Source organism: Ammodytes marinus (genome assembly GCF_949987685.1).
Source record: "Ammodytes marinus genome assembly, chromosome: 5".
Taxonomy (NCBI): Eukaryota; Metazoa; Chordata; class Actinopteri; order Uranoscopiformes; family Ammodytidae; genus Ammodytes; species Ammodytes marinus.
The window spans coordinates 13,612,481-13,737,514 of NC_137234.1; the positions used below are offsets into that span (position 1 = coordinate 13,612,481).

Genomic DNA, 125,034 nt, shown 5'->3' on the forward strand with positions numbered 1-125,034 from the left:
TCAGTGGAACATTTTTGAGAACAAAATGTTTCTACATTTCAGATCTTCTTGAAGGTCAACAGTACAGTACAGTAGATGATGGGTAATGTGGAACAACAGAGATAATATTAATAACAACGTAATGAAATGGGACCGATGACTCACATGATGGTATCACACACCTGGAGCATCAAAGGGAAGAAGGGGGCAGAGGGAAGCCCCTCACATTTGAGTTTTTAAAGGCTTAACTGGACACACCCGCTCTTGAGTCACATGTTCTATGGGGATTTAACCGTGACCTTTTATGTCTGATATGTTTGATCCCAAAGACTTCTTTATTTGAAATCCTCATCCCATGGACACAGGAGCTTATAATGAATGTTAACTTAACATTGAATTGTAAACATCCATTTAGCCACTTATTTATATTTTTAAAAAATCGGCTTTTCTTTACAATTTACTTCTCAAGTTGTTGTTTTTTTTCAATATTTAAAGTAAACCGTGTCTGCACTGCTACAAAGATACATATTCTCTGTTTTCTCTGGAGGGATTGGTAGAATTGTTTGATTTAATTGAAATTATCCAGATATGACGGAGGGGTTTTCATCGTAGACAGAAGTACATTTGATCTGAAATGTTATTAGTTGAGGCAGTGTGTGTTTGATGTTGCGTTCCTGTCACCAGGAGGACAGATAAGGGGATTCTGCACATACCTGTTGGCCCTGCTGCCAGTGTATAAATGGCAACCCCGATTTTTTAGCCGAACGCTGATACAAACACACACCCTACACATACACACTGGTTGGCTCTCAAGATGAGTCTTGTTTGGCGCAGCAGTAAGATACTAGGAGTGTGATCCAGATTTAATAGTTTAACGTTCTAGATGGACCCAGCACTCATGGTAAGTCTCTGTCTTTTTCATTATTTTTTTTTTTAAATAAATTTAATAGAAGAACCACTTAGATATTCACTCAGACATGATATGGTTTCAGGTGTCTGTCTCTCGACTTGGACTGGCACTTCTCCTGCTCTCCTTCGCTGAGCATGTGTCACTGAGCAGAGTATTTGACAACACTTCAGGTAGGATTTCGATTTGAGTAATGAACTGATGATAAATGATTTCCAAAGTGCATCTAAGTTTTCCTTTGTGGTCATTTCAGGAGCTGTGTATCCGGGATCTGTGTTTGTGAAGGAGGCTCTTCAGAGGGCAATTGAGCTGACAGATGTTGCTTATGCGCGCACAAGTGAAAGGTTAAAAATGATTGGGACACTATGTAAATATTGCAGATCAGGGATAAATCATTATTTGACCTCTATGAAGCATTTTTGTTGGCAGTGACATTAAAGTTATCCATGTTTACAGGGTGAAGACATCACTGTCTGAAGGCGCGCTGAGACCTAGTGACCTGCTGGCCCAGTTTAAACAGACTGAAGCCAGAACCCGCAGTCAGATTCAGGCTGCTGAACTGTTGGACAACACAGTGGAGCTGATCCGAGAGATGGTCTACACACACACTATGGTTCAGCCCAGCCGTCATGGTACTGAATAGCAGCAACTCAACACAACAGATAAAGATGTTTCTGCATCTGCAAGTCAATTTTTTTTTTTTTTTTTTTTTTTGCAACTTATTCCAAGAATCAAGCATTTTGTGAACTAAACTTTTACTTAAAATGGACTACATGAACTCGTTCTAATCACATTCGCTCTGTTCACATTTTATTCTCACATTATGCACCAAACATGATCCCCAGATCCAACAAGCAGGTCTGAGGGACTCTGCTTCTGACATAATTGGTCTCTCGGTAGCTAGAAAGAAAAAGAAAAGTAAAAAAAATGGACATCCATTCTTGTACATAAATTGTTACTAATGTTGTGTTTTTCTGAGGATTATATTTTTGAACACGATCACTGTACTTCCCAAAGAGTTGCTGAGTGATGCGGACATGGGGAATCTGCTGCAGGCGACTGGCTGCTCCGCCGTGCTGCAGAGACCCAGCTGTGACTCCAACTGTCTGTCTGAGCGCTACAGATCCATCACAGGAGAGTGCAACAACAGGTTAGTCCTGACAGTCACCGTAAAAAAACACTTCATCAAAGGCTTCCAATCCAAAGGAAAAACTGGTTATAACATTTGATAATTGATTTTTCATTATGTTATATACTTTACATTCAGAAAGTGAACAAGGAGATACTTTTTTTTAATGATATGATGTTGATGTGTGAATAAACTCATATGAAACTAAATCAAACTAAACGGTGGGTCTGTTGTGCTGTGGTCCTGATTAGACAGTATCCTAGATGGGGGTCTGCAAACATCCCGTATTCCCGCTGGCTGCCTCCGGAGTACGAGGATGCATGGGGGATGCCCAGAGGCTGGGACCCTGAGCACACTTACCACAACGCCACGCTGCCTCCAGTAATAAGACTCACTTCCTCCTCCCATCCGTCCTGTCAGCTGCTGCTGCTCCAACACTCCTCACTTTGATTGCTTTCTGCCCAGGTGCGGCTGGTGTCTCAGGAAGTGCTGTTCACTCACAACGACAACATTTCCCTGGACGCCACTCTGTCCCACCTGCTGGTGGAGTGGGGACAGTGGATCGACCATGACGTGGTGCTGACGCCTCAGAGCCCCAGCACTGCCGCTTTTAGGACGGGGGCTGACTGCACGCACACCTGCAGCCGGGACACGCCCTGCTTCCCCATACAGGTGCACTTTACTGTCAGCTCCCCCCCCCCCATTCTCTGTACTTTGTATATGCTACTTCTTTTGTTATTTTCTTTTAGAGGAATTTTATTTCAAATTAATTTATGAAGTGCTGTATGAAATATGTCAAACTTAGAACATTCAGTAAATGTATGCAGTGTACAATCTAATTGTATTATTAAGACTTACTTTATTGTGGAAAAACACCCTCTCAAAAGTCCCCAAACTATTTTGGCTTGTGACCCCCTCAAAATAAAGTGATATCTGACAAAAAAGCAAAAAGAAATGTAGGTACCAGTTTAGTTTTATTTCTACTCTTCCATTGTGTTTGTCATCCTCTGACCCCTCCTGACCTTAGGGTAGCTACTTTTATTAAATGCTATAAAAATACATATGTATTTCCTTTTTCAAGCGTACGAATGTTTAGCATGTCTTTCAATTAGGCAGTAGACAAAGGAACTTAGATGGAGGAAACTGTATAATCTTTTTTTCCTGATTTGGAGAGAAATACAATGAAACAAAGGGAGGCAACGTACAAAGGAAGGTCCACGGCAGTAATGAAAGTGTAAAATAATGTTGTTGTCTATCTTACCATGAAAAGATGGTACTTGTTAAAAAGCTAAAGCCTCTCCCTGGCAGATCCCTCCCTCAGACCCTCGTAGTGGCGTCCAGAGTTGCATGCCTTTTTTCCGCTCCGCTCCCAGCTGTTTCTCTGGCGTCCCGTCCCATCGCCAGCGAGAGCAACTCAACGCCATCACCTCCTTCGTGGACGCCAGCATGGTGTACGGCAGCTCCAGCGCTCTGGCTTCCGCTCTGAGGAACCACTCCTCTTCTCTGGGCTCCATGGCCCTCAACTCTCAGCATGCAGACCAGGAGCTAGCCTACATGCCCTACCTGCCACGCCTGCAGGCTCACCTGGACCCCTGCGGCCCACGGCACTCCCCCACCTCAGGGGCATCAGAACGAGCCATGGTGGGCCATGAGAACACCACATCCTGCTTTCAAGCTGGTGAGTTATTACATGTAGTACGTCTGTTGTTCCTAGTGGGTTTTCAGTAGAGCTGGTGTTCATGATCAATGTTTTTCTCAGGTGATTCGAGAGCCAACGAGCATCTGGGAATGATCGCGCTGCACACGCTCTTTCTGAGAGAGCACAACCGGCTGGTCAAAGAGCTGCACCTGCTCAACCCCCACTGGAGCCCCGACACCCTTTATCAGGAGGCTCGCAAGATCATTGGAGCGGCTCATCAGGTATCACCACCAGTCCCCATTCACATTCTCTACCCACATGAGCGTTGACAGCCCACCAACCTGTTTCCTGTAACTTTTCCTAGATCCTGACCTGGCAGCACTACCTGCCGCGGGTCCTCGGAGAGAGCACCGTGTCTCGTCTGATGCCTCCCTACGAGGGTTACGATCCCGAGGTGGATCCCAGCATCGCTAACGCCTTTGCAGCCGCCGCCTTTCGTTTCGCCCACGTCACCGTGCAGCCGGTGGTGACCAGGCTGGGGCCGGGATACGCCACCAACGCCCAGCATCCTCCGCTGCCTCTGCATCACTCACTGTTTGCCTCTTGGAGGGTTGTGCAGGAAGGTAAAGAACGTATGTCGCTGTCATGCATTAAACGCAAATAACAAACAATTTACTTTATCTTTTTTTGTGTCTGTTTTTGCTCCTGGTGTGTATAGGTGGTATAGACCCTGTGCTCCGCGGCCTGTTGCTGTCTCCGGCTAAGCTGCAGACTCCAGGCCAGATGATGGTAGAGGAGCTGACAGAGAGGCTGTTTCAGGCACAGGGAGGGATGCCTCTGGACCTCGGGGCCCTTAACCTACAGCGGGGCCGGGATCACGGGCTGCCAGGTACCAGGCTTTTCTGCTTCTGGCACAGAACTTTGTCATGTCTTCTGCCTAATGTCAAAAATATAAATTTTATCATCTACATGTGTGTTCAAAACTGAAATTACTGTAACCTGGTACCGCCACATACATGCAACTTGACAAACATTATTTGACTGTGTAAAAAAAAGTACGTCTCAGTAAATCATGCAGGTAATTTAGTCCCAGCTCAACGCTAAACACTGATTCTAAGCAGATCCTCCTCTGGTGTGTTCATACTGGAAAAGTGAGACTCATAAAGTCAGTGTGCATATTATATCGGGCATGGATTCCACTCCATTTCTTGACTCAAAAAACGAACGTACACAAACTACAACATGTAACAACAGCACACTGATAAACACGTCTATCAAGTTTTCATTTAAATCACCCAGTGCTGTCTCTGCCAACACTTACGCCAGTACAACAGAAGGATCAGGAGGAACCAATCAAGCGAACTCAGTCAGGAAAGATAGTATAGAAAAAAGAAATGTTTGGGTACAGTGTTTGAATGAAATCTAAACTAAAGTAGCTTTGTTTCGGATCATTAAAACTCTTCACACAGTGTCTCACTTCCTTAACCTTTGAATCTCCTGTCAGGATACGGCTCGTGGAGAAAGTTCTGCAGCCTCTCCGTTCCCAACAACACATCGGAGCTGGCCGAAATCCTGAGTAACTTCACTCTAGCCCACCAATTCCAGCTCCTGTACGGGACACCGCACAACATTGATGTGTGGGTGGGGGCCATCTCTGAGCCCGCTGTGCCCGGAGGTCGGGTTGGACTGCTGCTGTCCTGCCTGCTGGCCAGACAGTTCAGAGCGCTGAGAGACGGGGACAGGTGAAAACAAATGAATCCTCTTTGTCACTTCTGTTGCACAATAAGTTAGTCAAATGAAGTTATCTTTAGTAGTCAATTTACACAAGGAACAGTGAAATTCTTCTTTTCGCATATCCCTTCTCAAGTTACCACACGTCGGAGGGGGTCAGAGCGCAGAGTCAGCCATAGTGAAGCACCCCTGGAGCAGTTTGGGGTTAAGTGTCTTGCTCAAGGACACAATGGTAGAGAGGTGGGCACCGTAGATGTAATACCAGCCACCACTAGTATTACAAATAGAACCCTTATGTCCGGTGCCGGGGATCGACCCAGCGACCTCATGGTTACTGGTCGGCCCCCACTTTCCTCTAGGCCATCCTACCAGCCTCACACAATAACGATGCAAGTTCAATCTAAATCTGTCTTTGTCTTCCGAAGGTTTTGGTGGGAGCGGGAAGGCGTGTTCACCAGCACCCAGAGGAGACAGCTCCACGCCGTCTCACTGTCCCGCATCATTTGTGACAACAGCCACATCACTCACGTCCCCACTGACCCGTTCACGCGTACGGAGAGGCCCGAGGACATGCTGGCCTGTTCCCACCCGCTCATCAACCACCTCGACCTCAGTCCGTGGAAGGAACCCGACACAGGTGAGGAAGTTGTCAAGAAAAAAACGTGTTGAGGCTGATATCAGGTCTGTTTTTTTTTTTTTTTTTTTTTTTTTTTTTTTTTAAGTTATTCAACAATTAACAATGTACAATTTATACATCTAAATGTACAGTTCATCGCAAGGAGAAATTAGAATCCACCTTTTCAACATCAACTTGACAAGAAAAAGAGAGGAAAAAAGACATGAAGTTTAATAAGTACCTAAATTAAATTTTAAAAAGAAAAAAAAGAAAGAAGGGGAAGCAGGTATGACAAATGATGCACATTAATAACCTTCTTCTGTGTATACATTCATATAGATCCATGCTTATATGTGTACAGTCAGACATTTACTCACATAGCTGTAAAAGGAGAAAGGGAAGGTTTTTAGTTGAGAAAATGGAAAAGAAAATGTGTTGATTCCGATATTGTGTTTTAACTTCCCCGATGCCTGCTCTTCCAGATCCGAGCTGTGGTCCGATACCCAGGATTCATTCGGGCTACTCGCTGCTCTGTGACTCTGTGGTTCTGTACCAGTGTCACTCTGGCTTCAAGCTGCTGGGATCTTCGTCGGTCAGCTGTGATCCAAACAGCCAGCAGTGGAGGCCCGCATCCCCAACATGTCAAGGTACCACCAAGAGTGGCAGAGCAGACCATTTCACAAAACTTGTGCTCACTTTTTTCCTAGTTTTCCTGGACCAGTAGGTGTTATGAATTTATTTTTCTCCGAGCACCGAGATAAAGTCTATTTCACTCTTGACATTGGAAACAGAAGAGGATAAAATTATCTCCAATCAAAGTTGAGAGAGATGTTTCAATCTGAATTTTTGAGCCAACAGCTCTGCTTAGGAAACATTTTCATACCTAACAGTTGTCAGACTCAAATGTATCATTGATGGCGTTGTTTGTTTCAGATATTAATGAATGTGAAGAACAAAATTCTCTCTGCCCGACAAACCTGGAGTGCCTCAATGTACCTGGTTCTTTCATTTGCTCAGGTTGGTTAGGAGAATTCTTTCTGTAAAGCACATGTATTTGATATTTAATGCTAAATGCTATATTTGTGAAGAACCATTTAATTTATGAGTGTATTATTTTTGCTTCTGGCCCTGGTCGTCCCTTCATGTTGGTGTGCATTGATCCAGAACCCTCCTCGCTATCGGCCGTCTCTGTCATCACTGCAGTCATCGTAGTGATCGGCAGTGTTGCGGTGCTGCTGATTGTCATGTTCTTTTATCGGAGGTAAATCACTGGAGGTAGAAATATATTTAATGGACTCAATCTGGGTCCAGATTAAGTTATTTTATTCAAATAATACTGTTGATAAGGATATCAGGCCATACATGTTTAGTAAACTGACAAATAAAATAAATGTTTCACTCATTCCTCAAAGATAATGAAACATAACACTAGTATGAAAGTGAAATATAAATAATTGAATGTCTCTTTTTCAGATATTTCCCCAAGAAAGAAGACTTAGTCAATGCCGGATGTTGCCAAAGGAAAAATTAAGAAATAGATAGATAACACAAATTCTGTTCTAATGTTCCTCTATGCATCTATATTTGCAATTTAGAATAATTACCTTGGGACCGGTGTAATTATCTGTAGTGGTAAAGTATTGTGTCTAATAAATAATAGCCGTATCATACTTAGGCTGAAGAAATCCATGTTTTATAGTATCCTGCTCGTATGTCGGTATGTTTGTTCCTCCTACTAAAAATGATGTCGCCTACTCATTCATTAAAGCAGCTACAATTAACATTTAAATATATTTTAAACAGCGTCATGTTTCCTCTGATAATCATAAATTACCTTTAACAGCAAACGAGACTATCAGTGCAAAGAAAGACGTTTTTATATAGTTTTTATTACTGCTTTTGGTCTGGTCGCACACCCAGTCCGATTTTCGGTTCGCTCGTGCAGGTTCTATGGTCACATCCGTATTGGTCGCAGATTTCAGTGTGGCGGGAGCCTTGTTTGAAACAGTTATTTGTCGTCATAATGACTGATAACGGGGCTGAACCATCAAATAAAAAAAAGAGAATGCAATGAAGAAAAGCTAAAAGGGAGAGTGATACGGGACGAGGGCGTTGCCAAGCAACGTGTATACAATTTCACGGGAGCAAACTAGACTGCAGTGTTTACTCCTAAATGAATGAGCGGTTGGTACTAACACAAAGTTTGTTTTGCTTCACCATCATCAGATAACCATTATTCATCTGAAATAGTCATTATTTACATCAACAACACAAACACATTGCCTCATCGTGATCCATACCAACTGCCGTCTCTCGTTCATTCACTTTCTGTGAGGATACGTAATCTTTCAGCTCCGTGAGAGAGAGTAGTTAGGTGACACTGCTGCATCAACTCATTGCAATCAGTTGTGTGTGGCGCTGACTGGCTTTAGTTGATGCAGTGTCACTAACCACTCTCACGGAGCCGAAAAGAGTCTGTGCCCTCACACTTTCAACACACGGACATGCACTATATTACGCCCTTCTTAGTTGACACTTGCACGCCTGGCACGAGCTAGAAAACAGCTTTGCGACAGCGGGCGTTGTAAAAATACTACCGCTTTTGTCCAAAGGGGCCGCCAACGGACCATGTTACTCGCCGTGGCTTTAACTACAAGTCAATCAACAGTTATTTAGGTCATAATCTGAATGACGAAGCTATGAAACAGGTTAAGAATCTTTCAGAAGTCCCTTAAATCCGGAAACTCAAATCTTACTGGAATGCGTACTCCAAAAACAGATTTGCATACTGTAAAGCTCCTCTGAGCGAGATTTGGTCCCCATGTTTCCTCAGTATAGCTGTGCCTGATTCCTGCTCACAAACCTGTTAGGCAACCGTGAGTGTGTGTGTGTTTTTTTTTCTTTCGTTTGTATCAGGGAACCAGGCGGTTCCTGGAGATTACCTTAATTAATCTAAAGCCAAATCAGTGTTGTGACCTGGGAAAAGTAGGTCTCTGTGTCATCTGTTTCTACTGGCTTTATGTCAATGACAATGATGAGTCAAAGTTAATTTATAATGAATAATCCATTTATCTGCTCGCTATCAGATTTTCTTCAAATGAGATCTATAAATCACACACAGTACAAAAGGTGATGTATTCAGGCTACAATGCCTCATCTTTAATGGAGTGTTTACACTGGAAGACAGTTCATGAAACCTCAAAGCCCTTAAGGCTAATAAGCAGTTATTGCACTTTCTGTCACAATATTCTTCATTCTTACCTTCAAGAGGCTGTTTTCTGTAAAAGACACCATTAATAATATTAATAAATCTATTCTATGAGGTACCACCAATATACATTGCATAGTATGGCTATGTATTGCATTCATGCAAAGTCATTTATGGCTTAAACTGTTTGTACATACTGTTCATTGCAGACGTGCAAAGCTACAGTTGTGCATATTGCAATCACTTGTATTAAAGCTTTTTCATTTCTGACTATGTTGTAAAACTGGCATTATTTTGAGCCTCGAGGGGCCATAACTAATGAATTAACAATATATCTGATTATGAAGTTCAGACCAGGCTAACATGAAGCTGTTTCATATGTGTTTTTTCAACAAGGCATCTAGATCAGGTAGTGCAACAGTGCGTCAACAAAATGAAGGCCATGCTGAAACAAAAAGTAACTACAAGACACTAGTGAGCTTTATATTTATGTAAAAATGAAGAAAACCCAAATAATTCTTCTGTTGAATCTACATAGATATTGTCTCACAAATGAATTACTAAATTACATAGTAATAAATATGTAATACTTGAGGTAAGAAACTCTCTAAACAGTTTGAATCCTTGGTTATGTTCCTTTTTAACAGATTAATGCCTGAAATATGATACATAGAATCTATTGTAGTTACTTGAGAAGTTGTGTGTTCTCCACCGGGGAGCTTCAGAGCTCACAAGATAAAAAACAGAAACATTTCTCCACACCAGTGGAGAGAATTACTGGAGGCCTGCAGTATAACCGAACAACACATTTTACATATCTTGGAATAGCACTATTTAAAATCATGTTGTTTTTCTAGCTATGCTGGTTTAATTCACTGTCTTATTGCATAAAAGTGGCACATTTTCTGCTTCCCTTGCTGGTTGATCTCTACTACAAAAGCTGAACCGAGACCAGTTAGTTACCACAGTTTAGCCCTGACTACTGCTGCCTGCCCGGTGTTTCCCCTAGTCCTGGTCAGTGAGGTGAAAACCTAACTTTGCCACAGTCATCTCTCTGCGGAGACGCATCAACTCCCAGAACATCTGCTCCGCTAGAAGAGTGCAAAGAGACAACAACAACCACAAAATATATGACTGTCAACTGCTTGGATAAAACCTTTGTTATCAAAACAGACCAATACTTAGAAATTATTACATCTTATTTCAAAATGTTAGTGTTAACTTACCATCATGTCTCACCAGGCCCTGCTGAATGTAGCGGATATAAGTAAAGAAATTGCAAACAGCCGTGATCTAGAAAGGTGAAATAAGGACAAGGTCACATGTGATGTGGCAACAGCAGCTAATCTAATGAAGGTTACAAAGTGATAGTTACCCGTGCTCGGCTGGAAGGAGAGATGTAATAGTAGCTCCCCTTGTCGCCAAGTTTAATGCGATGTCTGCAGAGCCGCGACATGCCGCTTAATGCACATTTTCTAGAAACAACAGAAAGGGCTGTCAGACAATTACAGCAACAAGACAAGGATACACACCGTCATTGTTTCAGCACAGCAAACACACAACACAAGTTACATTCCAGCAGGGTTTTATCAATGAAACATTGGTTTCCAAACACATAGTAAGAACACACGAGTAGTGCACAATAAGAGAAAGTTAGTCACTGAAAGAGGAAAAGCTTCAAGTTTTCATTAATATTAATATACAGAACCCCATCTGGATCATTCTTTACAGATGTGTTAACACATTAGCAGACGTCCGGACAGACAGACTTCATTTCATGCTACAGTTGTTTGTGTTAGGGAGAAGCTCAACAAATGATTGGTTCCTGAGAGGACTTACGTCTCTATTGCTGCCCTAAAGCCACTGGAAGAAAAAGATTTGAAGAATCAGACAGTGATTAGAAATGTGCCCATTGGTTAAACCGTGTCTCAGATACGAGTAAAGACAGTGTAAAAACCTTTGGCTATGACCATTGATTATCAGGGATTTTCCGTGTTGAATGGTGAAAGAGAGGACGGGATAGTTAATATGTAGACATGATAACTCACTTAGGGCCTCCGCACTCTATAGCAGAGGCTTTAACCATCGGTAATGCTGACATGGCGACAGGCTCGATAGTCAAAGAGTTGTTTTCCACTGCACTCTGCACCAGCTGCGACAGCTGTGGAGAATGCTAATTAATAATGCTGTTATCATTTTTAACAACAAAATATAAAATACACAGTGGTTCAGTGCAATTCTGACCTCAGATCTCGTAAAGGAGAGGCAGGGCCCAATGTCTTCTCTGTAGATGCGATTCAGGAAGGCGGAGGAGCATTCTACACCAGGATTTTCTTTCCACATCAAAAACTCTGCATACAGGACGGAGTCCATCTGCAAAAAAAACAATCCATCACACTCACTTATTAAACTGCCTGTGTAATATGTCACCAGCATGCAGCTACAGCCCCGACCCCCCTCCTTAAAGTTTGGGAGTGAAGAGATAAAATCACATTTGAAAATTAGAGACAAGTGGCCAATTTGAGCAAAGATAGAAAATAAGCGATCACCAGAGTTGTTGCAAGTAAGTTGTCCTTACATTTCTACCAAATTCCCCCCAAAAAATGTTGTCATTAAGAGCATTTCCATTAAGTAATGTAGAGATGAAGATGTAAGAAAAATCCAGACTGGTCTCTTAATTTTTTCCAGAGCTGTAGCAATCATTGTCATTGTTGTTTGGATATTTCATCCTTGACCAAAGTGGTGGAAAGACAAGCATGGCTACAGTATTATGTAACACAGAGAGCTGGTTACATACTTTAGATAGTGAAAGAGGCTTAAAGATATAATATTTTTAAGTGAATATACTCTCCCAGTGCTTAAAACAAACAACCAGCATATTTTCACTGTCAAATGTTTAGCCAATTCCTGCTCTTAACATAATTTAAAAGGAAACAAGAATATGTGGTACTGTAACGTCTCACATTAAAAAGGACCAACTCAGTTGGTAAGAAGCCATAAACACTGCTGAGCTTTAACATTGTTTTATCACCCATAAACAAACTTTTAAAATAGATGACAGACAAGTTCAAACATAAAAATGGACTCTTAATAACTAGAGAAAAAACATGTCCATATCTCGGCGAGGTTAAAAACAGGAGCAAAACATTAGGTTAATAGGTTTGTGGCCAAGAGGTTTGGACAACGAGCTTTGATGCTCTCGGACCAAGACTGATGCCCAAAAAGACATGGTGTGTTGTTGTCACTTTGCACTCAAGTCAGGTAAAACTTACTCATTGTCCCATAAAAACTCACAGCTACGCAGAAAACAGATCCATCCGCCGGCAGCAAAATATAAAAAAGACTTATCGGGCCTGTTTAAAGGAATGCAGTTACCTGTCTGCTGTCAGTACTTAGCCCCTCCCCCTGGTAAGGGTCAAAGGTCACACTGACAGAGTGGCCAGGAACCAGGCAGAGAATCAGAGAGAGGAGCGCAGGAACAGCAGGCTGAGAGAGGAAGAGACCGCAGAGAGGAAGAACAAGGCGAGGAGATGTTAATGCTGAGAGAGAAGGAAAAAGCAATGAGAAACGACTCGAGAAAAGACATACAAAAGACTGGAAACAGGAATGAGGTGCAGTCACTGAATCAGGTCCAAAGTTGCATACTGTAGGGAGAAGAGGGGCGAATGCACAAACTGTATTCCGGTTACCTCTCTGTCCTCTTTCGCCACAGACTGAATGGAAACCGAGGAAGGTTCTGCTCTTCCAGGTGAGGATGGAAAGGCGCCGCTCGCGCTCTTGTTGCGGACGTGGCCCCCGACGTGTTTGTGTGCTCCCCTGGTTCCCGAAGACTGCAGCTGTGGGTGTAGCTGGCGGTTTGGTGAAGAAGGTGTCGATGTCAACACCAGAGTTTTGAGCGCTGTCACCTCTGCTTGCAAGACATCAATCTGGGAGCCGCACACAAGAAAGAACAAGTAAAACTGAAAAAAAGTGGTCTTTTGATGAGAGGAAAACCATCTATTAGAATACTTTTGCATATGTGTCTAGGCTACTAGAGAAGAAATGGACAAGGCCATATCACTATCTGCATTGTCACAGGCAGAGAGGAAAATAGAGACCTAAAATGATCTGTGTATTAGAATGAATCTTCTTAAAAAAAATTAAAAAAAAAAAAATCGAACTGTAGTAGCTGTGTATCTGTGTATCTGAATCTTATGGCAGTGGGGGCGGGACCCGATAAGCCTTTGGCTTCTCCTGCTTCCCTTCAGACGATAACACAAAGTAATATGTATGAATATGCAATGAGAAAATTATGTATTATGTGTAATTGTCCGGAAGAATAATAATAAATAAATAATGTAGGGTGCTGTGAAGGAAAGTGAATGGGAAAAAGTGTCATGCTAGTTTTGAGTCACAGAAACCACTCCACACACCTTTCCCTGAGCCTCCTTTAGCTGTTTCTCCGCTGCTGCTTGTTTGACGTTAGCATCGTTCACCATCTTGTGAGCTTCCTATTGTGATGAAGATTGAAACATATCCCAAAGCTTAAAACGTATGATTATACCTCTGATCAGAAGTTTAAATATATTTGTTAAAAATGTAAAGTAGTTCAAAATACATGGTGGATCAAAACACAACATCAACAATATTCTTACTATACAGTTATGATTAATTTGTGAGGTTTAAAGTATTTCAGCTGAAGGTATTGTGTTGTGAATCCTCATCCCAAAATAAATGTTGTTTCACTGAGTAAAAAAGCTGAAATGTTTGTGTTCAACTTGCAGTAAATGTGTACAGCAAAGACTCGTAATGTATCGCATCATCGCATCACTTCTCCTATCATCAGGGTCTCAGGCATGACGCTAATCAGTAAGGAATGATTACTGCTCACCTCAAACAGACTGGCAGTCAGCTCCTCCAGCTCCTGCTCAAGCTGAATCCTGACCCGCGCCAGACGCTCACACTCCTTGTCCTTGAGTTTCAGTTCCTGAGATGTGAAAAAGAAAAATGTCACAACCGCAACGAACAAGGAAGGAAATTTGCATGTCAACTTCTTTTTTTTCTGTGTGTGTCAGCAGAAAATAGGTTACAACACCTTCTTTGCAGCATCCAGCTGATCCCTAAGGATCTCCGAGCCCTTTTCTCTGATTTCTTTCTCTTTGATCTCCAGGGAGGAGCTACGAAGCCTGGAAAGGGAACCATGGCCTCTGCCTGAGGAGGGCCCGGCCTGGCCGCCTCCCTCCACTCTGGACTCTGGCTCTGGATCCAGATCTACTAACCTTCACAAAAGCAGCAATATAATCAGTATATTGTCAGTGAGGGGAAATAAAAATGTCACAGCCACTCCTTAAACCTGGTTGCTATGAAGCTATTAGGATATAGGGTTGATTCAAAGGTGGAGTCAGCAATTATGGAGAATGCTTGATGTCAAAATCACTTTGTCAAAATCAGTGAACATCTCCTAACAATTTTCCTGTCCGTACTGTGTGTGTGCGCTGAAAAATTGCATGTTAATCCACAGTTTAAGCCCTGTAAACTGGTATGTAAACAAAGGGTATGTAAATAAAGGGGCCCAGCGTAGGTAGCAACATGCCTGTTTAAAGAGCCTATGCTGTGTATAATCCTGTATTTTTTCCAGCTCACATACATACAGGTAGTGGACCGTGAGGAGATATTTACACACACACAATGACTGCTCACTCCACGTCATTGTGAGTGTGTAACTTGTCCAAAACATCATGCAGCACTTATATTTAGAATTGTAGATTGTCCCTTACAAATAAAAACATTTAATTTTTTGATTATTTTATTTTTAGAAGATTCACATGGATATGCAAAAAGCAAGCCTTTTTCATTAAACCTCGGTCAGCATGATCATGTCGGACTAGGGTAAAATAGATACTGTGTGTTCATAAAAAAACAATGCTGTGGATCAGCTGTGTCTTGGCCAAGCTTATAAAACTTAAACTAACATTTACCAGCATGAAGGCTCAGGGTATGTAATTTAGCTTTTTGTTTTTGTTTAAGAGACTATAGTTTTGTGTTATACTTTTGTCTGTCCCCTAGGGGGGTCATGACAGAAAATAATTGAGAATGCCAAATCATCAGCTCTGATAATGCCTGGTGTATGATTTTGAAATCATTGCAGAATTAGGGTTCAAAATCTGTTAAAAGACACTAGTTAAACACTAGACTGTGCTGAACATTAACACTGACCTTTCAATAAGAAGTAAATTAAAAAAATACCTACTAAGTTTTTAATAAATTGTCTGCCTAAACTACGCTATAAAGAAAAATAAGAAATACATTTTCTTTCTTTGCTTTAATCCACACTTTCTCACTGAGTTACAGACCCATGAAGGACCCCATGGAAGGAACTTAGACCACAGCTTTAAACTCTATGCTGCTATACCATTAGCTACAACCCCCTGCCCCCCACACGCACACGCACACACACAAAATAGTTAAGAGGTTATGCACATGCAGTTAGCTACATACAGTGGGCTTTTAGCTTAGTTAGCTTAGCTAGTTGTCTTAAGCGAACAGTCACAACTTTTTACTACGAGGTTTCCCCCTTCCAGTATCCGCCCTTACCCTGTCAGTGTCCAGGACAGCAGAAAAACCTCCCTCCCTGTCTGGGTATCTGGCAGCTTCTCCCCTCCAGTTTCCTTCAGATGGTGTTATTGTGGTGTAATGTATAAATGTTGCAGTAGCAGAGCTAACGTTGGCTGGTGTCAGTTAAACTAAATCTCAGCCGTTTTAAATCACAGCGGAGGAATGCGGACGCTGACGTAGACAATCGACAACAACAACAACGTATGTTGTAGGCAAAGAAAACTAAACGTTTCAAGTTTCACTGTAACGACAGTTCGGTAAAGTTGGAAGGGACATGTCCTTCTCTATTTTTCCTCTAATTCCCGTTTTCTTTCTTTACGAGGCGAGAAAACGAGTGTCCCCGTTCGGTTTCTGCAGGGTTTCTGCCTCTTTCTCGCCGGTCACATGACAGCGCATCCACTCCCGCTCCGCTCCCAACCTATGCTCCCCACGCCCATGCCCACGCCCCGACCGAGAAGCCCGAAGTCCGTAGCAGCAGCGCCCCGCCACATTTAAGCCCACCCACGGCCCGTACAGGTAATGATGAAAGGGGCAAAAGGGCCATCTCTTCATAAGCCAACTATTACAGTTGTTGAATTGTATTTAGGCTAGCTACTTTATTTATTTATTTTAGTCTGTTTTACTTTATTTATTTTTATTTCTTAAAAATAGGCTAATGATCGGCTAGATAGCCTACTAAAAAGCTATTCGGCCTATTGGCTCATAGGCTAGCCGGCCTATATTCTATTTTTTACTTTGAATAGGCCTACCCTACCCTTTATTTTTGGTTTTGCAATCTAGGCTACTTTCTCTTTGTATTTTGTAGGCTATTTTATCATAGGACTTGTTTAACTTTTCTTACAATTTAATCTAGTATAGCCTACATGATGCGATTTATCAAATCCTATTTTTTCCTCAGTTCCTGCTTTAATTCAGTGTTGTTTCTATTGACTAATCACATCATATCATCTATCTGAGTGGGTGCTTTGTACTCTTTAAAGTTTAAACCATCCAAAAATGGTAATACCAATACTATGTTGATGGCCAAAATGAGGAGCAGGGCTCCTATTCAGGCCCAGTCTTTCTGGACTTTTTAATGCAACACTCACAGTAACTTTGGTTTAACAATAATTTATCTAATTCTCATGAAATTAATTGTCTAAACGCACTCAAACTAGATGGATTAATTTATATTAGTTCATCCCAGATATAGCCCTAGTGTATAGGTCTCAACCGGAAAAGTATCCTGCGTATCGCTTAAAAAAAACAATTGCATTTTTTTTCATTGAATATTGATACCAGTATCAGCCTCAGAAATCCAGCGTGAGTCAGGTTCAATAATCACAAAAAAATATATATTAGTGCAAACTCTCATACTGTGAGGGAATTTTGGGTCTTTAGTTGTAACATTAATGGTAAAGATTAATAGTTCATATACGCCTATCTTGTGTGTCTGTCTCACAGACTTTAGGTCAGCCTTGGAGCCTGTTAGGAGACACTTAGGTCAGTTGTATAGATAAAGTCTCATCTCCTTCTACTCCAGAATGTTATGGTTCACTGTGTTCAGCTCTGAACCAAAACATTTGTACGCTTGGTGCCCGAGCCGGGGAGGTGTTAGAGATAGAGCGAGGTTAAGACACAGCCCTAAGCATGTGTCTGGCAGAATTGAAGTGCAAGTCACGAGAGTTGCAGTCCGGTTCTCCTTGGCCAAGTCTGTAATAAATATTGCTTCATAATTCATCCAAGTCTCCTGAAATATTCTTCCACCTGAGTTGACCTCCAAACTTAACAGAACTTCCTTCACAATTACTATTGTACTATTGTTAGTTTGGTCCTTTAGGGAGTTGAAAAGTAGTGAAACATTACAAAACCCAGGAAAAAATAACTTTTAAAGCAATAGTAACCATCTTGAGTATACCTTATACAGGTGTGGTCTTACTCATCTCTCTTGGCCCCGCCCTAGGGCTTGACACTTACCGTCCGACAACACAGCCTTCCTCCTCAGTTTCCCTGATGGACTTCTGTCTTGCATTTCGATGTACCAGGACATCAGCTGGTTCGAAAAAGACCGCAGATGAATAAACTGCTATTCCAGACCTCCCTGCTCTTACAACTTCATAACCCGGGCTTGCTACTGTTGAAGACGGCGAAGAGGAAGAAATCTGGACGCTGTGGATTCCCTCAAAAGCATCCATGTCTCATCTCAGAGACTCATCAGAAACTAGTAAATGTGTCTCAACCAAAGTTACAATCGGGGCTGCTGCATGCACTTTGTGGCATGTGATGACTCAGATACCTGTGGGTGCAGGAAAGAAAGAGTTAAGTGCTGCAACTTAAATTGAAGGAGCACATAAAAGTTTCACCAAACAAACCTCATAGTCTCTACTCTGTGGTTAAACAATAACTTAAACACTTCTTCCCACTCTGTATTTACTGTAGAGCTGGAGAAGGTCAGACTCTGTTTCTTTGAGATATCCAGAGCAAACAAAGCTTCACCACTGAAGTGGAGAAACGGTATCATGCAAGTATCACACACATGTGGAGTGCAAGAAACAACCAGTCATTCGGGTTAATATAACAACAAAAACAGTCCCCAGAATATACTCACCAATTGTTCAAAACTGATCCCCAGTGGTTGCAAGTGCATCAAGAATCGAAGAATTGTTATTCTGATAATGTTAAGGATCAGAATTTGGCAGGTTGTCTGCACTTCGCCCCTGCTGCAGGTCTCCTGGTTAGACAGGAAGGGTTAATCACTAACACCTTCTGGCCAGTTAGAGCCAAGCTGTTCACATATCTTCCAGCAGAGGGGGTGACGCACAGTCCCAGCTGATCATGAGTTTTCCATGATCAAACACAGACTGATGCTTCAACAGGGAAACTACTTAAGGTTCACTGAAACCAAGAATGTGTTCATAGATGTTTGTTTGTGATTCATCAAATGGCCAAAATAAATAACTTTGAGTAAATGGTTAAACAATTGATTGAAATTGGCCTCAAAGAGCCTCATTTCCAAAATCTGAACACATCAACTCAGTGCTTGTGCCTTTAACCAAACTATGTGTGGCAGTGTGGGTGCTCTGCTCCGCTGTCCTCAGATTTGTTCAGATTAACCGGACCCATGCCTCACAATGCAGCTTTGTTACAGGAACAGATTAACACATCAAGTGACCGGAGGTGCAGAAGTCCCTCTGGCTCTCTTTTTCTTTCCTGCTTGTTTTTCTCCCCACATTCTCCGCAGGCGCTGCTACTACACATCTCGAGCCACAGCGAGGACGATGGCTGGACGTTTTCATACTGAGTGGTAGGTTTAAACACAACTTCACATCCTTGGGTTTGAGTTGAACCCAAGTGACCTTTTGGGAGCCTCACAGGTGTTATTTGCTGGATTTGCACAGATGTAGCAGTGTTATGTTGGATCAATAAATTGAGGACGTGTTATTCTAAATAAATAAGTGTGTAGTTCATGTAGTATGGGATTGTGAAGCAAAGTAGGGCTACAGAACATGTGAAAAACTAACGCTATTGTCATTGTAGGTATAGGTGATCACATTGGCCTTATGAGATCCACGCTCAGAGTACGCACAGAGAAACACCACCACCACACTGGTTTCCTTCATGTCACTCCACAGTCAGTCGGCCAGTTGGACAGCAAGCAGCAGCAATGACAGTGACGTACTCTCGCAGGGTTGCTGATGCAGGTCTGGGGACCTTCTTTCATTTGCTTCTGAGGTGGAAAGGCAGCATCTATAAACTGCTCTACCGAGAGCTCATCATCTTCACTTTCCTCTACTACTTCTTCAGTATTGTTTACAGGTACTCTCTTGTAGAAAACACTCGGTAAACCATCGGTAATCATTCATGTCCTACACACTACAGCCTGAACCCTTTTTGGATGTATATCGCTGATACAGATTAAATAAAATGTGTCATTGATTACTTAAATTAACTGTGTATCTCCAGGATATGTACTAAGCAAATTACTTACCTTTGAAAAAGAAAGGTGTCAGCGAGTTTTTGTGGGTAAACTTCTTTTTGCAAGATTTTAAATCGTTTTATAATTGAACTCAAAAATATTTGGTATTTAGTGTCACTTATCGGCTAATAGATACCGATGTATGAATCGACATTGGCTGTTATTTGGCCCGCACAGATTCCTCAGCTCTAATGGTGACATTATGACACAGTATATATTGACTCAACAAAAATAGTATTTTACATCTTTGGTTCCCAAACTGGTATCTGGGGGCCACTGTTTGTCATTGCGGGGCTTTCAGGGGACCCACAGTTAAGAATAGTAGAATTTAACAATTATTTTTTCCCCCAAGAGTTTTGTCAATAGTTGGAAAGATTACTATCAGAACAACGTTTTACATCCCAATTGTTTAATTGCTCTTATATACACAGACTTGACCAAGTAAAAAGTACTTAAAGTGGATTCTTACTGGACAAAAACTGTCAAATGGGGGTCACTACACTTTACATGAAAACATTTGTGAACCCCAGGTGCTGCGTCCTTTCTTACGACAGCGTATTACTACCACCATGATAGATAAATAGTTTCTCTCTTTTTTGTTATAAAGAAAATATGTTCTCCTTTGAATAATATAATTTTCAGCTTATTATTACAAAATATTTTTCACATTGAAATGACTTCCCGTTTTTTTACAACAAACCAACTTATTCAAGTTTAACAAGATTGGACTCTTTTCTAATTTTAAAAACTAAAAAAGAACATTCATAATGAGAGAATTATTCTTGTTCAATGAGATGAGTTGGTACGATTGCGATAAAAGTTTATTTCTAAAGAGATCTGTTGATTTTGTGCAATAGTATTGGGATATAGCAAGATAAAATTAGATGTTAAACAAAAAGTAAATAATTACTACTTTGTAATAAAAAGAAAAGTATCATGATGTAACATGAAAAGGATCTTGTAAAAAACAAGGACACTTTTCACTTTGTAATGAGAAACTGAGTTTGTCACATTGGGAACCATCTGCAAAAGTTATGTAAGATCTGAAAGTGTGTTTTGTAGTTGTAATGGACTCAATAGATGTTTTTCCCCCTCCAGATTTGTGTTTAATAATGACCAGAAGAGGCTCTTTGAGAAGCTGTCCATATACTGTGATCGCTATGCAGAGCTTATCCCTGTGTCATTTGTACTGGGTGAGTGGAGTAAATTCTTTAAAGTTCAAGGCTAATCCAAACATGAGCAATAGATGAGCATGAATCTGAAACATCAATCTTAATCACATTAAGTTGACAGCTATTTCTTGTACTCGTCCATTCTTTAAAAGGTTTCTATGTAACCTTGGTGGTGTCCCGTTGGTGGGGGCAGTTCGAGAACGTCCCCTGGCCGGACCGCCTGGCAGCATTAGTGGGTGGTCATGTTCGCGGTGCTGACGAGGCCTCCAAGCTGACCCGGCGAACTTTGATGCGATACGCCAACCTCTCTGGGGTGCTCATCTACCGCTCTGTCAGCACTGCTGTTTATAAGAGGTTTCCCACCATGGAGCATCTGGTGCAGGCAGGTACGATGTGGTCGACGAAATCAACCAAAACTCACTTGCCATTCTCCTCACATGCAGCTTGGCCACATTTGAAGCTATGCCGGCTGTGTTTGCACGATTTAAATGTCCTGTTTTATTTTGCCTCTCAGGTTTGATGACATCAGAGGAGCTAAGGCACCTGGAGGACTTGCCCTCTCCTCACAACAAGTTCTGGGTTCCCTGCATGTGGTTCGTCAGCCTGGCTCTGAGGGCTCGAACTGAGGGTCGCATCAACAACGACGTGGCCCTCTCATCCATTCTCTCTGTAGGTCTTTCTGTCCGAAAGGCCAAAACAGCCTCTCAACATCCTCATTCTAGGGCAATTTTAGCTGTGAAACATTTTGTAAAGTTGGTTTTGCCTGTGTTCCTTCCGCCCCCCCCCCCCCCCCCGCCTCCCCCTTCTGTTCAGGAGTTGAATAGTTTACGGGCAAAGTGTATGAAGCTGTACGGTTATGACTGGATCAGCCTGCCTCTTGTCTATACTCAGGTTTTGTTGATATACCGTGCTCTAACTGAAATATAGTAAATGCCTTGGCAGAAGGAACAAATTGGTTTATTTGTTTGTGATATATGTTCAATGATTAGGATTAAAACAAATCTAAAATAAAAAACACTGTCAATTAATTTAAACCAAGCTAATATTAGGCTACTGAAATATATGAATAATGTGATTTTTTTTTTTTTACAATAATCATGTACCTGAAACAATTAACTATTTAACTTTGATCGACATTTGATGATGCTAAGTCTTTCCAAGACACTTTCTTCTCAGGCATACAGTAGTTGTGAAACTCTTCAAGACTTGACTAATCTCTTTTAATAGGTGGTGACAGTGGCGGTCTACAGCTTCTTCCTTGCTTGTCTGATTGGTCGTCAGTTCTTGGATCCAGCTCAGGGTTACCCTGGTCATGATCTGGACTTCTACCTGCCTGTTTTCACTCTGCTGCAGTTCTTTTTCTACGTCGGTTGGCTGAAGGTGAGGTACAACAGATGCATTTTTTATAGATCAAGTCACAACTGAGTTTGACGGGGGAATAATTGAATTTATTTTTCCAATTCTGAGCCGCTTCGTGTTGTCTGTTCATGATCTTAGGTGGCTGAGCAGCTCATAAATCCTTTTGGTGAAGATGATGATGACTTTGAAACCAACTGGCTCGTTGATCGCAACTTACAGGTTTGAATGCAAACCTAATATTTGCCACTTTTCAACACTGTTAAGAGGCTGTCTGTTGTACTTGCTTTGGTTTCTGCTCCCTCCCAGGTGTCGCTTTTATCCGTGGACGAGATGTACGACAGCCTGCCGCTGGTTGAGAGGGATATGTACTGGAATAAGTCTGAACCTGAGCCCCCCTACACTGCCGCCGCTGCTGAACACCGCAAACCCTCCTTCATGGGCTCAGCACTGGATATCAGGTTCTATAATGGATTCATTTTCTGGCAGATAATTCTAAAAATACTCTACCTAACTGTCACATAACAATTTATTTGATCTAAACTAGTGTTCCCAAGGAGGAGATGGAGTTTCAGTCTAATCTCGAGCAAATAAAAGAACACGAGGAAGCCAACTACTCCACCCCGCTGCTTGGAGGGCTGGGTCGTCTTCTCGGTGTCCAGTCCCCTAGCTTCCCTCGCCCCTCCCGGCCGTCCCTGCTGCGCCGCCGCCCTGGAGCTCCACTGAGTCGCTTCCCACTGTTCCTGCACCAAGAGGGGCCGTCCACTCCGAGTCAAGGCCGCCAGCGTATGAACCAAGAGCGGGATCCAGACTACGCCTTCTCCGGCATGCCCATGTACGAGCGACCGGGCTTCTACAGCTGCCCACAGACACCCATCCACTGCGTTCCCCCGGCGCTGCCCCGTCCTCGACCTGGCCGCCCCAGAACTCAGAACGAGTGGGACCGCAGCTGCAGCTCCCTCACTCCTCCAATGGTGGGCTCACAGATGCTGCCTCCTGACACCCCCAACCACATGCACCCCCAGCCGCCGTCCTCTGCTTTCCCCTGGCTGAGTGAAGATGGAGAGGGACCCAGTGCCCATACCTTCTCCTTCCCCGACCCTCTGCCTGAACTCTGCCCAATATCTAAACTCAGACGCGGCCACGGCCTGCTGTCCCGCCGCCCTCCACTTCCCCGACTCACTCTGGAGCCCCTCCCCTCAGCTGACAGCCAGACAAGTGCACGGGCGGCAGGAACAGGAAACGGAGGGGAAAGAGTGTTCTCGCTCACTCCCCCCTCTCGCACAGCAGCAGCAGCAGCAGCAAATCCCAGTAATCCCACCAGCAGCTCCAGTAGCATTAATGCAACAAGCACCAACAGCGCTGGCACGACGGGAAGCCTCTGCAACGGTACAAGTCACAGCCATTATAGTAACCATGGGAACTTTGGCACCAACACGAGAGCAAGCAACGGGGGCACCAACGGCGGGCAGAGCAACACCATGAACCCAGTTTCCACTTCAGTGTCATCGCAACAAGAAACCAATCAGCAAAACTCACCCAATGATTCAGGAATTTCATTGGCCGAAGGCGACCTGCTGGGCGTTCTGGTGGACCGTGGGGTGAACAAGGCGGCAGGAGGAAGGGATCAGAACTGAGAAAAAACTGTTTATGTATCACGTGTGGAATACGAAATAATTTACACAAACAGATCTGTTACAACCTGAAATGCATTTCAGTGACCTGGCGCCCTGCACACAACTGACAAATATTTGTTGCAAACACAGTTAATCTTTACTTCCTGATAAGCTCTCTTAGAACAATTAACCTACTTGTAATACTACAAGCACCTTATGAGATTTAACCATTAACATGTGAAGGAAAAGTAAGAAATACTTTCCTCCAAAACTCGGAGACAAGAAGCCAACACTTGTTTATTCTTAAACAAACGTGTTTTCTCAGCACTGTGTCCATCAGTCTTTAATAAATATAAAGAATATGCTATGTTCCGTTTGTCAATTTATCAAATCTTTTTAATAAAAACTAAAACTTGAAATGATTTGTTCATCAGTATTTTACTTTCTTATACCAGGAAACTGTAGTAGTGAACTCTAATTATGGGTAATGACACATTATACAGAGAATTAGCAGCAGCTGTCATGGTCAGCCTCAATTTTCAGGGTTTAATGAATCTTGTCTCTTTAAAATATACATATCTACAAGAAAAAACAGAACATTTGCAGAAACCAAATGTAGAAAATACTATGAGAATATTAGAATGAGGCCTTGTTGAATTTAAGACAGGAAAAACAAGAAAGATGCAAATTATCAGGGGATAAATATGAATAAAGCAGTTTTATCTGTATTGTATGCAGTACATGTCAGGGTCAGAGGGCAGGCTGACATGCAGCAGTGACTGGCATGATCATCAGTTTCACAGTGCAGTTTAACTGCCCTTGTCGGTCACGGTGTGTTTGTCAAAGAGGTACTCAGCCATACCACTCTGAGGGGCTCCCATGAGGCGCAAGTTGGATATCCAGTCTGCAAGATGTTTGATGGACTTGACCTGCTCATCCAGAAAATGTGTTTCTATGAAGTCACACATCTGTGGATAAAAAGGAGAGAAGGATTATTCTCATTAGACCATCAAAAATGTTTCAGAAGACAACATACTATTCTTTAGCAGACCAATGTATTACCGATATGTTCCTGTGCTTTACAAGCATAAATATTCACTGCTCATTTAGATGGGATAACAGATGCTTTTTAGGCTTAAAGCTGTAGTGCGTAACGTCTCTCTCCCCTCTTTGAGGAATTCTGAGTTTGTAAAACATCGCTGTCTGCGCCTCAACATAAGCCTACAGTGATCCCCCATGGATTTTATACCTTCTGCTGTACATCCAGGTTTTTTGTTAGCAATAGAACTCAACAACTGAAACATTTTGTGGGCGCTTTTTGGGATTTTTCTCTGCTCCTTTGCCAGTGTTGGGTGGCGACACCAGTTTTTTAAACGCTGCCATACTGAGAAATAGAGAGAGAGTATTGTGGAGCTGATTTGCTTAATAAACTCTGTGTCAACACATTTGGTGCTTGAATTTAACTGGCATTAATTGATATGATATAGTTACGTTCTATAGCTTTAACTTCGATGTGGACATCTTTTTATCTCTCTTTTAACCTCACTCTGTCATCACTCATTTTACATGTCGATACAGTCAATCTCACTGCACAGCCGCCATCATTAACCACATGTATTTTGACAATATTGAAAAAATATCATTTGAAGCTCGCAAATACCTGCTGGTTAACGTATTTCTGAGACAAATGGGATACATTTTACAGTATAAAAATGAGTTAATGAGAAGACCTATTGTGAATCAGGATCAAATGATCACATAGCAGGATGAAGGTGCATAACACAGAAAAGTAGTTTCTTGAGAAACAAATGAAATGCACCATTAAAGGTTCATTTCAAAGTTAAATGTTGATAAGTAAAGGTATTCTAATGGCATAGTTTTGTCACGGACTGTTATGTAGGAGCCTTTGGCCTTAGTCTGCTGCTTACATGAGGATCATTGTGTTCAGTCGCCATTTTCTGCATGTCCAGCAGGGATTGGTTTACACTTTTCTCCAGCTGCAAGGCACATTCCAGAGCCTCCAGGCCACTCCCCCACTCATCTCTATCAGGTTTCTAGAATAGACATAAATAATTCAACACAGATGTTATTCAGATTTTACAAATACAATGACCAAAAGATGAAAGAATAATTGCATCACAAATACTTGCTCTTGAGCTCCAACTGACAGAGAGAGAAAAAATACCCAAAATTGACACTGTTGACATACAGTAGACTATAACACTGTAAATTTACTAGAACCAGTATCAGTACAGACCCTGATGTCCTGCAGGAAGATTCTGCCTCCACGCTTGTTCTGCAAACTCATCAACTTCTCCGCATGATCCCGCTCCTCTTTCGACTGTGCGTCAAAGAACTTTGCAAAATTTGGTAGGGATTTATCATCCCTATCAAAATAATATGCCTATAGAATAAATATAAAGAAGAGAAAAACGATTATTTATCTGAGTTTAAAAGACAGAAAAGATTCACATTGCATTGTCTTACCATAGAGAGATACACATATGAGGCATAGAGCTCCAGGTTAATCTGTCTGTTAATGGCAGCCTCGCAGTCCTGGTGGAAGTTCTGTCGGATTTGTGAACTCATTTCTGCTTAAATTATAAAAATGGTTAAATGAGAAAACACATTTTCATGACAGTGTTCTGCAGGTCAAATGTAAGGCATTGGGCCTATATTATTGGAAAAGATAGGCACAATATGCAAGTATAGGGTTGCCACCTTGGATTTAGGAAAAAAAGGGACACTTGATGTTTGGGGCGGAGGGCTCGGCCATTATTAGGCTACCAGTTCAGACTGACCAGTATAATGACCTATAATAACCATAGACGTCGATTACGGGGGGTATGGGGGGTACATGTACCCCCCACTTTTCGTCAAGACTCATTTTGTCCCCCCCACTTTTTAAGCCGGACATGGAGTGCGTCCAGCCGTATTAAAACACAGCGTCAAGGTCTCTCTCTCTCTCTCTCTCTCTCTCTCTCTCTCTCTCTCTCTCTTTATTGGGCACGTTATAGCCTCATAAGCCCAGGGCAGAATGGATGCTAGCTCTAGAATGAACTAAGGGCATTAAAAGTGAAGTCATCTATAGGCGTTTTCAGACGGGAGGAGACGTTCTGTCTGTGCATTCGACCGGTGGAGATAGGAGGCTCCGCGAGGAAACGCTGTGCGGTAACCATGGAAACAACTTTTGTTTACAACCCTGTGTCGCTGCTGTTAAATATCTACTCATATTGTTAACATTTGTTTAGTTAATAAGTGGATTAGTTATTCAGTTTAGTTTGGTTTAAATGTCTACTTTGTGGATTAGGTCTAGGTTTCACTTTAGTGTTTGGTGGAAGGATCAGGGCGAACAGCGATGCTCCTGTTTCATCTCATTAGATTCATGTCACTACAAGAGAAAGCAGCAAAAGAAACAGGCTGCTTTATGTTCATCATACAATCTTGACTTGAATACAGCAGAATGGTGAATATCACCATCTCATTGAGGAGAGAAAAGTAAAACACTGTTCAGCTGTGCCAGGCTGCAGGCGCGTGTGTGTGTGTGTGTGAGAGAGAGAGGAGCACAGACGTGAGTTTAGCTGTGCGGCCGCTTGTCGCTCCGTCTGTAGAACTGCGGACTCTTCTCTCTCCACTCGCATGTCAGCTGCGTTACAGACGTAACAACAGTTTAGTGCGGCCGCTTGTCGCCACGTCTGTAGAACGGTAGTGCGTCTCTCTCCACTCGCATGTCATTGAAAATGTATTACCAGACACGTCAAAAGCCTCCCTTATGAAAAGGCCATGATGGCGAGAGTACATTTTATTAGTAAAGGCCACTATTAATGAATTAAAAATAATTAAAAAACGGGAGGACGGGTCCCGTGGCCAATTTCCGGTACTCCCGGACTGACTCATTTCGCGGGAATCCCGAAATCCCGGGACCCGTCCAGCAACCCTAGTCGGAACTACCTTCCCAAGCTCCTTTTGTTTACGTCATGTTTGGTTGGGCTACGGGGAGCAGCTAGTGGCTCATATGTCCGCTGCTTTTTGAAAATGCTTTTTTCATCAAATGTGTCAGACATCAGTGTTTTGTATACATTTTATTCATTAGTGAGCGGGTATGCCGTCTTTCAGAACCGTTCATTACCTGCACTAAAGAGAAAAAAGATGTTTCCTCATTTTCCTCATTGTCCCCCCCACTTTTGAAAATGCACTCCAGAATGCCTGTTTGTCCCCCCCACTTGTTTAGCCAAAACGACGTCCATGATAATAACCATGCATAAACACCTACAGTGCTTTTTACAGTAGGATATATAAGGAGACTGAGGTGGGAACCCTGGACCGGAAGAAAAAAATGCAACCTTTTAAAGTAAAATTCATCAATCTGGTGCACTTTGAGAAGAAAATTGCATGCAACCAGGCCCAGGGGGGCCCTAAGCCAGAAATACTGATAGTAACTTCACATGTCGCATTGTCAAAGAGCTCAGTCACTCATGTCAATAACAGGGTCCAAAATGGAATCACCTAAAATAAGGAAATAAATCATCATGGGCTCCTCAACTAGTAGGTGAATAATAGAAAAGCAAGTGCAAAACTAAAGCATTATTAGCTCTGTCTTAAGGGCTTTATGAGGGGCCTTGAAGGCCCCCCTCACACATACAGTAATAAGCTTTCTATGTGTAAATTCTATACTGTTCATAAAAAGTGGATATCCACCCTTTATCTGTTGAATAGGGATAGGGAGGAGTGGGGGACTTTAAGAGTCTGGGCCCATTATCTCATAATCCGTATATGAACCAAATGGTTTCCACAATCTTTTTTTCTATTTTCGCGGGGAGCATGCACAAGCATTAGGCTAGTTATAAAAAAATTTAAATAAAATAAAAAGTGGGGGGCCCCACACTGGGTCTTGAAACGGGCCCCGAGATCGTTGAGACCGCCCCTGCCCGCTTGTCGTGCCGTGCGCTTTCTTTCTGCCCGGCCCAGCTCGCCTCTCCATTGAGAATGCATTAGTTGGCGCAACAAACACCTCGGCCCGTGTGAAACGGCCTTAACTACTGAACGAAGAAAATCAAATGAGGTTTTGGCATTTCCCCCAAAAAACCGGGACAAATTGTGTTCCGGGAGAGATTTATTTTTTCCCGGGACAGCTGGTGAAAAAAGAGAACGATTCTGGGAAAAACGGGACGGGTGGCAACACTATGCAAGTATAACAAGACGAAAAACTTTACAGACAACTGTAAATAGGCTAACAGATGCTAGACAGGGACTTGTAACTCAAGACAGACAGATGCAGTTTCTATCGCATCATGAACTACAATCTGGCCACTCAACAAAGGCAAATGCACATTAGACCCATAGCCCTCAAACATCCCTTGCATCACCTGACACATTATTATTCTTACTAACTAGCAGCAACTTCTGTACACTTCTGTTTAAAGGTTCACTACGCAGTTTCAGTGGAGGTGGATTTGTTTACATTTGCAGAGCCTGCAATTGGTTTACCAAACATATTTCTCTAGATGTAATTCTTATTATTGAACAATTATATCATCACAAATCTGAATAAAATTACTTTGAGGAACCTGGAACCAAACATAAGACTAAAATAGTTTGGTAAACAAAACGTTGGGCCCTGCTGCTGTAAAATAATAAAGGAAGCTTTCTAACTTCAAACAGTGTTCCAGAGATCCAATTTTCATGTAGGATAGTTTCTTTATTCAGACATGAGAATAGCCTATATCTTAAAAAAAATTCAATTTTCTAACACACCCAAAGTTAGCCCACATAGGCTAGTGCACCTTTAATTGAATGCATGTATTTCCAAGACCTGACCTAACTGTAGACCTGCAGACCAATGAATTATCAAAAACCTATGGTCCACCACTCATGAATAGAAACGTTACCAGATGTAAGTTGCTTTAGTCGGATCAACCCATCCCAATAATTTTTGGGTCTACTTGTCCACATTTTAGAGGACAGAGATATCAGACCTTGAACCCGATACAATGGAGCGGATTGGGGCTGCATCATGGGCTACATGCAAAGACATCATCTCTAGTTAATGCACCTCAGTTTTTTTAGTGGAACTATACTGTAGCCTAGACCTACTGTATAACAAAAAGAAAACTGATCTTACTCTGATGTATTTCACTTTAAGGACACCCCTGCATTAATATTGATACAGGCAGTGACCTTCATATCAGTAATAAACAGACTGAAAGAAATAGATCACGTTCTTCATGACAAGTCCTGTAGATATGGCGGCCAAGCATATAAAAGGGGGAGAATAGTCTTGATAAGTGAGAATAATTAGCTTGATTAAATAGGTTAGTTCATAACACCGGGTGGCTTTAAACTTTTATAATACGTCCATATAGCGTTAACTAACAAAGTACGGTAGGCTACCCATGATCCATACCGTTGCTAGGTGCTGTTAGCAACCGATTATCCATGCTCCATCACTAGGTGACAGTACTAGCCATCTGAGTTAATAAATTGTGTGGCTCCAAATCCAATGAATTTCCAAAGACAATCGTTAGCAAACTGGCCGACGTTACAGCTGACACGACAAAACGGCTAAATATAACGCGGTAGGAGGTTGATCTCGCCAGTAAAAGCGGCGGGTGGACGGGTGGTATAGCCTATACGTAAACAACGCTATTTGCGAATCTTTGGAATAAGTTTAACAGTTCTACTACCTGTATGGCATACATATATGTATATTATATCTATGCCTGTATGCAGCTATCACAGAAGATGATGTCAGTGTCACGTGTTGGTTTTGGTCCTCTATTAATATAAAAAGCACCAGAGTGACTGGTGCTTTTATTTTAAAAATAGCTTACGTCATGACCAACTTTTCGTTCTACTTTCATCCCAAATCCTACCAAACGTTTTACGATGTAGGCCTAGTGTATTCCTGACATTTGACAGTCAAAACTGTTTGCCCAGTTGTCATGGATTTAGCAGACAGTAAAAAATAGTCTGAAGGTTATATAATTTTTGATATAGGCTAGACCGCTGGGGTAGTCAGTCACTTTAATAGCACACTAATAGAACACTGTCAGGATTTTAACATATACTAGGCATACCATAGCAGGAAACGCAAAGGTGTAAACAATTTAAATGGCCACATTCCATTAAAAGTGGCTTGCAAAAGTATTCTACTCTTGAACATTTCCACATGTCACGTTACAACCACACACACATAATTGTAGCCTATCTTATTGGGATTGTAGACCACCACAAAGTGGCGCATAACTGAAGTGGAATGAAAATTATACATGGTTTTCCTTTTTTTTTAAATATGTAAATAAAAAAACTAAAGTGTTGCGTGCAAAAGTATTGACGCAAAGGACAGGAAAACTGGTCAGAGATGATGGGAAGATGGATGGAGCCAAATACAGGGCAATCTTGGAAGAAAACCTGTTAAGAGTCTGCAAAAAAACTTGAGACTGGGCGGTCTTTCACCTTCCAGGGGGGACAACGGCAAACATTTTCCCCACAGGCCTCACTTGTTCTAGACAAACATCAACTAATGACAATGATACACAAATATTTTTGGTGTAATCAACCATTTTAATAAACTTGCATCATCCATGATATTTTACACACTATAACAATCATCCTAAAGACCCATAACACAAATTTAACATTTGAGAATGAAAACATCCAGAAAGAAACTAGTTACTTTATTGTAAACAGACTTAAAAAAACACAAATACAACTTTATACAGCAATATATATCTATATCAGTGTACAGATTTTACTTGGATCCGATTGGAGGTGAGTGCCACACTGCAGAGCTGGTGCGTTTGAAATAGCGAGGTTTGCTCTTGTAGAAGATGTTTTCCAGTTTTGGTGGTTCAATTTTTCCGAAGAAAGAGTACAAATCAGGAGGGTTGAAGTATTGCTTCATCATCATTTGCTGCAGATTGTGAGCTGTGAGGGGAAAGATGTTAAACAAGGTTTTCATTTACGATTACAAAACATGAGTCCAAAATCATACAAGGAGTCTTGACAATTAGGTCTGGTACAAACCAATATGAACAATTTTGTGTATAATTTTGTGTATGTGTGTGTGTATATATATATATTTGAATATAGAATATTTGAAAGTTTCACTTTTTGAATGTACTTTTCCATGACTTTCTCTTTAGATGCAACTGTATTCTCCACAATAAACTCAAGGTAGGCTACTGCATCCTCAAAATATATGCTGAAAGCATTTGCCTTTGGCAAGGGGAGGAGGGCTCTCTGCATCAACTGTATGTTTGGTCAGCAAGTGTTATTTAAGAGGGATATTTGCATGGCTTGATCTTTGAGACAAGCATATGCTACTGGCAGGATTAACCAGGTAGCCCCTCACATCGCGGTGTCGGCAGCAGGGACGCCGGTCAAGCAGTTTCCCGTTACTAGCTAACAATCGATCTATATCAAGCCTACCCTGTGCCCACGATGGAATAGGTTTCCTTGGTGCAGACTCATCGTCAGTAGAGTCGTCGCTGTTTTGGTCCATCCCGTAATCATCTGCACTTTTGGACGGAATCAAAGGTTTGTTGCCACCCTTTGGAGTGATGCTGTAGGACTGTGGTGACTGCTGCAGAGGAGGATAAAACACACGTGATGAGGCTTTACTCTGATGAGACATTTTTTCCCATCATGTAATAGAACAACAATGAACTATGTATTATTTTAAATGTACCTCGATATCCACCGTCACGTTGAGGCCACCACCCTTTCCTACAGGGGTTTTCATTACAGAGCGCTGAAAAGATTAAGAAGAAAAGTGGTGACTCGGGATTCATCTCTGGCTAAAGCTTTCATATGGAGTACCCATGTTATCGAGACATTTTTCAATGCATGTTTTCCTCAATCATTGTCGCACCATTCCCCTGATCCACAGTGGGTTAAAAGCAACAATGAAGAAGACTGCTAGTAAACAGTTGTAAACTGTGTTTAGAGGAAGGAAATGCACTTGACCCAAGGATACACGCAATGGCCCTCATTTATCAAACTTGCGTGGAAACTGGTGCAGATTCTGGCGCAAATACCTCTCTACGCCAGGTATTGCGTGGGATTTATCAAACAGTCGTATCTCGCCAATCTCGGCGTACACCAGGCCATTATTGATAAATGCGGTGGCTGAAAACAATCGTATCACGCCCCTATATTTTCTCAGTTTAGAGGCCTCGCCCAGAGGTTTTACGACATGGATATGCGCATTACGGCACAGAAGAGGAACTTCTCTGAAGTAGAAATTGACAAAATAACAGCGAAAGAAAAAAAGAAAAAGAGTTTCATTTCGGAGCATTACAAGCGGCATCAAAGAACGACAGAAGGCAGCAGTTAGGAAGGAAATAACTCCTGCGGTCAACAGCGTTGATGTTGACAACAAATGATCTCCAGCGCTCAAATTCTATAAAACAGCATATACAATTATATGTCGCCATTTCTTTACATAGATGAAGAAAAAGTAGTCTGACTCAAAAATCGCCACTAAAAAAAGCGTGTTGCCGTTCTGAAATGCAACCAACGTGCGGGCATAATATAAGTGGTAGAGGAGAAAAAGACGCACAAACTGTCCGATAATGGTCCCCATAAAAGAAATACACGTCTGCAGAGATTTGAATGATTAAAATATATTGGCCCTTTTAGATAGCACTACTCAAAAGGGGTTTAAAAACTAAAAATAACACATTTTGCATTTTACTGTATGACAGCATGCGCTTGGCATGAGTGGTCAGCCCGGCCGTCAGCTGCACAAGCCGACCCGGCAACGATCAGCCGTGAGAGCGCCCACTGTCCTGCTGAGCTGCTCCACTAGCAGATCGGAAAAACGTTAACAGTGGAAATAAATCGCTCGCTTAAGCGATCAATGACACATTAAAAGAGGAACTAACATCTAAAAAGTGTGTCAAATAAATAAAATGTTAAGTTGAATGTTGTGCCGTGTATTTTTTATCATAAAGAGCAGTGTAGGCCTACTACATATTTAATACTTAGGCTAACATTTTGAATGAATGCAGCCCCCGTGCCTCAGTGTCCCCCCAGCTGCTCCAAGTCGAAGATAACTGCCCTTACGCAGTCCCATGCAGCGCTACCAAGTGGCCGGTGTGCGCACTATTGAATCAGTGCTCCTACTCAGTTGCACACCATAAGCTGCACAATTTTAAGTGATTAATATCTTTATTTCGGTCTGAGCAAACACTGCATTTGTATTACCTTCTAATAATTGTCCAACAAAGTCATCGGCTACCCGGCACAGCCTGCACTGCGAGTCCATGCTGTTTACAAACTTGCGTACACGAGCTGGGAGCTGGCGTGGGATTTGAGCGTATTCTACGCTCACGTCCATATTGATTCATATTTGCGTGGAAATGTACGTACACCCATTTTTCTGGTCTACGCACGGTTGATAAATGAGGGCCATTGTGTTTTGGTGAGAAACAGTGAATGTTAACACATACATTCACAAGAAAAATCCACAGTGCCCTTTTACAACACCAGAAGAGACGAAACCCACATGGTGACCTCTTAACATTCGGGTAAATGATTCACGTTACAGGTTAAAAATTATAGACATTATACAATCAAATATAATGTATTTACATGTAGTTGCAAATTGTCCATGTTTATTCAACTGATGAATGACAAAATGAAAACTCATTTCCGGAGTAGCTGTGTTTAGATTCTTACCTCAATATCAAAACTAATATTCAGGTCAGTCTATGTTACACGGGGGGGAGAAGAAAGAGGTAGAGAGGTACGTTTAGCTCCAAATGGTGGGCTGCTACAGTATTATACAATGCAACTAGTTTATTCACCAAATATGACTAAGAAGTAATAATAAAAAAAAAGGTTTTATAGTGACTATTTATAAAAGTGTCCAAGAGTAAAGTCCATTAACAATAAAGCTAAATAAACATAAAAAAAATATCTACAGAGAAACATAATTGAGAATGATTAACTTTTGTTCAAAGTTGCAGGTGTACATTAAATAATTCTTACCTGTACATCAGCAGCCTGTTTAGCAGCAGCAGTAGCAGCAGCAGCAGTAGCAGCAGCAGCAGCAGCAGCAGCTGCAGCAGCTTCTCTCAGCTTAGCGGCCTGTCTCTCCCTTGCGGCTTTCTGTTCCGCTACTCTCTGCTGCTCCTCCTAGCAAACAAAACAAAAATAAAATCAACCAGACTTCTGAGCGGCTAAAATAATTCAGAATACATTCACTTTATAATATGAGTGGACTACTTACTGTATAGCAGTGGTTCTCAATTATTTTCTGTCATGCCCCCCCTAAGGGACAGAATTTTTTTCGCGCCCCCCCCCCACCCCCTAAATTTAATTATCTGTACAAAACCACTATGAGTTTCTGGCATGAGCATTCTGCATACAATCACCTATCAAATTAAATGTTAGATTATAAAATTAGCTGAGATAACTTCTGCAGCAACTTGAAAAAAATTGAAGTTCAGTTTATTAGCTCAATTTGTAACATTTAAACAAGACTGCTCAGTCTGTGTGAATCTCAGGACAGAGAAACAAGAGCAAATGATTAACTGAGGTTTGCATTTCATTCAAAACATTTTTAAACTGTAAACATAGTTAAGGTGGTGTTTTTTATTATTATTATTATAGGCCAATATGCCTTCTGTGATGCGATAACCTATAATTCATTAATGTTATTATTAGTCTATTTGCTTGATTTCTTTTTAAATAGCATACAGAGACACTTGGAGACATGTTTTTTTTTGGGTCAGTTGAAAATCAAGGCCACCCACGCCACTGATCACACTGATGTTTATTCTATATTACCAATTATCATTAGATTCTTACTCCTACTTCCTATCCCTTAACATTTAAGACTTTTGGGAGATTGATTTCAGAAATTAAAATATCAATGATGGCAATTCTTTTTTATTTTCCTCTTTGGAACACTGTTACATGATGTCCATTGTCCATGCAATATAAATCTCATTTCCCACTAAACCATTCACAGTTCAGACATGCGTTTTTGAGACATTTTGTTTGCAAATGAGCATTTCTTACATTTCTTCTTTTTTCCTCAAGTGCCTTTCTTCTCTCCTCTATCTCTCTCCTCTCCTTTTCTCTAGCCGCTCGCTCCACTTCCCGTTGCAGTGCAAGGGCTTTTTCCCTTTCCACTCGCTCCCTGAAAAATAAACCAGAGTAAATACAATCCTAAAAACAATTTTGCTATCATCGACAATTTAATGCTGGGCTTACACTAGAGGACTTTTAAAAGACTTTGAAAAGACTGAAGACTGAAACCCTCTTCTGTTTCTAAAGACAATCAACTCACACCTGAAGACAACTAGTCATTAGTTTGTCACAGAGTGTGATTTTGAAAAGACAGGGGTCTCATATTGCAAGACTACAACTAGATTCCTTTTGAGATTAATATCATTTCTGCAAACGCGATTGTGATTATTTAATTAAAAACAAGTTAATTCAATATTCCGAGCGGGGGACTTCCTTTAGTTATTTGACCAGCTTTATTTGCTGATCTCATACCCCAATAACTTTAACTCCTAACCCTGTATTTGAAGGTAAAGTGTTCAGGTTGCGTGGCTGTCAGCCTGGTTCTCCACCGAGGCTTCTATGAAAAAAGTATCCGAAATAAGTGCCTCACCAGGCGGACACAGGTCGCGACTAATGCCGCTCCTCCTGTGTCGTGATTGGTGCATGCGAGAGTGTGACAGTGTTTACGTAATTTCGCTTGAGCCAACCCCCTAAGACTAGCGATAATATCAAACATGTTTGATAATCAAGACGGGGAGAAGACCGGCTGAAATTGGGTCGGAAGACCACCATACACCAAACGACTGAGATTACGTGCGCGCGCCACAACTCCAGCACGACTCCCGTGATTTCAGTCCGACATTGGAAGATTGTCTGCGACTGTCAAATCGCGTGAAAAGTCGTGTAGTGTAAGCCCAGCATAAGTTGAATATACCTTTGTGTAGGCCACTACGACAATAACTGACCTTTCAATAGCAGCCATTCGCTCTCTCTCCCTCTCCAGCTCCTGCGCCCTGCGTATTTCGGCCTGCTTACGAGCTCGCTGTTCCTCCTCCTCCACCTTCTTCTTGGCCAAGAACTCCTGCTGACGCTTCTCTTCCTCCTTTAGTTTTAAAAAACACACACACAGCATAAGAAAAGCCTGATAGGAATATTATGTGACCAAGTAAAATTAAGTTGCAAAACAGTTATTTGAAATACCCATGATACAGTATATTAATAAAATCATCATAAGCATAGATGTGCATCCAACTAAGAAACGCTACAGCAGAAGTGACTAGGGATGGGGCCGATCCGATCCAGTATCGGGTCCGATATGGCCGAAATCTGCGTATCGGACTGACAGCTCCGATAAAAAAAGAAATATATACAGGTCCTTCTCATATAATTAGCATATTGTGATAAAGTTCAATATTTTCTGTAATGTACTGATAAACATTAGACTTTCATATATTTTAGATTCATTACACACAACTGAAGTAGTTCAAGCCTTTTATTGTTTTAATATTGATGATTTTGGCAAAAAAATAAAGAAAAACCAAAAATCCCTATCTCAAAAAATTTGTATATTTCATCCGACCAATAAAAGAAAAGTGTTTTTAATACAAAAAAAGTCAACCTTCAAATAATTATGTTCAGTTATGCCAGGGGTGTCCAAACTACGGCCCGCGGGCCAACTGCGGCCCGCTTTTTTTTGGCCCGCGGCCGATTTTAAAAATATAAAATAAAAAAATATTTTTAATTTTTATTTTTTTTGGAAAATCCATGTGTCCTTCAATAGCTTCAAATTCATCTGACAGTGTCTCCAAATAATTTTTTCATACTAAATTCTTCAGAATAAGCCTCTTAATTTTCACCAGATTCATGCATTTCACTTTAAAAAGTTAAAAAAAAATCTCCCGGGGGGGGGGGGGGGCATACCCCCGGACCTCCCTAGGAGGGTCGGGATCTTGGCTGGCTACTATTTTCCCCCAGCTGGACATTGGAGGCAATAGCCGAAAACACTGGGTGTCTGAATGGCATTTAACAATAGTCAATGATTTGGTCAGCCCTAACATAAGAGAGGGGCCCCCCTAATCAAATTCTGCTTAGGGCCCCATGAAGGCTTGGGCCGGCTCTGAGGGGAAATGTGTCTGTTTAATTTGCAAGGAAAGTGTTGCCATGAAGAAGGATTACAATTTACGAAGACACTATGAAACTAAACATCAGAGCAGCTACATGTCCTGATAAATGTGTTATTTTTGCAATGTGGCCCGGCCCTTCGTAGATTTTTCTGTATGTGGCCCTCAGTGAAAAAAGTTTGGACACCCCTGAGTTATGCACTCAATACTTGGTCGGGAATCCTTTTGCAGAAATGACTGCTTCAATGCGGCGTGGCATGGAGGCAATCAGCCTGTGGCACTGCTGAGGTGTTATGGAGGCCCAGGATGCTTCGATAGCGGCCTTAAGCTCATCCACAGTGTTGGGTCTGGTGTCTCTCAACTTCCTCTTCACAATATCCCACAGATTCTCTATGGGGTTCAGGTCAGGAGAGTTGGCAGGCCAATTGAGCACAGTAATACCATGGTCAGTAAACCATTTACCAGTGGTTTTGGCACTGTGAGCAGGTCTTGTTGAAAAATGAAATCTTCATCTCCATAAAGCTTTTCAGCAGATGGAAGCATGAAGTGCTCCAAAATCTCCTGATAGCTAGCTGCATTGACCCTGCCTTTGATAAAACACAGTGGACCAACACCAGCAGCTGACATGGCACCCCAGACCATCACTGACTGTGGGTACTTGACACTGGACTTCAGGCATTTTGGCATTTCCTTCTCCCCAGTCTTCCTCCAGACTCTGGTACCTTGATTTCCGAATGACATGCAAAATTTGCTTTCATCCGAAAAAAGTACTTTGGACCACTGAGCAACAGTCCAGTGCTGCTTCTCTGTAGCCCAGGTCAGGCGCTTCTGCCGCTGTTTCTGGTTCAAAAGTGGCTTGACCTGGGGAATGCGGCACCTGTAGCCCATTTCCTGCACACGCCTGTGCACGGTGGCTCTGGATGTTTCTACTCCAGACTCAGTCCACTGCTTCTGCAGGTCCCCCAAGGTCTGGAATCGGCCCTTCTCCACAATCCTCCTCAGGGTCCGGTCACCTCTTCTGGTTGTGCAGCGTTTTCTGCGACACTTTTTTCCTTCCCACAGACTTCCCACTGAGGTGCCTTGATACAGCACTCTGGGAACAGCCTATTCGCTCAGAAATGTCTTTCTGTGTCTTACCCTCTTGCTTGAGGGTGTCAATGATGGCCTTCTGGACAGCAGTCAGGTCGGCAGTCTTACCCATGATTGCGGTTTTGAGTAATGAACCAGGCTGGGAGTTTTTAAAAGCCTCAGGAATCTTTTGCAGGTGTTTAGAGTTAATTAGTTGATTCAGATGATTAGGTTAAGAGCTCGTTTAGAGTACCTTTTCATGATATGCAAATTTTTTGAGATAGGAATTTGGGGTTTTCATGAGCTGTATGCCAAAATCATCAGTATTAAAACAAAAGACCTGAAATATTTCAGTTGGTGTGCAATGAATCTAAAATATATGAAAGTTCAATTATTATCATTACATTATGGAAAATAATCAACTTTATCACAATATGCTAATTATATGAGAAGGACCTGTATATAGGGGAGAACGGGGTAATTTGTCACACGGGTAGGATGCCACAATCGTTATATCTCGGAACCAGAAGGCGCTGTCTGTTAAATTTTGGTATGTAAATATCCACAACTGGGATCAGAGGTCACCTACATAGTCTTCCTTGGAGTTAGACTGCTGCATTTGAGGTGAGACGACTGTTAGTGTTTTTCATGTCAAATTGAAAATATTTAGCTCCTCAGTATTATTCTTCTAGATTTTTACACAATGGGTTTATAACAAAACACTTGTTACCTTTAAAAAGTGTGAAGGGTAAGCTATAGTTTAGATTGTTTTTAGCAAGCTAATTAGTTGTCAGATGGTTGTTGGCCTTGATGCTAGCAATAAATTCCAGTTGGGGTTGGTCGTCACATTTTTTGGGGGGTTGGTTGTCACATGTTATCCAAAGGGTGCAGCCAGGAAAGGAACCCAATAACAAAATAAAATGTCAAGCTGTATCCTCACTGACACCCCAGAGAAGGAGATAATTAAGCAGGAAAGGCAGCTAGCATGCAAAAGAGAAAAAGGGCAACAAAATCAAAACGACCCAGTGCATCCCAAACTAGACCAGTTGCCAAGGCTACTGCACCCCAGTGCACTCCACCCCAGCTGGGGAATAAGAAACAGAAGAGAAAGAGACAGGAGGAGGAATCTTCATCAGATGAAGAGGATAGTTTGTGTTTGGTTTGTATGGAAACGTTCTCCAGCACCCGTTCAGGGGAGGTAAGGGAGAAGTGTTGTATGTGCAACCAGTGGGCACACAATCTCTGCTTAGTTAGAGTGAGCAGACCCTACATTTGCCATCACTGATAGTGAATGTGTGTATCCTAGTTGTGTAGGCTATTATTGTTAGACCTATTTGTTTTGTTATTTATGGTGTTACGTACAGTAGGTTGGTCTTAATATGGATTTCCTTTTTGTCAATTCCTTGCTCATTTTGTGTTAAGCTGCATAAAGTTATGTAGGCCTATTTTTCAACTCGGCAATGAAATTAAACTTTCAAAAGTAGTTCTGCTTTCTTGCCTTCTTTTTAAGATTTTTCCCATAAAGATAACATTGTGACAAACAACCCCATAGTGTGTGACAACCGACCCCTTGATGGGGTTGGTTGTCACAATGTGTTCGAGTGTCTTTGATGGTAAATTTCTTCTTTATTACAATAAGTTTGAAAAAGTGAGGGGTTCACATTTCAAGCCAACACCTTAAGCTTCAATTTAATGTAGGAATGACTATTGAAAGATGTTTAGGTGATGAGCAATTCTCACTAGAGTAAAAAGTGTGCCTACTTACCCCGGTCTCCCCTATATAGGGATGGGAATTGATAATTTAACGATTCTGATTCTGCTTATCGATCCGATTCCTTATCGATTCTCATTGTGTGAGAAAATAAGTACAAATGTGTTTATTTGTATTAACCTGCTTAAATATCTGATCAGAAGTGTGTCTAGTGTGTGCAAAAATTATCAAGAGTACTTTAGGATTAGGAAATTGTCAATTTTCACATTAATAATAATAATTGATTGGATTTATATAGCGCTTTTCAAGGTACTCAAAGCGCTTTACAGGGTTCCAGGTTCAATTCGTTCACACACAGTCATACCGGTGGTGGTAAACTACGATAGTAGCCACAGTTGCCCTGGGGCAGACTGACAGAAGCGAGGCTGCCATTCCGCGCCATCGGCCCCTCCGACCACCACCTCAAACATACAGCAGTCATACACATTCACACGAGGCAAGGTGGGTGAAGTGTCTTGCCCAGGGACACAACGACCATGACACAAGTGGCCGGGCGGGGATCGAACCGGTCCGGACAAAAACAAAAAAAAAAGTTTGCCTTTTTAAGCCCAAATACCATTATGTTCCCTAAAAACTAAAAACACAGACTGAAAACAGTCAAGGAAGAGCTTGTGCCTTTTGGAATATTAACTGTGCTCATTTGCATTCAACTTGAAACAAAATTCAACTGACATAAAAAAATACAAAGAAGTCTTCTGTAAAGATAAGACCAACTATCAACTTTGGCAAATTAACCATTTGTTTGCAGAAAAAATATCATGTATGCCCTTTCAGGAAGGATACGAGATATTTAATGTACATGCTGTTCTAATGTGAAGCGCTCTGTTTATTATTAATATAACGGCCCGTCATCAGACACATTTGCACATCGGTCGCTCCTCAAGTAATCCAAGTCTTTTTTTTTTGTATGGGCAGAGATCGTTATTTTAAGTGTGTAGTTACAAAGTTTCATGTTTAACTTTAGTGTAGGGTTCGACTCAACCACCGTGCGTAAAGGGTGCATTAGAACAGCTGATGGGAGGAAAAAGAAAAAGGCTCTAGCCTTTTATCTCTCTTCCTTTTTTATAAGCCCGCCCGCTGTTTATTATTAATATAACGGCCCGTCATCAGACACATGTGCCGGATGGTTTTTGCACATCAATCGCTCCATCAAGTTATCCAAGTCAGTGTTTTTTGTATGGGCAGTAGGGATGTCCATGGTTAACTGGTTAACAGTTAACCGTTAAGAAGATCTTTAACCGGTTAATGCCAAAGGTTAAACGGTTAAAAAAAAAATCCTCTTAATTTCTCTGAAATCCGGACTCTTATTTTGATATTGCTGAACCGGATGTAAGAATGCCAACTGTCGGTAAAGAATGAATGACGGTAGGCTACCCATCCCCTAAGCCTGTGTGTGTGTGTGTGTGTGTGTAAATGTCCCTTTTCAGTCACTTATTGCACTTTCTGCTCCTACATTCGCATACTAGACCTCTTCTCACAACAGACAAAGGTGCTGTGTCAAAATGTAGGCATTTAAGTTGGCTACTGGTCCCTGAATTGTTTTATAGGCAGGTCCTTGGAACAAAAAAAGGTTGGGAGCCCTACTATAATGCTTCATGTATTTCACTATAAATAGGCTACATTAAATCTTAACGGTTAACCGGTTAATAACCGTTAATTCTGGTGGTTAACCGGTTAAAGAAAAAATTCTAAATGGCCATCCCTAATGGGCAGAGATCGTTATTTTAAGTGTGTCTTTATGAAGTTTATTGTTAAACTTAAGTGTAGACTATTGTTTCCTTATCACCGCCGAGTTCCGCTGTTTGTTGTTTTGGGTTCCTCTCGACCCGCCGTGCGTAAAGGCAGCAGAACAGCTGACGGAAGGAAAAAGAAACAAACCAGCTGACGAACGTGAGTAAACACTGCGGGGCGTAAGGCAGCGGTCAAGAAAACCTTTTTGCTTTGCTTTATGCTGCTCTCACCTTTTTATCTCTCTCCCTCTTTTATTAGCCCACACATATGCCTACACACACATTAATTCTCACACATTGTATGTACAAGTCCAATGGGCAATTCTGGTGTCGACTAGACAGGCAGCGGACATTTAAACGTTTAACCGTCAGGATCGCCGTCTGCTCGCTTGCGCTCGTGTCATTTGACGAAATGAAAACTTTACAATTGTTGTAAGTGGCCGTATTGTCTTTTCAAGTGAAAAACAACCAACATTTAGAGAGATTCTGTCTCAACGCCATGTTTGCTGCGTTCTGAACCAAAACAAAGCAGCGCGAGTGTCAAGTCATGACACATTTGCAACAAGCGGAACCGATAAGCAGGCATGTTAACGATTCCAGGGAATTGGTTGACTCAGCACCAGTTCTGAAGAGGAACCGGGTCTCGATTCCCATCCCATCTATCTATCTATATATATCCCATCCGACTTTATATATATGATTTTTTTTTTCTTTTTTTCACTGAAAGAGCGAACGAGCCATGCGCCGACTTTTGGTGGAGGGAGAGAGGACACCACTTTCTAATTAGACATACAGTACAGTTTGTTAGCCAGTGGGCTAACCAAAGCTAACCCAAGAAGTGGAGAGGCTTCTGCACTGTGACACATTCTACTATGTAAAATAGAGCCAGAGAGAGGAAGACTGTTCAGACAAACACACCACCACATATTCTAGTGGGGCAGAACTGATCATTGAGAGGGATTATTTTTGTGTGACTCTATAATTTATATTTTCATTACAATATTGAATAGTCTGCCTCTAAGATACACCTATATGCATTTGTGTATATTTCTTGCTCTTTTAAATAAGAATTGCTTAAGCCTTCCTAGCCTTACACATAACATCACCACTAACAAAAACATTCATAATAATTATGATATCGTATCGGACAGTATCGGCCGATATCTAAAACCCATAAATCGGCATCGGAATTAAAAATAGTGGATCGGTGCATCCCTAGAAGTGACATAAATAAATAAAGAGCATGATCTCACCGCTTGCTGAATCCTCTTCCTCTTAGATTCTTCTTCCAGCTTCTTCTTCTGCTCCAGGTCCTCCTGACGTTTTCCAGCCACCTTCTTCTTGGCCTGCTCTTCGGCCACACGCTGCCACCAACAGGAAAATTATCAAAGATTAGACAAAAGGCTCAAATCTGTTTAAAAAACAGTGAACATACACATCAGAGACACCAAAAATGGTCACATACCTTATCACTCTCAGTCTGAGCCATTTTCTGCTCAATTTTCTTTTTCTTTTCTTCCTCCTTCTGCTCCTCTTTTACTTTGGCCTCGTACACTCTTCTCAGCCTCTCATCCCTCTTCCTAAAACACAAATTTGAAAATGTTTTTATATAAAACAGAAAAGAAGAAGAAACCGGCTGGTCAGTGTGCATAAAGAAGGCAGGAGTAAACCTTTTAAGTTCGTCCTGTTTCTTTTTCTTTTCCTCATCCATTTTCTTCATTCGTTCCTCCTCTAGCTCCTGCTTTCTTTTAAGGGCTTCCAGCTTTTGGCGCTCTTTGGTCTGAAGATAAATAAATAAAAAAGAGAAGATGAGAGAAGGATTTAGTGAATTGTGTTGTCAGCTGATTGTAATGCTGTCTTGAAACGGATGCCGAATGTCAAAAGAACCCAAAGTAGCAGGTGGGGTGCATTCATATGGAAAACAGATCACCACATCCTTGGAGCAGACAGATGAAGTAAAAATCCACCCGGACGGAATTTGTGTTATTTCTGACTTCTGACCTGTGAGCAAAAGCATCCATTCAAATTGGACCTTTTCAAAAAGCCACGGCTAAAGGCTAGAAGACAAGTTACTACCAATTTACAGCCTGATACCAAGCATAAGACTTTCAGCCCGGCATGAGCGATATTGTCACATCTAAAAAAATCTAATGTAACAACAGATTATGCAACAACAACAAACTACACAGCAAAACAACTAGTGGGTCTCCAAGAACAACCAGGTTAGCTGAATGCCTTTTGATTACAAGAACAAGGTGCCACTTAAAACATTAGCTCCAGTGTGATGATCGCTCACATAATAATCCACTGACACACAGAGACAAGTTTTATGAAGAAAATATTGCCATGGCTTCTTGTTAAGATGGATTTTTACTTCAACTTCTAATCAAAACAACATTTCAAAAGTTACCAAAGCCATTCAGGTGGTTTTGAAGGATTGTTCGATTAAAACGATTCCAAGCAATACGCTTGAGTGACATGTGGGGTGAGAGACAACATCAGCTGACAAGTGCGGTTTTGAGTGCAGTTGAAATACTGTAGCCTCCTTTCACCAAGATCACAGGGCTCACTCAATTATGTTAATGGTAGCAGAAGTGTCAAAAGGTGCTTAACTAAAAGGAATGTGGTAAATGAGTAGAAATTTAGTAAGGTTGCACATTAAAATACCACTAAATGCCCACAGACAACATATAGTACTTTAACATCACACTTACCACTAAACCAACGCTTAACTGGGGAGGGGAGAAGATCAAATCCAAACAAAAGGATCACTTACACTCCCTTAATATTGCAATTTTAATTTCATGCGTGGTCTTTTGAATTGTGTGTATAAAACTGAAATTATAAAGATATCTGATATGCAATAATTCATGTAATGCCGATATGAGACTATTTATTCATTTTGACTGCAGTGTCACGTCTGTCTTTGGTCAGTGGAGTCTTGTTAAGGCCAGGACACACCAGACCGACTCATTCCGACTACCCAAAAAATGGAGTCGCCGTTTCAGGAAGCTCCAGTCTTCCCGTCGCGGCCAAAAAACACACCGAGACGACTGCTTATTTTCCGTACGCTCTGCGCTTGCGCGGGACGTAATGTCTCCACAACAGCAGGCAGCGCTAATCTGTATTGTGGCCCGAAAAAATACGAAAGCCGGAAATGATGGGACAGCTCTCTAGAGCATAAACATAGATAGAAATACGTATTTATATTTATGGACCATAAGAGCACAATTTTTAGCAGAGAGTGTCGAGCATGGTGTCGAGCAGTCAACAAGGGTTGATGCATGCGAGTACTCTCAAATCGAAACGAACAAACACATTAAAACGATGGCTAGCTGTTGTTAGCTGTTTGTGCTACCCGCCTCACTTCCGGGCTTCACTGATTCGCTAGCCCTCCACCAATCAAATTGCTCCAAATGAAAGACAGTCGGCCGCCGATTGAACAAAACAAGCCCGACGACCTCTACGTCGGCCGACGTCACGGCACACACCAAACAGATTCGTGTCCCGACCCCCTACAACGGCGATTATCTGGCCGGTGTGTCCTGGCCTTTAGTATGTAGAGACGTCTCAAGTAGTGGTCAGTGGAGTCTTGTTAGTATGTAGAGACGTCTCAAGTAGTGGTCAGTGGAGTCTTGTTAGTATGTAGAGACGTCTCAAGTAGTGGTCGACCGGGTTTTTCCAATGGCCAATGCAGATACTGATATTTAGGGACATATAATGCTGATATCACGTTATTATTGTTATTTTTTTGCATTTGATAAAATACAATTGAATTATAACAACAAATTAGTAAAATATTGCCACAAGGGACTTCTGGACTTCTTTTCAGCCACCCGTGATTATTGAAATAGAAAATAAGGATACAATATATAAAAAAAAAAGGGAAATATTTATCCCAAAATGCCAATAATCGGCCCGTTTAAAAATCGGTCGATCTCTAGTCTATCCACATTCTAATGGATCGGAATCATCCAAGATGAAGCCAATCAAAGCCCGAAGCTTTCTTAACTGTACTCTTGTGTCTGGTCCGCCTCAGCCTACTGCTGCAAGGTTAAGTGAACAACTCACCTTGGGATCATACTTCAGAGGAGTGGTGTGTTTAATGAAGGACTTGATAACACCAGACCGGCCTAGAGAACTAGGAGTCATCATGAGCATTTGATTCTTCTGGACGGTGTGTAGAAAAGACTTCATGCTGGGTCTTATTGCCTATAAGTTAAAAACAAAGAAGAAGTTTCAAAGAATTACTATTTGATTATGAAATCCAGTCTTCATATTACGGCATGTTTTCAGTTCCTTAACCTCAGCACCCTGAAATATTTTCTGCATCTTACACTTTGAGGCTTCTTGGGAGGCGAGCACCTCCTTGTGGGACTTTGTTCTACAGTTTCTGCGGCTTTGCGTTTGGTACTCTGGCGTGACCTAGGGACACAGAAATGACACAAAAAATGTATTTCAATAGTTGCAACAAGTGGACATGTCCTTTAATGTCTAACACACGAAGAGCACTCACCTCCGACCTGACCTGGCAGTCTGTTGCTTCTCAGCGAAGACTGAAACAGACAATAACACAGATTTAGTGCATATAACATGCATTTTCTTACTAAACTAATGCAGGTTTACATTCAACAGCAACTGTTAACTAAAATCTAACTAATTCATCAAATGAAAAGTTTGCATACCTGCGTTTTTGATGGGAGTGCTCATTGTTTTCTCAGCGATATTCAATGCTGGCAGAGCCAGTTTGGGAGAGGCTGCAGCCACAGAGCGAGTGACGCGTCCAATAGACAGAAGGGCAGGCTGTTTGAACTGGGTCTAGAATTATGTAAACAAAAACGACATCTTATCAAATAACTGAAAGATATAATCAATGTTACACCTTTAAACCTCAAAGACATTTATAAATACCTCTGGAATTTCTTGTGATTCTTTATCCGCATCATTATCCTCTGTGTCTGCAGTCACAACTTCTGGTGTGCTGTAGAAATTAAATGGGTAAGAAACACTTTAAAATGACATAAGGAATGTTGAATACATTTGGTTTACAAGTAGAGTAAAAGTCTTGATCGAAACACCCGATTGTTCTTTTCCATTAATTTAAGACACCAATATAACACCAATATATTCATCCATGCAAATACATATTTTTTTACATCATTACTCACACTGCTCTTTCCTCTTCCTCTACAGATTCGATGGACGAGTCCTCTACAATAAAAAAACAACAACAGTCAAATCTAACATACACAAATCAGCCAGAATCAAAGCATCAAAGATATTGCTACGTTTTTGCATTTTTGTAACTCTAAACCAAAACTCGGCTCACCCTCGCTGCTACATGTGGAGTTGCTAGCCTGAGTCATCTTCTTCTTGAGCATGGAGCGACGCGAGGTGCGGCGCATGGACTCCCGAGTCATGCTGTGGCGCAGGCCGCCCAGGGAGTGGCGTAGCTTGAGGGAGCAGCGCATGGAGCTTCGCCGCGAGCTTTGAGCCGCGCCGGCTATCGCAATCTTAGCTGCTGTGCGGCCAGGAGAAGGCTCTGGCCTTTTGGCGAGCTCGGCAGACAGGCGGTCAGACGAAGAGATACTGACCACAAGCTCCGGTAAGGGAATCTTTGGAGGAGACTGGGCGGCGCTGCACGTGTCTTCAGGCTGGACCTCTTCATTGTTCTCCTTGTTATTAATGTCCATGGCTTCCTCCTCTGCCGGCTCTGGCGTCTCATCCTGCATCTCAGCAGTGTCACAGCTGCCATGAAGCCCCTGACTGACATCCTCTGCAACCTCAGATTCTGTTTGTTTGTTTTTGCGAGTGGCACGTTTTGGCTTTGTGGAAGATTCTGCATCAGAGGTAGAAGCTTCAGGGATTGTCTCTTCTTCGATGAAGTTCAGTGATTTCACAGATCCAGAACCTCGAAGGTTGCTGCGCCTACCCTTTGAAAATCTGGGACAGGAAGTGAAAGTTTATTTAAAAAGTCACACAAAGGAAAATATTTTAAATTTACCCAGGTTTGAGGAAATGCAATTTGAAAAAAATAAAAATGTCAGCAAACCTTCGCCTAGCTTGATTTTCTTCCTGACGTCCCACAGACACACGCTTCCTGCGAGTTTTCTTTTTCTGTGATGGTGTTTTTGGCATTAATTCTGGTTCAGTATTAAATTCTCTGAAAATTTATATAAATGAGGCTTCATTAGTAAAACCATAAAACCAACCTGTAGAGTAGAAGAACAACACAGAATACATTTGAACAGAAATCTTAAACAATTTTTATGACATTACTTCGGCTTACTTTGAGAACATGCGATTTGCTTCTTGTGTAATTTCCTTGAGCCAAACCATGTGGACATTATCGATTTCATCCCTGCTGAATTCTTTCGCTCTGTCATTGAACATTTGCATGAGGGACTGTCCAGTTGATAGTACAGAGTTCATGTTGACGGCCTGAGGGAAGGATCACACAGTTAAATCTGGAAGGGAACAGACTGGAGGTGTCATTAAGTAAAACCAAATTAACTTAAGTCTTTCCACAGGGGCCATGAAGACCAGACATGTTAGGCATCAATAACTAGCGAAAATCTTGGATTACAGCAGAGACTACAGGGACTGAATTTAAAACACTTTTAGTACTGAGAATGTTATTGGTAAATTCCGTGCATTTGTGAAAGTATTATGGTAATAATAACAACCCTTTTTCTGATTCTGGAGAGAGCTCATTGTTTTCTAGTATGAATTGATTTGACACCAAGAGATACATTTTGCAATTGATGCTGAACATAGAGGACATTTTAATCTTCTATTAAAGCTACACTTTGATATCACACTGTCTATTTAGTGAGGAGAGGTTAACAGTGTTACAAGGTTTGTTATCTTTCTTACTTTTTACAACAATATGTTAACTTTGCAAAGAATACAAGGATACGATATGGTAAGACTATAATCACAAACAACAAAGTATCAGATTTCTTCAGTTATTTCTTTGCCAGTGTTGTAAATGCGTCCTCTAATCCCGTTTAGGATTGTTATGGGCTTTTGTGTACAGTACATCTACTAAAACATTACAGTCGACAGCAACACGACGATAGCTTTGTGTCAAAGCAGCAGTCAGACAATCACAACAAAGACAAATCGCTTTAAAATGTGTCAAATATAAATCAAGGCGTTTGATCACGTGAACAGTTACTTAGCTAAGGTTTCCCAGGTAACATGTTTGCTAAAATCACATTATACACTCAATAGACGAGCATTCAACACCAAATAAACCAAACGGTTACTGCTAGATAATTTGAATTAATTTTAGTAGGTGATAACTTTTAAGCAGTGTTTGTAATGGCTTACGTTGCTATGCTAGCTGCCGTGCTTTGAAAATCATAAGCGTTACCTTTGATATCCGTTTTTTCCTGAAAAAAGGGAATCCGAGGATCGCTGCTCCTCTAATTTAAAACGTTAACCCTGTTGCAAATTTAGGTAAAATATTCGTGCTAATCGAAGGATTATCCACCTTTCCTTGCAGCTCAAGGAACGTCACTAACTGATGTCCTACTCCGCGCTGAAACCGTTTAACTTGTTCAAACCTCCACAGGCCAATCACAAAGCGAAGCTCACTGACGTCCTACAGGGGTTCGATTTTAATCGTGGAAGTACCCGCATGGGCGGACACCGTCACTCAGGACAAAAGCAACCAATGAGGCGGAGACTAGGGCGGAGAGCGGAAAAAGGGAAAAAGGTCCTTGGTGAAAACAAATTGAACAAACCCAACGGTAGCTCAGGGCGGAGTTACAGCGCTGCTCAGTTTAAATCCACCAATTGATATTTGTCAGGATGCGTTCCGCTACGCCCACCGGACTCAAATATATAGAATTTATAGGTACATGACTCAAAAACATGCATGTTTCGGCATGTTTGGTAGATACTTCATTTCCTGCTCTTTTATTAATAATGCCACACAACACGTGACTATATGACCATATTTATAAACCAATATACCTCCCTCCCTGTTATTATTTTGACACACACATGCCCCCTCTCCTGCTACCAGTTCATAAACAAGGCAAGGCTGGTCCCATGCTGGACCTGACAATGGAGTGGACTGTAAATATAGGGCCTGACCCATGGGATTCACTCACCCCCACGGACTTAGCCACTTCCGCCCCAAAATAATAATACACTTTTTTTATATACCAATGTCAACAATGATACAAAAAGGAAATGAAACAGGACCAGGCAGATAAAATGAAAATAGGACATGAACACAGAGCAATTAAAAACTATAAAATTGGCGAAATCAGTAACCTAAATAAAAGCACACATCCAAAAGCAAAAAATAAATACATGTTTGAACAGCAAATCAGTCAAAGTCAATGTGGGTCGACTTCATCAAGGCAACATGAGCACTTTTTAACTATTTTTTACTACTAACAAGCTTTCTGTAAATGTCCATGCTAACAAGTCTACAAGAGGTGGAGACAAAGGGGAACATTTAAGCGTTGCACAGGATGTAGCTTTATTTGAAATACATTTACTATACAATCTCTTTATGGCATAAATGAGCTCTGTCATTCTGTAAAATAAATAAAGAATGTATGCCTCCATACGAAATATAACACTGTCCTTTAAAGTGCTTCTGGCCTTAGGCAAAATAATTAAGATCAGTTATTAATAAAAATTTAGGGAAACATCCTTTTTGCATTTTTCTTTTAATCAAATCAATACAAACATTCCACTATTAATATATTCATGTTACAGCTGTAGTAAAAAAAAAATGGAATTCATTGTGTAGAAAAAACTTGTTTAATATAGTTTTCATTCCAAGGATGATAAGAATTAGGATCACGGTTGTTGTTTCATAAGGGCCAACAGAAAGATGTTGGAACCAGTTTGCAGACACAGCCGGGTTCTCGAGGAAAAGTTACTGGCTGCCCTGAAAATGTACATAAGTAAAAAAGTTACTGCTTCAATGTCATTAGGAAACATGATATATGAAATGTGTAAACAAATAATAAAATAAATAAACAAATTAGGATAAGACAACATTGAATAAAATCCAACAGTTTGAAAACTGAGAGAGGGAAATTAACTGAGGTGGAATTTGCACAAGAGTATATTTATTGATTTATGGCATCCTTAATCAAAATACTGAAAACTGAATATACCTGGATTTTAATTCATTTTTGTGTTTGTGTCACTCATTTTATATATTGCATTTTAAGTATATTGTATACAATGTTCACTACTATTTTTTGTGCTGTAGATTGGAAAGTTAAGGATCTTATGACTGTTCAAGCTTTTGTTCTAAAATAACAAAAACAAGCTACTGTCACTGCATGTCTCAGCTTGAGTGTTACCTGGCGTGAGGGGGATTTTGGTTCCTGATTCCTTCAGGATAACCTGGAGGTCGTAGGACTTAGCCTTGCCAGCGCTGCTTTGTTGATCCCTCAGTATGATACACACTTCATCTTTCCTCAGCAGCCAGTCCATCTGCCTACCCAGATAGTTCACACCTCGAATGCAGAGCTCAGAAATGTCGTTGGGGAGAAGTGCGGAAAAGGCCAGGCAGTCCTTCAAAACTCTAGAAAAAAAGAAAAAAAGACTGAATACACGCTGTGTACATAATGACATAATTTTTTCATTGGGCGCGGCAGGAGGATTTAAAACTAACCTAAAGCCAGTGAAACCAAAGAGCACAGCCTGCAAGAATCCTCCCATACCAGTGAGAAAGTTGACAGCACCAGAGCCGTCTGATGATTCACTCCAAACCTGAGGAGAAGTCATCCCACACACTCACTGGATATTCAGTTAATAGTCATGTGTTAGTATTCTACAGGTGGTGTGAGAGGGGGATACCTGGAATGGTCCCTGGATGTTGTTGAAACACTTCTCTAGTAAATGGCTCGCTTTCTCCGCCTCCCCCAACTCCAGCCAGCCGATTGCAAACATGCCCTTTACATTTAAGGTGAAAGCATTGGTGCAAACATATACGCGTTAATATAGAAATACAGCAACCACAGTGTATTACAATCAATGCAAGACACTGTTTGTGTACTTTAACTAACACAAAACTAGTAAATTAAACTGATAGCTATTGATACTTTGCAGAATATACTTTTATGAAACCTCCGATGAGCTTTTTAAATACAGTTGAAATCCACTGCTTGCTGTGGAAAATGCTGAAGATGAGAGCCATGGGAATCAACCAAAAACATTAAGATGCCATTTTTTTAAAGATTGCATTCAGCATTTAATCTCTAAATACCACTGTGTCTTACCCACGTCATGGCTGGACCTTGAGGGTCTGTCACCGGCTCATACGCTTCAAGGTCATTTCTCCTGACCTCTAAGGACATTGGCAATCCCAGAGGATAGCCCAGCATCACTGCGTCTGCCTGCTTCACTGGTTGACCTGTGAAAGGCCCAGAAGACGAGGCGTTATGTTAAGGACATACTATGCTGTTGTGCCGGTCACAATGTCATAAAGTTACAACAGTGAACCTTTAATGTAGCCATCAAACTCAGGATGGTACTTGGATCCTTCGTCAAAGGGTATTTTGAGGTGTTCAGCCACTTCCTGCCACTCCTTTGGTGCAGGACTTTGGAGGAGGGCGGCCAATTCCACAGCGAACTGGAGACTGACAATATGAGAAACTTTTTGTATTATAATACTAGTATTAAGTTGTTATGCGCATTAAGGAACAATTCAAAAATGCTAGTACCTGAATTTGGCCACTGTGTTTGTGTACACTGAGTTGTCGACATTGTAATAATACTCATCAGGTGGCATGACACCTAAATGGCACAAAAGGGAAATTATTCATAAAATATCTCAATAAAAATATTCACGTTAATATAAAATAAAGAGATTGTGCAGTGTAAAGGGAATGAAATAATACAAGATCTTAACATTTAACAAGTATTACTTTTATTTTGTTTTTGTTTTCTTTTGAATTATTTTGTGAGAAAATTAGTTTTTTTCGCGGATAGGAGTTACCGGTTGACGTTTTTGCTTTTATTAAATAATTACCCTGATAACCATGAACAGCTCAATAAATCTAGTAGCTATAGTAGCCAGCCACAATCTTTCTAATCAGGTTCTTTACCTAAGAGATGATACTTCTGGTCTTCAAGGCTCCATGTTACTCTAGACACCCAGTAATCAGCCACGCCATTTATCACCTTGCTGCCATGGCCTTCTCTGAACATGGACAGATCCTGCAAACAGAGAGCTCAGGTTTACACCATGACACAGGGTGAGCCGATATGATAGGGAGTGGGGATAAAAGAGTCACACCTCAGTGAGGTAGAGATAGTGTTGGAAGGCCAGAGTGACGTCTCCGTTTATGTGAATCTCTTGTTGTCCGTAGATGTCTTCTGGACACACCTCCCTCCCTGACACAGCACTCTCCCATGGGAACTTTATTCCCTGTAAAGATAGCATCTTTTCATCAGAAGACCTGGATACAGTTTCAATGTTATTGTTGAAGTTTTTGTTGTTAGTAAAAACCAATACAGTCCCACAGGGTTTTTAACCAACACTTTTAGGTCAAGCGTCTAATCATCACTGGGGAAAACAGTTATCCTTGCGCTGGCCGAAGGTAACACAATGCACATGTGATGATCTCTAAAGCTCACTGAATAACATATTTTATCGGTTTTGTTTTAATGTGTATGCAAACAGAATCACAAAAAACACAAGTTCAAGCCCACTCACACTAGGGCCGTTTGCCTGTTACGTGCTGCAGGAAGATTCAGCACGATTCCCCCCCCCTCCCCACTCCCCCCGCTGGCCCGTGGTCACACTGCTCGTGGCCTGGGCACGATTGCACGATGGACAGTCTCATATTTGTGCAGCACGCTGTTTATTATTAATATAACGGCCCGTCATCAGACCATACGTACCGGATGGTTTTATACACATCGATCGCTCCATCAAGTAATCCAAGTCAGAACTTTTTGTATGGGCAGAGATCGTTTTTTTAAGTGTCTTTATAAAGCTTCTTGTTAAACCTTAGTGTAGGCTACTGTTTCCTTATCAACGGGCCGCGGAGTCCCGTTGTGTGTTGTTATGTGTTCGTCTCCACCGCCATGCGTAAAGACAGTATTATGACAGCTGACGGGAGGAAAAAGAAAAAAATCATCTGACGAACGTGAGTAAACACGAAAACCTTTTTGCTTTGCTTTCTGCGCTCACCTATTTAGCTCTCTCCCTCTTTTATTAGCCCACACCTAGGCCTACACACACGTTAATTCTCACACATTTTATGTAGCTACAGTCCAAGTGGTGGGCAATTCTGGTGCCGACTAGAAAGGCAGCGGACGTTAACGGAAAATGCATCCTTAATAAATTCACGTCAGGAACGCTGCCTGTGCGCTTGCTTGTGCGCTTCCTTGTGCGCGTGTCATCTCATTAGCATCTGTACTTTGGCCACGGCACACCTCTCCCAAGTGTGCCGTGGCCAAGGGGCTGTTCCATGCTGGAATACGGATGGCGTGGTCACACTAGCCAAACGTTCTAGACTTTAGTATGCAAATGAGCTCGGGCACGGGGCCGCGGCCCTAGTGTGAGTGGCCCTTAGTGGCTGCAACCTTTTCTTGGCCGGGCACACTCTGCTGTTGATGCCGTCTGCAATCCAATACCCATACTTCCCCGCTATTTAGTATGGTAGAAAAATATTTAGGATGTCAAATGCAGCATGCTTAAAAATACCCAGATGCACTTCTACATTGGTTGTGATGGTATGATAAAGTTAATAAGCAAAATTATGCCCAAATTGTATGCCTCATACTCATGCATGCTAACTGGCTACATACTTTTTATGAGCGGCTTGTAGAATAGTAAAAATAAAGAGTATGAGACATGGAAGGCAGTGGCAGCCTCGTAGTGACAATACATAACTCAAGCTAAAACCACAAAAAATATTTTTGTTAAATTTCTGTCTTTCTACGGATTTAAAAAAATGGGATATTGTTGATAAGTGTTCTTAAGAGGTGGCTACGCTAACATAAGCTAACCTCCCAATGGCTCTAGCTAAAAAGTAGAGTGGAGTATATCCATCTTTTAATTTTGTTGTTTCGGTACAAATTCATTAATTGTTTCTGATAAGTCACCACTATCACTGAGTTTATCATGTTTTATTTCACATTTAGCTTCCGGTAAATACCTGAGCTATGATGGTGACACCCTGCTAACCATCATACCTTGAAGCCCTGCTTTTCGGCGTTATCTCTTGCGCCATCTATAGTCCCCACCCTGTACTCCAGCACAGCTCGGGCTAGCTTGGGGTAGAAAAGGGCAATGCCAGGATACATCCAAATGTCCTATCACAAAATAAAGAAGGGTCACAGTGCGAAATAAACGTACAACCCAAACAGACAGTGTGTAAATAACATAACATGTTCTCACTAGTCTTACCTGGTCCCAGAAAACATGGCCCCAGTAGTCCTGACCATCCCCACCATTAGACAGCCCGCCTGGACTGACTCCACCGAAGGAGCTGGAGGTGTCATGTATGGAGGGGAAGGCACTGAGGAGGTAGAACATGCAACCAATCAATGCTTTGCAGAGGCTCTCCGACCCTACCACCTCCACCTTGCTCTGCAGCCACAGCTCTTTCCAGGCCTGCTGGTGAGACAGACGCAGGTCACCGGTCGCTATCAGACTCAGGCCCTCGTCGTAATGGGCCTCTGAGCTTTCTAAGCTGTTGGCCACCACCAGGATGAAGCCCCAGCGAGACTGGCTCTGCTCCGGAGGCAGCGTCAGAGTGCCCGGTATCGGGGTCCAGATCATTTCCACCGTGGGACAGGAACCTCCCGGGACCTCAGCACTGCTCGCCTTTCCGTGGATGTGACTGGGGGGAGAGAGAGAGAGAGGAGTGTAGGATAGTAGTGAGATGTGCAAGATGTCAAAACAATGTGCGTTCTCCAGGTTCTTGGGTTCACCATATACCTTCCTCCTTTGTAATCGGGACCAGACTCAAAAACAATGTCTTTGCTCTGAGGTGTGAAGGAACTGACCAGCTTCACCGTGATGGGCTCCTCTGACGTCACCTGACGCACCATCAGAACCTCCATCACCATCAGGTTGGAGTAGTGTCGGTGTGTATACAAGGACTGTGAGACGGTGACGCTGGCTGAGCTCAGAGTGTGGGTAAATATGCCTGCACGAGGAAGAGGAGACAAAGTGGCAGTGATTGATTGGTCGTAGAATTAAAGTGAGAACAGCAACAAGACAAGCCAAACCACTGCAGAGAGTCGAGACTAGACTATAAACCTGTGTTGGTGTCCAGGGTGTAGGTGTGCTGGGCCGGCTCCTCCATCTCAACTTTGACAGCCAGAGGACAGGGGACATCTGCTCGATGACACTGCCCACCCTCCCCGTTATACACACCGCCCATGTGCATGATGTGGTTGTACACCCTCCATCCCAGAAGCCCATTGGCCAGCGGAGGGAGGAAGCGGATGTCAGTGGGTAAGGTGTCCGTGGAGAAGATGTAAGGGTCTGATTCGTAGGACATGGCGAGAGAGATAAGATGCGATCTTTGCTCGGCAAGCTTGAAACTGAACCGAAAAGTCTCCCCTGGTTTCCTAAATGCAGTCAGGGTTGGTGGAGAAGGATCCCAGCTCTCTGAACAAGGAAAGATGATTTCACTTAGGATTCAAAAAGGTGGAGACACTGATTCTGGAGAACGCTTGTTGTCAAAACCAATGAATATCTCCTCACAATCCGCTACCTGTCCGAACTATGTGTGCACTGAAATAAATAAATCCAGTGTTAATCAGCCTAGGTTCTATAAACTGGTATGTAAACAAAGGGTATGAAAACAAAAGGGGCCAACATGCCTGTTTACAGAGTCTAGGCTGTGTATTAACACTGGATTATTTCTCAGCGAACCAACAGAACAGACAGGTTACAGATCGCGAGGAGATATTCACTGATTTTGACGACAAGCATTCTACAGAATCGCTGACTCCGCCTTTAACGTGAGTTTAAAAGTTCTCCCTCAATGAGATCATTAAATAGTATAAGTCCACCATGCAATGCAACTTCAACTATCTTTTTTTGTACTTAGACACTTGTGCAGGGTTCATGCAAAGACCTTATCATGCAAATCTATTTACAAACTTTCTTCTGACAAAAAGAAAAGTTAACGAGTAAATTACAGCACAAATGCTTTCTCCTAATTGATTAGTTAAATAATTAAGCATATCTGAATTACATTGCGTAGTAGAAATCATAACTTTGAAGAAATTCACTATACAATCTCAGTGAGCAGGCTTGAGCCGCCCCTGTAGGTTTCCCCTGTTGTTGCAGACAGTCAACAGGCTGCATAAACATCCAACACACAATTCCTGTCAACACAGCAGCGGGAATGTTTCATCCTCACGTGAACGGGAGGAAGCGTCAGTTTCTGCAACAAAGACAAACGATGGAGAAAGAAAATTGTGGTGGAAGATCCCAATCCGCTTGATCTTTACAGTTTAACCTATCAACAAAAATCTGCTCACGTGACTTCTAGTTTCCTCTAGAGTTCATATTGAATTGAAAGCGAAGAACTCAAACGTTTCATAGAAAGTGGACCCAAGTTAATCGTGTCGTATTACTACAGTAGGAGGAGCAGGAGGGCCATGCAGCGTTGCATGCTGCAAAGAAAACCTGGACATGGTTCTTCATTGCGCTGCAAAAAAAACATGGCATGGAGTTCATGTGAAGGATGAGGCATGTTGAACCCATTAGATCACACACAGGCCGCACACATGCATGAATCAAGATTTTAACACTACGAATTTACACTTCAGTTACACCTTTTCTAGCTCCAGGCTGCGATGGCTGCCACCTCATGTAGGCCTAGTTCACGTTCACAGTTAAATCACAACGGCAACTTGGCTGAGACTGTGAAAATACTCAGGCCACAACCGAGGGTGTTTACATTCTCATCCTATCTCTTCCAAGACAGTCTCACATCACCCTCTCAAATCTAAATCACGTCGTCTCGTTTTGCTGTTAGCTCTGGTTTTACTCCTTCCACAACCAATCTTACCCATAGCAGACTACATGAGACAGCCTTTCGAAGGAACTTGATTGATTTAATAATGGGTGACAGAATCAAATGTTTCAAATCTCCTCTTTCAACTTGCTTCATGGGAGAGATAATCTTTTGGAGCCATAGGTGGATGTCATTATCACAGCATACGGGGCTTACCTAATAGAGTGTATGATAAAGCCAAGCCTTGGGATGGATTCTGGCCTGGCCTGGGTTTCTCTTCCTGTCTCTGAAAACAATTTTATCTATAAAGTAGGCTATGAAAAAATAAATATCTTAAATAAGAATATAAATAAGTTTAAGCTGTCATTTTTCTTTTCTCCCCTCATTTCCTGTCAATGTATTGCAGTAAAGTTGGGGGACTCACCCAAGACAGATAATATACTATCAAAGCTGCAAAGGTATTGTGATTCACAACGGTAGAGAAATGACATTTTCTTTACGACAATTCCATACAATATCACCTGAGAATCCCTTTAAAGAATATGCAACTTGTAAGTGTAACATGGTTGGTTGAGTTCTTGTTTAAATCCAGCTAAAATGGTGCAACAGTGCCATCTACTGTCGTAAACGTGTACCTGCACGGAGTAGTTGGGTCATTAGGGCAATGCATTCTGGGGATTTTCCAAAGCCATTGAGAGAATTCCATGAGGTAATACGTGTGTTGAGTCTGTGCGCATATTTAATAATTAACTATATGAACTGTAGTTAGAAGTTGAGCTGTTTATGTAAAGTAGGAAAATATATATGTTAAAGATACGTTTCGCCATGTTTTTGCTTGTTTTCAAGTCGCCTTTTGTATGTTTTATTGGTCGGGAAAATTCCTGTTTTAAGCTAGCTCACGTTATGTGCCGTCTTTACAGTGAACACACTATTGTCCGTGCCCACGTTGATGACTCTCTCCGCTGTTTGTTCTATGAAATATGCAGGTATGTACAGTAGCTATGTGTTACTTTTGCAAGGTGTTTTAATATTGTGCAGCTCAAATATTGTCTGCTGGTTTGTTATATTAGTGTTTTATTGTCACTTTGTAATACATGTTAAGAGGTTACTAAAACTATGGTAATAGCAGGTTAATGCACTTATGTGAGCTCTGTGAAAAGAAGAATATATTTTTGTTATTATATAGGACATTTCTTTATTGTTTAAAAGAAGAGTGAGACTTCTGTTATGCTTTATTTATTTTATTTATGTGAACCAAATACCACTATACGATCACACTGTAATAGTTAAAAAGCCATTGAGAGAATTCCATGAGTGAACACACTATTGTCCGTGCCCACGTTGATGACTCTCTCCGCTGTTTGTTCTATGAAATATGCAGATGCAGAGCCATTAAAAACTGCTGTTGCCAAAACCTGGGTTCCGAGACGTTATTGTGCGAGAGACCGACCACAGAGGTCACATTGGTGCCGTGACTCGTCCATGACCACGCCGGACCGGACAGACGTCTTCTCGCCACTACATCGTTTTGGAACTGTGTCCTTTTTATTAAGTGTGTTTAAGTGCCAGCCTAGTTGCTATATTTGATTGAGTTCTTAGCTATAACTGGTGACTTTTGATGACAAAAATGAGCTTCAGTAACTTTTGTAACTCTGATATCACTCCACTGGGTATTGGCAGGGGTAGAGGGTTACATAGCACCCCAGTCCCATTTTCTCTTGGTGATCATCATGTGGGGAATAAGACATATTTTGGTGATGATGTAGCGACACCTCACAGTGAACTTAAAGTTGAGTTATGTCCACCACAGTGCACTAACACATCACCCCCAGCCCCTCCCCATGATGATGTTAGACTCTTTGACCAAATGAGCACTATTGTGCAGCAGATAGGACAGCAGTTGGCTGATAGCGTAATGTCCCACCTTAACACATCGAGCCCCAAAGCTGCTGCACACACAAGCCATGATGAGTCTTGCAATAACAAAGAGTCCTTCCAGAGCCACACACTAGATCAATCCAAAGTCCAGCTGGTCGCACAGAGAGGAGTTAAAGACCCACCTGCGTTTCGAGGGGAGAGCTCGGATAAACTGGATGTTGATGACTGGGAGGACTCGATGAAGAACTTCATCAATAAAAGTGGCGTGCAGCTGGAACATCAGGCTGAGGAAATTCTCGTCCACCTGAGAGGCAAGGCAAAGGATGTGGTGAGATATGGGATAAGAAATGGTGAGATTGATGTTAAGCGTAATCCACATGCAATCTACAGGCTACTGCACAAACATTTTGGCTCAAGCCATTGCTCCCCTGTTCCGCTGGCTGACTTTTACTCCACTTTACCAAAGGGGGAGGAGGATCCATATGAATATTGGATAAGACTTAACAGAGCTGCTGACGATGCTGTAACTTCTCTCAAAGAGCAAGGCAAAGTATTCGACAACCCCAGTGTTGAAGTCACACGTATGTTCATCAGACACTGCCCCAACAGAGATTTAGCCCTTACCTTTAGGTCCAAGACGGTCGACAAATGGTCCACACGAGAGGTTCAAGAAGTGTTAGATGAATACCACCTTGAGAAAGGAGTAAGATCTTCTGCAGTGAGAAGTGGAAAAGTAAACATGAACAAAGTCGAGGTTTGTCCTAACACTGCGCCTGTTTCAGACATCCCAGAACAAAAGCAAGCTGTGAGCCAAGACGCCGGTGCTCTGGAGAGGATGATTGGAATGCTGGAGAAAGTGTTGCTGCAGAGCCCTGGTTACACTCAAGCTAACAAGAGACCACAGAACAGGCTGCCAAGGATTGAGGGCTTGAATGAAATGCCATGCAAGCTATGTAAAGACGGCTCTCACTCTGCTCTCACACACTGTCGCGAGCACAGGCTGTGCTTTCTTTGTTACTCACCTGACCATTCACGTCGCAACTGCCCTGAGGGAAGACGCCCTCCTCCCCATGGTCAACAGGGAAACTAAATGATCTGCACATAGGGGAGGACAGTGTAGATCAAGTAAGTGAGCCTCCCATCTTGAATATGACAGGAATCAAAGATTATGACACCTTATGTGAGACCTACAGCAATATTTTGCCGTCACATAAAACAATGATTGTACAAGACTTGCAGAGACTCTCAAAAACTGACAGCCTATTCTACACAGATGTCACCACTGCTAATAATCTAGTCCTGAGAGCATTAGTGGACAGTGGTTCTATGGCATGCACTGTAAGTGTGGCAGCTGACAACAAACTTTCCCAGTCCATCCCCGACATGAAAAAGAAATCAGCTGAAGAGTTTGTCATTGTTGGTTGTGGGGGTAACCTTGTCACGCCTACCGCCATGTATGACCTCATAACATCAGTGTATGGCTATAAAGTGATAATACCAGTTCTGGTTGTGCCAGGCCAGACTGATGAAATGATTCTTGGCAGTAACTTAATTAAGTGGCTTATCTCACAGATGAAGGAGACAGTTGGTGAATTCACATCTCCTGTTGAAAACACTCAAGGTGATAATCTACCCCATTTAATGTCTCTGTTGTCTGACATGGATAAATGTGAAGCCGGAGCGACGCCGAACAGGATCGGCACGGCTAAACTTAAAAGATGTGTCACTTTACAGCCGATGTCTGAGCATTTAGTGTGGGCTAAGTTACCTGCTTCTGATGTATCTGCAGTGGGAAAAACAGTTGTCATTGAACCCACACAGTCCAAGGCCAGACCTGCACAAATTCTTGTGGGGAGAGTTGTGACTTCGTTGTCAGGAGAAGGCTGGGTTCCAGTGAAAATATTAAATCCAACTGAAAAGCCACTCACGCTTAAGAGAAATGCAAAGGTTGCCGATGTGTCCCCATGTCTCTCTGTGCAGGACTTACCGGAACCAGAGCACGTCCAATCCAGTGCGCAGCACACACACAGTTCACCTCCTAAAGCAAGGTCGGAGGAAGAAATATCACGCATCTTGAGCGACCTTGGCCTGCAAGATTTGGACCTTTTATCCTGTGAAGTCTCTCCGGAGTGGAAAGATAAACTGCTGTACATCATTGAACAGTATGAGAACATATTCTCGAGGCACAAAATGGACTGCGGTGAGGCAAAAGATTTTGTACATAGAATCCGTTTAATGGATGATAAGCCTTTCAGACTTCCATACAGACGAGTCCCACCCTGCCATTATGATAAGCTCCGCACTGCCATCAATGATATGGAGGAATTGGGGATAATTCGCAAGTCTCAGAGTGAATATGCATCTCCCCTCGTCCTGGTTGTCAAGTCAAATGGTGATCTCCGCATCTGTAATGACTTCAGGTGGTTGAACGCAAGAACTGTCAAAGACGCACATCCATTGCCTCATCAGACAGACACTCTCGCTGCACTCGGTGGAAATGTGTTCTTTTCAACAATGGACCTCACCTCCGGGTTCTACAATGTCAGGCTGCATGAGGATGACAAAAAATACACAGCGTTCTCTTCCCCCTTTGGTCTACATGAATATAACAGGATGCCTCAGGGTCTCACAAACAGCCCTGCTACTTTCATGCGAATGATGATGTCCATCTTTGGTGATGAGAATTTCACAAGCCTGTTATGTTACCTGGATGACCTAATGGTTTATGCTCCATCTGAACAGGTCGCACTCCAGCGGTTGCAGATGGTTTTCTCCCGCCTTTCGGCCAACAATTTGAAGCTTTCGCCTAAAAAGTGCCACTTTCTTCGCCGGTCTGTCAAGTTCCTGGGGCACATCATATGTGGAGATGGTGTTAAGACTGACCCGAGTAAAGTGCAGGCTATTAATGATGTGCAGGAAGCTGACCTGATGGAGCATAATGGAGAGACACCGTCTGCAAAGAAAATCAGATCCTTCTTAGGTATGGTCCTCTATTACCATCACTTTATTGAAGGTTGCTCTGCCAAAGCTAAGCCATTGTTCAGCCTCGTGGCTGAACCCGCTGCATCACCCAAAAGAGGAAGGGGAAATAAACCAAAGTTCAAAAAGGGCCCAGTTAGACTGTCGCCATCTGATTGGACTGACGAGTGTAGAGAAGCTTTCAGGGTTTTAAAGCGTGACCTTATGCACAGTGTTACACTAGCACATCCTGATTTTGACTCCCCATTTATCCTTGCTGTTGATGCCTCCTTTGATGGTTTAGGAGCTGTCCTCTCACAGGTGCCTCCTGATGGAAAGATTGCCAGACCTGTGGCATTTGCCAGCAAAACTCTCTCAAGCTCGCAGCTTAACTATCCAGCACACCGTCTTGAGTTTCTTGCTCTTAAATGGGCAGTCTGCGATAAATTTAGCCATTGGCTAAAAGGAGCTAAAAAGTTCTCAGTTTGGACGGATAATAATCCATTGACGTACATCTTAACTAAGCCTAAGTTAGATGCATGTGAACAGAGATGGGTTTCAAAGCTTGCTGCTTACAGTTTTGACTTGAACTATGTCCCTGGCCCAAAGAATGTTGTCGCTGACGCACTAAGTAGAGAGCCATTTGTCCAGTCATGCATGAGCCACCGCCTTGTAAATGAGCCATATGCTTTGTTGCAGAATCAAGTCAGTGGGTTGTTGGATAGGACAGTACAAGATGCGTTCAGATGTACTACTAACTGTCAGATGGTTGTAGATCAGTCTGAGGAGGAAGCTGTTGTCACATCACCATCCTCTCATGGATCACTGTCTTCACAGGACGTCTCAGCTGTGTTGAATGCACATGACACTGGAGGTTTAAGCCAAGTCAGAGGCATTGGACCAGATATTCCCCAGCTCGTTCCTGTCGACCAAACTGCCTCTCTGCCAAGTAGTGAACTGGTAAATCTGCAGGAGCAGGATGATGTTCTGGGCAGAGCTCTCTTTTATGTCCAGCGTCACAGGAGGCCCAGTAGACGTGAACGTGCTGGTGAGCCTCGTGGTGTGCTGAAGCTGTTACGACATTGGCCCAAGCTCTCCATAAAGAACGGTGTGTTGTACAAAGTGAAACGAGACAAACAAATGAACATGACAACTCATCAGTTCGTTGTCCCAAACGCCCTCAAGGCACAAGTCCTCAATGGTCTCCATGACTCCGCTGGTCATCAGGGGCAGGCTCGCACGCTCGCACTTGCCAGACAGAGATTCTTTTGGATAGGGATGGAGCAAGACGTTATCAATCATGTCAGAAACTGCTTTCGCTGTGTGGTTGGGAAAACTCCAGAGCCTAAAGACCGTGCCCCACTTGAAAGTATTTGCACCTCCGAGCCAATGGAGCTTGTATGTATTGATTTTTGGACTGCTGAGCACACTGACAAAAAAAGTGTTGACGTTTTGGTTGTCACGGATCATTTCTCTAAACTGGCACATGCTTTCCCATGCAAAAACCAATCAGCAAAGCAGGTTGCTCGTCGCCTTTGGAATGACTTCTTCTGCATCTATGGTTTCCCTAAACGCATTCATTCGGATCAAGGAGCCAATTTCGAGAGTCAACTCATTAAAGAGCTCCTAGAAGTGGCCGGTGTCCACAAGTCACATACCACCCCGTACCATCCCATGGGAAATGGAGTTGTGGAACGCTACAACAGGACTCTTGGGAACATGATCAGGGCCCTGCCTCCCCACTCAAAGGCTAAGTGGCCACAAATGCTGCAAATGCTGACATTCTGCTACAATTGCACTCAGCACGAAACAACTGGTTTTGCACCCTTCTTTCTTATGTTTGGCAGGATTCCCCGGTTACCAGTTGATGTTTTGTTCCAGCACGCCCTCCCCAGCAATGCTGTTGTTGGTCACAATGAGTTTGTCCTCCATTTGAGACGTGACCTCTCTGAAGCTGCACGCATCGCTCGGCAGAACAGTCGCACAGAGCAGGCTCGTCAGGCGAAAAACTACAACCGCAAGGCAAGAGGATCTCCTCTCACAGTTGGTGACAGAGTTTTACTTGCGAATCGTGGTGAGAGAGGGAAGAGGAAAGTAGCAGATAAGTGGGAATCCACAGTCTACGAAGTGACATCTGTAAAGCCTGGAATCAATGTCTACTGCATCAGGGACCCTGTGACATCAAGAGAGAAAGTTGTTCACAGAAACCTTCTACTCCCTGTGAGTTTTCTTCCTGCCGGAGATGATGATGAGTTGAGCTGCCCTTCTGTTGATGGAAGTGAACAATGTGAACCAGTCGTTGATGTTCAAGACAGTGTGACAAAGACACGTAACTGGCTACAGCAGATGGATGATGCAAGTGATGTGGAATCCATAGACAGCCAGCCTGATTCTCTTGTTACAGCTATGAGCGACTCACACTTGGAGGCCGAGCTTACTGTAACCCCACATACTGTGTACGAAGCTCCAGAGTCCTCTGATTCTGCTGTACAAGCTGAACAGTTGCCTTCTCTTGTACTACCGGCTGAAATTGTGGCTTCCCAGAATGCAGCCATCCCGCCCTCAGCTGTGGCAGATGAACAGTTCCCCTCCCCTGAACATGACACACAATCAGTCATACTCACACATGAACATACAGTTTGCACACAGCCACCACCCATTTGCACTAGGGCAGGTAGACGTGTTAAACTTCCAGACAGACTTATTTGTGAGATGAATGAACAGGTTGTGGATGATTCAGTATCAACAGCTGATTCTTTCTTTTCTTTTGTCAGAAACATGTTTTCGGGATAGTTTCTTGCAGTTGTTTTTTTACTCACGCTAGTGCTTGTCTATGGTGACTTATGGTTATCCCTGTGAAAGAGTTGAGTTTATTGTACGAGAGGTGTATACGGCATCTTTTTAGTCTATGTTTGTGAGGGGTCTGGCCAATCTCTTGCTGACATAATTCCATGTGGAAAGTTGTTGAACTGACTTTATGACTGTGAATATGCTCTTATGGGTAGCTACATGTATATATATTTTTTTTTCTTTCTCGTTATTGTGCCCCAATTTAGCAGGATTTAAGGGGGGTGTATGTAACATGGTTGGTTGAGTTCTTGTTTAAATCCAGCTAAAATGGTGCAACAGTGCCATCTACTGTCGTAAACGTGTACCTGCACGGAGTAGTTGGGTCATTAGGGCAATGCATTCTGGGGATTTTCCAAAGCCATTGAGAGAATTCCATGAGGTAATACGTGTGTTGAGTCTGTGCGCATATTTAATAATTAACTATATGAACTGTAGTTAGAAGTTGAGCTGTTTATGTAAAGTAGGAAAATATATATGTTAAAGATACGTTTCGCCATGTTTTTGCTTGTTTTCAAGTCGCCTTTTGTATGTTTTATTGGTCGGGAAAATTCCTGTTTTAAGCTAGCTCACGTTATGTGCCGTCTTTACAGTGAACACACTATTGTCCGTGCCCACGTTGATGACTCTCTCCGCTGTTTGTTCTATGAAATATGCAGGTATGTACAGTAGCTATGTGTTACTTTTGCAAGGTGTTTTAATATTGTGCAGCTCAAATATTGTCTGCTGGTTTGTTATATTAGTGTTTTATTGTCACTTTGTAATACATGTTAAGAGGTTACTAAAACTATGGTAATAGCAGGTTAATGCACTTATGTGAGCTCTGTGAAAAGAAGAATATATTTTTGTTATTATATAGGACATTTCTTTATTGTTTAAAAGAAGAGTGAGACTTCTGTTATGCTTTATTTATTTTATTTATGTGAACCAAATACCACTATACGATCACACTGTAATAGTTAAAAAGCCATTGAGAGAATTCCATGAGTGAACACACTATTGTCCGTGCCCACGTTGATGACTCTCTCCGCTGTTTGTTCTATGAAATATGCAGATGCAGAGCCATTAAAAACTGCTGTTGCCAAAACCTGGGTTCCGAGACGTTATTGTGCGAGAGACCGACCACAGAGGTCACATAAGCACATCAACTGAAATACTAATAGAATTTTCATCCTTCATAAATCAGATTAAAAAATGTGGTTAAATGAAGGCTGTTACTAGTTTAGTTTTTTTGTGTTAAAGAGCAATTTACCAAACTAATATCCAGTATGCCGCAGAATCCACCTGGAGGGTCTGGGATTGATAATCCTCTATTTGGCAGCCTTGAATGCAGGAGTATTATCTGCAGTTTCGATTTAATTTTATTTAAAGTTCCTGGAAAATGAGCGGCCTCACCATCAGCTCAGCTGTAGCATTGCATTAGTTGGCCCACTTGGTGGCGCTGGGGAGCTTTTAATGTAACATCTGGCATCATGCCGGGGGTCAGAGCCACAAACCCTGGGAAAAGCAACGCTTTGTCCATATAAGGCTGCAATCCATCCGCTTCCCTCTTCCTCCCCAGCTCTCTTCCTCTGTCTTTCTCAGACCTGAGGGATATTTACAGAGAGCCTCGGCCAGCCTGCCCTTCCTTATTAGGAGCTCAGCTTGTTGTCAGTCCTTCTACCCTGCAGGACAGTGGTCCGTCTCTCTTCTCTCAGATGAGACAAACAGATGGACAACTGCTGTTAACTACACTTTAGTGCAAAAGGACAGAAGATCAAAAGACAACAGGAGTCTAAACAGCTTCACCCAGGCGTCTACTGACACTTCTATCACGTCAGTCAGGCCCCTCGTGATAAAGTGTCCACCTGGGAGCCGCAGTAGATTGATGTAACAGTCTAAACACACTGGAAACACATCTGTGTTGCACCATTTTCACTGTTACTCTCTCTGTTCAGCTGTTCTGTTCTTTTTTTCCTTTTCGTGATGCAGGACATCTGGCAACCAGGAAACAGAACAATTGTACGAAGGGATAGTACAAGTAAAGTGTGGGCAAAGGAGAAAAAAACAAATGAACAGGTGACGACAAATCTCAAAAGTGAGCACTTTGATGACTCCACTTGACGTAAGAGGTGAAAAGATCAAAGTACGGTTCAGTGTCAGGATTATTATTATTATTTCACATAATAACCAGGCGGTTGCTACAAACAAACTTTTTTTTATTTGGGTGCAGACAGCCATTCAATATATTAGAAAACAAACATGTGAAGAAAGGCTACATGGAATTTTACTTCAAAAAAAGGGTATTATTCAAGACTAATATTTGTACACATATAATATACATAAACCATGCTCCCTTGCAAGAGAGGAATTGACAATGAAAAACTATGAAAATAATATCTTTATCAATGGTAATAATTAAAACCATCCATAGCATAATTGGCTTCGACAAAACAGCAAATTCTATAACTGTGCAATGACCTTTGATGTTCAGCTATGGTTAACTTCACCCTCCACTTGATAGGTGAGAAGGGGGACTGCTCTGAAGAAGGAAAAGGGTTTGTCTGTCTGGAGGACGGGCAAAGCCTCGCAGATCTTACATCGCTTTGCAAAGAGTAAAGTGCTGTGGTCGACTGACCTGGTTCTGCGGTCATTATTTTTTTTTAAGAGCATGGAGTGTGTCACAAAAATTAAAATGTTGGTGGGGAAGTGCATAGGTGGAGAGGTAGGTGGGTTCAAACACTTGCATGTGGAAACAAAACAACCCAACAGAGCATCATGGACTTCCCCCTGTCGTCAGGACGTTGTTGAAAGTAAAGACGGAGCCTGAAATGGGTTTCGAAGCTTTTTTTTCTTCTTTTGTTTTTTAAAAGAACTACGCTGAAACCGTCACTGCTCGACAAAGCATACAATTTGAACTGTGAGTGGAGTAAATTCGTGAATGTGTGACGTGAGTGTGTTCACAAAATAAAAATAAATACTCATAGTGGGAGCTTTAAGGCCCAAGCTGCCTTGTGAGCTCGTGGAATGTGCAACGAGGAAAGTGTGTGATGCACGCATAGGAATGTGTGTGCATGATCGTGTTCCTGATGCACAGACAGAGAACGTAGATGTCGTGTTTTTTGTGTGTGTGGCACCAGCCGTGGGCATCTTGGGCTGATGTCAAATCCCATGTTGTTGCTGCTGTGGGAGCCTATGACCATGGCCGCGGTCCTTCATGTCATGGTGGAGGGGGGGTCGTCCTGTGAAGAACGGACATTAAGGCACACAAAAAAAGCCACTCCGGCTGTTCACAGAGAGGCATCACAATCCAAGTCAAGCTGTGGTGCTCATGTACGTAGGACATTCTGCTGCTTCTCTCCCCCTCTCGCTCTTTGGCACTGGGAGGAATGTGTGGAAGGAAGGAGGGAGGGAGGGAAGAAGGAAGGGTGGAAGGAAGGAAGGGGGGGGTTCCCTGCTCTTCGTGTCTCTCTCTCTTTCTCTCCGACTATTTGGAGAGTTTGCTGATGACACGGATCAGTGCTCCATTTTCATCTTTAAGACGCTGGTTGTCTGCTTTAAGGTCAACCAGAACCTGGTGGTAAGACAGATGAATTCACATTAGAACATATATAATCATTTATTTGATTTCATTGCTTGTTTTCACCTTACCTTGCTAAGAGATATAATTAGATGTTAAGATTGTATGTTGTTTGCATGGTTTGTAGTAACCAATAACATTGACAATAGCTCTGTTTTATTTATGTGGCTGGGACAGCAACACCTGAATGTAATGCAGCAGTTTTTTATGTTAGTGATTACTTCTACTCTTTTTAACTGCTGTGAAATGTCTGAAAGGCCAATGAAACATTAAATCAGTGGGTGCTATAAATGTGTCTAACAAATTCAAAAGGAAGCAGAAAACCTAATCCATGTTGTTTTAAATGCAGTAGAGTGGAAGACAGCGGGGTCAAATTGAAGATATTTTAGCACAAATTCTGATAACTAGTCATGAAATTATGAAGATGAGAGCTGAAGACAGTTCGCATGTGGACAAACAAATAAGATGGATCCTGATTTCAGTCATTAGCTGTTTTCTTTGTGCTACAGAGCCTGAGGAATGGGGACATCTGGCTTTAGCAGGAGCAAGAAGTGTATTATTAGAAACTGAACCACTCTTCAGATCCTTACGTATGGTGGTGCTACCAAAACTGCAATTATGCAAATGCCACAAGTCATGTTTGAATCCTCCGTGGGACACACTAAAATGTCGAAAGCCTAAAGGGAGGAGCTAAAAACCAAGTGTGTAGAGACCTACAAATACCAGCAGTAAATTCAATCACATTTAAAGGTCATTTAATATGTTTAAAAAAAATAAAGGAATAGTTTGACATTTTGGGAAATATACTTATTTGCTATGTTGCTGAGAGTTGAATGAGGAGATTTCTGCAGCTCTTGCTGCCCATACAGTAAATATGAAGCTGCAGCCAGCAGACAGTGAGCTTACTTACTAGGGCCGTTAGCTTACTTACTAGGGCCTTTAGGTTACATAAGGAACATAGGTCATCAATGAACCCTCCAGAGACAGTAAGCTTAGCTTAAAAAAGAATGAAATGGAAACATGGGGAAAGAGGTAGCCTGCCTATGTATGAAGGTAACAAAATCTGCCTAACAGCACCTCTAAAATTCTATAATTAACATGTTTTCTTTGCTGCTTTACAGGGGGTTGTGTACTGAACAATCTTCATACATTAAAAAACATGTATACAGATAAGGTGTAACTAAATACACATAGAAATTATTAAAACATAAATGAATAGACTCGGAAAATAAATAAACAGAAACTCAGTGACCGCGTGCCTATCTGACCCTATGTCCTGCAGTCCGTTACAAAGCCTTATTGTCTGTCTGATGATAAAAACTTTCTTCAGCCTGATGCTACGATGCTATCGCTTATCTGCTAAAAATGATGGCTTGGATAAGTGTCGTCTCAGGTCACCTGTCTTATCCAGGTACAGCAACCAGCAGATATTCTTGTCCAGAGAACAGGGCAAGGCTAATGTTTCCCCTTGTTTCTAATCTTTATGCTAGGATAATGCTTATTGACTTTTGGCAACAGATTCATAATTACCATAAGGTCATGAGAATGGCATCAGTCTTCTTATATAACTTTTGGCAAGTTAGCAAATTAGCATATTTCCTATTGAACTATTTCTTTAAAGAAAAAGATCTACTTTCTTGACCTATAAAATTATTCTGTAGGACTGGAAACGTAAGACAGTTGGCCCATTCAAGTTAGTTAATATGAAGAAAACGACCAAAAGAATCCATTACGTAACATGAAAAAACAACCACAACTCCTGCGACCAGGTAGAGAGAGGGTTTACTGTAGTGCAACTCTGCAGTGTGCATCCCCAACACTGTTGGTCTGCACAAGCTAAAAGCCAAGCTAATCAAGCATGAGCATGCAAAGTGACTGTGGCCATGATAAAGATTGGCTCTGAGCAACTCCTCACCTTCAGCTCCTCCTCCAGCTCTGCCATCCGCCGCTCCAACATCCTCCGGTCCTGATGCCATGGAAACGTGAGGGAGAGGGGACAGAGAGGAAGTGATGTAGAGGAGAACAAGGTGAGTGAAAGCCAGGTGAGGAAGTGTTTGGAGCGGGGATAAAAGAGAGGAGAGAGCGTCAACACAGAGCGAGCGTGGCAGTAGTGAGGCATTCAAAGCTACAACAACAAATTAACATCATCCACTGGGATGCGTTACCTTTCTCTCCAGCTCCAGCATGGCTGAGCAGTCACTGAAGCGTTCTTGTCTCTGTTGGATACAAAAAAATAAATGAATAACATCGTCACAACAGTAGGTGTGTACATGATCATTCAAAGGCCTGTGTGAAGTGACAAACAATGTCAGTGACTGTGCATTATCGATGGTTGCTTTAGCCAATATAAGCTACTGGTCTTACCAGACCAAGTACGGCTGTAGAGGCAAACACTTGACTCGATTGGATTCAGCTTACTGTTTTTTTTATTTCTTATCAATAAAGTTTTTTATTTTAAATCAAAATGTGTTTGTTGTTCTTGCAAAAGGTATGTGGTAAGGTATGTGTTCCTTTTAAGGTGACATACTATGCTTATTTTCAGGTTCAAAATTGTAATTTGGTTTTCTTTTGGGTTTTCATGGTATAGTGTCCAAAAAAGAACCTTTATATTTCTCAGTGCTATTGCTGAATCTCCTCTATTCAGCCTCTATCTGAAAAACTCACCCTGCGTTCCGAATTGCATACTTTCTACTATTTAATATGGTAGAAAAAAGATTTAGGATGTCCCGATTCTTGTGGACAGATTTAGGATGGTTAGAAAGACCCGGATGTCTACTACATCCGGCCAAGATTTTTAGGGTTGAAAACAGCATCCTATTTGGGCTATTCTGACCCATAATCCAGTGCGAACCTGAAGTGACGTTACATCAACGGAGCCTCAAACAGGGATGCGACGGATATAAAAGCAAGAGGCAAGATCAAGGCGCAATGTTATGATGAAATAAATAAGTAAAAATATGTCCCAATTGTATGCCTACTGCATCGTAACTAGATTCTTTTTATCGTCAGATGTAGTATGTAGAATAGAACAAAGAAAGAGTGTGCGATTCGGAACGCAGGGTCAGTTTTCCCTTTAAGCCCCGCCTTCCAAAAAGCCAAGTCTACTCTGATTGGCCCTGAATCGAACTGTGGGGTATCTGTGGGCGTGCTTATCACAGGTGGAGGTAGTGCTAAGTTAGGTTGGTATTAGGCTCGTTCGACCTAACTTTCAGCTCGTCTGGAAAGTAGACGAGAGTAGCCGAGTGCAGTCGGGGGAGTGACGAAAATGCCTGACTGAAGCCGGACAGCTCCGAGTCGGAAGTAGCGTCCTTGTTGCGGATGCAGTTCGTTTTCTAGTTTTATTTTGAAGGCCTATTAGAAACATATTCGCAGGAGAGTCACACATGCTACAACCGATTAGAAGCAGAACACAACACAAAGACGAGTACACACTTTAAAAGCGAGGGGCATTTTCAAAACAAGAAACGAGATATAAGCTAATATCCCCATTCCCCACACATCTTTATCTTTCTTGTTACCTTACTAGAACACCTACTTTTAAGTGATAAAGAATAATTTACAAGAATAATTTACAAATCCAAATAAAGGAGGTTTAGTATTTCTCCCTTCACATAACGAATATGATCGGCCTAAATAAAGAAGGTCTAAGAAAAGATCCCTTATTATTATTGTAGAGATGGATATGATGAACTGTATTATGATGTGTAACAAACAAACTACTTGTTGTAGTTTTGGTCTGGCTTTGCGACACTACATGTAAAATACAATTCCCAGACCATTTAGATCACTTAAAATAAGCCTATGATTTAATCTTAATGGTATAAAAATCACTTCACCAAGATCTTATGTGACTCAAGTTTGTGTTCACTTTTAAATATATCTATACAGGAGAGTTACACATCCAAATTATTTCTATGTCAAGGGTTCAGAGGTTTAACTCTGATTAAGTACATTTCTGCTTAAATGCATATTGTGGCGGCCTAATGATTAAACATAAATTAAAATCAAAAAGAATGGATCGTAATTTAATTTTGAGCGGTGATGTCAGACTTTTGCCTAACCAATTGGGGAAACGCATCAAAGGCACGAGGTTTAAACTCCCAATTAGCGCTCAGCTCCGCCTGTCAGCAAGACGTTTCCCATCAGACATTTCGCTCCCGCAGCCCGTGGGGAGCAACTGCAGCGACTTGCTCCAGTGTCTGTGTCCGTCTTGATACCGCGGGACTTCAAAGTCTCAAGCAGCCGAGCCGCAGCCAGCCACGGGTGCAAGTGGGACAAAAAGTCTAACCATAATGCAGTGCGCTCAGCAAGACGAGCGTCATAATTGCGCAGGTCTTAGCAAGACGGCGACAGGTCGAACGAGCCTAATGACAGGGCATCTCTTATACCCTTATGATGTCATAAGGAGAGAGAAATCTGACTGGGGTTTTCAAAAAGATGGATGTGGAGAAAAAGAGAGGGACTCTAGACACTGAGGAAGACCCATATTAATGTTGAAAAAAAAGCATTTTGCATAATAGATTAACTTTAATCTCTCTCTCTCTCTCTCTCGTCAGCTGCTTTAAATACATCCTCTTTAGACGATCCGTCTGTCACTGTTCACTACATATTATACAAGGAAATCTTTCTGTTGTATATGTACTGTATATATGGTTGGGTAATTTAAGGCATTAAAAGGGAATAATAAATAGGCTGAACACACAATAAAGTGAATGGTGATTAATTTCTATGAATGATTTCTCCTGCTGAGCAACTCCATGTCCATGTGTCTTGTTTTACTTTTGTGATAAAAACCTCAAAATGTTTATTTGACGTGATTCAATGTGGCGTAACAGGAGCATAAGCAGAGGCAAGCCAATAAATCAGTGAACTGACTCAGTCATGTCAGTAGCACAGCCATATCTTGCTTACATTAGCTAACATTAGCAACAATAAAGCTACTGGTCATACCAGACCATGTACGGTTGCAGAGGTAAAAACCCCTCAGTGCCTTGATGGGAGCAACTGTATAGCTAATGAATGCAACATTTCATTTGTAAGACGATGACTGAATTAGTCCTTCTGACAAAGATCCAAATCTTGAAGGTTTGCTTTGTTTTTTCAACAGACTATAAAAAACAGAGAGACACAGATGTTTGTTATGTTTCCATGTTCAAAGCCAGTATCAGGGATAAATAGAATAAGGTTTGTGTGGACAGCTTGACAGACAGATAGCCTACATGCAGTGACCGCTGAAGCAGGAAGTCAAAATGTGTAAAAACCGGCCACAATCATAGAACCTCAGTACTGGTTTTACCACTTTGAGATGCTTCTTTTTCGTCTTTGCATGGGGAAGATGACGGTAACAGTGTGCGTGTCTTCACCTGTGTGGCTTTCTCAAGGTCCAACCTGGTCTGACTGACAATCCTCTGGGTGTCCTGCAGCTGAGACTGGAGCTGACTGTTTTCTCTGGAGACCTCTTCGAACAACTGGAACACACATTCACGCATTCAGCAATAAGTAACTGGGACACTTGCATAAAAAAAAACACACACACACATTCGTGACCTCAATTTCAGTTCTGTGTGCTGCTGACCTTCTTAAAATCCTTGGTGCCGGTGCCTCCTCCCTGGGTATAGTCGTTATAGGTTACGTTTGACCTGAGGGGGCGAGCAGAGCAGAGGTCAGAGCTATCCTAGAGACTGCGCTGACTTTATGGAGCAAAAAAAAGGGGGGGGGGAAATCAAACAGCTTAAAGGAGCAGTTTGTACCTGGAGCTCAAGCGTTGGTCTGTCTGTAAACAAGACAAGAAAACGCGTATTGGTTAAAGTTTACAGTTCACTGAGATAACCCAATAAAAAATAATGAAAAGTCACACACACACACACCTGTGGATCCAGCCCACTGCCTGAGAACTCTTCCTCTCCACTTGGATCATTGTCATCACTCTGCAGATGACACAGACATTTCATCTTTATATTTTGTCTTTTGGCGTGTTGTTTTTGTCCTATCCCTCCTGCATTCATTTGTTTCCCCAGTTAAAAAAAAGCTGTATGTGGCGTTTACCTCCCCGGTCCTCTGTGCCTTCCTTCTGGCCCGAGCTTGTCTCCTCTCCCTGCGCTCCCTGGCCCATCGCTCTGTCTCGCTCTCCCCTGGTATGGCCTCCACATCTGGAACAGAGCCAGACAAGCAAGTCGTTAGTCTTTTAAGTACGGATCAAAATGTTTTCAGCAGTTCGACACAGCGTCAACTATAAACAGTCATTTTCTTTGTCTTTAGCGTTGTGATGATGATGAGTACCTCTGCTGTCAGAAGTGGGAGGCCGCGGTGTGCCGGTGGGCTGTGTGAGGCCCAGCAGGTCAGACTTCTGCAGACTGGCAATGCGAGACCTCCAGCTCACTTCCTGCAAACAAAAGTAATCCCCCCCGATATGTGATGTCACATGACATTATATAAGAGCAGACTAGACAAGGCCTATAACCGATATACGCTTCTCACCCCTTCCTCTGCCTTCTTGGGCTTTGCTTCCTTTTCTTTCTCTTTCTCCTCCTTCTCTTTCTCCTCTCTCCCTTTGTTGTCCTTCATCGTCTTCTCTGCCTCTTGCAGATCGGTTAGGGTCACGCCCTTTAGATGAAAAAGAGATTGCGAGGTCATGCACCAAACACCGACACACACCGACCCACACCCACACACACACTGACCCACACCCACACACACACACACAGCACTTTTTGAAGATGAAAGATTTTGAGTGAAGATGTGAGCAGGTGATGTTAGTACCTGAGTGGAGCGGCGGGACTGTCGTGCGTGTCGGGAGCGAGCCTTCCTCTGGGCCTCGGCCTCCTCATCCCTCACTGGAGTCAGATATGATCTGAACAAGTCACACGCTGTTAGATTCAACGCAGCGCCATCAGGCCCCCACCACTTACACACAATCAGCCCTTTGCCATCCACACACACACACACACACACACACACACACACACACACACACACAGTTAGACAGACAAAAGCCTCGACTCACTTGCGTCTCTGCTTGGTCTCCTGTTCGCCAGTGGTCATGCTCCGAGAGTTGGAGGTGGTGACGGCCCACTGATCCTTCTTTTCAGCCTGTTCTTGAGGAAGTCTTAGGGAGAGAGATCAGGAGGTGGTTATCACATCTTTCAGATAAGTGACGAAAAATTCATTGGAATATATATTTATATCAAGTATAAAAAAAAAAGGGAAATACCTCTGGGCCAAGACACTATTAAGGCGGCTGAGACCAGCAGAGCTTGTTCCTGTGCTAGCTGAGGTCACGGTTGGGTCATCCAGTCTCTTTCCATAAGATGAGCTGGACAAGACAAGAAATCCCATTGGAAACACAAAGGCATCTTTCACAGGCGAATGCACAAACACCCAAATAAGTATTCTCTGCTGTGGGAACGTCTGTGACACAGCAGAAACAAATCACACGCAGACAAGGGAGCAAACAAATACAAGACGGGTGGGTGAGCAGCATGACTGACCTGTGAAGCAAAGAGGGGGTGGAACTAGTGAGATCATTCCCTGATTGACTGTGAAGGCGCCGGGTGTAAGAGGAGCTACGGCTTAGCCAACTGAGAGAGACACACACAGGGCGACATGAGCACATATGCAGTGACTCCCAATAAAATAAAAAAACACAATTCTGGTTTCACAAGCACAGGAGCACAGGAGCACAGGAGCACATGAGAGCACGGGGGCCCACCTGTTGGAGTTGTCAGGGCTGTTGTCTGGAATACTGAAGAGCCTCCGCGTTGGAATGGGCGGCACACGAGCGAGTCTCGGCTCCTGAGAGGAAGGAACATCGGTTTCATAAGTTATTTTGTGTGTGACTCAGCGATTGGAATAAATAAGCCTTTATCTGGCCTGTCATGGCAGCTTGACAGAACGATAACTGGTCTACCTTGGTGTCCGCGTCGGAGCTCAGACGGGGGCTGGAAGCAGAGCGCGTCATGCCCAGGGCGCTCTCCGGGGGTCTGCTATGGTCCTGGGTGGAGTCAGACAGTCCAGCTGAGCCCAGAGTCACTGAGCTGCCAGCCTTCCTCAGAGACGTCCTCCAGGAGACTGGGGCATCGCTGGCTGGGGGCTTGCCTGGATCCTGCTACAGTGCCGGTAAAGTGTCATCATCTTTGTTGTCCAGTATTATTTACCATACAGCTAAAACTGACATGTGAAGTTCTCTTATCATTTCTCTGTCTCTTTACCTTCTTCACTTGGCTTGCAGCAGTACTCGAGGACATGGAGGTAGGAGGCAGGCTGGTGGCGTTGCGTTTGTTGTTCAAGTTGTTTATGATCTCTCGGTTTTTCGCTTTCTCTGGAACCATGCAAATGTAGGCAATTCAACAAACTTATAATAATATATAAATAATTCAAAAAATATGCTTATATGCCTCGTTTCACTGAGCAGCACAGTTCGGTTTGGTACGTAACAGACCCTAGATAAACCCTAGATTTGGCTTGCATGTCCACTGCTGAGTGTACCCTTTCTTGGTAGACTTAATGGCGGGTGGCAATATCTCTGGCCAAAGTAGCTAATACGCTTTATTTTTGTACACTTCCAAACCTTTGGACAGTGAAAACAAAACTAATTGCATGCCGTTCTGTACCGAAACCAAACTGTCCCACTAAGTGGAAAAACGAGGCTATAAAACCCCATCTGATAACAGGCTCCTCTCTCTCTCTCTTGCAGCACTCAGTTCTCTTACCGGACTCTGCGTCGCTCTCAGATTCGCTCTCCTCCTCTGAGCTGGAGCTGCTGGAGGCCTTGCCCTGGCTCTGAGGCTTGCCCTCTTCCTCCTCATCTTCTGCCGGGCTGCTGGGCAGGGCGGGCGTGGGGTGCTTCTCCCGCTCATGGAGGCAGATCTTCTCTTTACTGCTCATACGAGAGATAGAAGTCCTGCAAGGGGTGGGGCCAAGGTGGGGGGTGGAACAACAGGTGGCATGCAGGGGGAGCTGATCAGTGAGGGCAATCACTCCACGAGCAGCCAATTAGAGCGAGCATGCGAAGGACAACGCTTCAGTGGGTGCGACAGTGGGTCACTCTCTTGTGATGTTGTGTGTAGCCTAGCCTAGCCTAGCCTAGCCTAGCCTAGCCTCTGCCGTCTCAACACTAGTAGTCACCATTTAGCTACATGCCCAGTTCAAAACACAGAAACTTATTACATACTTTCTGTAATCTTTCCTCAGTATGTCAAAATGCAAACAGCCTGCAGAAAAAAATGTGTGGCCAAACCACATACTTGGTTTTGTACAAAGTATATGTTTAGTCCATAGTGTACGATTTTGGCTTTTGGAATGCAAGGAATTTACTTATATTGTGCTTTAAGTTCTGAACTAGCACCAGTATGAAGACTTTACTTAGAGATGTACTGTATTCTAAAATATGTATACTCTAAGAGCATGGTTGGGCAATAGACGTATACTATGAGATGGAATAACCTTGTCACTGAATGAACCATGTTGTTAATACTGACGCAAATATCCCAATATCATCTCTGGGTGGATTACAACATTGTGGGCAATGACACAATGATGTGTAGTGAGCAATGTTTTTCAAAGTTTCTTGACATTTTTTGATTAATTTACCAGATCAAGCAGAAACAGATGTGACTGACTTGTTATCTTACTGTATAATATAATATATATATATATATATATAATAATACATGTCAATAAAGTCATTGTGAACAACATGTACTTTGATTCCCTTTTAAAGAAATATCAATTTATTTATTTATATATATATTTTTTTTATTACTGTGTTGTTTTTTCCTTTTATCCTCTATGATGGCAGAAATGCTTTATTAAGCCAGAGCTAATAATTCTATTTTTCTCTCTCTGTTACAGCCTAGGACAAATGCGTCCATTGAAACCACGCTTAATTTCAGTATGCCAGTTAGTTCAGAGTAGAGCAGATTCTCTTGTTTCTCCAATGTGTACACACTACACACTAAAATCAGCTGACTCAGGGACACAGGGACTTCTACATCTATCCAGTTATAATGGCAGTGGATAAAAGTAACAGGGTTCAAAGAGATGCTGGGACTGTTAACATCATACCTTCATGCAAACTACAAGTACAGGGGTAATGGGAATTTAACTGAGGAACAGCGTAGCGTGTGCCCACACACACACACAAACAAACACATGCATGCACACACACACACACACACACACACACACACACACACACCAACACACTGGCACTGACCTGCGCGGGCGAACTGGTACCATGGAGATTGGCGGACTGGTCTCAATAACAGGAGTCTGTTTCTCTTTCTCGCTGCGTAACTGAAGAGGAATATAAACACACATAAACACAGGGGAACATTCACTGCTGTATCGCTATCAATCACATCAGGTTTATCTAACGGAGTGAGATAGTCGCGCGCGGGCGGACTCACTGCGTTCTGTTTCTTCTGCAGCTCCTCCAGAGCGTCCACCAGCTTCTCATCGGCAACATCTAGAGGTGTTTGGCCCTACAAGGACATTCACAGTGCAACCGTCAGTCACGAGTTACAGAGATGAGGGTTCAAATCACTACAGGTCTGTGCCAAGGAAGACAAAAAACAGGGCTGTTTGTCCTGCACTCACCACAATGTTGACGGCAGCCATGTCACACATGTTGTCGGCGAGCAGGCTGCACACCTCCTCCTGCCCCCAGTGAGCGGCTGCGTGCAGGGGCGTCCACCCATCCACATCACAGCTGTCCACATCCACCGCACACTTCAACAGCACCCTGAAGAGAAGGCCAGGCAGATGAGAGGAACATCCAGGGAGGAGAAGAAAGACAGTGTTAGGAGGAGTGAAAGAGGTTTTGATGATAGCAAAATAAGACAAGAGCAAAAAGAAATGTTGTTGCTTTGATGCTTCCAGACTCACTTGAGGACCTCGATGTAACCTTTGGCAGCAGCCACGTGCAGGGCGGTGGCCTTGGTGTTTGGGTGAGGGGTGAGAGTGCCACCTCCTGCCAGCACCGCTATGGCGTCCTGGAGCATGATTCTCTCCTCCTCCTTTCTGGCCTTGTCCACGTCTATGCCTGTGACGTAAACGTGGCAATTGAAATCGCAGACACACAAATGGGACATTTAGACAACTAAGATACCACTTGTCAATTAAATTTATAGCACATACTATAAGCTGCGAGCTAAATATTCAATTTCAAATTCATTTGTCCTATATTTTTCATCTGCGATTTCAGTTGAATGATCTTGACCATTCATGTACTACACTGATAAAGTTACAAGCCTGGAGCCCCGGCACATTTCAATAGTATGAAAGTAGTATTTAATTTCTATGCCTTTTTCTGACGACAAATGAGCTTTAAATATGACTGCCTGTAAAACAAGTTTTACGGCTATACAGTACGTTAATCACATTTTTTTGTTGAGTGGCAAGTTGCCCCGAGCTATGATTTCTGGATAAATTCTACTTATAGATAAAGTTAACTGGCATTTAAGGGTTAAAGATGCTCTTTCAAACCATATGGACATAATGTTAGTGTGTTTAAATAATTAAACAATGACTTAACATCCAGAAACCTTTGGTTTAACAGTGAAAGAGCTTAAAGAACTGGAAACATTGCAATATTTTATTTCTGTATGCAACAAAGGCATGTTGTCACTGAAAGTAGTCAAAATTTTGGAAATGCCCGAACACAGTCAAATAACTTTACTCTTCTATAAATAACTATTATATAATAATAAATAATAGTTATTTACATTACTAAAATTGATTATTAAAAGTAATATGAACTTTTTCTTTTATCTCCTCTTGATTTGAGTGATGAATATTATTATTGTTTTTTTACATTTTTCTCTTGAAAAATCTACTCAATAAGTCTATAAAAATGTTAGATAAAAATGAAAAATGCCCATGACAATGTCCTTGAGCCCAAAGGGTGTCATGTTCAGGGCGCTTGTTTTAGTCGACAAATGGTCCGTCCTCGAGTCTTCAGAAGCAGGAAGAAGCAATTGTTAGGTGAAGATGAACTCCTCACCTTGTTTTTTTATTTCAGCTTTGAGGAGTCTCTCCATGGCGTCTTCTGTGGCCACGTCCAGAGGCAGCTCTCCTTCGCTGTTCACCGCCCCGACGTGAGCGCCGTGCTCTAACAGGTATCTTCAAACACAACAATACAGTATTCATACAATACAGTTTTCATACAGATTCATTACTTTCACAGTGATACAGTAACATAAGTTTGGTGTGTACTAACTGACATCATTTGACTATTATCCTGTAAAGCATTCTCTACCTCTAAACTGACTCAAATTCACTGTAGGCCTCCATTCTGCACTCTGCTTGGATCACATAGGCAGTGCAGTGGCGTGCTAATGTGCTGATGGATGGTCAACACTCACTTAGTGATCTGGATGAAGCCGCAGGAGGCTGAAGCGTGCAGAGGAGTCCAGCCCTCGTTGTCCCCTCTGTTGACGTCACTCCCGCTCTCCACCAGAAACTGCACCATCTCAGCATTTTCATCGATGCAGGCCTGCCAGAGGACACGCACACACACACGTGTTTATTGTTTATCGTCATTACAAGAATCCCAACAACGCACATTTAGGAATAAAAGCCACACAGCACGTCAGTAAGAGCGAGTCCAGTTTCAGTACAGTAAAGGTGGGCTCTTCTTTGACCCACTTCATTCTGGTCTGTTGTGAAAAACTGCAGGCGCCTCCAAAATCTATTAAGTTAAACTACAGCTGGGGCTAAAACAATGACTACTGTGTCTACTTGTTGTAATGACTTTCTGTTAAGTGTGCTGCTAAAAGCCCTCAAGTACTTTCTATAATAGTCATTTTGTGGCAGGAGTGAAACAGCGAATCTGTTTATAATTGCGTTTCTTTCCCTGAGGCCAGGTCTAGCTGAGATTCAATGTGATCCCACAAAAGTCCCAAGATTAATCCCATGAGAACCTCATGGCATTATGTTATGATATGTGGCTTTAATTTCAGCTAATATTTATGAGAAAAAAACTCTGCGCATGACCTAGTTTTATACACTGCAAAAACAAAAAAAGAGCTCAGGCTATTGAGTCTAAAATCATCAATCTTAAAAACAGAACTTATCCAGCACATTGTAAGGAAGAACATATTTAAAAAATCATATACTTAAATAAATATAGATATAAAAAAAAAAATTACGGGTCTAATGCTTTAAAAAATAAAAAATTTGCAGTGTGCATTAAGAACTTGCTCCAAAACAGATAAGAATTGACCAAATCGTATAGAATGTCGCCCTCCCTAAAAAGACGTAACACAAATATTATTCTCTATTAATGTTACAGCGATGGTGTCAGGACTGGGCAACAAACGTACAATAAAATCATCCGTCCATTTTTCTTTTAAACAGCAGGAATTTGTGTGAAAAATTCCCAAGAGCCCAAAAGCAAACTTGTCATATTGCTAGTTTTGTCTGAGAAACAGTTAAGAAAATCCAAAGATATTCAATGGAAAATGACATGAAAGCTGAAAATCCCTGAATTTGTGGAGCTGGTAACAGAAAACATAAGGCACTTCACTATGATAATGACTAAACATTAAGAAAATAGGTTGATGGTTGATACTTTGTTGGCTGGTTAAGTAATTAATGACTCAAGCACATTTGAATTTATCTCGAGGGCGTCATGAATGTATGTGCAACATTTAAAGACAATCCTTTGACGATCAACTGTTCAGACATTTCACCAAAAAAAAAAAAAAAAAAACTCATTGCCGTGCAAACCTGGACCAAAGTTTTACACCAAATGACCAAACGACAATCAATGCCACCCTTAGGGGCAAGCTAATATGGCAATTAACACTTAGATGCAGCCTTTTAAACCCATCAGAAATCAGCCTGAATTGAGTGATTGATTTTGGTCTTCATCCCGATCAGCTGATGAGAGGACAGAACAAGACCGCATTCTTTATGGTGACAGTGTTTGCCAGCCAACTGTGTTTTACTATCATCAGAGTAACTCCAGCGGGCAGCGAGTGTCGACTACAGCCGCACAGAGCCTGGTCCAAGGCCTTTCTTAAGCCACCTGCTGTAAGAGGCTTTGCTTTTGGGCCAAATCAACTAATCACAAAGCTGCTTGGAGTCTCCGCCCTCCTTCATAACACAAGATAATTAGTCTGGGAGAAGCGGGCTGGTCATTTTAAGACCCTGAGATGAGGCTGGGGGATCAGCGCAGCGCCATGAAATGTGCAATTCAAAAGCAGTGTTCACTCAGCAGCACTGTGGCGGGGGTTGTGGGGGGATGGGGGGTGGGGGGGTCTCAACAAGTGGGTGCTCCCAGATGAATGAATGAACAGAGGGCACTCCTTGCACCCTGCGCCGCGTTACAAGGGTGCAACACGCAGCTCTCCCAAGCGGACTCCTTCACCCGGGTCATCAAGTGACTCATTGTGGAAATCGCCTTTTTGACAACAGCAGCTTGTGCTGTTTGAGGAATGTTTTCCATTTCTTCATCCGAAATCCCTAAAGTCCCCACCATGGGGAATTGGCAAAGAGAAAGGAGAGAGAGAGAGAGAGAGAGAGAGAGAGAGAGAGAGAGACAGAGAGAGAGAGACAGAGAGACAGAGAGAGAGAGGGAGACAGAGACAGAGACAGAGAAGAGGAGGAGGAGCAGGGGGATGAAGGAGAGAGAGAGAAAGCACAGTGGAGAAGATAGAAAGGCCTTTGGATGGAGATGACGGAAAGTTTGGAGAGTGTGGGGCCTATATTTAATTCTGGTTGCCAGGCGACCGATGAGCAACAGGGGAGAAAGGGATGGAGGGCAGGAGAAAAGGGACCACACCGGGTGCCAAAAGAGGGCACATTCACCCAATGTCCATGGCGGGAACACACTCCCCTGACTCATCTGAACCGGTCATGGGAAAAAGCAACTCCATCAAACATACACAATCGAAATTACATGAGAGGGAAAACACCAATCATCTCCAAGCATGACATCATCACCGGTAGCGCACAGGCCAGACCTACAACTCAGCTCCAGCAGCGGGTAACGGAATATTTTTAAAAACGGCACAACATCTCTCATGTTGTCAACTGAGGCGCTGAGATATCGAAGTATAACCGGTGGGGCCGTGTGTTAAAGAGAGAGAGAGAGAGAGAGAGAGAGAGAGAGAGAGAGAGAGAGAGAGAGAGAGAGAGAGAGAGAGAGAGAGAGAGAGAGAGAGAGAGAGCAATGTGTTTATGGCACACGGCTTCATAAAAGCAGAGGAAACACTGCATCACCGGGAGCTTGTGTGACAGTGATGTTGTCCAGGCTGCTCCACTGTGTTATGACTGAAGTCAAGGGGAGGGAGGGATGGAGGGAGGGACCTGAAAGGGCTCTGCTGCATTAACTGACTGGAACATGCTTCAGAAAGCCATGCAGCCAATTTGGGACATGCAAAAAGCAACGACCCTCAAACAGCAAATTAAAAAAAAATGAAGGTCAAATGCCACCCTCTCAAGTCTGCAAGATATTCTCTGTTGATGGTGGTAGTTTTAGTACCTTCACCAACAGGCTTCCTTTCTGTCTGCTGCCTTTCCTTTAGTAAGCTACTAACACAAGTTAAGATCTGTTGATCGGATGATGAAAACCTCCCTGAATTAAATGACTTACTATTTTACTGAGAGTCCTAACCGGGACTGTCTGACAAGCCTGCCACTCAGTGTCTATTAATGTCTGAAAGTGATCCTAAGCGCTCTGAGATGGGTTTCACGACAGGTCTGCTGCTGATCACTGCTGTCCCCATCCCGATATATTGTGTACTAAAAAGAGAGAAGCCTAAAACTAAATACACAATGCGGATGGCCCAGCTTTCGAACAGGCTAAAATACTGACTGTGCCTGTCTTAAACGGGCCACAAACGCTGCTGCTGGGACTTTACACAAGAAATAGAGCCTAAAGATGACAAAGTGATGGGTTCAGTTTCAGCTACTGTAAGAAGTAACGTAAATGTATAAATAAATATAAACTTTTCTCTTTTAGACCTGTAACTCCACGGTTTAGACAAGTTAAAGCTTCTTCGCTGCGAGGATAATTAACGGATAACGTGAACCGTTTCCGCCCGTGCAGCGACAGTTAGCAGCCATTAACACACAGTTCCTAACAGTTTAGACAACAACGGTAATGTCCCGACCTGATGCAGCGCCGTCAGTCCGTCTATGTTGGCGTGGTTGATGTCAGCTCCTTGGCGGAGCAGCGCCGCTACCTCCTCCCGGTCTCCGGCGGAGCAGGCGGCCATAAACACGGCTCCTTGGGCGAACCGGACTTTGGCCCGCCGCGTACTGGAACCACTCGTGGAGGTCTCCCGGCCGACCGACCCCGTCGAGTCCGTCTCCGAGCCCAGCCATCGCTGCAGCTGATCCTGCCGTCGCTGTTTGGCAGCTTCGGACCGGGACTGGTCAGTGGCCGCCATCTTCCCTGGTCTGTCCCGGACAGCTTCAGCTCATGGTACGAAGAGAAGCGGAGTGGATGGTTTGGATTGAGCCTCCCCCGGGCTGTGCCCCCTGGTGGCCGGACACTGGAAGCGGAGCCGTGAACTTCAGTGCGAACTTGTTCTGAGTGGCAGTCTGATGCTGCATTCAGGGGCTATTAGGAAATAATTACTTCAGAGGGAGGGACGATGTATTTTCTTCAAAACAGTGCACTCACATTTTGTTTCTACATTAGTATTAAAAAAATACACAAATAGATATTACAAGCGTGAGTCTTTATCGTAAATTTGGCTATTGCTATTATTAATACAGTATCCAGCTGAAAACCGTAGACGTAGAAGTAGGCCTACACAAATTAGAGTGCAGACGACTAGGCCAGGCCTAGCCCTCTTTTTAGATTAAAACTATCTTTATTACCTCTATGGAATATTTAATTTGAGTACATTCTACATGACATGAGTCCTGTACCTTTCAGGATACATTTGATTTGCTCATAATTAAATATGTTGGTGCATGTGTCTTGGTCTGTTAGTTTGTGTGTGTGTGTGTGTGTGTGTGTGTGTGTGTGTGTGTGTGTGTGTGTGTGTGTGTGTGTGTGTGTGTGTGTGCGCGCGCGTGTGTGTGTGTGTGTGTAGCCTACATAACTCCCCTGAGAGGTGAGAGCTGAGCTGTACACAGCTACACAATCCATTGGGGCGAATGGTTCGAATAATTGATTATTTTGAAGGAAGAATTTTAGGCTATATGTATACCACTGACAATAACAATTGAATAGTTTACATTAATCAAAACGTGTGACAAAATAAAAGAGGGAATTATAAACATAATTGGTGAACAGGCTATTTACATACAAGCAAACAAAACATTAAAAAGCACATGTATTGTTTGTTTACGATAAGCACATGCTTAGGTGAAATAAACATAAAGCCTAAATCAAATATCAGGCCTATTTGAGGAAAGCATAATGATGACACTAGTGCCCATTTTTCCAACATGTCATGAAGGCATTGTTATGTCTCTACGCGACATGATTTACCTACGTAAGAAAAAACCCTCTAAAACTGATTTAAGTCCAACAACAACAAAAAAGTTTTGCAAAAGTGTTCGATACCTCCTCGAGTGTATAAATGACACATCTTTAACAACAGAGCACAGCTAATAAGACTGAGTTTTGTTATGTTTTGTGAGCAGGATGACTTCACTTCTGAGGGGATTTCCTGATGTGCGCCTCTAGTGTTGACACTGCGGTACGTCGACCGCTGATATGGTCTTTATATGTCCATGGTCTCCAGTCGTAAATGGCAGCACTTGCTACCATCTAATTTATTTTCAGTTATTGAGTCATATTGATGTTTTATTGCTTTAGAGAAGAACACATATTATGACGCAAATTTTGAGTGTTTGAAAAATAAAAATCAGATAGGCTTAGTTCTACATGAGTCACATTAGGCTATTAGTAGTTTATAACTTAGAATGTAACCTAGATAATGTAATCTACTTTATTTCAGTTCATAATTTTTAAATGAGCATACAGTCATAATATGAAGATCATCTTGAAGACTCCCACGATGAGAAAAAAACACTGATAAGCAGTCAATGTTAAACAAAACAAGTTTAATTAATGATCACATGAATTCTAATCTCTGATACATCTGCTTGACAGTATATTAAAGTCTCTTGGAAAGTATTCCATTTGAAAATAAGGTACAACTTGAGGCTGGATCACAATTATTTGAATTTATAGTAGCCCACAGTACAGTACAAGAGAAGTATTTAAACAAGTAGCCTAGGTTATAACTTAAGAAAGTGCATTTCAGATTAAACTGATTCTTTGATTGATAAAAAATAACACTGTATGCAATAAAATGTACAATTGTAATATAAACATTACAAATATTGTTCAAAAGTTGCAGGCAAAAAATAATTCCATACAAGATTTAAATTTAATTAATCTAAACTTTTTTTCATATAAATAATTTACAGAAGACATACATAACAATTTATACACGTAAACACTAAACACTATGCATTTTTCCACAATACTGCATTGACACTTGCGTCAAATAAATGGAGTAACCACATGCAATAAACCATCTAGCATCGTACTGTTTCCCTCCTTCAGTCCTTTCCTGCCCTGACGGGTCTCACTGCATTCTTAAAAAAAAAAAAAAACTTGTCCACCTCTTTTCACCGTTCTACCTTAAGTGCACATTTTTGTCTGTAACGTTCTGTTATTCAAGTTTCTGCATGACTGTTTGAGCACATGTGTGCCTTCGTTGTAATGCAACTCTGTAGACCTACAGTTACACTGTATCCATCTGCTTGTGTGATTATACTGTAGCTAAAGACTAAAGACTAATTTCAATGGCATGCATAAGTCAATATTGACTGCACCGTATAGTATAAACATGGCTAATTATAACCATTTCCAACCACTACACAAAGGGGCTGATAAGTTTCCATATTTCTTCCTGCCATCTTAATAATGATGTAAACATAATAAAATCTGATTTAAATTATTTTAAAATGTTCCTGGATCTAGATGAAGTATGTCTTGACCTCAGCAGGTGCCCTTAGGAGATGCTGAGGACTTCTGCTGCTGAGTCAACAACAGGTAGAACATTGAGACAACCTGTGTGCATTGTGAGGCCTTCTGTGGAGAGGATCTTATCTTGTTGCATCTGTTTTGCTTTGAAGGAGCCCTGCAGGTCCATGTTTATGCACAGCACGCCAGATATCAGCTGTTTCTTGTACTGGTGGAGACGCGTGAAGACATCCAGGACTGAAGAACTGCCCTCGTTGACCCAGGTGGGAAACAGGTTGGTGGAGCTGAACTGGGACGGGAGGGACTGGTAGTGGTGCAGCTCCATGTGACAGGAAACCCTACAGTTAAGAATAAGCAGCATGTAACAGTGTGAAATATTGTCCACTTACTGTTATTTTAGTGGCTAAAAAATGTGTTTTGAATGTCAATGTATCAAATGACGACTCAAAAGCAATGTGACACGAGAAAAAGGGTCTCTCCAGGTGATGAACCTACAGAGAATGATCAGAGAATCCGAAGCTCCCTTTAACTTAGGTTTTGTAGAGAGTGTGAATCAGCCACTGTTTACAGACATGACTCCTCAACATTAAAGGTGATGAGTTGTCAACTTGTTTCTGCTGTCCCCTAGTTGTCATAAATAATCCCCTATTGTTGGTTTAACCAGGCTGAAACCCAGCCATGGTCAATTTATGTAGAAAGCAACTAGCTCAACCATGGAATATATGGCTTATAGATCTGACATTAAATGTATTAAATGGAATGATTGGATGTTTAAAAATTGCCCTTAAAAGACAGGCATGATTATAGTCTTTATACATGTATGGTAGTTTGTCACCCACCTGGCAGATACATGCTTGGAGGCCTGGCGAAGAACATGCTGTACCACTTTTAACGTCTGCTCTCGAACCCATGCCACATCTTCCTGCACATCTGGCAGCCACTCAAGAAGCCTACAAATTGGATGTGCCGCATTTAGTCAACAGGGTCACGGGAAAAGTCAGTTCTACTTATCAACAAAACTGTCATAGGATATTTAGACTGTACTTTTGCTGTTAACAACAACATATACACATGCAGAAGTATTAGTGTACTCTAGTTCCTCTGTGAGAGCATGGAAGGGAATGGGATCAGATTTACCTCACAGTCAAGGACATGGCAGTCTCCAGAGGGAGGGTGTACGGGAGCATCATGGCTGAGACAATCCTGGCAGGAAGTGTGTTGCTTAGCGACTGCATCAGGCTCCTCCTCTCCATGCAAGCCTCAACTAGAGCTGCAGAGGGAGGCAGAGAGAACCACAACGGTTACGGACAACTATTCACAGCATAAACCTGCTTTATGCAACATTATTCACGTTAAAGAGGGTAAATGAGTAAGTTAAATCTAATTTCAGTCAAGGAAACATAACAGTCTTTCTTCCAAGCCTTATGTCTCTCACTGATGTATAGAAGTTCTGTTTAAATCCATGTTTGGAAAAGGTAAAATTCTTTCCAATGGAAAGTTATTCTAAAAACTGAACACAGTAAGAATATAAACGCTGTTCCAACACCAACTCATTTGGATAGTGCCTGATGAACTTTCACTTTCCAAACTTAACACCGGATTACCTTTTCATAAAGCTTAAAGCCAGGAAGTGACAATAGGATTCATATGAAGCCATATGACTTTTCCTTCTTTAAACTTTTTCTGCGACGTGTTACCTTTGTGCAGGGCGGGTGGGAGGTTTTCAAAGAAATTCTCCTCCAGCGCGGCACTGGGATGACGAATCACTGCTCCCTCTTCATCGCTTGGCTTCTCCTCCTCTTCATCACTTTCACTGTCTCCCTCGTCTTCATCACTTTCACTGCTCTCCTCCTCATCCTCCTCATCATCTTCATCATCATTTTCTGCAGCGATAGCGAGCAAGGGTCTGTCTCTGAGAGGTCCGTTGATATGAAGCAAACCTGAAAAAATAAAAAATAATCACTGTTGAGAACATTTCTCAAGTAGTTAAACTATTCAACTGGTTCACACTTGTAGATGTTGATGTTGTAATGCCATCTTGATTACGTATTGACAAATTTCCAGAGCAAATACACAAACAAAAGAGAAAATTATAGGCTAACAAAAATGTTATCATAGGAAAACAACTGTGCATTGATTGACTGGTGACATGTGGTCACAGGAAACACAATTGCTGATAGTATATCAGGATGATGTTCTCTGAACATAATAATCAATGAGCCTTGCTATGACTTTCTTTCAAACAGAGCAAAGGGAAAAGGTTAGAAAAAATTCAAACAACACTTTCTTACCGTTCTTCTTCAAAAAGTGCAGCGCGTCTTTGTATCCCTGCTTACACATGGCCTTCATAACCTGCATTCAAAAACAAACACACATGAGTCAAAGAAGAGTAAACTCCGGTTCATCTGCGACAATCAATGTATTTATACACGTGTGTCTGTCTTGTGACGGTTTTGAACAGGTGACCTACCATTGGGTCTGGAGGGAAAAGTGCTCTGGAGACTCTGTAGAGGTTGGGGAGAGTGAACTTGATGCTGGTGTTGGTGAAGCGCAGCTCGTGTATGTTGGTGGAGGCGTCGCGCGGGCAGATGTCGCTCTCTCCGGCAAACGGCGACACAGTGATGGTGTTTTTCAGCTCAGACTGAGGAAGGTTGTCTGAGATTCCCCCGTCCACATATCGCTGCATGATAAAAAGATAAAAGTCAGCATCAGAAAGAGTACAACTTCTTCAGTATATTGAGTGTGTTGAAGAAGGGCATTTAGCATCACACAGGATATGACACTAGTGACATCATATTCTATTGATTAATGTTTGTTTTTATTGGAGCTGGTGAATATTTAACTTGGACTTGGTGTGTCTGTGTATGTGTGTGGTTGTGTATGTGTGTGGTTGTGTGTGTGTGTGTGTGTGTGTGTTAGTGTGTGTGTGTGTGTGTGTGTGTGTGTGTGTGTGTGTGTGTGTGTGTGTGTGTGTGTGTGTGTGTGTGGACATGTCAGAGTGATTTTCTATTTGGGGCCCTGAGAATCACGGGGGATCGACGGCCTTAAAGCAATTTGGTCACGGGCCTTGCTGCATACACACAGGCTTAAGTAAGACAGTCTTATGTAAAATCCGATCACAAAGGCCACAGAGGGAGAGTGGGAGGGAGGGAGGGAGAGCTGGTGTTGTCCAATAATATTTCCCAGATAACCTTTGCTCTATAAACATGTCTGATCAAAAATAAAATCACTTCTTTTGTCTCTGAAAAACAGTAACCCCTAAGTTAATTTTATGATTGTTGTTTCCACACGCGTGCCATTGAGAACAAACACATTCTTGGGCAAGGATGGGATTTAATGGGGGGGTTACAGATGAAAAAAAAGGCCAAAAGTGGCAACGATTAGACACAATGAGAGGAAATTCAGTAAATGGTTTCAGTAAAGCAACGAGGGAGACTGGCTCTATATTTAAAATCCATGTTAGTCAAGAAGGTCAATTCCTTCCATGAGACTAAATATAGAATATCAGCATCATAGAGACAGCGAACAGTTGCTCAATGAATAATAATACTCACCACTCCTTGCAGTGTGGGAGGAATAAGGCCACAATACACTGGGATGAAGGCACTGCAGACACACGCCTGGTTAACAAAAGAGATAACAGAGGAAACGTCATCTTTCAGAAATTCTCAGGTGATAAAGTGATATTATATTGGTATTACATGTAAAACTATAAATTGCTGGTTATTGCAATGTCACTAAATGACTTAGATACTGTGTGTAGTCACTGCTTATCGTTAGGGCCGCACCAACAATTACTTTCATTATCAATCATCTGTAGATTTCTTTTTTATTTATTGTTTTGTCAATAAAGTGCAATAGGGATGACGTTTTCAAATGTTTTCTTCTGTCACAATTTGGCAACAACATTAAAAAAATTAAAGCAGCAAACACCCACATTTGAGAAGCTGAGAGCAGAGAATGTTGGGCATCTTCTCTTGATAATTGACTTCAACTAGCTTCAGATCTAAAACCAACCATATATTGTGTTGTTGTTGTCAGACTGTTCTTCTGTGTAAAAGGCTTTGTGTAAAGCACCCATAGGTTACATTACCGTTATAAGTAAGCTTTAAATGGACTGACATCTGATTTCAATAATATCAACCAACAAACATATCACACACCTGTATCAGCTCCTCATTGGTGTTGTAGTGAGACACCAGGACATTTTCTCCATCAGTCACTCGGGTAAGAGAGATTCCCAGCACCCCGCTGGCCCGATGGTGGGCTTCTGCTGGCAGAACACGCCGCAGCATGATACGCACAATCTTCACCAGGTTGAAGGAAGGATGTATGGGTCCCATAAAGCGCTTCCTCGCCTCTTTGGCGACATCTATGATGGCCGCACCTGCCTCTCCTGTGAAGACAATAAGACACCAGTTAATGGAAAATATTGGATAAGATAAAAGATATAATCATATGGAAGAATGTTTTGGGGATGAATAAGGTACTCTTTGATTCGATTAGATATTGTAATCAACAACAGTAGATTTGAAAAAGGCTTAGGCTATTTGGTTTGGCATATTCATTTTTAATAGGTTACATTCAGGATGCAATAGGCCTATTGGTCCTTTAAACGTGAGTTTTCTAAATACCAGTGTTGGATGGATGATGACTTAGTTTTTAGCTAGGCCTACTTCACGTGAGTATTTCCATTCTAGATCACTTACTATTCCTTTACTCTGCTCCATTGAATAAAGAAATCTATTTATTTCACTTCACAACTTTCGTCTGCCAGCTGCAGATATAAGTTACTTTGAAGATTAACATGCGAAAAGGTGCTCAGGTTATGAAAACAGTAATAGTATATAGCTATTATTAGCTGCACCTCTTCAATACATTAAAATGCTGCTAAATATGTTAATGCCACATAAGTAACAATCCATTGCTATTAGGCCTATCTATAGTTTATAACCATGTACCACTCTAAAGGGGGAAATAGTAGGCTACTTGCAAAGCTAAATGGAGGAGTTTCAATTGTTTTGAGAATGTTTACAATGTAATCTGGATAGGACTACTTCTTCCACCATTGGTAATTACACTTACACAAATAAGCTCTTCACATTTTTTGTCCTATTTAGGCTATTTAAGCAGTTATCCTGGTAGTCTCCACGGCAATCTTTTCCACCTCTTGGTAAAGCTTGAAACATAAAAACAGATAGGCCTACTTACCAAGACATACTCCAGTGACCAGTGCTGTGGCAGTGAGAGCTCCAGCTGATGCTCCATAGACGTGCCTTGCGTTGTGGACCAGAAAAGGAGCCTGCTCCGCCAGACAGCTGGCCACACCGATGTGGTAGATGCCTAGGAAACCGCAACCTGCGAACGAGATGTTCCAGGGCGAATCGAGATGAAACATCCCGGAGACGGTGACCCTGCACGGCTGTATTGAAGTGAGGCTGAGGTCGACGAGACAAAGTTTACACGCGGATATTAGGCTACTAAAGAACCAAATGTCCGCTTTAAACGTTCATGTTTTTATATGCTATATAAACGGTCCCCTTTAGTATAATAGTTGTCTAGGAATTATGTTTAAGCTTTAGGCTATATCTAACACTAGGTCACTTTTTACTTGCAGGTAACTTCGTTAAATTGATTATATTAGAAAATATTAATTCCCCCTTATGCTGTAGCTAAACCGCTTAAAAAGTTTCTAAGTGCTCTAAATTTAAAAACCTGCCTTGAAGCTAGTTAAATAGACAAGTTGTGAACCACGGGGACTTGTTATTTCACAAACCTGTCTCCTGTGTATTGTTGAGGAGGAGGGCGCAGAGGGAAACCGGCTCGTCCAATCACAAGCGACAGCGCTGAACAAAGTGGCCAATCAGGATTACATTGTTGAGACCGTAACCAATCACAATTCACAAAGACGAAAGTCATTGTGCGGTCACTCAAACTGTTTGTCCCCGTCTTGTTTTGTCCTTTCTAAATTTATCTAGATCTTTGTACTTCCATTTCTTATGTCATCCCTTAATAAAAATAAACTAGGGAATATTGGGACTTTCTTTTGCAATAGGCTAGATGTTATAACCTATAGGCTATATTAAATGTGGAGTCAGTCAAATCAGTTTTTGTTAAAATCAGTAGGCCTATCTTATTTATCTCCTGCCGATCCACTAGCCTACTGTCCGTAGTGTGTGTATGGCCTCAGCTAAATAAACAAAAAAACAAGTGTTAATAGGCTGCCTAGGCTCTGTCAACGGGCATGTTTCTCGTTTTGGTGGGCTCCATTGTACATAGCCTAACCTTTGTTACCAGTTTATGTATTAACAACAAATGTGTTTTCCAACACAGTAGACCTAGCTACAGACAGGTAGGATGAGGAGATATTCACTGATTTTGACAAACCCACCTTTAAAGCAAACAAGGGCACTAAAAGTTGCCTGCTGTTGTTTATCTGTGGTTCTGGTGGCAGCATTATTATTTTATTTTTTCAAGAAGGTCCTGATCATCTCTTCGGGTTTTATAAACTTTGTTCAGTGACCTGTTCTAATAATAAGGATGTACAAACTGGCTTGTTTGCAACATCCTCGTTACAAAATAGGCCGGTAGTAGGCTAAGTATTCGCAAGTAATTATGAAATCACAAATGTGTTGCATCTGGAGCAAATTCAACAATAACAATGAAATGTTTTTGTGGATAACTTCCTTGTAGGCTATTCGCAGAATAAGGCCACACATAGTTGATTATTTGTGGGCACTGATCCAGGTTCAGTTTAGGACTTGATTCCTAAGAGAATATATCCTATTGTGTAACCACCACCAGCTCGAGTTTGTTGTCTTAAAAAATATTGTCCCTGATCTATCAAGTGTGTACGACAGTCCGATACATGGAATTGTACTTTCAGGTCATTCTAAATAACAAGGTCCCAAAGAGGTTGTGTATAGCTCTCATAGCTGACTGGTTCAAACAACAGTCTGCATTCAGCATATCTCAAGAAATTCAGACAGCAAGGTCTTCTTATCTGTATTACCAAACCGACTGAACCTCGTTACACTTCAGAAAGGGTAATGGAGGTCACAGGGACCCACTTTGGGTTGTACAACAGAGGCATTAACTTTGATCAAAAAGTTTACGCTCATCAGATTTCATACTTGTTCTGCCACACTGTTAAAGCTGCAGTGCCAACTAAGCCCCAGGTTGAATGTTTATAGTGCCCACATGCATGCTCCTGTCATTCCACAACAAATTGAGACACATAAATCCTGTTGACAGCTTTGAAGCCGCACAGGAGTAAATTACTGTTTGGGTTTTTGGACAAATAATACAACTTTTACAGCAACCAAACAGGTTAATAAATGCAGTAAAGGGAGCTAATAACAATAATTAAGGTGAGGCAAATAAAATTGTTTACTTGTGTTTATGTAGCCTGCTAGGCCTCACTTGGGTTCACCAGAGGAATAAGTCCTTCTGGCTGAGCTACACGAAAAGTGACTCAAGACGGTGATATGTGTCTGACCGGATGATGACAGCTGTGCCGAGGATAATTTTGTTATTTTAACCAAATAGCTCATTGAAACACTCTCTCCATTTGGCACACAGAGCATATCTGAATGGAACAAATTCCTTTCTGCAAAAGTAAACAGTTTTCCACAACACAGATGAACTTTTGCCACAATTTCATTACCAATGTGCAAAGTATTTTTATTGATTGGCCACTGAGATAAAAACAAGATGTGTAACCCTTTGGAGGAAGATGATAGTTCGTACAAAAGTACAAAGGATTAGGAAAAAATATATATTTGAATAGCTCACTTTAAACTCAATTGAGTACAATTTGCAAAGTAGTGATAGCCTACTTTATATAAATATAAATAAACTTTAATAAAAAAATGTCAATTATGCATTATAAGATGATACAACATCCAATACTACTTGATTTATTATTTTCTTTTATCTTTCCTCTTTTTATCTTTAACTTTTGTTAATTATATTTTGCTGTTGTTTTTCTGTAAGAGACTATTAAAAAGAGAATGTAGACTATGTAGGCAATTTTACTTCGAAAAAAACCCCAATAAACTGAGTTGCAAAACTATAATAGAAATTATTTATTCCTTAAATTATTATTCAACTATGTAATTCTTAAAATAATTCACAAAATTACATAAAATGATAGGCGTTTGAATTCAAAATTTTATTAATTACACTGATGTGTCTGTATTAGAAAAATCAATAATAATTCGAAAAATGCAGATTGATGTGGGATTAATAATCTGTTCATAAATTCAACATTCAATGACGATAATCAGAAAGAACTCTTAAGAAGTACAATACATTTAACAACAGCGCCACCTGCAGGCCGAGTGGATACTGACTGCACACGTTGACTGTCCCGCCCAGAATTGAAACTTTCGCGGCGCTGGTAACAAGGCGCTCGGTGTCAGACACAGCACCAACCGTAGAGACGGGGGCTCCTTGCCTGTATAATGATAGAGTGATGTAAGATGTTTAGACTCCGCCCGTCGCCCATAGGCGAACGCTGTAAAGTAAAACAAACAGCTGTGATGAAACGTCTTTTCTTTCATAACATTGACGGACATGAGGAAGTAAATTCGCAGATTGGAGACAGGTTAACCCTGAATAAACTAATTTTACAGATTCAATTGAGTAAAATAAGAGCACATTACTACATAAGTGGCATTTGGGACGGAACATAAATATACTTTATGTAGCCTTAGATGCAATAAGATAAGTAATGTTTACTTCACGTCCACATAATATAACACATTATGTGGCTAGCTAACGGCTAACATCAAAGTTAACCTCTGATTCAGCTAACATGTTAGATAAAACATCCTTCTCCGCGTTTCATGGCCTTGGTCCAGTTGGCTTTAATGGCAGTGAACCATAGCACTGGACGTATCCAGTTGTGTCACGAGCATAGACTGTTGAAAGGGTCATGAGTAACGTTACAGACACGTGATGCAAAGTGCTATAGACTAGTAGCAACAGTGTTTTGAGTTCCAATGGAAAAGGCTCCTGATGAAGGAGGTGGAGACATGGAGGCGGCTGGTTTGATCATGAAGCCAGGCAGGTCCGAGGCTGAAGAAATGACACCTGCTTGTAATGCACTAAAAGACCCTAGTCTGACGGACGTGGCTCTGAGGCTCTACAGACTTGGACAGGAGGATCAGGAGAAATCTGCTCTACCGACGCTATCAAACGCTGAGATGTCTGAGGGTCAAGCAGAAGTTGAGATGGACGCTGCTCCCTATTTGTCTCCCTCCAGCGTCATGGACACGATATGTGGTCCCTCTCTATCAAGCCTCTCCTACTCTTCATCCTCCGGCCATCCTGATGCAGATTTTACTTCCACAACATCTTCCTCTGTCTTGTCCCTCACTCCACCGTTGCCCCCCTCTGTGGAGCTCCCAGCTGTGATGACTGACACGCGGCTAACTCTGGATGTGTACCAGGGAGGAGCGGCTGCACTGCCCCTGCTCTGGCGGTCTGTCCCGGGGCAGGTGAGGGGCCTCCTCTACCTGAGACTGGGCTCTGAGGATAAAGCGGGCCTGGATGTTGCGCTGGATGTCCTACCTCATCTGACGGAGCTGCGTTCACTGGCCATTCGGGGTACTTTTATGATGAATTTAATTTGGTATATCAGCTGCTTGTTGTTAACATTGATTTAGCATCAGATTTCATATACAAAATAGCTTTGTCGTCAACAGAGATTCCTCTTGCGTTACACATATGGCTGAGTCTCAGAACTGAACTACACTTCTGGTAATGTCTCAAGGACTTTAACTATAGGATCCTGCACTTCCCTACGTGTAGTTATCACACAAAAAACAGTTCTTTCCTGGGAGCCGAGGTTGTTATCCTTTTGTCTGGGGTTTCCCCTTTATTTAATATTGTGTTGTTTGCAATAGCAAGGGATTTCGTCCGTGAGAGTGTGGCATTCCTTTCAAATGGGGTGGGTGAGGTGTGTTAACTAAAACTGAAACCTACTATTTTAATATGTCCATAGCCCTCCTAAGTTAACACAGTTTTGCTGTAGATCAGAAGTTTTAACCTTGAATATGGACAGCGCCAGCTTTGTTTTTGAAAACTTTGCAAAGGCAAACCCAGAACATACAGATAACAACCTTTGCATCCTGGAAAGTTCTGTATTTTTTGTGATAACCACACATAGGGAAGAGAAGGAACCTTTATAGTTAAAGTCTGTTACAGATTTTCAGAGTTGAAGCTTTGTGTAACGCAAGCGCAGTCTCTGATGAGGATAACACATAACCAGATTGAGTAAACACTGTTGATGATGATACATTATAATATGGCTGTGTGTCATTCTCTCCCCCCCCCCTGCTTTGCTCTGATCCTTCTGCTTCTTACTAACTTCTCTCTTCTTTCTGATTCAAGGTCACTGTTTTTATGACTCTGATGGTGAGCCACTGCCCGGCCTCCTCACCACTCTGCCTGCATCTCTTTCCTCCCTCTGTGGCCTGGTGCATGTGGATCTCTCCTTCAACCAGCTGTCCTGTGTGCCCTCCTGCCTCCTCAGCTTGCCTGCTCTCTCTTCACTGCTCCTGGGTCACAACTGCATCGCCGCTCTGCCTCCAGAGATGTGCCGGCTGTCCTCCCTTACCTGCCTCTCTCTCCTGGGCAACGAGCTGGTCTCTCTCCCCCCAGGTCTCGGGCAGCTGAAAGCTTTGCAGACGCTGGATATTTCTCATAACCTCCTCGAGCGACTACCAGATGAAATTGGCTCTCTCGGGGAGCTCGTTAAACTGGAGTTGTCCCACAACAAGCTGAAGCAGCTTCCAGAGAGCATGGGTAAGGGTGCAAGGGTGAGTTGTGGGTGTGTCAGAGGAAACACCTTAACTGCAATAGAGTGGAATTCTCATGTAAGCTTATTTCACAATGTGCCGCAGTGAAATAAATAAAGAGTAATCTTTTCTTCTTTGTTGCCCAGGCTATCTCCTCTCCCTCAGGGAGCTCGTCATATACAGCAATGACCTCTTCCTCATCCCACATTGTCTGAACAAACTGCCTCTGCTGAAAATAGATGTGCGTGACAATCCTTTGGGACAACCCCCAACCCCTCCCTCTCTCCCCCCTACACCTGGTGAGACCAGAGAAAATAAGCCTTAACAATGATTCGTTTTGAATATTTTTCATCATTAGATACACTCCTTGCATTAGCTGTCAGCATATTTACTCTGTTGCTTGATCTGTTTTCTTACCAGTTCAAGCAGAAACAAAAATTCCAGAGTTGCACCTGGGATATAATCAGCACAGGTACAGTGGAAAACATTTTTTAGACGCAGTTCTGTTGTCAATCAATGTGTCTTTCTGACTGTATTAAGATGAAAAGACGTCATGCTCCCTTTTGCTCCTTAGTTTCCGTGTTTCGTCTGCTGGGTGTCATGTGTTTCTCCCAGGAGGGGCCGAGCTGCTCTTCCCCCCGGGGTGCGTAGAGAGAACAACCAGACTGCAGTGGCTTGAGAAACGGCCACAAAGGAAGTGGGTGTGGCTGGAAGAGCATGAACTTCTATTGAGTCGTCCACTGGAACTTCGTCCACATGGAATTACGTTTATAAAGGTATAAAACAAGATAAATGATTACCACATCTGATATAAGGACACCGATTATACACATGAATATCAGTTATCTCTAGCTAATCATGTTTGGTACTGCTCTGTGAAAAACGGTTTAATATCGTCAGCAGCTGAGTCATAGTGGTAGAGACAAATCTATAACCGAAGTCTACATTACATACGGAAGATTTGTAGAGACATGAGCATTTACCAGGCATGGGAAATCAATTTTTATTTTTGTATATGTAGGATTCAGTGGTTTTGTATTTTGCCCCCATAAAGACTGAATCTCAGGATTATTGTAAAAGATTTTATTGCGGATAGTAGTAAATAACACTCACAATATTTTGGTCGTGGTCAATTTCTATTATTGTGAATCTTGTAAATCTTGAATATTCCAAACATTACATGAGTTTAAAAAGCTGTCTAACAAACATCAAAAGCAGGAAATAACTGATTTCAGGATTATTTTGAATTGCCACAAGGTGGCGCTGCATCTTTCCAGTCATTCCTAATTCTTAAATCTGTTGCCATGGCTGAAGGCTCATTGTTTCTCCCTAAAAAAAAAGTAAGCTGTTAAAGATGGTTTATCATTTAAAAATAAATAATGTATTTGTGATGCAATGAAAATATGTGTCTCTTTATAAATTCTAAGAAGCTATTCCAGGTTGTTTTAGAGGTATTTTAAGAATATTTTGATGATTATTGTGATAATACCATCATTTGGGCCAAGATAATTATGATAGGAAATGTTCATATTATCTTGGTCTCTGCTGCTTCACTAAAAATTCAACCATTCGTTTTTCAACTCTGTCTCTCAGAAGTCCCTCAGTTTTAAGAAAGCTCAATACTCTATTGCGTTACTACTTCTTTAAATTAGTTATGTAAAGACTTAATTTGGACTTTTTGAATAGACATAGGTTATTTTGCTCCAACTTATGTTCTTTTACTTCCTTGCAATTCATTAAACGTGATTCAACTTGGAAATCCTTCCAGCCTGTGGAGGTGTGTGTGCCGTATCATCAGGCTAAAAGAAGGGAGGTGCTGGTGCGGCGGTTTGACGGACAGTCGTGGAACATTCTGCCCACTTCTCTGAGGAGAGGAAGCAAGGGCCACAGCAGTCATCCTGGTGGACGTCCAGCCCGGGTAAAGTACAGTATAAAACCTCCCACTGGAGGATTATATTATTACAGTTTCATTCAGTTTATTTTCTTTGTACCGTTGCATATGAGACACACTGTCATATTAGCATTTAAATAAATGACCTCTGTGTGTACCTGTAGCTGGCCTGCTGCACTGTGAGCCAGTTCTCCTGGTTTATGGCAGTGTCTCGTCCAGTGAAGGACAGCTGCTCTGTGACACCTGCCGGAGCTCTGCTGGTGTCAAGCTCTGATCCTGGGATCAAGCTCCACTTCCCTCCAGACTCCACTGTGCAGCCCCGCACTATCACTTTACAGGTAGAACCACAGCATATGGAAGTGTTTTCTTTGCGGTATCTGTGGTTTGCGAGGCTTTTAGTTTGGTGTCTTTCTTTCTGTAGGTGCTGCAAATTTGTGTGTCGGAGGTACAGGCACTGTGTGGTGATCCCCAGGCCAGTGTTAGCCCCCTCCTCTGCCTCACCCAGAATCCCAGTTTAGATTTCCTGCAGCCTATCAAAGTTCAGGTCCCTCTGCCATCTGGAGTCACAGGTGCCATATGCCATATAAACTGTACCTATATCTTCATTTTCATACATGTTTATTGCAAGATGTATCATCATCACGTATTAACATTGTCTGGTGCCTCTGCAGGCCACTCAGTTGATATGTCTTGTTTGCATCTGCTACATGGAGACCCCACTGCCCAAACCTGGACGGACATTACCTCACAAGTGTCACTTAACGTCACCCACGTGTACGCTATTTTCTACATCACACATTTCTCCTGGTAAGTATCTATGATATATTCAACTAATGAATGTTTGAGTTGATATATTTTCCTCACATATTAGCTTTGTCTTCACCATCACAGGTACTGGCTGTGGTACACCACTACAAGCTGTGTTAGCGGCGCCGTCCGGAAAGTCTATCAAAGACTAAAGCAGTTTAAGGTCCAGTTCCTAGTCCTCCAGCGGAAGAGTGATCCTTCACAAGTTATGCTACAGTGTTTACCCACTAACAAGGTTTGTTGCACTACTTACAACAAAGACAGCCTGTATAAGTCTAATTGATTTTGTCTCAGGTGTGAAAGCCATAGTAACTTTTTAGACATTTTTAAATGCCAAACTGTGACTGTGCTGCTTCCTGCCCAGGTGGACGGCCGAGTGCAGGATCTGTCACAACAATATGACGGGCCTCTACCTTCAGACCTGTGTGATCTGCTGGAAGGAGAGCAGTTCTTCGCTGGATTTGAGAGGGGCTTAGAAATCAGCACAGGTCTGGTCTCACATAAACAATGTATTTTCTCCTGCTGCCTCCGTATAAAGTCCAATAATGTGCTGTGATTGCCCTGTAAAAGCTTTTCATTTCAGAAGCCTTGATATGATATCTTTCCCGTTTTTTTCACCCCCAGAGCGACCAGACTGTGGAGAGGGCAGACTGTCTTTTGTGTTTTACTCCAGTCTGAAGAATCTGAAGGAAGTGTACGTCTGTCCAGCTCAGGATCAGAAGGCGCCAGTGAGGGGACAGGTAACACAGACATCATGTTCAGCACAAAACAAAGTGCACTGATTGGAAATACACATTTTCGCTATGTACATTTGTACACATATAATTTTTTAAATCCTACATGTCCACATTATATGACAAACAAGTGCAAACAATGCATGACCTCACTTACATTATGTTATAATTTACAGTGGAGTACATTCTACACTAAAAGCTGTTAAATGGGACGTAAACATACTGCATGATCAGTGAAATTTTAGTAAAAAACTATACGAACTCCATGGCCAATTTTAAGTAATGTTGTATCGGTTTGCATTGTATAGTAAGGTTTAACATGATTGTTCATCTATATACTATGTAAAAGAGTTACATATTAGAAACACATTTGAACATCAAACTTGCCCTCTGCTGTAAGAACCCTGATTTGTAATCTCTCAGTATAAAGTGTAACCAGTTCACCGTGGCTGCCCCGGCTCAGTAGCAGTTAGAAACTCCAGTTGTTATTTTGTCCCCAATGAGTCTGTGTGTAGACAATGTTTGGCACCACAATGAAAGTATGCTTTGTCCTTCTGTCCCAGGTGTCTTTTTACAGGGGAGAGATCCCTAACAATCTGCCAGAGGAAGTGGCGAGAAAGAGGAAGGGACATGACAGCCAGTGGCTTGCAACTTTACCACTAAGACTTCCTGTCAGTTGGAGGACGGATTTTTTTATTTTTCTCAACTAAAGTCAAAAAAGTTCTGTTAGCTTTCACGCTGCACTGCACATATATAATGTCCTCTCTGTTTCTATTTATAGGCTCTAAACTCGGAAAATAATTTCATCACGGAAGAGATCCAGTATCCTCCTCTGAACTTAGGCGACCCTGAGAGCGGCTACCTGACAGAAGCCAACCTGCTGTCCATCTCTCTGCAGATAGGACAGGACTGGAGAGTCATCGGCATCAATCTGGGTTTAAGTTACCAGGAGCTGGACCGTATCCAGTTCAAGTGCAGGTTAGAAAAGAGACACTCAGATATGCTGATTATTCTTAGATTCTAGATGTAGTGTTGTTTGTTTACTTGAGAAACTTCAATATCTTTACTACGAAATTTGTTTTAATGGAAAAATAAAAATAAACCTCTCCAACACAACCTCAACATAAGTGTTCAATCTAGATTTTAGTTGTACACACTAGAGTAAAATGTGTGAACCTGCAGCCAACCAAGAGGGATTTAATAAAAAAAAAACAAGTACATTTTCTGTTTAAAGCATCTCTACACAAATGGGTGTGATGTCACTGGTGCATTGGACACGTGTTTTAGCCTCAGAGGGAACAAGATGGAGTGAGATGTAATGTGAGTGAAGGAGGAAAATCTGTAGAGCATTTTCGATTGTTTTCATCTGCGATGTCAGCCATCACTAAGCCATCTGGGACACTGCAGGAGATTACACACAGACTGATGCTCATCCGTCCCTCCCTCTAACCCTCACGCTCAGGAAAAAAAAAAACTCATGTGATGATGCACCCAAGAGGTGGAAGAGAATACCTATCCCAGTGTTTTCTGCTTGTGGCTTTGTATATAGGAATTCATATATGTCATAATATAAAGTGAAATGTTTTGATACCACAGAGGAATTGGTTGTGTATAGTCTTTTTTTTTAATCAATGTATAATATCTAGAAAATATCCTACAGTGGAATAGAAACATACAGTGCTGCTACCCTGTTATTCAAATTAAACTATGGTGGTTATTGGGTGTTAATTGATTAAATCAGCATCTCTACCAAGCTGTTCCGTTTTGTGCTTTGTAAAGTGAAGTATTGTACTCGCTGTTTCTTGTCTTTTCCTCCTTTTCTCTGATTGCTTAGGGATATTGTTATGTTGTTTGGTTGGAAACTGATTTTTTTTTTAACATTTTTAAATCCTGCATCTCTACAAAATTATTATGTGGAATTTAGGAGATCATTATCAGTAGTTTATAGAATAAAACCAAAATGTTAATTTTACTCAAACGCATTCCTATAAAGATTATTATTATTCCATCATTCAATCCTTTGGTGTACTAGCCGACATGAACTTTTCTGGTGTATGTTCTGCTCTCCTCACCAGGGACAACCTGGGCGCCTTGGTGCTGGACATGCTGTTCCAGTGGGCCAGGGGACAGACCAAGGCAGGACCAGGGGCAGCGTCTCGACTGGTGGCGGCCATGATAGAGAGCGGCAGGAGGGACCTAGCGGACGAGATCGAGGACATTGTCAGTATAGGAAGGAGAAAGTACTCGGAGTCGCTGAGAAGAGTGGGCCTGGAAGAGGAGAGCTCTTCCCTCGGTGAAACGTAGCAATAGATGAACTCACGCTGGGGGCAGATGGCTGACTTGAGTAACCTGTTTGTTTACCATGTGGCCCCCTCCATCGTGTTTATCTCAGCTGTCTAAACAACTGTCCTCGAGTACGAAAGAAAGAAATCTGTCTTTCTCACAATCATGATGGCCTGGTGCCCACTGGCCTACTGAGGACAGCGAGAAATTGAGAGAAACTGCATGGAGACGATGGTCTGTGTGGGTTGGTTTATCCTCTTTTAAAAACTGTCTTGGTGTGCAAGACAAGACTGGATCTCCATTTCTGCCAGGGAAAAGAACTGTAAAGTCAAAATTCTGAGAAAATGTTAGCACTTAAAAATTTCGTAATGGAGTGAATCAAATTCAGACTAAAGCTCTTATTATTTTGACTTACCCTGGGTATTTAAAAAATGTTTTTCCATTTCTAAGCAGACAGGTAATTCCATACAATTGACAATTACCTGTTCAGGACAGAGTTAAGAGCAAACACGGCAAGCCGTTGGACTGTAGACTTCTGGATCACTTAATGAAAGTGCAAGAGGGAGCACATTTTATGGTTGATTAAATGTTTTCCTTCTGTACCTTCGGTCACCTAGAAACCAACTCCTGAGTGACATATCAGGACATTAGAAATTGTTTTATAAGTATGAATTTCTATCATTTTGATTTCTTGTAAAACTGTGATATGAAGAATAAAATAAATTGTCACCTATTCTATTTTTAACTTTCTGCTGAGAAAATCTGTATTGCTGCACGCTGGCCCTTCATCCCCAATATTTCAACTGAAGCCATTTATTATTTATTTATTCTATTTTGGTTTTCAAGGTCATTGGGTTTGAGATGAGTCGTCGTCACGATGACGCTGGTCCTCATTCCCCACCCCTACACCTATATACTGCAAATACCAGAAAAGATGAGTGTGTACTTCTACTACATACCGCTAGAGGAGCATGGTTTAAATCCCTTTTATTCGAGACGGGTCCTATGGTCCTCCTACTACTCCATCGCCAGCGAGGCTGCTCCCCCGCCCTCCCTGCCTCCACTCCCACCTCCTCTACCTCCCTCCGCTGGACTCACAGGCTCGTAACACCGGTAGGTTAGCTATTGTCGGTCTGTCAGCCAAAGATACACAGTGCAAACGCTTTGATTTGACACCTCAGCCACACCGGGAGAGAGCGATAACGGGACCTGCTCTGTGTGGTATGTAGATAACGGGATTCGGGTTAATTGCTGTTGTCAAATGTGGTGATTTGTAATTCAGAAAATACGTGCATTTACGTTAAAATATATCCTATGAATAACCAGAAGGCGATGTATTAGGCCTATGTTACGGCTAAATGTCCCTCTTCCTTAAAAAAAGAAATGACAACGACACGAATAGCGTTCTTGCTAGTCCCTCGCACCGGGATGTGATTGGGGTTTTGCCGCTTCGTTGTGAGAGCCAGTGAATCATTTTCCCGTTATGTAGCCAGCAGCGTAGCATTTTTTTCCTCCAACATATGGTGTGTGTTAAAGCTGTAACGTTAACGGAAGGTTCGTAGTAGTAGACCGTTAGAATGTCCATTTACTACGGTGTAATGAAGTAGTAATGAATAACAGTTCCTCTAGGGTCGTTAACGTGCCGGTTAATATGCGTCTCATATTTTTAACCATTCAACCTGACGAGCTGTACGGCGCAGGTGTAACCGTTATTATTCATATCTTTATCTCATGATAAAGCGGCTTGTATGGAGATGTTCATGTGTTTATTAAGCTCGCTTGGTTTTGGATGTAACCCACCGTAGAGTAGAATCATGACTAGTAGTTACCAAATTGCATTTCTCCCGGAGCTGTTGGGGGCTACGGCCGTCGTCTCCCGGCTTCCTGCTCAGAAGTAGTGAGGGGTGTAATCATCATGACAGAGGAGGGTAAAACCCACTTAAACAGTACCCACCTCCTTTTTTCATTGGTAGAGAAAAGTGATCTACTCACCTCTTGACAGGATAGCTAAACATTAACACATGGTGACTCCTTAGCAAAGGATGAAAGGAAGCCAAGATGGAGCATTTATTTAATTTCATTATAAAGTATCCTAATTCCTTAATGCTGGAGGCTATTTCTATTTCTAGCCACCATGCTGCTCGAACTCAATACATTTTTTTCTACAGCGCACAAGTTATCAGTGTATTGGTTAGGGTTGGCCTATGTTGAGACCAAACAGTGGAATAAACCTTTTCCTGCAGCCTTGAAATAATTGATGAGTTGAGCCATTCTTGGGTGTAGTGTGACATCCCATGTTTCCAATGGAACGGTTGTACCTTTTTAGCTGTGGCAGTGAAAACATCGCATTAGTTTCATTAGGAAACGACAATAGCAAAGTGTTCAATATTAATTAGATCAGCATGCAGGACTATGCGTGTGTGCAGCATTCCCTCAAATAGTGCTACAATCCCAGAGGCAAAGACTGCTAAAGGTCACTGGTTGTATGCACACTGAATGGAAATGATGTGTAGTAGCCATAGTGGTGGGAAGGTGCTGTTTGAAAGTAACAGTTGTTCAGGCCATTCAAAGGTCTTGCTGTAATCGGCAAGCTGTAACTGGATGCTTCAATGCAGCATTTGGCTTTCTATCAAAGGAAGGTGGATACACAGTGGTATTATTTTCTTATCAATGCTGCTGGAAAGCTGAGAGGCTGGCAAAACAGAGGGGAGACAGTAAAAAAGCCCCAGGTGACTTTAGAAACTGGGCCACAACAGAAACCAATAGTGTCAAGAGGAAGGACTAAAACCTACACCAGCTCTCTGCACAGATGGGGCATTTTTTAACTGCCCACTAGTTGAACTCAGAGTTTTCTTTCCTTCTGATCTACAGCAGGTGATTGCAACAATGTATTGGTTGGCAGGTTTAATGGCTGCAACATGAACTCTCGTGTGGACTAGCTGTCACAGAAAATGCATCGCTGTGCCCACATTATAACTCTCACTGCACTGGTTGTTAATGGAGATTGCCAGGGAGCCTTCATACTGTAGGTATTAGGTTTATAATCCCGATGCTGTAGGGAAGAGAAAAAATAGTCATCACATTTATCCGTCACACCACAAATTCCAAATTCATCCCTGGTTTCCGCAGTGCTGTAGACAAAAATAGGCCACATCTTATAAACCTCTTTTCTTTTCTTTTTTTTAAGCAAGATAACAGCAACATAGCAGCTGTCCGGTTTTTCGGGAAGAACAGTAGAAATACAGCTGTCACTGAAGTACCTATTTAAAGGTCAACCCTTTTTAGAAGTAATTGATGCAACACATGTTTCCAAGGACAATATAACACTGGTGGCTATTCGTCATAAATCAAATCAGTTTTATAGCCCAATATCACAAATAGCCATTATCCTCAGTGGGCTTCACAGTCCGTTTACACAGTATGACACCCTCTACCTTAAGAACCTTATATACCCTACCTCATACTAACTTTGAAGACTTATATGACACCCACAAATAAGAACTTGTAATTCATTCTAGAAAATAGTGCCTCCAGAAGGAATTACAAAATGGACACATATAGTTGTAGCATTGTGATCTTGACATCTGAAGTATGATTGCAGGAAAACACTTCTTGGATCTGTTAAAATCCTCGGTGTCATTCCTCTATTATGGCTTAGGGCTCAGTGTGCGTTAATTAAACCAGTTAATGTGAGACAGATGGACTGGTAACAACAGCCTGCTCTATTCTAATGAGGAAGGGCGCGTGTGTGATTTTCTCATCTTCGCTGTCTTTCGGACTAGCCACAGTCACGTGAGTGGAGTGCTTACTGCCACAGTGCTTTGTCACTGTAGCTTCATGCTCACGCTTGTCATTCACCAAACTCACTGTTGTGAAGTCAGCAAGACCTTTTAACTCTGTTTGGCACTCAAGTAGAGAGAGAGAGAGAGAGAGAGAGAGAGAGAGAGAGAGAGAGAGAGAGAGAGAGAGAGAGAGAGAGAGAGAGAGAGAGAGAGAGAGAGAGAGAGAGAGAGAGAGAGAGGTAGTCGAGGTGCTGTGATGGCTAAGGTACTCTTTTCTCTGGTTGATTTGAATGACAGAAAAACAATTTGCATTGAGTTTTGCATTGAAAAATGAACTGGTGGAGCTTGTCTCAATCTATTTTGATTGAGTCATGACTTGCTGCCTATTAGTCAAAGCTACGTGTGCTTTGCACCCACTTAAGTCTTATTAACTGCCAGTACTTCCAGTTTTTTGATGCAGGTCTGTATTTTTTTGTTTGTTTGTTAGAAGTGCTTCTTATATTCTTGAATTTAGTGCGTTCATGCAATGAATTCATGCACAGATTTTATTTAACTATGATGAAAAAAGGATTAATTATTCTGTTATATCATTGCACAAATGGTTTCATTTATAAATAGTATGTAAATCTGTACACTGACACACCCTTCTGTCCCATTTTTAATTCTAGATTTCTGAACTTGTAATTTTATATTTTAAGGTTTAGGTTACATCAAGCAAGTTAAGATTGCTCGCTGTTTTTCTGACAAGGTGCAACATAACCTTCAAGTTTCCCCGTCAGCATTTATTATCCTCTTATTCAGGCTGAAATGATGAACAAGGGTCAAACATTGAGCTGTTATCTGTCGGGGATTCTCTTTAGTAGCTCTTTGCTCAAGTGTGTCCAATGTTCGTTTGAGGGGGCAGGGCTAAGTTGTGAGTTAAAGGTTCTGCACTGCAGCCACGTTGCACAATTACCTTGTCTATTGTTTGCTCAACTCAAAATACAACCCCTGAGTGAATACGTTTGTGTTTAAGCGAGACGTTTGAAGTCACTTAAGTTTGGCTTGTTCGATAAAGAAGTTTTCATTGACTTGACTTTGTTGGTCTTTTTATCCAATCTGGTTAGAAGTAACCCTCCACTCTACAGTAATAGTTTTCTGAATCGTAAAATGACTTTGCAGGGGATATAGTGAGAAGGTCCCTGTGGAAAAGGAATACTGCTTCCCGTGCAGTTTCCTGGTTATTGGTTAGTTTTTGCTCCTGCTCTGAAAATAAAAGGCATTCCTTGGAGATTTGGCTGGTGAGTGATGCCACTGTGCCGTTGCACACATAAGGCCAGTTGTTTCCATACAGACTCCGATTGTCATGACAAGACAGTACATCCAGGCTATGGCTGCGGGTCGAATAAATGGTGCAGACAGTTGTATGCTTTAGTGAACTTTGGAGGAGCAACGATGCAAGCGAGGTATAGCAGGAGGGAGATGTCATCTTCATGGATGACTCATATAAAAAGACTGCAGCGCGCTATACTTTTACTCCTCAGTCCTGTTGCCAGCAAGAACAGTTTTCACTAGATAATGGTATAAAGGGAAACCAGTGTGCTGACTGTGTGGACTTGAGCCAGTTCAAAAGGAAGCCAGTGACAGGAAATAGGGGAACAAAAAGTAGCATGCAGTAAAGTGAGAAAGTGGGCTCTGTCCGTATGCCATAGAAAAGGTTGAGGTGGATGAGCAGTTAAGAGTAAGAGGTGAAGTTGGCTATGTGGAGCTCCAGGGAGCAGAGAGGTGAACACTCAGCCAACAGAGAGCAGACTCAGAGGTGGATCCACTGATCCCTCTCCTCCCTTCCAGCCTGCCTCCACCTCTGGGCCTCTAGTCCCCATCCAAACTAAACACACCAGAACACAGCTGCATTCAATGCCGTGATGCAGTTATATGGAACCTTAAACATCCACATATGCTGCACAATCTCACTGAGAGACAGACTCTGAATCGTGAGTGGTTGCAGATGCACTTAAAAAAAAAAGCCCATACGTCAGCAAAGATCTGAGACGGAAAAAGCTGTGTTTGAGAGTGTGGGCTCGTGACTGAGTTGAACGGACGGGGGAGGGCCAATGAGGAGGAGAGGAGAGGAGGAGTAGGCGGCTTGTGATTGGTGGATGAAGGGGGTGGAGAGAATGAAAGGGGGAAATGAGAAGCATCTATTTCACACACTGAGGGCATTCTGTCCCATAAATAGGAAGCATCTCTAGGCAAAATTAGACATATTTCGTCTGTTTATCAAAAATGTTTGTTTTAGCATACAGCAAATAAGGCTTCCCCTTAATGTTGAGTCTAGGTTTGTACAATGAACAAGCCTGTGCATAATACATGAGAGTTCAAGGACACGCATGACGCACAGATGTTCACGTGATAAATAGATTTGTTTGACATTAAGTAATCTCTCTACAGTGATCGCTAAAGCTTTATTCTTTTAAGGAGCTGTCAGCAATGTTGCCTCTTTACGCTTTTAGTGATTAATAAGTGACATAGAGTATTTGACCATCTGTAACAATCTGTAGGCTATTATACAATAGTCAATCAAGAAACACTTTTTAGACATTTTTGATAATCTCAGTTCTTAGTTGTGAGGATTTGCTCTTATTTTGCTCTTATTTTTATTGTGTAAATAAACAATAGATATGTGGGTTTTCTGGATAAGTCGAAACCTAAATCCGATGACCTTTTTAAAAAGGTTTCTACTAACTGTGTTGAGGTTAATCTTTCATTCATTTGTGGTGTAACCTCATTTGCTAAGTTTGAACTGGTTTCAATAGCCCAACTAGCATAGAGCAGTACTGTGTTAACATATTGTCAGTCATGCCAGGCTCAAACTTAATACTCCTGCTATGGTTGAGGACCTCTGGGAGTAGAGTCAGAGAGTTCTTCTTCCTGCTTTACAGCCTCCGACTCCTCACTGGCTTACGTTATCGATTTACCAAAAACCTCTTCTTTTCTTCCACACACAGTAAGACACCAAGCCATCGTTTCAGGATGTATCCACTGACACTGGAGACAGTGAAAAAGGATAGAAGATGCATTGTTAAATTTAATGTGAACAGCTTCTGTCTGTTCCAAGGCTTTTTTTACTTGGTTATTTATGGGTTACACACAGTCATGGAATGAACTCACGACGAGTGAAGTCTATAGACTATATTGATCTTTTTAAATAAATACACAAACAAAACACGCAGAAATATTCCTATGATGCTGCTATGTAACGATCGCAGCTGTTTATTTGGAAGACTTGCACTTCCAATTTGTGAAGACTTGCAGTTCTTATGAACAGAAGTGTCCGCTCGAAAGAACACAACGTAATGAGACAAGCAATTTAATCACATCAGCTTGGCTTTGGTAAATTATGATGGACATTTCAATTTATTGTCTGACATTTAATAGATCAAACGACTAATTATCGATAATAAAAACGAGCATAAGTTGAAGCTCAAACTAACTGATATTGATATTTTTGGGAAATACCCATTTTAGTGAATGTAAGGTGTGTTAACAGCTTGTCAAACATAGTCTATGTTGTAATGTTTGTGAAGACAACATTGCTTCGTTCTAAATGTACAAATCATGTCTTTAAAAAAGCCAATGAGAGTTTCTTTTAATGTGATCAGGTATTTTCCCATTTCTTTCCAGGTATCCGTAAACTTGAACTAAAAGCAGCTGCAAGCAGAAGAGCGGACAAAGCATAATCAGACTACACAATCACTCTACTACACACACTACTTTAACAACCAACAAAAGACAAGGACGACCACCAAGTGACCAGCTAACAGACAGATTGGCACTTTGACCGGCCAGGGCTTGACATAAATGGCTGACAAGCAGATCAGGTAAGGTTGAACGGTTTGCGACAAAATACAGCAGCACTGCGGCTTTGTTTTCATGTATTGCCCTCTCATATTTTAAATGTTTGCCTCTCCTTCTATGGCCTTCCCCATCATCCAGTTTACCTGCCAAATTGATCAATGGGGGGATCGCTGGCCTGATTGGAGTGACCTGTGTGTTTCCCATTGACTTGGCCAAGACACGCCTGCAAAACCAGCAGAATGGATCTCGCCTTTACACCAGCATGTATGAAATCTCACTTTGAATGATCTCACAATAGGACAAATCTCTAACTCATAGTTGCCATGGCTACAGTCAGAATGTATCATCCAGGTTTCAGCACTTTGACTAACACTCCACAACTGTTATTTGTGTTTCAGGTCAGATTGCCTTATTAAGACCATTCGGTCAGAGGGATATTTTGGAATGTACCGGGGTAAGTTTTTTTAAAACTTTGATGGGGGATTCTTGGGATTAAAATGTGCGACCTCACTGAAGTGTCAGACCAGTGTGAATAAAAAATAAGGCCATCAAAGCGTAGACATCAAATACATTGATCTGTCTCACTTGCATAGGCAATTATCTGGGGGAAAAAACATACACAATAGACCGCCTCATTTTCTCTTTCCCTTCTCTGTTTCTTCTTTTCTCTTTCTTCTTTGTCTTCTTTGTACTTTTTATCCTCCCAGGAGCGGCGGTGAATTTAACACTAGTCACACCGGAGAAAGCCATTAAATTGGCTGCCAATGACTTCTTCAGGCATCACCTCTCCAAGGATGGGTGAGCTATGACAGTGCTGACAGGCTGACTGACAGGCTGACTGACAGACACACACACACACACACACCCTTCATTCACAATGTGATTAACCGAGGTGTTTACTAACATGTAACCTGACACATTAGCCTTCTGTGTTCTCAACGACCCTCTAGTTAATCCTCCACCCCCTCTGTCATCTCTTCTGAGTTTCAAGGTGGTCTGTTAACTATCTGTTTTTAAAATAGAGGATTGCTTGTATGTGGTTCATTAGAGGGTCCTGTCTGAAATCACTCATTACCAAGTCAATAAGCTCAGAATGGTATCACATGTTAAATATTAGCAACCAACATCTGGTGTTGTTGCTGAAATCAAGCGCTTCCCCATGGCTGCTGTCTGCTACATAGATAAACCTGCAGGTTTCTGGGGCATCTTTCTCCATCTCTGTAGGGACAAACATGCAGGCTGATGAATGATTGACTTGTCTGGCCCAGCACTGCTCACCCTGTGAATTATTAATCCAGCATTGTGCCTGACATGTTGGTATGGAAGACAAAGATTAGCATCACCAGCTGAGTTGGTGACAGCTTCTATGTCAGAAATCAGAAATAAAGTTGTCTGCTTATCACACTTGTCTGTTCCGTCCATGTTTTAATCTGATCATGCTTTTTATCTTTCTTTTATTTTTCCAGAAAACTCACTCTGTTCAAAGAGATGCTTGCTGGGTGCGGGGCAGGTACATGCCAGGTAAATGAGTTGGGTGCTGCTTTAATAGCATTCTCCTGTTCTCTGTCTGGAACTTCTGCCTTTAGCACTGCTGATGTCAGCTCAATGCACCATCCACCGGGCCTCAGCCATTGCCTCATTCGTCACTGCATGCAGCTAGAAATGAGCTATGACCACGTTTAAATGAGAGAATGGTAGTTGCAGGAAAACCTGCTCGATATTTGTCTCTGGTGATTGTCCCTGTTATCTGCGATCTGAACGTGACCTCTAAAGCTCTATTTTTATGAATGAATTTGAATCACTGAAAGGTTGTCCTGTAAACAGGCGATTCAGAGGCAGCTTGATTTGAGTGATCAGATAAGACATTGTGAGAGTGCTTGGCCATGTGCAGTCTCAATGAGTGAGTGAGTCAGAGGGAAATGCCTGTTGTCAGTGAGTGCAAAGGCCTCAAGCCCGAGGAACATGATTAGATTAAATGTAACAGACTTTGGATTAAGATTGCGACTGAGAACATGGCCATCTCAACCTTAATCCTGTTAACTAGTTACTACTGTGTGGATTACAGAGGAAAACAAGAGTTGATATGTAACTAATGGATGCCAGTAGATTAACAAGACACACGTTTTGCCTGACATACTCAGTGCTAATCAATCCTAAACTCTTGACTTTCAAATCACTTCACATCTGCATGAAAATGTACATTGCACATTGTACCTCACACGTTTTTTTTTGTTTTTTGTCGTAGGTTATTGTTACAACTCCCATGGAGATGTTGAAAATCCAGCTCCAAGATGCTGGAAGAATTGGTAAGTGGAAATGAAATTCGGATGGTGGTTTTTAGCAAAGAATGAGGTGCTGGGGCTAAACTGGAGAAACAGGGGCCTCATGTGGTCATTTAAGATATTACAACCGCTCTAATCGGGTTTTAAAATGTCTGCCAGTATAGTTTTTCTTAGCATTGTGTCATTCTGGTAGCTCTACACATATTCCGCTGTTATTAATGTTGTGTTTCTCGTGCTCCATAGAGGCTCAGAGGAAGCTGATGCCAGAGACGGTGCCAGCAGGCACTGTGTTTGCCAAGTCTCCAACAGCAATGCAGCTCACCAGAGAATTACTGAAGGAAAAGGGCATCGCTGGGCTGTATAAAGGCCTTGGTGCCACTATACTCAGGTAAAACAAGATCTGGGAACTAGGTGTTAGTTTTACCAACCAACTGTAAAGAACTTCCCATGACTCAATGCGATAATTTCTCTCTTTTTGTAGGGACGTTCCTTTCTCCATTATTTATTTCCCCCTTTTCGCCAACCTGAATGAACTGGGCAAAAGAGGTGTAGATGGCCCTGCTCCTTTCTACGTGTCTTTTCTATCGGGCTGCCTTGCGGGAAGCACCGCGGCTGTTGCCGTCAACCCTGTTGATGGTGAGCAGTGGGACTGAAAACATTGTTACAGCAATGTGTGCACTGTCAGTTGATGTTTCTGTTTATTCACCCGAGCTCTCTTTGTGCTTTAGTGATAAAGACTCGACTGCAGTCCTTGAACCGAGGGAGCACAGAAGACACATACAGTGGAGTGACTGACTGTATCAGGTGACCTCATTATGTCTTTACTGCTGCAGTATGTGGGACGCCATGTGTTTAGTCAAGTGAATATCAGCAGAAATAACAAACAAAACAACTGATTTATTATTCAGAAACACTAATGTTTTATTCAGAAACACACTATAGGTTGTGATATAACACCACCACCCACACCATATCCAGTGGCACATATCTAGTGCTGGCTGTAGGTTATAACAAGCTTTCATTTGCTCTCTAGGAAAATTATGCGTAATGAGGGTCCATCAGCCTTCCTGAAGGGAGCCTACTGTCGAGCGTTGGTCATTGCACCTCTGTTTGGCATCGCCCAGGTGATCTACTTCCTGGGTGTGGCTGAATATCTGATCGCCCTCTTGCCTAAAAGAGACAACTAGGAAACACCTCCTTTCTGCCTTTCCCTCCCATAATGCATCACACCAACTGTGTGTGGATTCATCTCATTTTGGAAGAAATCTTCGATGTGTCGAATGACCAATCAGTACACTTTGTTTTTAAATTTGTTGTGTTGAATGTCAAAGATAGATTAGGAGAGAGCCTTTGTTTGCCAAGCTGCCTACAGTGGCACACGATTCCAGAAGGCATGCTCAGCTAGCTCTCTGGAAATGGAGCCACATAATATCATTCAAGCTTTTAAAGGAGTATTGCTTTATAATAATTATTTTTTTAATTACTTTTGAGAGACAGAGATGAAATGACATGCAGAGAGCAACCCGAGCCGGATTCGATTTAATTACAGTACTTATTTTATCACATTCGTGAATGAGATTGTTGAATTTTTAAAGTACACGTACTGCCCTTGGTTGCTGCAGATCTGCGAGCCCTCCAGTACTTATTTTCATTCCAACATTAGCGTCTGAATGATAGAGGAGGTAAACGTGATGTATTGAAAATAATCTACAGTAACTAACTAAATGAAATGCATGTACTTCACTAATAGGATATATGAGAATATTAGATCAGGTAGAATATTTACTAAAAATATGCCTCTGTTCAAGACAAAGAACCAGGGAATGTGTTGATTTGATACCAGCACCCCCCCCCCCCCCCATGATCTTTCCTGAGAGGCCACATCCCTTCCTGTAAGTGGTTGTAATGAACTCAGCCATTCAGCTTCGAGCACACTTTGATTGCCTTGGCTTTTTAAGTAGATCAGGTTCCATTTGATATTTAGTGCTACCACAATGGTTCGACAGTGTGGCCTCTGTGAAAGAAACCTTGTATTTCACTAGACAGAAGAGACAGTGTACAACATTTGGGCATTATGCACTACCAAACTACCAACCATATTGCATAACTCATCACAAATGAAAAAAACACAGTTCTTTCCTTGGGTCAGAACGGTGGAGCAGGTTGTACTTATGGACACGCCCTAATCAGTGATGTCACCGCGGGGGTTTTGCCTTTGACGGTGACGAAGCACCTGCTGTGACATTTGCTGATTGGATCGTGGCCAAAAAGTGTAGTGCACTTTAAAAATTCAGTCCACAGAGTGTTGCCAGCACAGTTTTCTCACCTATGAGATTCATTGTGGGCTAAGATGAAAGTAATATCTGGTGAAAACACAACATGATGTGAAAGTAATTTTAATAGAATTATTATTATTAGTAAATATTCAGTAATTATGCTGACAAATGTTGAGGCCTCGCGAGTACAGTCATCCATTGTGGAGAAGGTTAGACCTTAGCTGGAGTTTTCCAAACCCCATAGATCCAGATTATATAATTATTATTGTTTACAGATGAGTTCACACTCAGTCTAAATTCTTTGACCGAACTTGAATTCAGTGGCAGGACCCAAAGAGCTAATGAAAAACATTTTCTTTATTGTTAAAAGTAAACCAATGTGGTTTCAGTGTTTTATGAGTTATACCAAACATCTCTGCTTGTTTGCTTTAGAGGTTTTGTTTGCTTTAAGCTGCCGGGGAAAGCAGCCCAGTCCTATCTTGTTTATGCATCACAACACTGAAACCCTGCCATTGGTTTATCTAGCCGGAGATCAAGGTGACTTTGATGTGTATTATCCAATCACATTCCTTCCTCGCTCCCACTGTTCAAGCAGCTCATCAATTGTAATGTTGCACTGTAGATACACAATGCAACTTTTCAATGTGTTATCATTCGTGGGAGCTGAGATCTATTTATCAATATTCCTTTCTATAGGCAGTATAGCACTATATATTTGTATGCGTTGTTTTATCTGTGTCAAAGTGTCCACCTTTACTATATTGTATACATGCAGATGATATGAACTTCATGTTTTAGGATTTATTGTTTGTTTTGTACATGATGGCTTATTTGCACACCTACCTCTCCAGCTCCCCCCACAATCCATATTGTAGTGATTTTATGTTATGTTGATGTCTACATATCAAATGAAGGAACACGTCTAATGCAAAAAGCATAATTTGAAGTTAAATGCAGCATATTGATGATGGTTTTTACTGTATGCAAAGCAAAGGGGTCGGCCTATTGTCCTGTTTCCTAACAAAGGACCAAATGAAGTATGATATAATGATGAAAGAAATGTAGTTCATTTTAAGGGAATGACCGATAGCACTACTGAAACAGATGAAATACAGTGAAATGCAGCCTGGAGAAGGCCAAAAGGGACCTGCTGTAAATCAAAACATCTCTTTTTGAACGGTGCTTCTTTCATGCAATATGACAGTGGCAGCACTAGCGACCAAGGAATGCTAACAAATCTCAGCGTTATCAACGTCTTAACTGAAAGCCATAAGTCAGGGAGGAACATCAGAGCTGCTAGACATCGACTGGCACCTCCAGCCATGTCGAATTGTGTCACAGCTGAGCCACAGGAAAATGGCGAGAAAAAACTAAAAACAAAACTGAAACAACGTTCCGATTGCCAGTTCATCTCATATATGCTGTTGTTGTGATTATATTGCCTATTTTTTTGTTGTTGTTGAGATTATTGATTTTTGAACCCGGCCCTCTGCCACTCCCCCCTTGTTGTTTTGAAATGTTGATGTCTGTTTTTGGTTGAATCTTGAAAATGTTGTGCAAGTAATTTTGTTTTATTCAGCTGTGAATTTTGACTGAGTTTGTGCATTTGGTTATGTGTGTGTGTATGTGTGTGTGCGTGTGTCCGACTGTGTAGTGCTGTAGGTAATGTGTAGTTGTTAGTGTTACACTGCGGTATTTTTCTCTTTGATTGTCAGATCCATGCTCTCTCCCCTCTTTTCCTTGTCACACTCCTCTACCATGTACTTTCCCCAGCACCCACAGCCGCGGGGTGCAGGTTAACACAGGGGAGAAACACCAAATGTATGACTTAGTGTATACAATCAAAGAAAGCACAAAGGATTATAAGGCACAAGAGAGACCACTTGGCCCACTTTTGATTATACTCAGACAAAGCCCTTGGAAAAACAATGTGCTGCTTCAGCAGACATGGGCTTACATCTGGTTTAGGTGGGCATTTTGAATGAGATCAACTTTTTTAAGTTGATCTGTTTGTAAAACTGACGGCAAGATAAGAGACCGGTGGGATGGTGTCCACTATGTAGACCATCAGCAGTAATCCACAAAATGTATATCGCCTATATATATATATATTCTAAATGAATCAGATATAAGAATGTAACTTAGATACTATGAGATGTATTACAATTATGAAGAGTTGATCACATCTAAAGATTTGTGCTTTACACATTCACTGAGAAATTAATGAACCAGCTCACTGATATGCAATAAGTAGAAGCCACACACAGACACAAAAAAAATGGTCACAAACTATTGATTACAATATTGCGTAATGTGTGATACAACTGGGGACCTCGGAGGACTTCTGGGGTCTGAACTCTATTCGTGACCTCTTCCTCATAGGGGAATCGTGCATTACAGCACTTTAAATCAAGGACCTCCACCTCACTGTCCATCTGCAAAGTCACTCTATGTGACAAAAAGGGTTATTATGAATATGTGTGGTGAATGACACAGTTGTCTTAGACATTGTTGACAATACAATGTAAAAAAACAAACAATATTGTGTTCCCTGTCACAATTTGATGTACAATAAACTGTCCTCAAATGTATCTGTGCTGTGCGTTACTTATTTTCACTAATCACTGTATGTGCCTTCAAGGTCCAGTGGTAATCTGACGGAATACAAAAGACCTGACATTGACTCTTTTTTTCCATTGTCTGAAGAACAGCTGAGACTGTTGTGATGATTTGCTTCCTTTCGGAGCCAGCAGGTGTCAGTGTGGGGTTGCAGAAGAGCTGTTAGCGCTGCTGTGTTGGGAGAATGGAACAGTGTGAGCAGTACATACTACAGGTGTATGCTAATCTTGGGTGGTGTGGCAGTAAATCACGCGCTCCAATCGCTCTGTCTGTCTAGCTATCTTTATCCTCAGTAATGTTTGTTTCTATCCCCTCTGTCTGTGATACTGCTTGCACACAGATGTGCCTGTCATCTGTGTGGTTACACTTGACGAATGGGGTGTTTTTGTGTGTTCATAAGTTGCACGATTGGAATATGGAAATGTGTTTTCTTGTGGATTTTACCAAATGTATGAGGTTCATACATCCCACATGATTCCTGCATGTTTCAGCATAACTGATGTTATGACGGGTTTATTCATTATTAATCCCCTGCTATATGAATTCAACATTACTTCATAGCATTGGTTTCCAGGGTGCTATTTTGCAGCACCCTGCAGTATAATTACATCATAGCAGTTACACACACACACACACGTCTGTGTTTGTAGGTCTTATTTCAGAGTCAGATTTCATATTGGATTTTGTCCCTCTTTGAGAGAATCCTTTCCTCTGACTATCTACTCCAGTGTTTACACACACAAACACACAGCGGATCAACCAGAGGCTCAGTGTTACACAAAGACAAGACTTTGAGATGTAGAAATGAGCACCAGCCACTGTTCTTATACTTATTTATATCCCTTTCATGTGTTATGACTTGAGCTTCTGCTGCCAACTATTATTAGTCGTTCATGATTTCTAGCAAGAGGACGAGAGAGGGTGGAGGCAAAAGGTTGTCCCAGTAGTAGCTTAAAGGCAGATAATTGTGGAGGGATGGGGAGATCACGAGACAGTGAAGGACCATCGATGGAAGGAGCAGCGAGCCGGAGGAAGGGAGTGTTGATGTGTATATAGGTCACTAAATCAATGGGAATCAGGTTTTTGAAAGCAAGAGAAGAGGATATTTATAGATACCAGTGGAGACAGATGCATCAGTGACAGGCACAAAGATGCTGGGAGCACAGTAAGGGGAAAATCTGGTAATAGACTGTGGTCAAAAAAGTCTGCAGAGATTTCTCCTCCTAACAATCTGCAAAAGACTCACGATAGTGAACGTGCAAAAAATAATATGATCAAATATAAATCACTGCAGGATGCTTGGAGCAAACGACCTTCCCGGCTCTGTTGACAAAACCCAGGCATACTGTTAGTTGTGATGGATCTAGAGTGCTGCTCTGCTCATATCCTACTGAATCGTAATCTGTGATATGGAGAGAGCCGCACGATTGAATGACTTTCTCTTTTGCAAGCTTGTAGAGAAGCTGCATTGGGCACACTGAGAGCCACTGAAAGGCTGTGAAGTACAATAAAAACATTATGAAACCACGAGAATGCCTTTTAAAGATTTCAGGTCAGAGGTTATTGGTCGGAGGATTTCCATTTTAAAAGGATAGATTAGTTACACATAGCTACTTCTGTTTTAACCAGAATGTGCCAATGATGGCTTCAGTGCTGTAGTTTTAATAACTGTCATGGCCTATCTCTATTTGTTCTATAATGTCCCACGCCTCAGTCTACCAACTTCATGTTAAAGAAACGTTCCAGCACAAATTGTAAAATTTGCTTTGAGAAGAAAAAAGGAAAAAAAATTAATTGAAGAAATAGTTTGAAATTGCCTTCTGGCTGGATTGTTTTGCTAGGACTAAGTCAAGGTCAGGGACAAATAGTTCCTTCGCCACTTACAAGGCTGCTTCCATGTGATGTAAAACAGCTGAATACTGAGTGTTATCTCCATCTCAAGTCTGAATCTAATTAGGAGAATATTTGCATAGCAGCATAGCATTGCCTTGCATCAAAAATTGGTACACACAATTACTCATTAAGAGCTCTTGATCTTTGGCCAGTGCCTAATCATGTGGTCAATACGAGAGACCATCTGAATGTCATTTTTATAAAGGATAAGTATGCTGTTTTTCCTCTTCTTAAATCAGTATTTACAGACAAAGAATGTTTACATGATTTCACTCATTTAAATGTGACTGACCACTCTCAGCATGATGTTATTCTAATGACCCATTTGTCGCCCTGGTTTAAGAGCTCTAGTGCTGAAAAATAACTAAATTAATTTACTCAAGTACTTTGCATAAGAATGGTTTTGGAGTTACATGCTTTTACCTATTTTTGCCACTTTATAATTCTACTTCACTATTTCAAGGTGAAATTGTAGACTTTTTACTCCGCAACATTCATTTAACAGCTATAGTTGCTTATAGGCCTTACATACAGGGCTGCAACAAACAATCATTATGATCTTTATCCATTAATCTGTGGATTATTTTCTCAATTAACTCTTTCAACATAACCCATGGCATATCATGTGCCATGGGCCAGTAAAATGATATGCAGGGCTAGATGATTGGCCATTCCTTAACATTTTCTAATTGTGCATATAGCCTATCAGAGAAATAAAACAACAAACCCTCACATTGATGAAGCTGGAACTCTGATTTTTGCTTAACAAATGACTATCAGTGTTTTAAATAATGTAGAGTTACATGCAAAACACATGAATAAATAATAATTGATTAACCAATGCTTCTTTATCATTGTTTATTTTTTAGGTAAGATATATTGTTTGATTGTACGGCATATTTTTTGTGGCTTTTAACTTCCTGGGACCACATAAATAAATAAAAAATAATAGTTGATAATAGCCAGCCTGTTTTACTTCAGTCAATTAAATCAAGGCTTTTTTTGTTGTTGTTGTAACTGAGTACTTTGATAAGTAGGGGAGAACGGGGTAATCTGAGCCACTTTTTACATTTGCTCCCCTCTAAGAGAGCTAAAATTATTTTTGTTTCAGGATTTTTCCTAGAAATGGGCATTAGCAGAATTTTTTCAAGACAAAGGGCAGTGAAAATATGATTGTTTAAAAAAAAGTTGTCATGTGGCTCACTTTATCCCCGCTGTGGGTTAAACTGAGACAGACCAGAAAAATCAAGGGGGTAAAGTGAACCAGCTGGGGGTAAACTGATCCACTTACTTTTTCCACTCTGAAACTACCATAACAACACATATTGTAACAGTTAGAATCCTGAAAGCTAGCCACACATTCCAGAACTAATGTCGGACTAGTAAAATAATGATGGGGTTTGGTCAATTAAGCAAAGCAAATTTTGTAAACACTTGAAAGTAACTCTGAACAAAATCAAATACAACATATTATAATTCAAAAGGTTTTAATAAGATTCAAATTAAAGATAGAACCAGTTACATTAGAACACAGTCTGGGGGTCAGAACACAGGACCCTTAGAGCCAGCTAGTGTCTGGGGGTCAAAGCAAAGAACAATCAGAACCAGCTAGAACAGCCTGGGACTCAGAACACAGGAGAAGACCCAACTGGATTATAACATCAGCCTGTCATACTCTACAACTAGGCCTACTCTACATTCCAGCCCTGAAGGTTACAGGGAAAGATGAGAAGGTGCTCTTTCCGTGTGGTTGCCCCAAGTCGTCTTCCTGGTGTATTTCCTTTTCTACAATGTGTATGACATTAAAATAAAACATATGTTATGTAATATTACATTAAAATATGTTGAAGACTAAACTTAACTTGTGCCTCATGGTGGGGGAAAGTGAGACAGTGGCTTACTTTCCCCCACAGCATTTGGCTCACATTACCTCACCACCACAATTTGAGAAAAAACTACCTCTCTTAGCATTTCAGGCAAATCTTTAGCTAATCACATGGTTTTTATATGTTGGTAGTTCATCAACACGTATTATAGAAGTTTTTCTACGTGAATACATTTTCTTTGGCACAACAGTTGATTAAGTTGACAGCAAGAAAATTTACTTTTACATGCAAAATACCTATTTTGGTGAAAAAAACATGCTTACCACAGCACCATGAGGTCCTCTCTTTCATGGCCAAGGGGAAATGAGAGGGGCTTGAAAAAATATCTCACATGACCACAAATGTTTTCCGTTGCCTAGATACAGGGGGTGGCTCACATTACCCAATGATTCAGATTCCCCCGTTCTCCCCTATGTTTAGATTGTCTTACTTTGTCCTCTACTTTGCTTCGTAAAAATATGTGTAGCCTATATCTTCCAACACTAATGAGACTCCCAATTATCCCATGCAACCATGTCCAATAGGTTGGCTGCCCCTGCAGTCTCCATCACATGCCAATTGCAAAGCTACAGTATGTATAAATAGCCTATTTTTTCCCTTTTTTAATTTTTTGGTGCATGCATTTGTTTCGGAAGCAAGCTTTGCATTACGATGAGTTAAATGTAATGGGAAATGTCATTACGAAAGGTTATCGATGGTAATAGATGATAGTGAGGCAAAGTTAACTTTGATTTGGGTAAAAAATAATAATAATAATAATATAGTAGGCTACCTACCAATCGGGAAACAGCATGTTCCGCTTTGTCTGCCGTAAATCTCCCCGGGAAACTGACATCTTCGAAGGCATTATTAGGCTGACCATAGGTCTATTAAAATAGCGTTTTCTTCACCAATGGTCTCCTTTACTGTTAGCCTACATGATATTTATGATCATCACCAGATGCAAAATAAAACTTTTTCACAAACATTTAAAAGTTCCTCTTAGGGATTACAAATTATATGCATCATGATTCTCACATGGCAGCGGCGCGAAACAGGTGACGAGGACTAAACAGCTGAAAAAGTCACTTCTTCCCATTTTGTCCTCTGAGCCACAACAGCGAACTGGTGGTTTTTAGAACGAGGGAAAAAGAGAGCGAGCGAGAGAGAG

At 41.9% G+C, this 125,034-nt stretch overlaps 10 protein-coding genes across 19 annotated transcripts; 4 read left to right on the forward strand and 6 right to left on the reverse strand.

The window, feature by feature from the left end:
• Positions 1 to 1,463: 1,463 nt before the first annotated feature.
• epx (eosinophil peroxidase) lies at positions 1,464 to 7,613 on the forward strand. The gene is made up of 14 exons (XM_080028161.1): positions 1,464 to 1,518; positions 1,904 to 2,040; positions 2,271 to 2,396; positions 2,481 to 2,687; positions 3,324 to 3,693; positions 3,775 to 3,935; positions 4,019 to 4,277; positions 4,373 to 4,543; positions 5,159 to 5,396; positions 5,811 to 6,022; positions 6,484 to 6,648; positions 6,935 to 7,018; positions 7,166 to 7,262; positions 7,475 to 7,613. The coding sequence occupies exons 1-14, from the start codon at positions 1,479 to 1,481 to the stop codon at positions 7,530 to 7,532; spliced, it is 2,325 nt and encodes a 774-aa protein (XP_079884287.1). The 5' UTR covers positions 1,464 to 1,478; the 3' UTR covers positions 7,533 to 7,613.
• A 1,530-nt stretch (positions 7,614 to 9,143) lies between these two features.
• rab3il1 (RAB3A interacting protein (rabin3)-like 1) lies at positions 9,144 to 18,513 on the reverse strand. 2 transcript variants are annotated; one of them, XM_080027259.1, is made up of 12 exons: positions 18,391 to 18,513; positions 17,760 to 18,078; positions 14,284 to 14,467; positions 14,080 to 14,175; positions 13,622 to 13,699; positions 12,899 to 13,135; positions 11,454 to 11,582; positions 11,258 to 11,370; positions 11,049 to 11,072; positions 10,585 to 10,684; positions 10,436 to 10,502; positions 9,144 to 10,300 (listed from the first exon to the last, which is right to left on the reverse strand). In XM_080027259.1, the coding sequence occupies exons 2-12, from the start codon at positions 17,975 to 17,977 to the stop codon at positions 10,215 to 10,217; spliced, it is 1,332 nt and encodes a 443-aa protein (XP_079883385.1). In that variant the 5' UTR covers positions 17,978 to 18,078; positions 18,391 to 18,513; the 3' UTR covers positions 9,144 to 10,214. The 2 variants fall into 2 exon arrangements, with proteins under 2 accessions (XP_079883385.1, XP_079883386.1); XM_080027260.1 differs by lacking the exon at positions 11,049 to 11,072.
• On the forward strand, positions 16,244 to 24,222 carry best1 (bestrophin 1). Of its 2 annotated transcripts, XM_080027257.1 has the most exons (10): positions 16,244 to 16,319; positions 19,024 to 19,086; positions 19,320 to 19,598; positions 20,857 to 20,951; positions 21,083 to 21,316; positions 21,445 to 21,599; positions 22,158 to 22,310; positions 22,428 to 22,508; positions 22,596 to 22,747; positions 22,834 to 24,222. In XM_080027257.1, exons 3-10 carry the CDS (start codon positions 19,447 to 19,449, stop codon positions 23,921 to 23,923), a joined length of 2,112 nt encoding a protein of 703 aa, XP_079883383.1. In that variant the 5' UTR covers positions 16,244 to 16,319; positions 19,024 to 19,086; positions 19,320 to 19,446; the 3' UTR covers positions 23,924 to 24,222. The 2 variants fall into 2 exon arrangements, with proteins under 2 accessions (XP_079883383.1, XP_079883384.1); XM_080027258.1 differs by lacking the exon at positions 16,244 to 16,319 and having other exon boundaries at positions 19,004 to 19,086.
• Positions 24,223 to 24,711: 489 nt separating this feature from the next.
• fth1b (ferritin, heavy polypeptide 1b) lies at positions 24,712 to 26,491 on the reverse strand (the record flags this gene model as incomplete). The annotated part of the gene is made up of 4 exons (XM_080028559.1): positions 24,712 to 24,870; positions 25,831 to 25,956; positions 26,160 to 26,306; positions 26,390 to 26,491. 4 exons carry the CDS (start codon positions 26,489 to 26,491, stop codon positions 24,712 to 24,714), a joined length of 534 nt encoding a protein of 177 aa, XP_079884685.1.
• A 4,960-nt stretch (positions 26,492 to 31,451) lies between these two features.
• incenp (inner centromere protein) lies at positions 31,452 to 50,160 on the reverse strand. 2 transcript variants are annotated; one of them, XM_080027192.1, is made up of 20 exons: positions 49,991 to 50,160; positions 48,902 to 49,053; positions 48,665 to 48,775; positions 47,942 to 48,555; positions 47,781 to 47,823; positions 47,524 to 47,593; positions 47,298 to 47,430; positions 47,129 to 47,168; positions 46,950 to 47,037; positions 46,684 to 46,824; positions 45,327 to 45,344; positions 44,283 to 44,392; positions 44,078 to 44,192; positions 43,866 to 43,976; positions 36,889 to 37,025; positions 35,933 to 36,053; positions 34,898 to 35,044; positions 32,592 to 32,654; positions 32,333 to 32,486; positions 31,452 to 31,828 (listed from the first exon to the last, which is right to left on the reverse strand). In XM_080027192.1, the coding sequence occupies exons 2-20, from the start codon at positions 49,042 to 49,044 to the stop codon at positions 31,653 to 31,655; spliced, it is 2,535 nt and encodes an 844-aa protein (XP_079883318.1). In that variant the 5' UTR covers positions 49,045 to 49,053; positions 49,991 to 50,160; the 3' UTR covers positions 31,452 to 31,652. The 2 variants fall into 2 exon arrangements, with proteins under 2 accessions (XP_079883318.1, XP_079883319.1); XM_080027193.1 differs by lacking the exon at positions 45,327 to 45,344.
• A 1,139-nt stretch (positions 50,161 to 51,299) lies between these two features.
• On the reverse strand, positions 51,300 to 58,108 carry pgghg (protein-glucosylgalactosylhydroxylysine glucosidase). The gene is made up of 14 exons (XM_080028592.1): positions 57,987 to 58,108; positions 56,873 to 57,226; positions 56,549 to 56,759; positions 56,015 to 56,450; positions 55,801 to 55,920; positions 53,894 to 54,025; positions 53,703 to 53,814; positions 53,319 to 53,391; positions 53,098 to 53,234; positions 52,875 to 53,008; positions 52,453 to 52,548; positions 52,268 to 52,365; positions 51,954 to 52,177; positions 51,300 to 51,529 (listed from the first exon to the last, which is right to left on the reverse strand). Exons 2-14 carry the CDS (start codon positions 57,114 to 57,116, stop codon positions 51,453 to 51,455), a joined length of 2,094 nt encoding a protein of 697 aa, XP_079884718.1. The 5' UTR covers positions 57,117 to 57,226; positions 57,987 to 58,108; the 3' UTR covers positions 51,300 to 51,452.
• Positions 58,109 to 68,482: 10,374 nt separating this feature from the next.
• LOC307251299 (protein phosphatase 1 regulatory subunit 12A) lies at positions 68,483 to 86,244 on the reverse strand. Of its 6 annotated transcripts, none has more exons than XM_080028627.1 (25): positions 85,947 to 86,244; positions 82,191 to 82,321; positions 81,830 to 81,948; positions 80,713 to 80,869; positions 80,425 to 80,569; positions 80,235 to 80,309; positions 80,042 to 80,121; positions 78,537 to 78,703; positions 78,036 to 78,145; positions 77,735 to 77,932; positions 77,537 to 77,619; positions 77,316 to 77,405; positions 77,039 to 77,140; positions 76,832 to 76,933; positions 76,588 to 76,678; positions 76,306 to 76,431; positions 76,108 to 76,210; positions 75,874 to 75,977; positions 75,696 to 75,755; positions 75,579 to 75,601; positions 75,404 to 75,467; positions 75,192 to 75,296; positions 71,994 to 72,044; positions 71,744 to 71,794; positions 68,483 to 69,822 (listed from the first exon to the last, which is right to left on the reverse strand). In XM_080028627.1, the coding sequence occupies exons 1-25, from the start codon at positions 86,223 to 86,225 to the stop codon at positions 69,736 to 69,738; spliced, it is 2,703 nt and encodes a 900-aa protein (XP_079884753.1). In that variant the 5' UTR covers positions 86,226 to 86,244; the 3' UTR covers positions 68,483 to 69,735. The 6 variants fall into 6 exon arrangements, 5 of the variants coding, with proteins under 5 accessions (XP_079884753.1, XP_079884752.1, XP_079884755.1 ...); XM_080028626.1 differs by having other exon boundaries at positions 78,537 to 78,727; XR_013844900.1 differs by having other exon boundaries at positions 69,742 to 69,822; positions 75,125 to 75,296; positions 78,537 to 78,727.
• A 2,573-nt stretch (positions 86,245 to 88,817) lies between these two features.
• On the reverse strand, positions 88,818 to 94,187 carry pnpla2 (patatin-like phospholipase domain containing 2; the record flags this gene model as incomplete). The annotated part of the gene is made up of 9 exons (XM_080027635.1): positions 88,818 to 89,127; positions 89,629 to 89,739; positions 89,927 to 90,059; positions 90,487 to 90,729; positions 91,081 to 91,141; positions 91,260 to 91,469; positions 92,344 to 92,409; positions 92,953 to 93,185; positions 94,001 to 94,187. 9 exons carry the CDS (start codon positions 94,185 to 94,187, stop codon positions 88,818 to 88,820), a joined length of 1,554 nt encoding a protein of 517 aa, XP_079883761.1.
• A 3,190-nt stretch (positions 94,188 to 97,377) lies between these two features.
• Positions 97,378 to 106,032, forward strand: pidd1 (p53-induced death domain protein 1). Of its 2 annotated transcripts, none has more exons than XM_080028130.1 (15): positions 97,378 to 98,401; positions 99,188 to 99,601; positions 99,741 to 99,893; positions 100,015 to 100,066; positions 100,169 to 100,370; positions 101,363 to 101,512; positions 101,650 to 101,823; positions 101,907 to 102,054; positions 102,157 to 102,292; positions 102,377 to 102,527; positions 102,657 to 102,780; positions 102,917 to 103,032; positions 103,590 to 103,697; positions 103,808 to 104,004; positions 105,102 to 106,032. In XM_080028130.1, the coding sequence occupies exons 1-15, from the start codon at positions 97,795 to 97,797 to the stop codon at positions 105,328 to 105,330; spliced, it is 2,961 nt and encodes a 986-aa protein (XP_079884256.1). In that variant the 5' UTR covers positions 97,378 to 97,794; the 3' UTR covers positions 105,331 to 106,032. The 2 variants fall into 2 exon arrangements, with proteins under 2 accessions (XP_079884256.1, XP_079884257.1); XM_080028131.1 differs by having other exon boundaries at positions 102,199 to 102,292.
• A 6,806-nt stretch (positions 106,033 to 112,838) lies between these two features.
• slc25a22a (solute carrier family 25 member 22a) lies at positions 112,839 to 120,034 on the forward strand. The gene is made up of 10 exons (XM_080027247.1): positions 112,839 to 112,951; positions 113,067 to 113,192; positions 113,327 to 113,382; positions 113,636 to 113,726; positions 114,395 to 114,449; positions 115,174 to 115,234; positions 115,454 to 115,598; positions 115,692 to 115,846; positions 115,939 to 116,014; positions 116,244 to 120,034. The coding sequence occupies exons 1-10, from the start codon at positions 112,932 to 112,934 to the stop codon at positions 116,395 to 116,397; spliced, it is 939 nt and encodes a 312-aa protein (XP_079883373.1). The 5' UTR covers positions 112,839 to 112,931; the 3' UTR covers positions 116,398 to 120,034.
• The last annotated feature ends 5,000 nt before the right edge of the window (positions 120,035 to 125,034 follow it).

What these genes read in the sequence shown, in the direction of transcription:
- LOC307251299 (XM_080028626.1), bottom strand. Translation starts at nt 86,225, where the DNA reads ATGGCGGCCACTGACCAGTCCCGGTCCGAAGCTGCCAAACAGCGACGG. An exon ending in CTGCAAGCCAAGTGAAGAAG is followed by an intron (nt 77,933 to 78,035) that starts GTAAAGAGACAG and finishes CCGGCACTGTAG; the next exon opens with CAGGATCCAGGCAAGCCCCC. An exon ending in TGCTGGAGCTGGAGAGAAAG is followed by an intron (nt 71,795 to 71,993) that starts GTAACGCATCCC and finishes CCATGGCATCAG; the next exon opens with GACCGGAGGATGTTGGAGCG.
- epx (XM_080028161.1), top strand. Translation starts at nt 1,479, where the DNA reads ATGGTCTACACACACACTATGGTTCAGCCCAGCCGTCATG. An exon ending in CACATCCTGCTTTCAAGCTG is followed by an intron (nt 3,694 to 3,774) that starts GTGAGTTATTAC and finishes TGTTTTTCTCAG; the next exon opens with GTGATTCGAGAGCCAACGAG. An exon ending in CCGGGATCACGGGCTGCCAG is followed by an intron (nt 4,544 to 5,158) that starts GTACCAGGCTTT and finishes ATCTCCTGTCAG; the next exon opens with GATACGGCTCGTGGAGAAAG.
- pidd1 (XM_080028130.1), top strand. Translation starts at nt 97,795, where the DNA reads ATGGAAAAGGCTCCTGATGAAGGAGGTGGAGACATGGAGGCGGCTGGT. An exon ending in TACATCACACATTTCTCCTG is followed by an intron (nt 102,293 to 102,376) that starts GTAAGTATCTAT and finishes TCACCATCACAG; the next exon opens with GTACTGGCTGTGGTACACCA. An exon ending in AGTGTTTACCCACTAACAAG is followed by an intron (nt 102,528 to 102,656) that starts GTTTGTTGCACT and finishes CTTCCTGCCCAG; the next exon opens with GTGGACGGCCGAGTGCAGGA.
- rab3il1 (XM_080027259.1), bottom strand. Translation starts at nt 17,977, where the DNA reads ATGGATGCTTTTGAGGGAATCCACAGCGTCCAGATTTCTTCCTCTTCG. An exon ending in TGGCGAAAGAGGACAGAGAG is followed by an intron (nt 11,583 to 12,898) that starts GTAACCGGAATA and finishes TTTTTTTTGCAG; the next exon opens with ATGGACTCCGTCCTGTATGC. An exon ending in TCTCCTTTACGAGATCTGAG is followed by an intron (nt 11,371 to 11,453) that starts GTCAGAATTGCA and finishes CATTCTCCACAG; the next exon opens with CTGTCGCAGCTGGTGCAGAG.
- pgghg (XM_080028592.1), bottom strand. Translation starts at nt 57,116, where the DNA reads ATGTCCTACGAATCAGACCCTTACATCTTCTCCACGGACACCTTACCC. An exon ending in GCCATGTTTTCTGGGACCAG is followed by an intron (nt 55,921 to 56,014) that starts GTAAGACTAGTG and finishes ATTTTGTGATAG; the next exon opens with GACATTTGGATGTATCCTGG. An exon ending in CCAGAAGTATCATCTCTTAG is followed by an intron (nt 53,392 to 53,702) that starts GTAAAGAACCTG and finishes TGTGCCATTTAG; the next exon opens with GTGTCATGCCACCTGATGAG.
- slc25a22a (XM_080027247.1), top strand. Translation starts at nt 112,932, where the DNA reads ATGGCTGACAAGCAGATCAG. An exon ending in TCTCGCCTTTACACCAGCAT is followed by an intron (nt 113,193 to 113,326) that starts GTATGAAATCTC and finishes TTTGTGTTTCAG; the next exon opens with GTCAGATTGCCTTATTAAGA. An exon ending in ATATTTTGGAATGTACCGGG is followed by an intron (nt 113,383 to 113,635) that starts GTAAGTTTTTTT and finishes TTATCCTCCCAG; the next exon opens with GAGCGGCGGTGAATTTAACA.
- incenp (XM_080027192.1), bottom strand. Translation starts at nt 49,044, where the DNA reads ATGAACTCTGTACTATCAACTGGACAGTCCCTCATGCAAATGTTCAAT. An exon ending in CTCCACATGTAGCAGCGAGG is followed by an intron (nt 47,824 to 47,941) that starts GTGAGCCGAGTT and finishes TTTTTATTGTAG; the next exon opens with AGGACTCGTCCATCGAATCT. An exon ending in ACGTGACGGTGGATATCGAG is followed by an intron (nt 32,487 to 32,591) that starts GTACATTTAAAA and finishes CCTCCTCTGCAG; the next exon opens with CAGTCACCACAGTCCTACAG.
- best1 (XM_080027257.1), top strand. Translation starts at nt 19,447, where the DNA reads ATGACAGTGACGTACTCTCGCAGGGTTGCTGATGCAGGTCTGGGGACC. An exon ending in GGAGCATCTGGTGCAGGCAG is followed by an intron (nt 21,317 to 21,444) that starts GTACGATGTGGT and finishes TTTGCCTCTCAG; the next exon opens with GTTTGATGACATCAGAGGAG. An exon ending in CCCTCTCATCCATTCTCTCT is followed by an intron (nt 21,600 to 22,157) that starts GTAGGTCTTTCT and finishes CTCTTTTAATAG; the next exon opens with GTGGTGACAGTGGCGGTCTA.